We start from the raw sequence: 121,896 nt of genomic DNA, 5'->3' as shown, positions 1-121,896 counted from the left end.
AGGATATAAAAAAGAAATCTACTTTTTGGAGACGAGGTATCGTGTGGTCCTTTCGTTTACCTTTCGGTCAAGTTTTTCAGACAACTACGATTTCAGTGGTTGAACAAAGTCGCATGTATATACACCCTTGAAATCTGAAATAATAAGATGAGAAAGACTGCATGACCTTGTAAGGAAAATAACTTGGCCAATTGATTGAAGTACAAGTTGTACCCCTTTTAACACGATACGATGTATTTCAGTAGGTCTACACTTTTATCACTATATGACGTAATTAAGTTTTCTTAACTTTTACCCTGGTATGATGTAATTAAGTTGGTCTACTCTTTTACCCAGATATGATGTAATTTCAATCAGCTACACTTTTACCACGATATGAGGTAATTTTAATCAGCTAAACTTTTACCACGATATGAGGCAATTTCAATCAGCTACACTTTTACCACGATATGATGTAATTTCAATCAGCTACACTTTTACCACGATATGGTGTAATTCAGTCAACAGGATTTATTCTTCTTTGCTATCCCGAAGACTATTTTTTGTAGATATAGCCTTGCAAAATATCGCCTTTTTAACTTTTCCTCTTATATATGTCTTCATGTATGTAAAACTAGTAAGGCGATTAACGTAATATTGTCAATGCTGATTCACTCTATTAATTGAACCATTTTTAATTCTTAATTATATTTGTAACATTTAGAAAGAATAACAGGTCAGTGATATTATACAGGAAGCAACTTTGGTCTGGAGTCAAGTTTTTCGAATGTTTTAAAAATGTTGTTAATAACAGTTTATATCGTGACTCCATAGCTTCTGCTTCGACATAAATGTGGTTTAAGGAAATTAAAAGGAGTAACTTGTTTTCACAAGCCACTTTAAATTTATTCAGTGTACTTGTGTTTTCAGTCATACATTGATAGACCAATATCTAGTTTAACCTTAGATGAAACACTGTTCCTGGCGATGTGTCAAGGTGGCCCATTTTATCAACTTTATAACCATTTACTCTTGCAAAGCTAATGACCACAAAGATAATATCACTGAGCTTTGCTATTCTTGAAAAACACAGCTAAATCTTATGACATTGAACCTGGGTCAAAAAAATAAATTAAGAAATGTTCTTTAGGTAGTGAATTTACCAGAAGCGAGGTGATGCAGACCCTTGTCTATCACCAAGATGGCCAGGTATGAACACTTAATCAAACACGAGAACCTACAGAGTTATCTGCCTTATCTAAAATAATAAATATGATTAATGATACATATAGTGTGTGCTTTCAATGTGTGTTACTAAGTATTACCATGGCAACGACTTACATTGACTAGAAAACTAATGTTGAATCTTTTGCAGCTAGAATTACAAATGACATCTACATGATAGCAAATACCTCCAATAGATTTGGAGGACTTTTCAATTCATCTCATTAAGGAAAAAAACAAGAGTGATTCTGAATACGTCCAGTGTATTTAGTTATGTTTCGGTCACCTGCCCAAACGGCAAGTGAGCTGATGCCGTGGTGCAGCATCATTGTCCGCCAGGCATCAATTTTCACTTTTAATAGTTGATTCTCAATAACCAAAAGGCAGTGTCAATATATTGGACCAGTAGCATTATAGGAGGTCAGGCTACCAAAGTTTGTTTAACAGAATTATCTTAAGCTACCTTTAAGGTTACTCGTTCCAAATGTGTTAAACTATCAAAACAGCTAACTAACCAAAGGGCCCAGGGTTATATTGTGCCAGTATTTGGTAGGATAAATGACCTTTACCTACTGCTCATTGGGCCACTTGTTTCTTGGACTGGTATACTTTGCCCGTTGTGTTGACAATCATGTCAAACACATGATCACAAAATGTAGAAGACGAAATGATTGAAACAATTATATTTTAATTAAAATAATGTTCCTCTTAAAATTAAAATAATTATCACAGATTTAGTTCACAACACTATCAACAAATACTGTCAATGTTTTTTGTTGATGACTCGCAAAAATGATCAATGGCTGGAGAACATGGATACCACTGTTTATCGTAAATTACAATTGATGAAGTCCCCATGAAGCTTGTTCCTACAAATGTCCTCTCAGTCGCCTTTAGTTGCTTCTCTGTACAACACTCGACATTTGTAAACTTATCATTCCGTACAGGAGTTATTTGCTTTGTATATCTTCATTAAGGTATACGGATTGATTCATCGCCTGGAAAAATGTTTGTCTTTAACACAATTTTATAAAAATCAGACTTGTAATTTCCCCTCCTCTACGATACTCTCCGACACACTACAAATGTATCATAGAGGAACGCACATTACAAGTATGATTTTCACAAGTTTAGTCTTTAGCACCAAAATGAAAACTTTCTTTGCAACCTCTCGAAAGTCTGATTTATTTTTCAAGCAAAGATTGTAAATGACTGAGCTTTGACGACCGCTGATGGTGATGGAAGAAACGTGTTAAGTCAAATGGCAAATTGTCAAGACGCATTTTCGTCCCATTGGTACCAATACTGCAGACAGTATGAGGGACAGATGATAGTGTATCCATTTCATCCCTCATTGGATGTTAGAATGGGCCATGCGCCATCTGGTATGTCCCTCTCATCTCTGTTCACCAATTCACCTTCTCCTTATCTCTTTATATTGTACGGGGTTCATGTATTGCTCACAATTAAATAATTCGGCAAACTTGGGCAGATTAAATATAAATATAGTATAAATATCAACCTAATAGATATACTAGTTGGGCCTTTCCTCCCTCGTATTCGTAAATCAACATTGTATTCGTGTATTGTAAGTGTGAAATTGTGATTTTAGGACCAGTTCCATCATGGCTTTCTATCCTTCATGTAGATCTAAAACTGTTTTCTATTCATTGTCTAACGTACTTGATCACAGCCCAAGCTACAAAGCCATCCAAAAGACTTATCCCTGACGTCATGACCAGTCTCTTTTAACATCATGAGTTACGGCATTGTTTCCTGGTTACTGTCCTTATTCCAAACGGGAATCCATTCGGGGCCGTTTGGTTCGCCGTCTTTGAAATCATACGACACCACACCACACATCTGCTTCACTTCCGTTGTTTTTGCATTTTCTGGGAGTTGTTTCAACCAGCCGATATTATTTGAATATTTTGAAGGAAATAAAGAAGACATGATCTGAACATCTTGTGAAGGCCAATGTGTTGTCATGGCTACGTCCCTGTAAGCCTCCTTCTTGGTCTCCAGGTCCTCTTCGGTCGCCCACGCTGCCGGAGTCATACAGACCATCACACAAAAGCGCCACCTATCTGGATGTGCCCTCCCTTCTTTTGGACGAGCATTTGCGTGTATAAGTCTCGAGTCCCACAGAACCATTCCCCCACGTGGTACCGCCACACGCTTTGTGACACAACCTTTAGAGATAAGCCATTCTTCGTCATCATCCCGAATGTAATGGTTTTTATTAATTGAACTCTCTAGTGCTGCTTTCTGGTTCCGGTCATAGAGACTATTGAGGTAGAGATGTGACCTTTCCATCACGTGGAATGTCCAGTCGTCCTCAGCCACCGCCTCCAGGTACACTGTCCCTTGGTAAGCATGCAGACCAACCTTCTCTGCATCCTGATCAGCGTGTAACCAATGGAGACCTTCCTCCGCGAATAGCTCTTTTCCGTCCTCTGGCGGCCGGCCTATTGCAATGGCGTCGACACTAGTAAGAAGCTTGTCCGTCTTCCACAATTTGGAAAAGACGGCTTTAGCTTTGAGGCGGGTACTCCACGCAGCCTCATGATGGCCAATGTTATATTCCTGAATGAGAGAATGAGCGGAGGACGGCCATTCGCCCTCCGGGAATTCGGTGAGCCAATCCCTGAATGCCCGGATGTATTCCCCACATTCGGTTTCGGTGAGAACGTTTTCCACCACGGTGTAGCCTTTCTCCTCCAGCTCCGTGCGATTTCGTTCCGTAAACCCCATACTCGTTGAGTTCTGCAGAGAAAAAGCATCTGGTTTTCAAAGGAGATTGTATGGGATTGTATAAAGCGAACATCTATCTCTTTCTCATTATCATGATTTATGAGAAATGAGCTTTATCAAAGTGAATTAATTGCAAAGTCAATGTATAATAGTGTCCGTGTTTCCTTTCTGACCTCCACGTAGTATTTTGCACACAAATTCAATTTTCCAAACAGGTCTAACTATTTCGTAATTGTTAAAACAACTACATAATATACTGTTATATATATTTGTATCTAGGGTCTCAAGGGTGACAAGGTCAACCCGGTCAAATTGCCCTGCTCCCTGTGATTTGTATACGTGTTTACTAGAAAACAGTCGAAATTGTATGGTATGTATTATACAACATCAAGGCGAAAAAGACATCTATGTATCACAGGGACTATCACAAAAATGAAAACGCGCGGTACGAACTGGAGAAAAGAACTACACTATGGACTCTAGCAGGACAAACGCCCTCAAAACATTCAAAGCATCTTTCACAGTTGTCATAAATACATGTAGCCTTGAATATATAAAGGATAGTAAGGCAATTGAGCGGCTAGGTGTGATTCTGTAGTTTTAATTAATCATCGGATTGATGATGGCATATTATATCCTGAGCAGTACTGTGTATCCCGGTCAAACGAGCTTCATACACCCAGTGAAACCTATTCCTGGCAATTACAGAGAACAAAGTCATCAAGATTTTACGCGCTGATGGCATGGTCTGGGACACGCTGTATGACGAAGCTATTACCATTGCTACCGAGTTCGATATTGCGCCAGCAGCACCTAGAAGGGCTGGAACACAACGTCATGACGCGAATCAGGCCGTGGACGACCCCACGTACTACTGGAAAATAACGTTTTTCCTAGGTTTCTTCGACCACCTAGTACCCAAACAGGACACAAGGCTACTTAATAACGAGGGAAGGATCAAGGGGTGAAGCTTTCATTCAGAGCATGACGTTTCATTCACTGTAAAATTAGTTGGTGTCATTTTGAAGACACGAAAACTCATTCCTGACCACTTTAGACCCAAACAGGAGCTGCCAACCCCTGGATAACGTACTTAAAGCATACACTTCAAAAAAGATTTACTGTCCCACTGTATAGTATAAATATTATATATTGGTACATATATCTAACATAGAAACAGGAATGACCACCACACTGTATACGTATCGTTGGAGACTCGGACAGGGCACGAGTCAAACATTGTCTTCCTGCGTCATTTCTGTTACATTGTTATATATAGCTAATCATCAAGCACAATGTATCTTACATAGTGTTGTTTGCTGATATGTAAATGTAAGTCACGTTGTTGTTATTGTACTACCGTAGATAAACTATTATCAAATAGTATATAGTGTCTAAGACACCTCTTATTTTAAACACCAATTATAAGTATCAGATCACTAGCATACACCAGCACAATGAAACTGTCTTTATACACACCTGTCGTCCGTAAAAGTTTCCTTCCATCTAAAGTACACGGGATCCACCCTTATACAGATAGTGCATTAGTAATAACTATAAATAGCTCCGCGCCAGATCCGCCACCATCCTATTTATTATCTGGAGTGTAAATAGAAATATATTTAAACCATATAACTTATTTAACACATCCTGCTGACTAAGTCTTTAATCAAACGTACAAGTTTTAACAATACAAGATGTACTACTGAAGAATGAATATCACAGATATTTCGGTTTTGACCAGTGATCCAGAGGGGATTGCAATGGGACCGTTAGTATCCACATCTAGGTGTTTGAACCACTGCCACTATAGTCTTATCTAATATATGACGTGTATTTTCACATCTAATGGCCCTGTCACACTGTTGCGTATGAGAGAAATATATGAGTAGCGAATGAAAATTCATAATATAATTTTCATACGCACAAAGCCCTTGAAAATACAGAATTGTGCGTATACTTACCGTATTGAACCTATGAGTAGCGTATGAGTAGCGTACTCTGCGTATGGCTAGCGTATGAGTAGCGTATGAACTGCGTATGCCCAGCGTACGAAGAACTGAAGATGAGCTAGAAATGGGAGCCTATATATACACTTTATCAAAACGCTGGCAATACGCTGAGAATACGCTGGCCATACGCCAATAATACGCTAGTTGTACGTTAAATACGTTACTCAATCGTCAGGCATACGCCAAGATGTCTATATACGTTGCACGATACACTTTCCGCCAACGTATGGCAACTTACGTCCAGCGTACTCGACCTATGAGTAACGTACCTATATCGTACCTCTAGCGTATTCAGCGTATGCCTAGCGTATGCTTAGCGTATTAACCATACGTCTGCATACGCACAAAATTTTTGAACATGCTCAAAAATTTATTTCTGCCTCAGCGTATGCCAGCGTATGTCAGCGTGTTTGAAACGTATACATCTATGCCTAACGTACCCCTAGCGTATGTCAGCGTATACCAGCGTATGAGTGATAATTTTTCATACGCTGGCATACGCTAGTACGATACGCAACAGTGTGACAGGGCCTTAACATGAAATAGGTGTTTGAACCACTGCCACTATAGTAGTGTCTAATATATGACGCATTTTTTCTCGTAAATTTCACTCCATTTTAAGTTTGCTATTTGACTTCAAAGAGAATATTTCAGGATTGGATTTGAAAGCTTTGTACCCGCACAGAGACTTGACACACTGATTTTCCAACCCATCACGTGATGGAATGTTACTCAAGGCAATGCACGAATATGGCAGGAATATAACGCTTCCGATCGGTTTATTGTTCATACATATGTCTATTTTTAAGTAGAACTTGCAACCCCCGTGGTCTGATGGAGTCGAAAGTATAAACACCTTACTATCTGTTTTTTTTTTTTTTTTTTTTTACAGATTTTCAGCACCCTTTGAATGAAGGAAGACATATTCGTCTTCTTCCGACGACAGGCGGCCATCTTTGAATTTTAACAGTTGAAGTTTTTGATCGCTATTTCTTGAAAGTACTGAATGGAACTTCTAAATCGTTAACGACATTTTAATGAAAGTTGTTGTAACCTTTATCACCCACTGAAAAATTGAATTGCTCTGCCATTGAATCTTTGCGACCTTGACCTCACGGTCAAATGTATGTCCGAGCCATATCTTCAATACGGTTGAAGATATCTTGATATAACTTGCAACTTAGACTTGCACTACCTGAAGGCGATGTGTAACGAACTACGTAAGGGTATTTTGACCTTTATTTCAAAGTCAAAAACATTTTTGCTAATAATTGCTTATCCGGCGATAACTTTTAAATTGATAAAGATATTTCAATGAAAGTTGCGGCATAACTTTATCGCCCCAATAACGACGTGTTTTGCTCTGTATTTGATCGTTGCAACCTTTACCTCAAGGCCAAGGGTAGAGCGAGTGAAACAAATAAAAATAAATGTTTTTTTGTTGACCAAAACAATGTATAGTTTAATCAATAATCGTAACAATAATCAGGATATAAAAAAGAAATCTACTTTTACTATTTAACGTAGTATCAAGATTAACGAGGTATTGTGTGGTCCTTTCGTTTACCTTTCGGTCGAGTTTTTCAGACCAACTACGATTTCAGTGGTTGAACAAAGTCGCATGTATATACACCCTTGAAATCTGAAATAATAAGATGAGAAAGACTGCATGACCTTGTAAGGAAAATAACTTGGCCGATTGATTGAAGTACAAGTTGTACCCCTTTTAACACGATATGATGTATTTCAGTAGGTCTACACTTTTATCACTATATGACGTAATTAAGTTTTCTTAACTTTTACCCCGGTATGATGTAATTAAGTTGGTCTACTCTTTTACCACGATATGAGGTAATTTTAATCAGCTAAACTTTTACCACGATATGAGGCAATTTCAATCAGCTACACTTTTATCACGATATGGTGTAATTCAGTCAACAGGATTTATTCTTCTTTGCTATCCCGAAGACTATTTTTTGTAGATGTAGCCTTGCAAAATATCGCCTTTTTAACTTTTCCTCTTATATATGTCTTCATGTATGTAAAACTAGTAAGGCGATTAACGTAATATTGTCAATGCTGATTCACTCTATTGATTGAACCATTTTTAATTCTTAATTATATTTGTAACATTTAGAAAGAATAACAGGTCAGTGATATAAATATACAGGAAGCAACTTTGGTCTGGAGTTAAGTTTTTCGAATGTTTTAAAAATGTTGTTAATAACAGTTTATATCGTGACTCCATAGCTTCTGCTTCGACATAAATGCGGTTTCAGGAAATTAAAAGGAGTAACTTGTTTTCACAAGCCACTTTAAATTTATTCAGTGTACTTGGGTTTTCAGTCATACATTGATAGACCAATATCTAGTTTAACCTTAGATGAAACACTGTTCCTGGCGATGTGTCAAGGTGGCCCATTTTATCAACTTTATAACCATTTACTCTTGCAAAGCTAATGACCACAAAGATAATATCACTGAGCTTTGCTATTCTTGAAAAACACAGCTAAATCTTATGACATTGAACCTGGGTCAAAAAAATAAATTAAGAAATGTTCTTTAGGTTGTGAATTTACCAGAAGCGAGGTGATGCAGACCCTTGTCTATCACCAAGATGGCCAGGTATGAACACTTAATCAAACACGAGAACCCACAGAGTTATCTGCCTTATCTAAAATAATAAATATAATTAATGATACATATAGTGTGTGCTTTCAATGTGTGTTACTAAGTATTACCATGGCAACGACTTACATTGACTAGAAAACTAATGTTGAATCTTTTGCAGCTAGAATTACAAATGACATCTACATGATAGCAAATATTTATACAACACCTCCAATAGATTTGGAGGACTTTTCAATTCATCTCATTAAGGAAAAAAACAAGAATGATTCTGAATACGTCCAGGGTATTTAGTTATGTTTCGGTCACCTGCCCTAACGGCAAGTGAGCTGATGCCGTGGTGCAGCATCATTGTCCGCCAGGCATCAATTTTCACTTTTAATAGTTGATTCTCAATAACCAAAAGGCAGTGTCAATATATTGGACCTTTAGCATTATAGGAGGTCAGGCTACCAAAGTTTGTTTAAAAGAATTATCTTAAGCTACCTTTAAGGTTACTCGTTCCAAATGTGTTAAACTATCAAAACAGCTAACTAACCAAAGGGCCCAGGGTTATATTGTGCCAGTATTTGGTAGGATAAATGACCTTTACCTACTGCTCATTGGGCCACTTGTTTCTTGGACTGGTATACTTTGCCCGTTGTGTTGACAATCATGTCAAACACATGATCACAAAATGTAGAAGACGAAATGATTGAAACAATTATATTTTAATTAAAATAATGTTCCTCTTAAAATAAAAATAATTATCACAGATTTAGTTCACAACACTATCAACAAATACTGTCAATGTTTTTTGTTGATGACTCGCAAAAATGATCAATGGCTGGAGAACATGGATACCACTGTTTATCGGAAATTACAATTGATGAAGTCCCCATGAAGCTTGTTCCTACAAATGTCCTCTCAGTCGCCTTTAGTTGCTTCTCTCTACAACACTCGACATTTGTAAACTTATCATTCCGTACAGGAGTTATTTGCTTTGTATATCTTCATTAAGGTATACGGATTTATTCATCGCTTGGAAAAATGTTTGTCTTTAACACAATCTTATTACAATCAGACTTGTAATTTCCCCTCCTCTACGATACTCTACGACACACTACAAATGTATCATAGAGGAACGCACATTACAAGTATGATTTTCACAAGTTTAGTCTTTAACACCAAAATGAAAACTGTCTTTGCAACCTCTTGAAAGTCTGATTTATTTTTCAAGCAAAGATTGTAAATGACTGAGCTTTGACGACCGCTGATGGTGATGGAACAAACGTGTTAAGTCAAATGGCAAATTGTCAAGACGCATTTTCGTCCCATTGGTACCAATACTGCAGACAGTATGAGGGACAGATGATGGTGTATCCATTTCATCCCTCATTGGATGTTAGAATGGGCCATGCGCTATCTGGTATGTCCCTCTCATCTCTGTTCACCAATTCACCTTCTCCTTATCTCTTTATATTGTACGGGGTTCATGTATTGCTCACAATTAAATAATTCGGCAAACTTGGGCAGATTAAATATAAATATAGTATAAATATCAACCTAATAGATATACTAGGTGGGCCTTTCCTCCCTCGTATTCGTAAATCAACATTGTATTCGTGTATTGTAAGTGTGAAATTGTGATTTTAGGACCAGTTCCATCATGGCTTTCTATCCTTCATGTAGATCTAAAACTGTTTCTTATTCATTGTCTAACGTACTTGATGACAGCCCAAGCTACAAAGCCATCCAAAAGACTTATCCCTGACGTCATGGCCAGTCTCTTTTAACATCATGACTTACGGCATTGTTTCCTGGTTACTGTCCTTATTCCAAACGGGAATCCATTCGGGGCCGTTTGGTTCGCCGTCTTTGAAATCATACGACACCACACCACACATCTGCTTCACTTCCGTTGTTTTTGCATTTTCTGGGAGTTGTTTCAACCAGCCGATATTATTTGAATATTTTGAAGGAAATAAAGAAGACATGATCTGAACATCTTGTGAAGGCCAATGTGTTGTCATGGCTACGTCCCTGTAAGCCTCATTCTTGGTCTCCAGGTCCTCTTCGGTCGCCCACGCTGCCGGAGTCATACAGACCATCACACAAAAGCGCCACCTATCTGGATGTGCCCTCCCTTCTTTTGGACGAGCATTTGCGTGTATAAGTCTCGAGTCCCACAGAACCATTCCCCCACGTGGTACCGCCACACGCTTTGTGACACAACCTTTAGAGATAAGCCATTCTTCGTCATCATCCCGAATGTAATGGTTTTTATTAATTGAACTCTCTAGTGCTGCTTTCTGGTTCCGGTCATAGAGACTATTGAGGTAGAGATGTGACCTTTCCATCACGTGGAATGTCCAGTCGTCCTCAGCCACCGCCTCCAGGTACACTGTCCCTTGGTAAGCATGCAGACCAACCTTCTCTGCATCCTGATCAGCGTGTAACCAATGGAGACCTTCCTCCGCGAATAGCTCTTTTCCGTCCTCTGGCGGCCGGCCTATTGCAATGGCGTCGACACTAGTAAGAAGCTTGTCCGTCTTCCACAATTTGGAAAAGACGGCTTTAGCTTTGAGGCGGGTACTCCACGCAGCCTCATGATGGCCAATGTTATATTCCTGAATGAGAGAATGAGCGGAGGACGGCCATTCGCCCTCCGGGAATTCGGTGAGCCAATCCCTGAATGCCCGGATGTATTCCCCACATTCGGTTTCGGTGAGAACGTTTTCCACCACGGTGTAGCCTTTCTCCTCCAGCTCCGTGCGATTTCGTTCCGTAAACCCCATAATCGTTGAGTTCTGCAGAGAAAAAGCATCTGGTTTTCAAAGGAGATTGTATGGGATTGTATAAAGCGAACATCTATCTCTTTCTCATTATCATGATTTATGAGAAATGAGCTTTATCAAAGTGAATTAATTGCAAAGTCAATGTATAATAGTGTCCGTCTTTCCTTTCTGACCTCCACGTAGTATTTTGCACACAAATTCAATTTTCCAAACAGGTCTAACTATTTCGTAATTGTTAAAACAACTACATAATATACTGTTATATATATTTGTATCTAGGGTCTCAAGGGTGACAAGGCCAACCCGGTCAAATTGCCCTGCTCCCTGTGATTTGTATACATGTGTTTACTAGAAAACAGTCGAAATTGTATGGTATGTATTATACAACATCAAGGCGAAAAAGACATCTATGTATCACAGGGACTATCACAAAAATGAAAACGCGCGGTACGAACTGGAGAAAAGAACTACACTATGGACTCTAGCAGGACAAACGCCCTCAAAACATTCAAAGCATCTTTCACAGTTGTCATAAATACATGTAGCCTTGAATATATAAAGGATAGTAAGGCAGTTGAGCGGCTAGGTGTGATTCTGTAGTTTTAATTAATCATCGGATTGATGATGGCATATTATATCCTGAGCAGTACTGTGTATCCCGGTCAAACGAGCTTCATACACCCAGTGAAACGTATTCCTGGCAATTACAGAGAACAAAGTCATCAAGATTTTACGCGCTGATGGCATGGTCTGGGACACGCTGTATGACGAAGCTATTACCATTGCTACCGAGTTCGATATTGCGCCAGCAGCACCTAGAAGGGCTGGAACACAACGTCATGACGCGAATCAGGCCGTGGACGACCCCAAGTACTACTGGAAAATAACGTTTTTCCTAGGTTTCTTCGACCACCTAGTACCCAAACAGGACACAAGGCTACTTAATAACGAGGGAAGGATCAAGGGGTGAAGCTTTCATTCAGAGCATGTCGTTTCATTCACTGTAAAATTAGTTGGGTGTCATTTTGAAGACACGAAAACTCATTCCTGACCACTTTAGACCCAAACAGGAGCTGCCAACCCCTGGATAACGTACTTAAAGCATACACTTCAAAAAAGATTTACTGTCCCACTGTATAGTATAAATATTATATATTGGTACATATATCTAACATAGAAACAGGAATGACCACCACACTGTATACGTATCGTTGGAGACTCGGACAGGGCACGAGTCAAACATTGTCTTCCTGCGTCATTTCTGTTACATTGTTATATATAGCTAATCATCAAGCACAATGTATCTTACATAGTGTTGTTTGCTGATATGTAAATGTAAGTCACGTTGTTGTTATTGTACTACCGTAGATAAACTATTATCAAATAGTATATAGTGTCTAAGACACCTCTTATTTTAAACACCAATTATAAGTATCAGATCACTAGCATACACCAGCACAATGAAACTGTCTTTATACACACCTGTCGTCCGTAAAAGTTTCCTTCCATCTAAAGTACACGGGATCCACCCTTATACAGATAGTGCATTAGTAATAACTATAAATAGCTCCGCGCCAGATCCGCCACCATCCTATTTATTATCTGGAGTGTAAATAGAAATATATTTAAACCATATAACTTATTTAACTCTAACACATCCTGCTGACTAAGTCTTTAATCAAACGTACATTACGTTTTAACAATACAAGATGTACTACTGAAGAATGAATATCACAGATATTTCGGTTTTGACCAGTGATCCAGAGGGGATTGCAATGGGACCGTTAGTATCCACATCTAGGTGTTTGAACCACTGCCACTATAGTCTTATCTAATATATGACGTGTATTTTCACATCTAATGGCCCTGTCACACTGTTGCGTATGAGAGAAATATATGAGTAGCGAATGAAAATTCATAATATAATTTTCATACGCACAAAAAGCCCTTGAAAATACAGAATTGTGCGTATACTTACCGTATTGAACCTATGAGTAGCGTATGACCAGCGTATGGCCAGCGTACTCTGCGTATGGCTAGCGTATGAGTAGCGTATGAACTGCGTATGCCCAGCGTACGAAGAACTGAAGATGAGCTAGAAATGGGAGCCTATATATACACTTTATCAAAACGCTGGCAATACGCTGAGAATACGCTGGCCATACGCCAATAATACGCTAGTTGTACGTTAAATACGTTACTCAATCGTCAGGCATACGCCAAGATGTCTATATTCGTTGCACGATACACTTTCCGCCAACGTATGGCAACTTACGTCCAGCGTACTCGACCTATGAGTAACGTACCTATATCGTACCTCTAGCGTATTCAGCGTATGCCTAGCGTATGCTTAGCGTATTAACCATACGTCTGCATACGCACAAAATTTTTGAACATGCTCAAAAATCTATTTCTGCCTCAGCGTATGCCAGCGTATCCCAGCGTATGCCAGCGTGTTTGAAACGTATACACCTATGCCTAACGTACCCCTAGCGTATGTCAGCGTATACCAGCGTAATGAGTGATAATTTTTCATACGCTGGCATACGCTAGTACGATACGCAACAGTGTGACAGGGCCTTAACATGAAATAGGTGTTTGAACCACTGCCACTATAGTAGTGTCTAATATATGACGCATATTTTCTCGTAAATTTCACTCCATTTTAAGTTTGCTATTTGACTTCAAAGAGAATATTTCAGGATTGGATTTGAAAGCTTTGTACCCGCACAGAGACTTGACACACTGATTTTCCAACCCATCACGTGATGGAATGTTACTCAAGGCAATGCACGAATATGGCAGGAATATAACGCTTCCGATCGGTTTATTGTTCATACATATGTCTATTTTTAAGTAGAACTTGCAACCCCCGTGGTCTGATGGAGTCGAAAGTATAAACACCTTACTATCTGTTTTTTTTTTTTTTTTTTACAGATTTTCAGCACCCTTTGAATGAAGGAAGACATATTCGTCTTCTTCCGACGACAGGCGGTCATCTTTGAATTTTAACAGTTGGAGTTTTTGATCGCTATTTCTTGAAAGTACTGAATGGAACTTCTAAATCGTTAACGACATTTTAATGAAAGTTGTTGTAACCTTTATCACCCACTGAAAAATTGAATTGCTCTGCCATTGAATCTTTGCGACCTTGACCTCACGGTCAAATGTATGTCCGAGCCATATCTTCAATACGGTTGAAGATATCTTGATATAACTTGCAACTTAGACTTGCACTACCTGAAGGCGATGTGTAACGAACTACGTAAGGGTATTTTGACCTTTATTTCAAAGTCAAAAACATTTTTGCTAATAATTGCTTATCCGGCGATAACTTTTAAATTGATAAAGATATTTCAATGAAAGTTGCGGCATAACTTTATCGCCCCAATAACGACGTGTTTTGCTCTGTATTTGATCGTTGCAACCTTGACCACAAGGTCAAAGGTGAAGAGAGTGAAAAAATTTACAAGAGATCGCAGAGGGATCTTGGCGCCCACCATTGAACGATCTTTATAGGTTCCATGTCAGATTGATCTTTTCTCTATTTTTCCCTTCCTCTTACTAATCTGTGTAAATTGAGAAACATCCCTCTAGTACTTTTGAAACAAGGGGAAGCTATATATGAAATTTGAGAAAGATCCCTTCAGTACTTCCTCAGAAATAGCGATAACAATCTTCAATTGTCAAAATCCAAGATGGCTGCCTGTCGGCCATTTTGTTTTCCGATTGGTCTCAAAATGCAATATGCATAACTAAGCCCCAAGGGGAACCTACATATGAAATTTGAGAAAGGTCCCTTCAGTACTTTCTCAGAAATAGCGATAACAAATTTCAATTGTCAAAATCCAAGATGGCTGCCAATCGGCCATGCTGTTCTCCGATTGGTCTCAAAATGCAATATGCATAACTAGGCACCAAGGGGAACCTACATATGAAATTTGAGAAAGATCCCTTCAGTACTTTCTCAGAAATAGCGATAACAAACTTCAATTGTCAAACTCCAAGATGGCTGCCTGTCGGCCATGTTGTTTTCCGATTGGTCTCGAAAGGCAATATGCATAACAAGGCATCAAGGGAAACCTACATATGAAATTTGAGAAAGATCACTTCAGTACTTTCTGAGAAATAGCGATAACAAACGTCAATTGTCAAAATCCAAGATGGCTGCCTGTCGGCCATGTTGTTTTCCGATTGGTCTCAAAATGCAATATGCATAACTAGGCACCAAGGGGAACCTACATATGAAATTTGAGAAAGGTCCCTTCAGTATCTATTGAGAAATAGCGATAACAAACTTCAATTGTCAAAATCCAAGATGGCTGCCTGTCGGCCATGTTGTTTTCCGATTGGTCTCAAAATGCAATATGAATAACTAGGCACCAAGGGGAACCTACATATGAAATTTGAGAAAGATCACTTCAGTACTTTCTCAGAAATAGCGATAACAAACTTCAATTGTCAAAATCCAAGATGGCTGCCTATCGGCCATGTTGTTTTCCGATTGGTCTCAAAATGCAATATGCATAACAAGGCACCAAGGGGAACCTACATATGAAATTTGAGAAAGTTCCCTTCAGTATCTATTGAGAAATAGCGATAACAAACTTCAATTGTCAAAATCCAAGATGGCTACCTGTCGGCCATGTTGTTTTCCGATTGGTCTCAAAATGCAATATGAATAACTAGGCACCAAGGGGAACCTACATATGAAATTTGAGAAAGATCACTTCAGTACTTTCTCAGAAATAGCGATAACAATCTTCAATTGTCAAAATCCAAGATGGCTGCCTATCGGCCATGTTGTTTTCCGATTGGTCTCAAAATGCAATATGCATAACTAGGCACCAAGGGGAACCTACATATGAAATTTGAGAAAGATCCCTTTAGTACTTTCTCAGAAATAGCGATAACAAACTTCAATTGTCAAAATCCAAGATGGCTGCCTGTCGGCCATGTTTTTTCCGATTGGTCTCAACATGCAATATGCATAACTACAGACCAAGGGAAACCTTCATATGAAATTTGAGAAAGATCCCTTTAGTACTTTCTCAGAAATAGCGATAACAAGAATTGTTTATGGACGGACCGAGGGACGGAGGGACGGACGAAGGGACAGACGGACCACGGACGCAAGACGATTTGAGCAAGGCGAATTTAGCCCACCATCTGATGATGGTGGGCTAAAAAAGAAATCTGCTTTTTGGAGACTGCTATTTAACGCAGTATCAAGTTTGAAGAGGTATCGTATGGTCCTTTCGTTTACCTTTCGGTCGAGTTTTTCAGACAACTACGATTTCAGTGGTTGAACAAAGTCGCATGTATATACACCCTTGAAATCTGAAATAATAAGATGAGACAGACTGTAGGACCATGTAAGAAAGATAACTTGGCTGATTGATTTAAATACAAGTTGTACTCTAGGAAAAAAAACATCTTTTTAGAACAATGAACCTGGCAGTTTGTATGGTGCAGTTGTTTTTTTAATAAAATGAACTTAAACAAAATTATTCAAAGTTTTATCATTTTTACGTCAATTTTGCCGGCTTTCTTCAATACGTTTGTGTATTTGTGTCACGGTCATTAAGTGTTCGATGTATTTCCCCCCCTATAATATGTTATTGATGGTTCCATGGAGACCAGTAGGGTAATTCTATCATAAAAATACTAAAATAGTTCATTGCTACTCGGGTAACAAACAACCGTTTGGTATTTCTATACGATCATTGCTATTTCAAATGAATTGCACGATCTCCACTTTTTTATCACGATATCATGTTATTCAGTCTTTGTAGTGTGAACCGTAACTTTACCTCTTTTTTATCCCGTGGAGTTTTTTTTTATTCGCTCTGTTGATTGAACCATTTTTAATTCTTTATTATATTTGTAACATTTAAAAAGAATAACAGGTCAGTGATATAAACATACAGGAAGCAACTTTGGTCTGGAGTTAAGTTTTTCGAATGTTTTAAAAATGTTCTTCATAATAGTTGATATGAGTCCATACCTTCTGTTAAGAAGTGCATTTCGTGGAAAGTGGACACGACATTGATGGTATCAAAATGAGCGACTTCTTTACACAAATTCAGAGTACTTAGGTTTTCAGTCCATACGTCGATAGACCAATATATAGTTTAACCTTAATAATGCAACACTGTTCCTGGTGATGCGTCAAGGTGGCCCATTTTATTAACTTTATACCCATTTACTCTTGCAGGCTACATGTCACAAAGATAATAAGTTGATTCAAAGATCTTAAAACGGCTGAATCATATGCCATTGAATCTAGGTCAAGGTCATATTTTGAATGAAGTTTCTAGGGCGGCCTTTTTACACAGCTTGAAGTCTGAATTTATTTACTCTATGATTTCTTAATTCTATTTCTGTTTGTATAGATTTTAATTTGTTTTAACATTTTAAGATTTTGTCTGTTTGAGCAGTGATCTTGGATTTTGTCTGTTTGAGCAGTGATCTTGGATGTGTTTAGCAAACACATCTATTCGCATTACAGATTATCGTTTGGTTTAGTTTTTAGAGTTACCTCCCTTCGTATGTGGCTGTTAGGTATGGCAACATTTAATATTGCCATTGTTAGTGATTTTATTTCTGAAATTCATACAGTCACTATGGTTAACAGCAAGTTATCCAATGGTCGAGTATTTACTTTCTAATGAGTAACGTATACAGTTTACTATAGGTAACACATGATGATTCGAGATCCTAAAGTTTTGTAAAATGGAGGATTTATGAGAACTTTGTGCAATAAAACAAGTTGTACACCAGATGATGCTTCCAATTTTATTGACAAGACTCTTATATAACATTAAAATATGTACCATTAAACATGTGCAGTCATGTGTGACAGTGATAGATATCAACCACAGGGTCAAGTACCGAGGGTCCACTTTATAGACAGCACAGACACAACACAATATCAGAGGCTTATCACATCACTGTACAGCGGTACATCAGCAGTATTACATTGTGGAAGTAGATTATGAAGAAATACAAATTAAATGGCAATGATATCTTGGCCTGTAGGCTAAAAAAATCGCTTGAATATGTCAAAAATATCTATAATTTCAGTATCTTTAGTATAGACCTGGAGTTTCAAAAACTTCTAAACATGGCAAATAAACCGTGAATATTTCAAAAATAACTCTCAGTATCTTTCATATAGACCTAGGCCAAGTAGTTCAAATGTGATTAGGCTAATCACAGTTTAACAACAATTTAAAAATCTCTGGAAATATTAACTTTTATGGAACTATAAAACACTCTTTGATCTCTTGCTACCTGTCTGTTTTAAGGATCACACATACACAGATTTTCAAGTGAAGGAGGAATGAAATTGTCACTAATCAAGTAATTAAGGTAATCACTTTTTGAACAACTGGGCCCTGTGGTCTAAAGAATGCCAAATGACAAATAAACCCTGAATATGTCAAAAAGATCAGTCTCCTACTGAAGCTTCAGCAAAGTATCGCTGAAAGGTAGGTCACGGATCTGTGATACAAACATAAGGTCGTACATTTCACGAAGTTCTCACGATGTTCCAGACCTTATAATTACTCACAATCTATGTCAAGACCTTTCAATTAAGCTCCAACAAAGATTAGGATTAAACACAAAATACAACAATACTAAATATTACAACACTTAGGAAACAGTATCATTAGTACTACCGGGATAATGGTAAAATTGATAATATCAAGTGATATTTAATTTTGAAACTTACTTTCAGATAAGCTAGTAAATGGATAAGAAAATAAACAAATTCATAGTTGAGCAAATATATTTTTCAAAAAGCCCCAAAAAACAACATATCATAAATGTTAATTATCAAAATATGTAATCATTTCATTGTAAATAAGAATAAGGGAAAACGAATGTGTGAAATGAAAGTTATATGTAAAGTGATGTCATTATCTTAAAGGTTTACCTGTTACATAAATGTACATGTATTATAGTAGACTAACAGCTACTCGGGCCTTCATCAACCATAACTTAGGGGGAAATCTTCAGTAGGAAATTATTCTTAACATCTGTAATACGTTTCTATGGGAAACTTTAATTTAAAGAATATACTTTTCTATGGAAAATTTTAATTTAAATAATGTAATAAAGTAAAAGAATGTCTTTAAAACAGGGAATTACCTTAAGTTCATAAATGTCAAGCTCAGGACTGCCCTTATACCTAATAAGATAGGGAATTTCCTGAAGTTAAGGAAATTCCTTAACATAGGGAATTTCCCCAGGGCAAGGGGAGGACTTACAGAGTAACATGCCTTATCTAACTCTTGTAAAATAATATAGATTATGATACATATAGTGTGTGATTTCCATGTGTGTTACAAAGTATTACCATGGCAATGGTATGCATTGACTAGAAAACTAATGCTGAATCTTTTGTAGCTAGGATTACAAATGACATCTACATGATGCCAAATATTTACAAAATACCTCCAATAAATTTGGAGGACTTTTTTTTCTCATCTCATCAAGAAAAAAAAAGTGGCTCTAACAAAACTCCAACACAAAACATGATATGTTATGAGGTGGAAACAATATTGTGTGTACTCTTACTGAACATGTTTTCACCACTATAAAACAGTTATTCTTAATATCACATTATTAATCATTATAATCACGATACTATCTTAAAGATGCATGAAATACAATACCAGTAGGTGAAGTGAACAACAAAATAATTCTGAAACATACCTTGTAACCATTTTATACTGGAAAGATAGGTTTTTAACTATGTAACTGGCCACAGGCAAGCCACTATACAATACTTTCAAATACCTCCTCACCCAATAATCATGTCATAGTCGATCTTTTAAAGTACAGCAATTTTTTTTAACTTGGGTGAAATGACAAGGAATAATTAAAGATTTGTTTGGGTATTGGGAGGAGCAGTATCCAGTATCTGATAATCTGTATTCTAAAGATCAATCTAATTAAAATCTAGATGGTCACTCTCACTACGTTACATGAACATCTAACAACATCCCATAAGGGGTCACGTCGGGGTGACCTTTTTGATTAGCCATGCAATCAAATGACTACTTCCAGAATCATGGAAGTGAATTTTACATGTCCGAATTAGCATGATTAGAGTGCATAGCTTGCATAATCTGTCAATTTGTTTCAAGTCATTTCGTCCAACATAGCATATAGCTATATACAACTGTGCCGAAATGGTTTGCTTCAGATGCATGCTGTGACGAAATGGTTTGCTTCGAGGACATCGACAAATTGACAATTCGTCCTGAAAGTGAAATACACACATCCCAAAGGTCATCAGAACGTGACCCCTTATGGGATGTTGTTAGATGTTCATGTAACGTAGTGAGAGTGACCATCTAGATTTTAATTAGATTGTCTAAAGACGATCCTTGGGTAAGGAGACCTAAATTAATTTATTTATCTGTTTGGAGATTTTATAGAATAATGTTGAAGTATTGAATGTAGAACTGTCAAATACCAGGCTGGAACCATTCATATCAATTACAGAACTCTCTTTAATCAGCATCATCCATGTGCTTTGCAGTAAAATAACATTAAAACACTTAACTGATGCAGATGTACAAATACAGTGTAGAGACAATAATACCAGATCTACAGAGTTTCTGTAGAAAACTTCAGGTAAACAAATAAAGTGGGTTATGAAATAACAAAGTAAAACATTAACAAATTAACAACAAGCAACAGATTTAAACCGAAATAAGCATCCTCTTATCACAGAACTATATTTAGCTCACTCGCCATTAAACGGAGATTCACTCTCGATAAGATTAGTAATGTATTTGCTTCATTTTGTTTAGAGGTATAGTATTATCAAGTTATAGGACATGTCAAATGATTGGGGAGGTAATATAACTATGACAATATCTTCAGCTATATAAGACAAGTTCACTGATCAGGGGAGGTAACCAACTATGACAATATCTCCAGCTATAAAGGACAGGTCAGCTGATCAGGGGAGGTAACTAAGGCCGTTTTCGTTTTTGCGGTCCAAACGGACAGACCAGTTGGACCGGTGTTGTTCGTTTATGAAATAAAGACAGACCTGGCGATTTTATATTGTTTTCAGAAGAGCCTTGACAAAGACTCCCAAGGCCTGTATTAACATTTGCAGGTCCGTCAAGATATACAAAATTGTATGTTTGAAATATTACATTCAAAAACTGACGAACCGGTTAGGTCAGCTGATCAGGGGAGATAATGTGTGACAATATCTCCAGCTAATAAAGGACAGATCAGCTAATCAGGGGAGGTAATATATCCAGCTATAAAGGACAGGTCCACCTGATCAGGGGAGGTAATATATCCAGCTAATAAATGACATATCCACCTGATCAGGGGAGGTAATATATCCAGCTATAAAGGACAGATCAGCTGATCAGGGGAGGTAATGTGTGACAATATCTCTAGCTAATAAAGGACAGATCAGCTAATCAGGGGAGGTAATGTGTGACAATATCTCTAGCTAATAAAGGACAGATCAGCTAATCAGGGGAGGTAATATATTCAGCTATTAAGGACAGATCCACCCGATCAGGGGAGGTAATATATCCAGCTATAAAGGACAGATCCACCTGATCAGGGGAGGTAATATATTCAGCTATTAAGGACAGATCCACCTAATCAGGGGAGGTAATATATTCAGCTTTTAAGGACAGATCCACCCGATCAGGGGAGGTAATATATCCAGCTATAAAGGTCATGGCAAGCCTACCATTTAACATCTCATTGTTTTACTTCAACAAAATATCTAGTTATATATGACACAATATGTAATAAAGAATCCTACAAAGATAAACATGCATAACAATATCAACATACATGGAGGGGTTTAAATTAATGGAATGTGACCACACATAATGAGCATCGGTGGGAAGTTACAATACAATGATGTTGTACATTTTAATAAAATAAATATTGTAACAATTATATCATAATGCATTCAGAAACGTCACAAGTATAATTTTCTAAGTATAGATTTAATACCATACTATAGTTTCTGGTGGAAAAGTTCATCCCAGAAAAGTTTCCTCATTCCATGAAAATGCTATTTCAGATATGTACTGAGATATGGAGTTGTGTAAACTATTGATGTATACACATCACAACCAAGAAGTCTGGCAGTATCCTGGTAAGATATGTGATATTACTGTTTGTACAGACAGTAAACTAGACTGATATTATCTTATTTCATTTAACTGATATATTGATTTTCACATACAAAAAGATTGAAATTAGCAAACTACAGAGTCTGTAAGACACGAATGCACCAAGCAATGATCCTTCCTGTGCAGAATGCCAATGGTAATTACTTTCTATGTACTCTAGCACTTTTTATATGAAACAAGGAACAATTGGTTAATTTTGTTTCATTATCCTTTGAAAATATTTACAATACAACAATATACCAAAAATTAGCTTATAAATATGATTATAATCAACCAATTTTAGCCTAAAGCATCACATACAAAATGATCTAAAAATCAAAGATTTAAGTTTATGAAATTAAAAATGACTAAATTTTGATTTGCTGCAAATGAAAATAAATATGTATGAATGGTTTTCTCCCTCAGCAAGTGATAGCTTCGGTAGTATGGGAGTCATTTTCGATGAATTCCACAGATTGTTTCAGGTCCTCAATGATGGCGTCAATATCGGCTAGAGTTGTCTCCCTTCCTACTGATAGTCTAAGTGCATTTCTGGCCACAGACTCGGGAATACCAATAGCCAGCAGTATGTGCGACGGTCTGAAACAACATCAGCTTTTTACAAAGATGACCAATGTTTAATGATACCGACATTTGCTCCCAGTTGAAATACTATCGGATTAAATCAGTTTCTTAAGGTAATCAACTTGTGTACTGACTAATAACTGAATAACTTCTTCCAAAAACGAATTCTTATAAATTGAACTCAGAAAAAAGGCATAACTCTTAGAAATATCTAAAATATAGAACAAATTGCCATGGGAAGTGATCATGTTTGAAAAAATGTAGATCAGGATATCATTTTGCTTAATGATTGTAATATAAAAAGATTTTTGTAAAATGAAATAAATGTGAAACAAAGTGTAATGAAAACCACTGAAGTAAACTAGATATATGTTGGTGCGACATGAATGCCTCATTCCCCACTTTACTTTGTCTCCAACATGAATGCCTCGTTCCCCACTTTACTTTGTCTCCAACATGAATGCCTCGTTCCCCACTTTACTTTGTCTCCAACATGAATGCCTCGTTTCCCACTTTACTTCGTCCCCAATATGAATTCCTTGTTCCCCACTTTACTTTGTCCCCAGCATGAATGCCTCGTTTCCCACTTTACTTTGTCCCCAACATGAATTCCTTGTTTCCCACTTTACTTTGTCCTCAACATGAATTCCTCGTTCCCCACTTTACTTCGTCCCCAACATGAATTCCTTGTTTCCCACTTTACTTTGTCCTCAACATGAATGCCTCGCTCCCCACTTTACTTTGTCTCCAACATGAATGCCTCGTTTCCCACTTTACTTCGTCCCCAATATGAATTCCTTGTTCCCCACTTTACTTTGTCCTCAACATGAATGCCTCGTTTCCCACTTTACTTTGTCCCCAACATGAATGCCTCGCTCCCCACTTTACTTTGTCCTCAACATGAATGCCTCGTTCCCCACTTTACTTTGTCTCCAACATGAATGCCTCGTTTCCCACTTTACTTCGTCCCCAATATGAATTCCTTGTTCCCCACTTTACTTTGTCCCCAACATGAATTCCTTGTTTCCCACTTTACTTTGTCCTCAACATGAATGCCTCGTTTCCCACTTTACTTTGTCCCCAACATGAATGCCTCGCTCCCCACTTTACTTTGTCCCCAACATGAATGCCTTGCTCCCAACATTACTTTGTCCCCAACATGAATTCCTCGTTCCCCACTTTACTTCGTCCCCAACATGAATTCCTTGTTTCCCACTTTACTTTGTCCTCAACATGAATTCCTCGTTCCCCACTTTACTTCGTCCCCAACATGAATTCCTTGTTTCCCACTTTACTTTGTCCTCAACATGAATGCCTCGTTCCCCACTTTACTTCGTCCCCAACATGAATTCCTTGTTCCCCACTTTACTTCGTCCCCAACATGAATGCCTCGTTCCCCACTTTACTTCGTCCCCAACATGAATTCCTTGTTCCCCACTTTACTTTGTCTCCAACATGAATGCCTCGTTTCCCACTTTACTTCGTCCCCAACATGAATTCCTTGTTCCCCACTTTACTTCGTCCCCAACATGAATGCCTCGTTCCCCACTTTACTTCGTCCCCAACAACTTTAACCTATTTGTGGCAGTGAACAGACAGATGGAGAGAAGGAAGTTTCGACGAATGGTCCTTCTCAATCACGGCTTGCTGTTACTTCCCCGGTGTAAACAAGCAAATTTGCGGAATTCATATCCACCGCTTTTGTAGGAAAATATTTTTGAGGTTAGGAGTAAACATGTCATTTAAGTTTGACAGAATGAGAAATTCTGTTGAGCTTGAAACTCAAAGAAAAATGTAAAGCCTTATACAGAAGTTACACATTTTATTGAACTTGTATTATTGGATAATGTAGACTTTTCTTCTCATCTGCATTTACCAAACCCTATCACAAACTTAATACATTGAATCCTATTCCCTAGCTTGATGAATTTCAGAAAATATTTTGGGAGAGTTATTTAATGGCAAGTAACAATGTTTTTCATAAATCAAGGGATGATAATTCTCTTACTAAATTTGATGATAATTGAATAATATTTGTAGGAGTTATTTTATGGAAACAGCAGTAAACAGATCTGTTCATTTATCAAGGGGCCATAACTCTGCCAGATAATGTCTGGCAAAACTGGCAATCAAACTTGGACTAGCTCTTAATCTTAACCTTGCAATAAAGGTTGAAGAAAATCTGTTTTCAAAAAACTGTTAAAGTCATTTCACGGAAACAGTAGAAAACAAAGTTTTCAGTTAATGATTCGGCCATAACTCTGTCAAATAAAGTCCGGCAAAAGTGGCAATCAAATTTGGTAGAACCCTTAACTTAAGGCTTTAAACATTGTTACAAATTTTGAAGAAAAAACCATAAACATTTGTTGCAGTCATTGCACAGACGGATGGAAGAACCCAAATTAATATCCCTTGTTTCGGTAAAGGCGGGGGATAAAAGGCAAGTGATAATTAACATACAAACAGCAGTTTTTGAAATGTAGATTGAAGTCAGCATTGAGCTATATTTTTTATCCCCAAATGTTTGTATTCTGATGTTTTATATATAAAAATTACTGAACAAATATCATTTAGTGTAATAGACTTGCTGGAGTTCTCACCCATAGCTGAGGTCGTAAATACTGTTCAGGTCAATTTGGGTGCGCTTTGTGTAAAATCTTATCATAGATGTGCATGAACCCACCTCCGTGTACATATCTAAATAGACCTGTCTTTTTTATTACAATCTCATACCCTTCACACCTTAGTGTATATACATTGTACCCTTCACTGGTAATTTGCCTGATGAAGACGACAATTTAATCACTAAAACGTTGCTCTACAATCCTATACATGTGATACACAAATGACTTTTCACATACATATTTATCAAGGCTGAATAAAACATTTAAAAAATGGACACTGACCTGTTCTGGGCATGGCACGCTGCCCCAACGCTAGCCTGCAGTCTGTCGCAGTGAGACAACACCATGTGACCTGTAACATACGTTTTAATATAAACTCTGCCAGTCAAAACAGGGTGTAAATTCAATATACCAAATAAACTCTTCAAGGTGGGTCAGGGTAAATTAAACTCTTCAAGGTGAGTCAGGGTAAATTAAACTCTTCAAGGTGGGTCAGGGTAAATTAAACTCTTCAAGGTGGGTCAGGGTAAATTAAACTCTTCAAGGTGAGTCAGGGTAAATTAAACTCTTCAAGGTGAGTCAGGGTAAATTAAACTCTTCAAGGTGGGTTAGGGTAAATTAAACTCTTCAAGGTTGGTCAGGGTAAATTAAACACTTCAAGGTGGGTCAGGGTAAATTAAACACTTCAAGGTGGGTTAGGGTAAATTAAACACTTCAAGGTGGGTCAGGGTAAATTAAACTCTTCAAGGTGGGTTAGGGTAAATTAAACACTTCAAGGTGGGTCAGGGTAAATTAAACTCTTCAAGGTGGGTCAGGGTAAATTGCAAGTTAGCAAAGGGTTTAAATACAATTCATCAGTGAGACTTTTTTCAGGTGTAAATGAAAACTAAGCCACAGCTAAACAATTATAGTACTCAAGATAGGTGCTCTCTTGAAATTATCTTGGAGCAATATACAGAAAATGAAAATTCTAATATACAAACGGAGCTCCTAGACCTCAAAAATGATGCACATGTCTTGTTCTATGAAAGTTCTTTTGCAACTTTTAAAAAATAACTTACTTGAGTGAAATAAATTCCATATCTAACAACCACTTGTTGTGTAACCTCTATATATGCCATATTTTGGACTTAATACTTTTGATTTTGCTCAATTATCAGACAAGGGAACCTTGTGTAGCCTTACCGAGACAATACGGTACATAAAAGGTCTCTCGGAGAGGATACATTATCACAATCTGATTAAAATCATCTGTTCATGAGAAATACGGCAACAAAGCCATGAACTGATGATTTTAATCACATTAACATCATCACAGCTATATCACAGCCTGTATACGTACCAAATAATCCGTGTCCTAAGATGGACACATTACACGTATTAGGGAGACGTTCACTGGTAACAAACTTCCCATTGATATGAATTCGGTCCCCAAACACATCCTAAAATGAAATCATATGAAAGAAATGCAAAAAAGGAATATTCATTTTAACACATACCAAAAAATTTGATAATACCAGTATGTATGTCACAATCGTGAGTCATCTCCCTTTGGCTTTGTCTATCCTCATCCTACGACAGAAGTTAATCCTGATATTGTCATTTTTTCTTATATAGAGTTTCTTTTCTGTCTTCCTTTTTAACAAATATTACAATAAACAAACACAGGAACTAAAACATTACATCAAACTTTAGTTGCACTCACAGCCAAATATATACAAAAAGATATGGTATTCTTAGATACGAAAGAAAACAAAAATAAAACATCTAGAAAAAACAAATGATCAGAGAATAAGCAAAGATATCATGAATTGTCAAAGTTATGGAATAAGAAAAGGTCACTTTAATGAAGTGTATGCTTTAAAGTTGTAAATTTCACAGACATGGCAACTAAATATTTCAGGATTATCCAGGTCGGAATAAGTTTGCAAGTATTAAATTTCGTACAACACAGTATAGGTCGTAATTAGTTTGCAGGTATTAAATTTCATACAACATGGTATAGGTTGGAATTGGTTTGCAGGTACCATGTATTAAATTTCGAACAATATGGTATAGGTCGGAATTAGTTTGCAGGTATTAAATTTCATACAACACGGTATAGGGAAGGAATTAGTTTACAGGTATTAAATTTCGGACAACACCGTCTAGTTAACACTCTGTAGTAAACATACGCAAAAGAGTTCCACTGCCCGACTTCCAATGCAGGCGCGTTCGATGACGAAGGGTTATTCATCGGGCGGAGGGGTTATACACCGGGGTATAATACTCTGCTGCCATGGCTACATGGTTATTCGATGGGTTATACCCCGGCGACGGCATTTGTCGGGGGATATTCGATTTATAAAATGTCAGGTGATATGTTTTCGTCCAATGAAAAGAATTCTAACAAAAGTGAGGTATAATAATACTATTTATACCGTACCTGGAGGCGTGTCTCTAGATAGTCTCTCACTGTAGCCATGTGTTTCCTGTAGTTGTCTAGATACTGTGCCACTAACTCCGCAGCCTGAACACAAAACAGTTAATTAATTTGCATTGTGTAATGTTAGAAAAATAACAGAATTTGTGTGCAGGTTCTTCTTCTGAAAATGATTTATCATTTCAGATTCAGAACAATTTATATAAGATATTTTTTATTGCACTATCGAATTGTTCTGAATGAACCAATTTTTCATACTTTCATGAACTGAATGTTACAAATAAGCATTTCAATGTATTTTGTCTGTGTTAGAATTTATAATAAAATTCTTTTATACCAGTAATCTTTCTAGATTAAACCAAAAATTTCCAAAACAGACTAAAATTTTCCATAGGACAGCATTACCGAATTAAAGGAAAGTTCACTCAGATTTTTTCCCTTTAATCCAACAATGCTTTCCTACAGAAAATGTTTGAAGTTTAAGAATTTCCTTAAGTGAAGGAACATTGATGAAACTGGGAACAGTTTGGTTTCAAGAAACTCTGAATGTATGATGAAAGAGACAGTATCCTATCAGAAAATATCTACATTAAAAGTGTTTTTATAACAACAGATCTATCCATTAATTTTGTTAGACCTTATCTGTGGACGATGAAAGGACTTCAAAACTTTGACGAGTATTGATGTTATTGAATGTACTGACACAAACAGTAATTTGCATCCCACTTGTGCTATGATCGCGATGATTGGCTGTAGACAGAGTTCGGATTAAATACTGATGACATCAGAAAACGCAAATTAAATTTGGCACATGATTTTGTATTCACACTGATCAGAATAATGACAGAAACAGGAATTTGCAATATTTAGTGTTAGAATAATATTAACAGTGTATCCTGTTTGTCATTGAGCCAATCTAGTTGAGTTTGCAGACAGAACTGTCACTATCCCAACATGTTTGTGTATCTCCATAATCAGACACAGGCTATCGATATTATTAGTACTGGTGCTACTTAATCTACGATTTTTATCGGTATTGATGTTGTATAACTGAAGTTTAATTTAGGATTGCAGTTTACCCGCAGCCAGCGCTGATCTAATGTGTATATATATAATATGATCTAATGTGTATATATATAATATGATCAAATGTGTATATATATAATATGATCAAATGTGTATATATATAATATGATCAAATGTGTAAATATGTTATATGACAAAGTCAGACACATGCATAAGTCATGATCAAATGTGTATATATATAATATGATCAAATGTGTATATATATAATATGATCAAATGAGTTAATATGTTATATGACAAAGTCAGACACATGCATAAGTCATGATCAAATGTGTGTATATATAATATGATCAAATGAGTTAATATGTTATATGACAAAGTCAGACACATGCATAAGTCATGATCAAATGTGTATATATATAATATGATCAAATGAGTTAATATGTTATATGACAAAGTCAGACACATGCATAAGTCATGATCAAATGTGTATATATATAATATGATCAAATGAGTTAATATGTTATATGACAAAGTCAGACACATGCATAAGTCATGATCAAATGTGTATATATATAATATGATCAAATGAGTTAATATGTTATTTGACAAAGTCAGACACATGCATAAGTCATGATCAAATGTGTATATATATAATATGATCAAATGAGTTATGTTATATGACAAAGTCAGACACATGCATAAGTCAGTGTCGTTGAAAGTCCTGAAACTCTGCCTATTTCATAAGGGAATTGTCCAATGAACATTTTATTCTCTGAATCCAGGATTTATTGGTATTGGATCATGTACAACTGATACTGATGACAATTGTATAATATTTTCATCATCCACAGATAAGGTTATTGTATTGTATTAGTCAATCAGTACGTCTGATACAACATACCTTTCCCAGGCCTGCTATCATACCAGTGTTTTCGGTCCTGAAACAGTAAATTAAATCAAAATATTTACTTATTGAATAATAATTGTGTAAAAAGGTTTTTGACTCAGGACCACAAATGTACAATTGATTTATATTAACCTCTAAATAATGTAAATATCACTTTATCCCTTTTGTGGTTGTAATAAACAGGTTTGACAGTATCAACAACTGAATGTTCAATATTAGTGAAAAGTTGGCGTAACACACAACTTATGCCTTATCATGTAATAGTAAAAGGGTGTCAGACTAGTTACCATTACATACATAGAGGGTGTCAGTCTAGTTACCATTACATACATAGAGGGTGTCAGTCTAGTTACCATTATATATATAGAGGGTGTCAGTCTAGTTACCATTATATATATAGAGGGTGTCAGTCTAGTTACCATTACATACATAGAGGGTGTCAGTCTAGTTACCATTACATACATAGAGGGTGTCAGTCTAGTTACCATTACATACATAGAGGGTGTCAGTCTAGTTACCATTACATACATAGAGGATGTCAGTCTAGTTACCATTATATATATAGAGGGTGTCAGTCTAGTTACCATTATATATATAGAGGGTGTCAGTCTAGTTACCATTACATACATAGAGGGTGTCAGTCTAGTTACCATTATATATATAGAGGGTGTCAGTCTAGTTACTATTACATACATAGAGGGTGTCAGTCTAGTTACCATTACATACATAGAGGGTGTCAGTCTAGTTACCATTACATACATAGAGGATGTCAGTCTAGTTACCATTACATACATAGAGGATGTCAGTCTAGTTACCATTATATATATAGAGGATGTCAGTCTAGTTACCATTATATATATAGAGGATGTCAGTCTAGTTACCATTACATATACAGAGGTTGTCAGTCTAGTTACCATTACATACACAGAGGGTGTCAGTCTAGTTACCATTACATATATAGAGGGTATCAGTCTAGTTACCATTACATACATAGAGGGTGTCAGTCTAGTTACCATTACATACAGAGGGTGTCAGTCTAGTTACCATTACATACATAGAGGGTGTCAGTCTAGTTACCATTACATACATAGAGGGTGTCAGTCTAGTTACCATTACATACACAGAGGGTGTCAGTCTAGTTACCATTACATACATAGAGGTTGTCAGTCTAGTTACCATTACATACACAGAGGGTGTCAGTCTAGTTACCATTACATATATAGAGGGTATCAGTCTAGTTACCATTACATACACAGAGGGTGTCAGTCTAGTTACCATTACATACAGAGGGTGTCAGTCTAGTTACCATTACATACATAGAGGGTGTCAGTCTAGTTACCATTACATACATAGAGGGTGTCAGTCTAGTTACCATTTCATACACAGAGGGTGTCAGTCTAGTTACCATTACATACATAGAGGGTGTCAGTCTAGTTACCATTACATACATAGAGGGTGTCAGTCTAGTTACCATTACATACAAAGAGGGTGTCAGTCTAGTTACCATTACATACACAGAGGGTGTCAGTCTAGTTACCATTACATACAGAGGGTGTCAGTCTAGTTACCATTACATATATAGAGGGTGTCAGTCTTGTTACTATTACATACATAGATGGTGTCAGTCTAGTTACCATTACATACATAGAGGGTGTCAGTCTAGTTACCATTACATACAGAGAGTGTCAGTCTAGTTACCATTACATACATAGAGGGTGTCAGTCTAGTTACCATTACATATATAGAGGGTGTCAGTCTTGTTACCATTACATACATAGAGGGTGTCAGTCTAGTTACCATTACATACATAGAGGGTGTCAGTCTAGTTACCATTACATACAGAGAGTGTCAGTCTAGTTACCATTACATACATAGAGGGTGTCAGTCTAGTTACCATTACATACATAGAGGGTGTCAGTCTAGTTACCATTACATACAGAGAGTGTCAGTCTAGTTACCATTACATACAGAGGGTGTCAGTCTAGTTACCATTACATATATAGAGGGTGTCAGTCTAGTTACCATTACATACATAGATGGTGTCAGTCTAGTTACCATTACATACATAGAGGGTGTCAGTCTAGTTACCATTACATACAGAGGGTGTCAGTCTAGTTACCATTACATACATAGAGAGTGTCAGTCTAGTTACCATTACATATATAGAGGATGTCAGTCTAGTTACAATTACATACATAGAGGGTGTCAGTCTAGTTACCATTACATACATAGAGGGTGTCAGTCTAGTTACCATTACATACAGAGAGTGTCAGTCTAGTTACCATTACATACATAGAGGGTGTCAGTCTAGTTACCATTACATACACAGAGGGTGTCAGTCTAGCTACCATTACATACACAGAGGTTGTCAGTCTAGCTACCATTACATACATAGAGGGTGTCAGTCTAGCTACCATTCAATACAGAGGGTGTCAGTTACAAAATTATAAGGAAGATGTTAATCAATTTACTATTTACCCTACTTTACATACCCTGGCCTAAAGTTCCGCTCCTGTCCCCCTCCATACAACATAGGATACAGAGGTACCTCTTTACTGCCAAGATTTCTCACATACACAGCTCCAATCCGTGGGCCATAGAACTGAAACAAGGGGAATCTTTGTATTCTAACGAATAATGTCATTAACGATTGTCAAAAATAACACTGGTATACATATATAAGTATATATAGCATGGAGGACGTGAGTTAGATAATAGAGTACCTTGTGGCCCACAATGGTGAGATAATCCACATCCAGCTCCACAACGTCAACCTCTATCTTACCAATAGCTTGGGCTGCATCTGTGTGCAGCAGGATGCGAGGCATGTTCTTACGACTCAAATTGATGTGGCGGATACTCTCAAATATCTCCTTTATTGGCTGAAAATATACAAAATATTCAGTTCATGTATTAAATATAATGTCAGGTTTTCTATCAAATCCTAGTAATTTTCTTATTAGAGTTTGCCAGTAAAGTTTAGAAAGATCCCGAGGGAGCCATCCTCGAAACTCAAGAGGTTTAGTATTACATTCGATGTGAAGAGAGCATATGTGATCATAATTCTTGGAGTATCGAGGTGAGAGGGACCTTGTCAATCATGTTGGTGCTCAACAAATTACATAATTTGTTGTTTCATTGACATGCTGTATTGGACAAATGTGATTCTACTTTTGTTCTGATCATATCAAAAACTAAAGAAACACAAGGAGGAACAACACACAACATTCAAATGGAATTTAGAAACAAGTTGATGAACATACCTGTATTAATCGCCAAGGTATCTGTATTAGACCTGTATTGTTAGCCAACATACCTGTATCACACCTATATTGTTAGCCAACATACCTGTATTACACCTGTATTGTTTTAGCTTTCATACCTGTATAACTCCTGTCTTATTGTTAGCTAACATACCTGTATAACCTTTGTCTTATTGTTAGCCAACATACCCACCTGTCTCATTGTTACCCAACATACCTGTATCACACCTGTCTCATTGTTAGCTAACATAATGGTGATCATACAAGTAGATGGACGGACTGCAGCTATCACATCCTCTTTCATAACACAACCAGTTTTCTGGGAGGCAGGTACAAATGTCACACCTGTCCAACAATAATTTCATTTTAAAGGTCAAATGCATGTTAAGTACAAAAAAGTATGTAGATTTGATTAGCATTGATGGTAAACCTTCAATTACCGTATATCGGTTTTTTTTAGCGAGTGTCTAATTTTCGCTATTTTCGCGACCAGACTCGGTCGCGAAAAATAAGTTATCGCTAAAATTGGTCACATTTTACAGTAAGCGTTAGCTCCCTTGAAGGAGTGTTGTCATTGTCCGGTCACCTGTTTACACATACCGTATACAGGTGTGCTTAATTGGCCGTGACTCGACTGAACTGTTTTATTCAATAAAAATTTACTCACAGTTGATCTTATGTTTTGTCCTTTGTATACAATGTAGATCGTTTTGAAATCATAACGAGAGTGGCATTGCCAAGTGAAACATGGCCATGCTACGATTTGTAACCGTTACACGGAAGAACAAAGAAAATCCGGTCAGGGACAGACCTGAGTTTGCTGAAGCAAACAAACATGTAAATAAATTATTATTACTGTACTTCTTCGTTTTTGTTGTATATGAAAATATGTTTCATATGTACGCTAAAATTTGAATTATACGTTGTGAAAACGCTAAAAATGAAATACGCTAAAAATAAAACGTGTCGTTTTGTACAGAAAACGCGAAATTTGGCATACGCCAAAAAAACCCGATATACGGTATTATATCTCATCACATAATCAGCCTGTTATTAAGTGAATTTATCCAAGTAATATTTTGGCATATATCACTAGTGTAATTTTCCCTGGACATTTTTTTTTTTTGCTGTGCCAGTCAGAAATTGATTGTGATGTCATAATATTACATTGATGTTATGTCATGGAATTGAAAAATGGTGTCACAAAATGGCTGTCTCTGTTTAATTTTGTCCTCTATATGTTGACTTTAAAACCTGTCAAAATGTGTTAAGTTTTCTGAGTTATGTGATAAAAGTGTCCTTTATGTATATTTATTTCATATGAGAGATGATGAAACTTTAAGTTTTGTCTTGTTAAGGCTTGTTTTACATATTTCACAAAACCTTGTATCAAATGAAAACTCATCTTAGGTTCTGTATGTATATATTAATGATCAGGAGTTAGGACCAGAGCACTACAGGCTAACTTGTTCTCCTCCTTATATACATACTAGCAATTCCCTCCTCAGCCAGGTTCTCCAGTACAAGTTTTACAGAGTCATGTTCCATATTAGAGGTGATGAAGTGTGGCAGCTGGTCAGAGTTATCTCCCCTACTGGAATCAGTCCCGTTAGTGATTTCATGACAGAGGTGGAAATGTTTGAGAGCTGTCTGTAGGATCATGTTGTTTGCCTGTGATAACACAAAGATTCAGTATCATACATATATATATAAGAACATGAACATATATACACAAAGATTATTATAAATGTATATATACACGTACATAAGAAAATATATATCAGAGCTTTTTAGCTGAACTTCATGACATCATTTAAAATCTTCACATACATCTATGACCACTCACCTCTGTTCCTCCTGATGTGAAAAGAATGTCTGAAACAAAATATGAAATCTTAAAGGTTTACTTCAGTAAATAAAATACATTATCATGACATAAAGAGAGTCTATTGCATTTTTGGAGATATTCACTTCAATTTTTACCTCATTAGTTGACCTGGCTTGGTCTGAATGTTCCAACTTTAGTTGACAATGATCTGGACACAATGTGTTCAAAACAAGATTCACAATGTTAGTCCAACTAACTTACTAAGGAGTCTTTACTGTAGATCTTTGTTTCCTCAGATAGTGTTTTGGTATTTATTAACATATTTAACTCCTGTGACCTTGAACATAGGTTAAGTTATCAAAATGAAAATTACTTTTTACACAAACAATGTACATGTTCAGCATGTCGCAACGTTTCAAGTCTTTTTGTAAAAAGCAACATTCATTTTGATATCACATATTTCCAAACTGATGAATCTTTCTGAAGATATAGGTCAAGGTATTTTATGAGGTAATTTTTTACCACCAGAAAATCAAAATATCAGGACTATGGGCCGCGGTGGCCGAGTGGTTAAGGTGTCCCAACACTTTATCACTGGCCCTCCACCTCTGGGCTGCGAGTTCGAAACCTACGTGGGGCAGTTGCCAGGTACTGACCGGAGGCCGGTGGTTTTTCTCCGGGTACTCCGGCTTTCCTCCACCTCCAAACCTGGCACGTCCTTAAATGACTCTGGCTATTAATAGTATTTTAAACAAAATAAACCCAAACCAACCATGGGCTGTCAAAACTGGAGAAGCTTTTAAAACATTTTACCTGAGGACTTGGCTCCCACCATTGTGGCTATATTGGTCCTGGCACCATCAATTACTGCTTTGGCCTTTACACCTTAAATTAACAGATTTTCATATTAAACTAAGATCATATTTCAATAATACTGATAAACACTATATAAAGATGTCACCCTAGTAAGATATTAGCTGGTTTATACAGACTCAGGCCAGAAGAATTTCTCTTCAGTTCAACTTATAGAGTGTCACAGTAGTAAGTTGGAGACCCTGAGTCTGATCGATCTTTTCTCAAAAAGAGGTGCATGGGTCTACACTTTTCCCCTTCTTTCTGCTCTTCCTCTTAATCATTTGATAACCAGCGGGACCTTCATATGATGTTTGAGAAATATCCTTCTGGTATTTCTCAAGAAATTTAAACTGTCAAAATCCAAGATGTTTGCATGTTAGTGATTTTGTTTACCTGATCAAATGACTTGTTTAAGATTTATCCAGTGTTTTTTTTTTAGGAAAGATTGGGAAACATTTACGTACATGATAATACAAGGGATAGTTTTTCAATTGACAGAGTTTTGTTGCATTTCACAAAAGTAAACAGAACAATTTATTACATTACAATTTAAACTTTTATATTTTTGTTTTAAACATTTCCATTTGGGTATTTGGATAAAAATTTTGCATTGGGATCGAGACCGAAAATCAGGGTAAAACAAAACTCATTGTTCTCCAATTTTACTGATAAATATCGATATTGGCAATGTTAGGTTTGCACCAAAGTTTTTAATTTAACATATCACTGTATAAGAAACCCACAATCAAACTATCATGCATATATGCATGCTACCTCAAAGTATGTATTACCTGCATCATGGGAGCTACTTGGATTACCCCATGCCTCAGACAGTGCTGTAGAAATGGCCCCAAGGACATCTGGTTCCAAGGGAGTTGTTGCATTGTAGTCCAGATAAATCCTGATAAGTAAATTAAGAAGGACTTAAGATTTTATACAGATTACCATTAGCTAAAAGTTCTGATATTGTAAAATCTTTAATTAAATATGATGTGAGAATGTAGACTGATGACAGATGTTGGCGAAGCTGGTTTCCAGAGACATGTTATAAAATGAGTTATAGTTAATTATATAAAGTAGATATATTATAGTAGATATATTATAAATACTACATATATATATGATTAAGCTTTATTTTTTTATCAAGATTGCTCCATAACTGTAAAACAGATTTATAAATAATATCTTAAATAATGTTTCTTAGAAATGAAAATATTTTGATGCTGTGCTTATTTCAGGCATTTCCTGTTTCATATCAAATACATGAAGAAATTTGTTATTGATAGCTGCACTTGAGATGATCGAGTGTCAGTTTCCAGGTAGTCTGCTAAAACTTATCATAATTGCTGATATATCAGAATTTTGGAGCCTGCGTTTATATTCAGTTTTAGTGAACTTAACGTCACTGGTACAACATTGATTCTCCTTCACCAGAATTAGAAGTCATGCACAGTCGTGACAATTGGCTTGAGGGAAATTTTAATGAGGGTACCTAAAGGGGAATAACTGCAACAGAAAATATTTATGGTGGAGTTGATGGAACAATACGCGAGAGAAACGAGATTTCACCTGGTATGATTGTACTGGGCTATGATCATCTCCCAGCTGTTATTGACACTCTGCTGCATTTATCTGAATGCAAATATGTTACAGACACACATTTTCACTCAACCTTTGTATTATACCAAACCATGAGATGGATGACAAAAAAGCTGAAAGCAGCAATAACCATTCAATCTGATAAACTATATACAGAGCATTTTACAACGGAATAAATACATTTATAAACATATATGTTTAAGCATGATAACTTAATTTGTTAAAACCATTTTCAGCAAAGCGATGCGGGAGAAAGATAGCAAATTAATACTTGTTCTGGTCCATGTGGAAGGTTTCCTTCGCTTCAGCGGCTGACATACGAATGACAATAGAACTTTTTACGTAAATTTCTTTGAAGAGTCAAAAGATGTTCCGAAAACCATGTCACTTTATTAACTCACACTAAAGAGAGTTCTCTTCTGGGAAGGCGAGTTTGCTTCGTTCCGTCCACACCGGTACCACTTCAACATCAAAATGCACCGTAGTATTGACTATTCGATATTATACGTATCATAGAATATTCAGGAATAATTACGAAAGACTACTAAGGCACGGGTCATGTGAGTTGCAAATTTAGTGCATTTTTTGTCATAAATGTGAAGTTAGCGCGAAAGTTCAAAGTTCACCATGACGGAACAGGATGTAAACAAACGGTTAGATACATATAGATATTTCTTGCAACTTGCTTTTCTCGTCTTAAAAATTCCATTTTTGTGTTGTAAATCTCTGGTTATTAGTTTATATCCTGCAAAACTGAAGGATATTTCAAATGACGTCGTGTTGATAACTGGCGGAAGTCGAGGAATTGGGCGACAGTTGGCATTGGAACTAACCAAATACAAACCAGAACACGTGAGTGTGACAGTTAAACTGACCTATTATCTCGTGTGTGTCCTCATCACCTAATAGTTAAACACGCATATTATTAAAAAAAATTGTAGAGAAGTGAAGTGTCAAATACAATTATTTCTTATCCTTTACTTTATTATTACTTGTAACAAGGAGTATGATTATATTATTAATTAGATTTAAATTACTACCTCCACTAGGGATCACACCCTAGACCTCTGGCTTATTACTGGTCTTTCGCTCAACTGATCAAGCTTAAGAGAAGTTCTCTCTAATTCAGATAAGAGGTATATATATTGCATCTAGTATTTTACCAGGGTTACAATTAAATTAAAATATTAATCCCTCTGATCTCCCTCTAGGGAAAAACTTGTCCTTGAAGTTTCCAGGGTTTACAGTGATGCTTTCACAAGAAACTCTTAAGTATAATTCCCTAGTCCCTACATGGGCGTCAATGTAACAGAGCTTATGATTTCTGCTGAAGAGATTGAGGGACAGCTGGCTTACTAGTCTTATGCTCAGCCGCTCAAACTTAAGAGAAGTTCTCTCTTGCTAGAGGTATATTGCTGCTAGCATTTTATCAGGGATAAATATATATATACATGTATATACATGATCATGATACATGATGGGCATCGAATCTTGTTTCACATAGTTATATATAGCCTGAGTTTTCTCTGGCTCCGACACTCCACTTCAACAATGTCGGAGGATCGGAGTACACAACGAGAAACTTATGTTGGTGCGATGCCTTGTAACATAATTGGCACAATATCAGATAATAAATGCTGAATGACAGCCACCTCTTGTACTATAGGTAGCAGTGTACAGTAAAAATGCCCAATTTATTAGTCCCCTGCCGTTTGAAAAACGGGGGGACTATAGGTTTACCCTCCGTCCGTCTGTCCGTCCGTCTGTCTGTCTGTCCGTCTGTCTGTCTGTCTGTCACGCAATAGTTGTCCGGACAACTCCTCCTAAAGTACTACTCCGATTTTAATGAAACTTGGTATACATGATCAGTATAACATGTAGTTGTGCATCCCACATTTTTTTTTTCCAAAAACCAATTTTCAAAATGGCTGCCGACTTCTCATTGGTTGAGACTTGTCCGGACAACTCCTCCTAAAGTACTACTCCGATTTTAATGAAACTTGGTATACATGATCAGTATAACATGTAGTTGTGCATCCCACATTTTTTTTCTTCAAAAATTCATTTTTCAAAATGGCTGGCGGCTTCTCATTGGTTGAGGCTTGTCCGGACAACTCCTCCTAAAGTACTACTCTGATTTTAATGAAACTTGGTATACATGATCAGTATAACATGTAGTTGTGCATCCCAATTTTTCTTTTCGAAATAAAACATTTTTCAAAATGGCCGCCGGCTTCTCATTGCTTGAGGTGTGTCCGGACAATCCTAAAGTACTACTCTGATTTTAACGAAACTTGGTATACTTGATCAGTATAACATGTAGTTTAAAAAATGGGAAATAAATAGTTGCACTCCTGGGTAAGGCAGGGGACTTTGTATTGCTGCTGCAATACTATCCATCCTTGTTTAATTAGTTTTAACAAATGTGAAGCCTGTATGTACTACTTCATAATAAATGAATATACCAATTATAGTGTACATTTATTTTTTCATTTTTTATGCATATCATAATACAAAAGTTATTTGCTTAACACAAAAATCGCCCATGGCCAGGCTGTCCTACTGTAGTGTGCTACCTATAGCTATAGGAGTACTAGCCCTGTCGAAACTAGTATTGGACATTCTGGCAGATACATTTAAATGTCAGGTGTAGCCTACACCAGACATCTATTTGCCAGTCTGGTGCCAGGGCCAGTTATACTCCTATAACATAGGAGGCCACTGGTCAGCTGTTTACATGGATTTTTAAAGTGCTTTTTTAATTTGGGGCTGTTAACAGGACCCATTCTGAAGTAAAATGATTTTATATTTAAGCCATTAAATTCCCAAAGTTTGCATTTTACCCCTGACTTTCCTAATTCACCAATTTTCTTCCCAAAATGACACAAAAGGCCCCATCCCAAACCAGTGAAAAAAGACCTGGTTTCTTTTTCTGACATTATTGTGCCGACTTTGTTACATTGCCCTGTCAAAAGTTTCTTGCCTCTGGAATTGTTGGGAGTAGGTCAGAGGAAACTCTGGCTTACCTAGCCTATGCCAATCAATCCTAGCTGTGTCCTTGGAGCCAGCTCACCAGAGCCCCGTTCGATTTGCACTCTTCTAAGAAGAGAAGCCTTCTAAGAAGATCGTATTCCGTTATATGTAATACGAGTAAACCGGTAGAATATAACCCAAAACAAACAAGTTTTTAAGTTTTCTCAAACACTATGACACAAACATATGGATGTATGTGTCATAAATCCTTCTCTAGTGAAACTCATCACTCGCACACTTAAAACATGGTTGCCGCCATCTTGGAAGATAAATCTTCTAGCTTCGAGACGGAAGAGGTAGAAGATCTTCCAGAAGCAGAAGAGCTACAAATCGAGTGACCGGAAGATATATTCTAGAATGAGAAGAGTGCAAATCGAACGGGGCTCAGTGTAGCCCTGTAGCCTATAGCTACAGTGCTGGGAAAACACCAGTCAGGCATTTTCCATACACTGTCCCTGCTCATACCAATACCACTTAAAAAGTATAACAGTAAACATATAACTAGATCCTACCACATAGAGATTATTTATGTCTATTGTAAATGTCTACATGTACCATATATATATGCTTGTAATCTATACAGCTAAAGCACTAATTTGGTTATAAATCACTCTTACAGTATAATGTCATGGACATAAGCATGCATGGAGAAAATGTGAAAATTAATGTGTGTGTGTATATGGGTGTGTAGTTACATTGTAAATGTTCTACCTACATATATGTATATGACATACCAACTAAACTGATCATGATCTTGGTTTAACAAGAGACCAAGGGCCACGTAGTTCTCTGGGCCCGGCATGGTACCGGTATTATTATTATTGATGTCAATTTTCTTGCATTTGGTAATTGTAATTTTTTTGTCAGAACCAACTGCAAACGATCTTTTACAGAGCAGCTCTTACGACTTTCTCAGCTAAAATTTCAAACTTTCTGCTCAGTCGGCAACCGTAAATCAACAATCAACTGACTATCAATCAATCTGTAACCGAATAACTGCTTAAATTTTATCATCAATCAAAAATCGATAACTGAAGAAAATCAATAATTGATCATGATTACTGATGAATGATCTATTTTGAACAATTGCTAACAAGGTTATTATGATGTATCGCAGTACTTATCTTGTGAATTATGTGCCCGCTATATTTTTACGTTTAACTTTCCGATGACAAACAAGAGTCCTATAACCTCATTCCATTTATGATTATTTTTATTTCTATAGTTGTCGTCGTCCGAATGATGTTAATGTTGTCAATGTTTGTACGTTATAAACTATGGTTATAATGGACATTTTGAATATCTGCATATTTACATTTGAGGGAATTAAAATTATTCAAAATACGTTCATATTTACTAGTTTTATAGAAAAGAATCAGATAGAGAGGAACAACAGTAAAAACGATCCCTATTTGAGGTGGTGCACTGCCTACGCTTCTAATTGTGTTGAGACGGTGCCTAGTAGGAGGTATAGCTTATACATGTACATACACTGGTATACATGTGCTTCACTGTTGTTACTAAATATAGACATTAAAAATTAAATTTTCTTAAATTAAAGAATTCCAGTTGATATCGAATATTCTTATTGTTATCAACTCAACAACTTCACAATACCTATTATCTGGCATCACAACATACAGCCATGAATGCACAGTTAGACTAAAAATCTGTTTACAAGGTGCAAAGCAGCACATTTTTCGACTGATGGCTATAGTTCTCGGGGCTATAAATAGCCCCAGAGAACTAAAAATGAGATGCCATTCTGCCACAATTGTTTAACATAGTATACATTGCCAAACAAAAAAAATGTGGAAATCAGATGTTTACGTGTACATTTATAAGTTAAAATATGCATATGAGGGATGGGAACATAGAAACATTTGAGTTCTTATTTTATGCATGAGAAAACTGTGCATCATTTATAATTATTTTCTTTTATAGATATACATGTAAATAAACTGCATGATCACACCTACAATCTTGTTAGTAGTTCATAGTATTTACACCAAATCTTTAAGAAATATAAATAACATTTTAAAGAAAGGATTTTTTGTTAATCAGATTGTGTTGTGGGGTCGAAATCTGGCACATCTGGAGTCAACAGCTGCTGATGTGCGAAGCCTCGGAATCGAATGTTCTTGCATGTCCTGTGATGTAGGAGTCCGAGAACAGATATATGCAAAGGTAAAATGTGTTAAAATTAAAAGAAAAAGGATATTAAAAACATCCTAATGAAGAAGTATAAAGATATATGTAACTAAATCCCATGCATGCTGGACTGGAGTATGGAAATCAGATTCTAATTCTAAAATTACAGTAGTACAGATACATATAAGAATTACTGAGTATATTGTAACTAGATAATATATTAGCTGTACATCTATATTTTTTGTGTTAAGTATCATTACTTTGGCCACTCTCTGTTGTTAGCCAAATACTAAATGTCTAATTTTCTATATCAGTGTAAATAGTGTTTGATTTGTATGCTTAATATAATTTAACATGTAAGTCTCATCTATCCCTAGTTGTGTCTGTTTTATTATACTGGAATCAGGTTGTCCGTCCGTCCGTCCGTCCATCTGTCTGTAGACACATTTTGTCAGGACAACTCCTCCTAAACCAATTGGCCAATTCCAATGAAACTTCACACACATATTAATGATCATGTGTAGATGTGCATGCCACTTTCTTTTTCTCAAAATTATGTTTGCTATGGCAACTGGTCACTATAAACAGGTTTTCTGATAAGAACCATAACTTTCAGTTTGTCCGGACAACTCCTCCTTAACCGAAGGGCCGATTTCAATGAAACTACACACAAATATGGAGGACCATGTGTAGATGTGCATGCCACTTTCTTTTTCTCAAAATTATGGTTGCTATGGCAACTGGTCACTATAAACAGGTTTTCTGATAAGAACCATAACTTTCAGTTTGTCCGGACAACTCCTCCTTAACCGAAGGGCCGATTTCAATGAAACTTCACACAAATATGGAGGACCATGTGTAGATGTGCATGCCACTTTCTTTTTCTCAAAATTATGGTTGCTATGGCAACTGGTCACTATAAACAGGTTTTCTGATGAGAACCATAACTTTCAGTTTGTCCGGACAAAACCTCCTTAACCGAAGGGCCGATTTCAATGAAACTTCACACAAATATGGAGGACCATGTGTAGATGTGCATGTCACTTTTTTTTTCTCAAAATTATGGTTGCTATGACAACTGGTCACTATATTACTGGGTTATCTTAGTTAGCCTCGTATTAATAGCATTGACTCGTGCAGATTGCGGGGGTATAAGTCAGCCATTCTGGCGACAGTTCTAGTTTTTATCAGGAAAACAAAATGGTCTACAAGTTGACCCTCTTGGATTTTTATAAAGACTTTCCATCTGACTGACGAACTACACAGGTGTACTGGCTTATATAGACAACCACGGCATTCCGCATGTGCAATATTCGCGGCAAATTACCTGTACTCGGAATAGTTTCACTGTCAAATGACTAAGGAGTTCCGAATAGTATAAACAGCCGGTATATCGAACAAAACAGTGATAACTTGTAAATAGACAGTCACCATACAATCTACTCAATAAAGTTTATAAATTTCCTCAACTTTTACAAAACTCTTATTGTATTTCAGGCACAGGAGATCAAAGACACCATAGGCCCTGTGTCAATTCTGGTCAATAATGCAGGAATGGTGACAGGACGCAAAATTGTGGACAGCATTGATGAGGAGTTGGACGCTACATTTGCTGTCAACAGCCTGGCTCACATATGGGTTAGTAGATAGAAGTATATCAAACCTTCGGTTGTTTACTCACTTAATTAGGTCCTGCCCATCTGGCTCCCTTGAATAGACTCCTTCTTTTTCCTGCCCATCTGGCTCCCTTGAATAGACTCCTTCTTTTTCCTGCCCATCTGGCTCCCTGGAATAGACTCCTTCTTTTTCCTGCCCATCTGGCTCCCTTGAATAGACTCCATGTCTTTCCTGGCCATCTGGCTCCCGTGAATAAGCTCCATGTTTTTCCTGCCCATATGGCTCCCTGGAATAGATTCCATGTTTTTCCTGCCCATCTGGCTCTCTGGAATAGACTCCCTCTTTTTCCTGGTCATCTGGCCCCCTGGAATAGACTCCATGTTTTTCCTGTTTGCCTGGCTCCCTGAAATGTACTCCATGTTTTTCCTGTCTGTCTAGCTCCCTGGAATAGACTCCATGTTTTTCCTGTCTGTCTGGCTTCCTTGAATAGACTCCATGTTTTTCCTGCCCATCTGGCTCCCTGGAATAGACTCCTTCTTTTTCCTGGTCATCTGGCTCCCTGGAATAGACTCCTTCTTTTTCCTGTCTGTCTGGCTCCCTGGAATAGACTCCATGTTTTTCCTGTCTGTCTGGCTCCCTTGAATAGACTCCATGTTTTTCCTGCCCATCTGGCTCCCTTGAATAGACTCCATGTTTTTCCTGCCCATCTGGCTCCCTGGAATAGACTCCATGTTTTTCCTGCCCATCTGGCCCCCTGGAATAGACTCCTTCTTTTTCCTGTCTGTCTGGCTCCCTGGAATAGACTCCATGTTTTTCCTGTCTGTCTGGCTCCCTGGAATAGACTCCATGTTTTTCCTGTCTGTCTGGCTCCCTTGAATAGACTCCATCTTTTTCCTGTCTGTCTGGCTCCCTGGAATAGACTCCATGTTTTTCCTGTCTGTCTGGCCCCCTGGAATAGACCTCATGTTTTTCCTGTCTGTCTGGCTCCCTGGGATAGACTCCATGTCTTTCCTGGCCATCTGGCTCCCTTGAATAGACTCCGTCTTTTTCCTGCCCATCTGGCTCCCTTGAATAGACTCCATGTTTTTCCTGGCCATATGGCTCCCTTGAATAAACTCTGTCTTTTTCCTTCCCATCTGGCTCCCTGGAATAGACTCCGTCTTTTTCCTGTCTGTCTGGCTCCCTGGAATAGACTCCATGTTTTTCCTGTCTGTCTGGCTCCCTGGAATAGACTCCATGTTTTTCTGTCTGTCTGGCTCCCTGGAATAGACTCCATGTTTTTCCTGTCTGTCTGGCTCCCTTGAATAGACTCCATCTTTTTCCTGTCTGTCTGGCTCCCTGGAATAGACTCCATGTTTTTCCTGTCTGTCTGGCCCCCTGGAATAGACCTCATGTTTTTCCTGTCTGTCTGGCTCCCTGGAATAGACCCCATGTTTTTCCTGTCTGTCTGGCTCCCTTGAATAGACTCCATGTTTTTCCTGTCTGTCTGGCTCCCTTGAATAGACTCCGTCTTTTTCCTGCCCATCTGGCTCCCTGGAATGGTGTGTGTGTGTGTTTTCTGACTATTTTGGGGAATTGCCACCTGGAGATAATTGGGATTTTTTTTTGTGCAGCAAAACTAAAATAAGGATGGAAATGAATTCCTGAATTTCATGTTATCACATAAAAAAGAGATAAAAATTTTGAGATTTTGGTGATTCATTAGGAAAAATAAACTTCATTAACAATTTGTAATGTTCCCATGTTCTGCAGACAGTCCCTAGCAAATTTCTGATGTTGCTACTCTGATGATCATACCTTGACATGGTACTCAATATTGTATTGACCTGATATTTATCTCACAGTAAGCCCATGTTTGGTAATAGGCCCATCCCTATCCATGGGGGGGGGGGGCGACGAGTGGTCAAGGTATTTCAATACTTTATCACTAGCCCTCCACCTTCTGGGTTGCGAGTTCGAAACCTATGTGGGTAGTTGCCAGGTACTGGCAGAGGTCGGTGGTTTTTCTTCTGGTACTCCGGCTTACCTCCACTTCCAAAACCTGGCACGTCCTTAAATGACCCTGGCTGTTAATAGGACGTTAAACCAAAACAAACAAACAAGCCCTGTCCATGGCATTTCAATAAAAATGCTGATTCAAAGTTTGTGTTGGCACCCTGGGCATAGTACAGATTGAAATATGGTACTGTAATTCAGATATATTTATTGCAGTAGCACATTTAAACATAGAGTCAATTGAGATATAGATATATATATGTATATGATGTATTTTAGTTATGATTTTCAAACTACATATTTATTTGGGATGCATTTAAAACTTATATCAGATGTTGAACCAATATGTCAATTTTCATGTATTGAAATTAAGTTTTTACCAGATGATGTGTGAGAATATAAGTGATATCTGGTGTTATTTGTGTTTTTCAGACACTCAAAGCATTCCTACCAGATATGATAGACAGAGGTAAGGGCCACATTGTAACAATGAGTTCTGTATTAAGTATGATGAGTATGGCTGGCCTGTCGGACTACTGCAGCTCCAAGTTTTCCACAACTGGGCTTTCAGAGGCCCTCTACTGGGAGATTGAGGAGTACTCAAACATCTTTATCACATCTATACATCCATACCTGGTGACTAACGACATGTTCTCATCAATGAAGCTCAGGTATGTATAACATTAGGTTTTATTCCCCGATCGGACATGAGAAGGTATGGAGGTAATATGCCCATCACATTGCTTTTCTCTGGCTTCCTTCCACACTAAGACCCCTCGCACACTTCCTTCAGAGCAAACAAGAGTGATTCAAATTGTAAGTCCGCTACAGGTGAAACTGGGGGGGGGGGGGGGGGGCTGAATGTTTCCTCCCCGTCCTTCTGTCCGCCAGTCCACATTTTCCGCACTTTTCTAAGCCATGCTTTAAGGTATGTTGGTGAAAGATTGCATGTAGCTTCAGAATGAGTAGCTACAGATCAAGATCGAGTTTCAGGGTTTTTGGGTCAAGGTCACATATTACGTTTAATGGGGGCAGGTAGAGGTCATGTATTTCTTTAGCAATACCCAGCATGCTTGACATAATGTGTTTCCAAACTGTAGTGAAATAAAAATTTATATATGTATCATACCTAAGTATGTGGAATTTCAGCTCTAAATCTTATTTCAAATTTTTCTTATATAATTTCCCATGAAAGACATTCTAAAAGTTGTTAAATCAGAGAATTTTTTATGCTGAGCTTATAATTATCTAAACCCTGTGTACCTGTGTCATGTGACTTGTATGCACAGATCTGTGAAGTTATTGTTCAAATTTGTGAAAAAAATGTTCGGAACATTTGTCCAGATGAAATATTTCACTCAAATACTTCTGCATTACGTAACTGAATGTTCAGAGACATATGTGTCTGTCCTTTCCTTACAGATTTCCTAGACTGATTCCTTCCTTATCTGAGACATATGTAGCGGAGCGGACTGTACAAGCCATACTTACTAACACATCATACATCATTATGCCACGGATCATGTATATCATCATCCTAGCTCAGAGGTTAGTCCTGTGACCTTAGGTGTCAATAATGTACCACAGAGGTCAGCCTTGTATCTTGTGGGTCAATAATGTACCACAAAGGTCAGCCTTGTATCTTAGGGGTCAATAATGTACCACAGAGGCCAGCCTTGTATCTTGTAGGTCAATAATGTACCACAGAGGCAAGCCTTGTATCTTGTGGGTCAATAATGTACCACAGAGGCCAGCCTTGTATCTTGTAGGTCAATAATGTACCACAGAGGCAAGTCTTGTACCTTGTGGGTCAATAATGTACCACAGAGGCTAGCCTTGTATCTTGTGGGTCAATAATGTAACACAGAGGCCAGCCTTGTATCTTGTGGGTCAATAATGTACCACAGAGGCCAGCCTTGTATCTTGTGGGTCAATAATGTACCACAGAGGCCAGCCTTGTATCTTGTGGGTCAATTATGTACCACAGAGGTCAGCCTTGTATCTTGTGGGTCAATAATGTACCACAGAGGCAAGCCTTGTATCTTGTGGGTCAATAATGTACCACAGAGGCCAGCCTTGTATCTTGTGGGTCAATTATGTACCACAGAGGTCAGCCTTGTATCTTGTGGGTCAATTATGTACCACAGAGGTCAGCCTTGTATCTTAGGGGTCAATAATGTACCACAGAGGCAAGCCTTGTATCTTGTGGGTCAATAATGTACCACAGAGGCCAGCCTTGTATCTTGTGGGTCAATAATGTACCACAGAGGTCAGCCTTGTATCTTGTTGGTCAATTATGTACCACAGAGGTCAGCCTTGTATCTTAGGGGTCAATAATGTACCACAGAGGCAAGCCTTGTATCTTGTGGGTCAATAATGTACCACAGAGGTCAGCCTTGTATCTTAGGGGTCAATAATGTACCACAGAGGTCAGCCTTGTATCTTGTGGGTCAATAATGTACCACAGAGGTCAGCCTTGTATCTTAGGGGTCAATAATGTACCACAGAGGTCAGCCTTGTATCTTAGGGGTCAATAATGTACCACAGAGGCCAGCCTTGTATCTTGTGGGTCAATAATGTACCACAGAGGTCAGCCTTGTATCTTAGGGGTCAATAATGTACCACAGAGGTCAGCCTTGTATCTTGTGGGTCAATAATGTACCACAGAGGCCAGCCTTGTATCTTAGGGGTCAATAATGTACCACAGAGGTCAGCCTTGTATCTTGTGGGTCAATAATGTACCACAGAGGTCAGCCTTGTATCTTAGTGGGTCAATAATGTACCACAGAGGTCAGCCTTGTATCTTGTGGGTCAATAATGTACCACAGAGGTCAGCCTTGTATCTTGTGGGTCAATAATGTACCACAGAGGCCAGCCTTGTATCTTGTGGGTCAATAATGTACCACAGAGGTCAGCCTTGTATCTTGTGGGTCAATAATGTACCACAAAGGCAGCCTTGTATCTTGTGGTCAATAATGTACCACAGAGGTCAGCCTTGTATCTTGTGGGTCAATAATGTACCACAGAGGTCAGCCTTGTATCTAGGGGTCAATATGTAACACAGAGGTCAGCCTTGTATCTTGTGGGTTCAATAATGTACCACAGGTCAGCCTTGTATCTTAGGGGTCAATAATGTACCACAGAGGTCAGCCTTGCATCTTGTGGGTCAATAAAGTACCACAGGGGCCAGTTGAGATTTTCTGTACATTAGAAGTCACTAATGTTGCTGAGTTGTGGAGGGTTGGATTATCAGTCTTGTAATGTGTGGCTCAGTATTGTGACACATATGGTTAAACAGTCCTATCAATGGGAACAGGGTTGTGTTTTCTTTGGTTTTCATTTCAACAAATAAGTGAAAATTTTCAGGATTATCCATAATAGTTTGATTGTCATGACCTGATTAGACACTGATTAGACTGTCAGTAACAGTTTATTCTTATACAGATTTCCATACTTTGAATATTTTGAGGTGGAAATAAGTTTGGTATATAGATACAGGAAATTGAAAAGAGGTATATACATAGGAAATGTACTGTACATGGTGATAAAAATAATCTTTTGTAAATAAGATATATATGTCTTTCCTTTTCATTTCAGAATTTTCCCCCAGAGTGTTTTATTGCCTGTTTACAAGTTCCTGGGTACAGATACAGCAATGGACAACTTTATGTCTCCGAGGTCTTCGCCCTCAAAGGTCAAGTCAAGTTAGCGCCTGGTCAGTGAGGTGTGTGATTATGTTGAGACTGTGATATGAAGAACAGGAGAGAGAAAAATACATCCAAAAACATTTAACAGGAGAGAGAAAAATACATCAAAAACATTTAACAGGAGAGAGAAAAATACATCAAAAAAACATTTAACAGGAGAGAAGAAAAATGGCAAACATTGAGCATGCTAGTTCCTGAGGAAAGTCAATATTACCGTAATGAATGAAGAATGAAACATCTTATAGAGCATACTGTATAAAGGGAACAGTTTTCCCTTTATCCCCCTTCCCTTCCCTTTCATAGAAATATATTTTTACCTCCAGTTGAATTTACTCAGTATGATATTTGTCTCATGTGAGATGGAATCAGAGTAAGACATATTTTTTTGCTTTTCTGTCGATAGCAGCATCATTTATGTTACAAACTAAAGTTGTTCATTAATTACCAAAAAATTACAAAATTATCACTAAACATGTTTATACTAGTTGATATATATATATTTAAGCAAGGGTGTCGCAGCACATGATTTTCATTATGATTATATGGACTTTGCTAATGGGGTAATATCAAATGAATGTAAAAGTTTTGCTGTTTAGCTGGGAGTTGAGCTTATAGTTTCTCTCTAAGTTCATGTATTTTGAATATACTTATATCTATGGGTAGTCATCCCAACACACATTTCAGATTCTGAATTTCTTTCACTAATTACTGTTAATTAGTATAACTGGACTGTTGTTAAATTTTACAATGTTAAAGTTTTTCCTGTTTAGCTAGTGGTTGAGTTTAATTTGTATCTAAGTACATTTGTTTTTGTATCCAATCCTGGCAAATACTTATGAGGGCTGATTGATATATTGCAAGCCTTATATTGAAGGTTTTGAATTTTACATATTTTTACATATTGTATTGATTTTCAACATAATCCCTTTCAGTATCTATACACTTTTGCCAGGTGTTTAAGGGCGTCAGTGCCACAATTCTTGGCTGTTCAGAAAGTCATCCACTACATGTTAGGGTTAGGGTAAGGGTGCCTGAAATAGCTGTTTTCAGTTTTGGAAATAGATGAAAGTCTGATGGAGCGAGATCAGGTGAATAAGGTGGATGCTCAATCAATTTAAAGCTGCAATCGTGAATAGCAGCCATGGCAATGACAGACTCTCTCACCCTTACCCTTACCCTAACCCTAACCAATTTTGTCCATTTTGCAAAAGCCTCTTGTGTTTTGTTTACTTTAAAGTGCTACCTTGTCGATATTAACTAACCAAATGAGACCAGTCCTTAGGTACATGGCCATACTTGAGGATCTCCTTAAATACAAGGCTCACGACATATCAATCATCCCTTGTATTGCCATCCAAACACACATTTCAGATTCTGAAGCTTCTCTACAAATTACCATCAGCTGGACTGTGAGAAGAGGGACATGTGAGATATTACTACATGTTACATTTACCGTAAAAGTTAAATACCGTAGATGAAACCCTGTATACACATACAAGTTTTCATCAAAGTACCAGGTAACTTACCTGTAAGGCCAATGTTCTTTTTCCATCCAGAATTGACCTTTCCACCTTCAACTTTCTAGTTAAAAATGAAAATGAAATTTCTTTTAAGTGCAAACCTAAAATGTGGCTTATTCCTTTGTACAACTAGAACCTGCCACAGTTATGTTCAGCTTGATTGACTTCAGTTTGTATCAAATGTCATCCCATTTAGAGTGAATAGACATTTTCTCTCATACTCTGGTTGCTAGGGATAGAATAAATCAGTCTTACAGGAACGACAACTGGCACACGCTATGACGCCACTTACAATAGCATAACGCCCTCATTTTATGTAGCGTACCCACACCAATAAAATCATCAATTTTGATGCACCTTTTCAGAATAGCGCGATTCACAAAGATACAAAGATTTTTAAGCACAGTATGTGAGAAACATAATCAAAGGGAGCCTATATCGTGGACAGTGATATTTCATCTCTCATGTTGGCAAGCCTCATGCTGACCAGCCAAACTCTTACACTGATATCCCTATCAACAGAACAGGCCCATGTAAGATTATCATTCCATGTAAGACATTCCCTGATTCACCTTTCTCCCATCATTTACAGATTTATCTCCTCTTGGATTTCTCTGTGACCCTCTCAGGTATATCTAATGATTTCTCTGTCACCCCCTAGGGTATGATTTCTCTGTCACCCCCTAGGCTATGACTTCTGTCACCCCCTAGGGTATGATTTCTCTGTCACCCCCTAGGCTATGATTTCTCTGTCACTCCCTAGGCTATGACTTCTCTGTCACCCCCTAGGCTATGATTTCTCTGTCACTCCCTAGGCTATGACTTCTCTGTCACCCCCTAGGCTATGATTTCTCTGTCACTCCCTAGGCTATGACTTCTCTGTCACCCCCTAGGGTATGATTTCTCTGTCACCCCCTAGGCTATGATTTCTCTGTCACTCCCTAGGCTATGACTTCTCTGTTACCCCCTAGGCTATGATTTCTCTGTCACTCCCTAGGCTATGACTTCTCTGTCACCCCCTAGGCTATGATTTCTCTGTCACTCCCTAGGCTATGATTTCTCTGTCACTCCCTAGGCTATGATTTCTCTGTCACCCCCTAGGCTATGATTTCTCTGTCACTCCCTAGGCTATGACTTCTCTGTCACCCCCTAGGCTATGATTTCTCTGTCACTCCCTAGGCTATGACTTCTCTGTCACCTCCTAGGCTATGATTTCTCTGTCACCCCTAGGGTATGATTTCTGTCACCCCCTAGGGTATGATTTCTCTGTCACCCCCTAGGCTATGATTTCTCTGTCACTCCCTAGGGTATGACTTCTCTGTCACCTCCTAGGCTATGATTTCTCTGTCACTCCCTAGGCTATGACTTCTCTGTCACCCCCTAGGCTATGATTTCTCTGTCACTCCCTAGGCTATGACTTCTCTGTCACATCCTAGGCTATGATTTCTCTGTCACCCCTAGGGTATGATTTCTGTCACCCCCTAGGGTATGATTTCTCTGTCACCCCCTAGGCTATGATTTCTCTGTCACCCCCTAGGCTATGATTTCTCTGTCACTCCCTAGGGTATGACTTCTCTGTCACCCCCTAGGCTATGATTTCTCTGTCACCCCCTAGGCTATGATTTCTCTGTCACTCCCTAGGCTATGATTTCTCTGTCACCCCCTAGGCTATGATTTCTCTGTCACTCCCTAGGCTATGACTTCTCTGTCACCCCCTAGGCTATGATTTCTCTGTCACCCCTAGGGTATGATTTCTCTGTCACCCCTAGAGTATGATTTCTATGTCACCCCTAGGGTATGATTTCTCTGTCACCCCCTAGGGTATGCTTTCTCTGTCACCCCTAGGGTATGATTTCTCTGTTACCCCCTAGGCTATGATTTCTCTGTCACCCCCTAGGGTATGCTTTCTCTGTCACCCCTAGGGTATGATTTCTCTGTCACCCCTAGGGTATGATTTCTCTGTTACCCCCCTAGAGTATAAAATCTCTGCCATCTAGTGTAAATGAAATAGAATGATGGTTGGAAAATAATCACCCCCTACGTTGAGGACATGACAGAAATCTCCAACCCTCAGGGTGGTATTCTTGACCCTCTAAACCTTGGCAGAGCAACGGGTTAAAGGTCAGAGCCTTGGGTTTAGTCTACAAAGCATACCTCCTTGGGTTGGAGATTTGTTTGTCACTCATCGAGGTAGGGGAATAATTCTACTAATATTTTATTATGCTGAAAGAGACCGGCATAAATCGTACATGGTACCTATACAATGTTTACAAAAACTTTAGAAACAGCCATTGAGTATAACATTGACTGATCTGTTGGTTTAGTGTCCGTACAGTTGTCCATTAGATGTTTGACAGTTATCAATAAATCATATCAGTACCATGTACTTATTGTGTTAAAAAGAAAGGCCAGATCAATGTAATATGTTGTCGGTCATTCACAAGTATTGTACAGAACAGGTATGAACTTCAGGTTGTATTAAATGTTCTTATTATTGTAAAACAGTATCCGACATAAAAAGTCTCTTATTAATGTCTCATAGTTAACAACTTTAAAACGTAATATTGATGCAAAGTTATGTCGATAATATAAAACATTGTTTTGTTCCTTAATTTTTTCATTAGAACTCATAGTTACTGTAACGTGCACCTGGTCCGTCCCAAGTGTCCTCTGGGATACGCTGTGCCTTAAGCGCACTTGTCTAATCTACTCTCAATCGGAATATAATCGGCAATATTTACAAATGATTAATCTATATGTGACATATAAGAACAGATAAAACGGCCGTGCTGCTTGCCACGGAACCTCTAAAACTACCATACAAATATAACTATAGTAGGTATTGACGCCCACAAATGCCTAACGCATGTGCTCTCGCCATGCACTGGTACCAGCCGTGGCTGTCGTGCGCGCCGGCAATGACCAATCATGCACGCCGGCTACCTCGGGAACAGGCAATGCTAGATCAAGCACGCCTATTACAAGTGCTTGCACAGCGCACCGGCTACCTGCGCACCAGCTTATGAAGCGCAGTAGTAATGCAAGTGCTCCCAGTGTCTACCTTGCGCACTGGCTTATCCAGCCCTGCGCAACAGCAATGCAATTGCTCCCGGCAGTGGAACCTCGCACCAGCTTCCTTCAGCGCACCAACCATACAATTGCTCCCGACACTGGAACCTGGTAGTGGTTAAACTTGCGCACCAGCTTCCCACAGCAATACGAGTGCTCCCGGCACTGTAACCTTGTGCATCTGCCGCGTACAGCGCAACAACACACTACCTCACGACTAATGGGCACTTATTCAGCGACCACCAAACGCTACATGAGAGACTTCTCAGTCTCTCCACAAAGACTTACTCAGCCTTCGTAGCTACCGGGGTTTGAAACCTGTCAGTTTCAATTAGAATCACGCCCACTTTTCAGCGGCATATTCTCCCCCGATCACAGTTTGTAGCTGGCTATTTATGTGCCAGGCTATTCGGCGAGCTAGTGGTTCCATTCATTTGCATATTGCACATTTCGCTCTAAAACTTTGTATCATCTTTATATACAAACACATTTACATGGTATATTATCTTTCTTATCAATCAAGGTATATTTAGGAATCATTTTCAATCTATACAATCCCACCATTAATTAGTAATCATCCGATAACCAATGAGATAAAACAGTGCTTAACAATTGTATGTAAAAGGGAGATAACTCCAACAGAAAACCAATTTTCCTTACATTACCTTCTAATTGAGATATAAAGATATTTTTATTTTATTTTGAAAAAAAAAAACCCAAAACAACTTGCTCTTAGAATTTATGTACATGTGTCTTTTGATATACCTGTATTACACAAGATGCATTATCAGGAAGCCATAAGGGGTCACTGAGTGCAAGAGGGAAATTTTGTCTAATCCTGATGAAATTTTGTGATAATTCTGATATAGTATATAATTTATTTATTAATTACATCTCTTCTCCAGACTCATCCCTTACATTTTAACACTTCGGGTTTTGAAAGCTGAAACGTTACATTGCCATTTTCCCATCCATTTGTATTAACATAATTATCTACACCAGAACTGCTGAATGTTATTTGATAAAATGTCACCGAGTGAATCACATGTTATGTCTCTGATCCCAAGGTCATTATCAAAAGGCCCCAAAGGTTAAAGCATTATAAGATAATATTTTATCCAGAGCCTAACACCTGAATTGTTATATACAGTATGATATAACTGCATCGGTGGTGGTGTTTTTTCGTAACTGTCTCTTGTATATCTTATCAGAATCACAAGGAAGGATTATATTGTCTTTGTCAAAGGTCAAAGCATCATAAGATATCCATAGCAAAATTTCCGTACTGTTGTACTTACAATGATAAAACGTTGTTGGTGATGGTATTTTTTTCATTTTTTCATGATAGACTATGTCTAGTTTATCTTTTGACCTACTGAAGTCATATGACCTAACAAAGTCACATAACATAACTAGGTCATGTGACTTTCAGTGAAGCTATTAAGCTGAAAGTTTTACTGGTAATTTTGTTCTTTTTTAATTTAACTTTTAATAGCTGTTAAAAGTGATGTTTTTATTCTCTGCAGATGCTATACAATTTTTGCTAATCAGTGTAAATATTACAGTAGATATCACATTGTGATAATCAGCATGCTTGTGAAGTCATTGACTGAGGAAAGAACAATAATAAAGTTATTTATCATTTTTATGCTTTGCACTAGATTAAACAGAACCTTTGTTGTTTTCATTATTCCTGCGAGATATTTTTGTGTGTACTAGACAAACTTCACTGTTGGTAACCCACATCTGATTCTTCTAGTTCTTATTTAATTGCAGAATATAATGAGGTAACTGTGGCCTGTGTGGGTTACTGAGGTAACTCACGGTGACCTGGTGGGTTACAGATGTAATTTTTGGCCTGTGTTGGATAACCAAGGTAACTGTGGCCTGTGTGGGTTACCGAGGTAACTGGCCTGTGTGGGTTACCAAGGTAACTGTGGCCTGTGTGGGTTACCGAGGTAACTAACGGTGTTCTGGTGGGTTACAGATGTATTTTTGGCCTGTGTAGGTTACCAAGGTAACTGGCCTTTGTGGGTTACCAATGTAACTGGCCTGTGTGGGTTACCAAGGTAACTGACCTGTGTGGTCTACCAAGGTAACTGTGGCCTGTGTTGGTTACAGAGGTAACTATGGCCTGTGTGGGTTACCAAGGTAAATGTGGCTTCTGTGGGTTACGGATGTAACTGTGGTCTGTGTGGGTTACCAAGGTAACTGGTCTGTGTGGGCTACCAAGGTAACTGTGGCCTGTGTGGGTTATCAAGGTAACTGGCCTGTATGGGTTACCAAGATAACTGTGACCTGTGTGGGTTAGGGTGGAAACCATGGCCTGTGTTGGTTACAGAGGTAACTGTGGCCTGTGTTGGTTACAGAGGTAACTGTGGCCTGTGTGGGTTACAGAGGTAACTGTGGCCTGTGTGGGTTACAGAGGTAACTGTGGCCTGTGTTGGGTACAGAGGTAACTGTGGCCTGTGTTGGTTACAGAGGTAACTGTGGCCTGTGTGGGTTACAGAGGTAACTGTGGCCTGTGTGGGTTACAGAGGTAACTGTGGCCTGTGTGGGTTAAGGAGGTAACTGTGGCCTGTGTTGGTTACAGAGGTAACTGTGGCCTGTGTTGGTTACAGAGGTAACTGTGGCCTGTGTGGGTTACAGAGGTAACTGTGGCCTGTGTGGGTTAAGGAGGTAACTGTGGCCTGTGTGGGTTAATGAGGTAACTGTGGCCTGTGTTGGTTAACGAGGTAACTGTGGCCTGTGTTGGTTACAGAGGTATCTGTGGCCTGTGTTGGTTACAGAAGTAACTGGCCTGTGTGTGTGAAGGAGGTAACTGTGGCCTGTGTTGGTTACAGAGGTAACTGTAGCCTGTGTTGGTTACAGAGGTATCTGTGGCCTGTGTTGGTTACAGAGGTAACTGTGGCCTGTGTTGGTTACAGAGGTATCTGTGGCCTGTGTTGGTTACAGAGGTAACTGGCTTTGTGGGTTAAGGAGGTAACTGTGGCCTGTGTTCGTTACAGAGGTTTACTGATGGACAAACCTGTAATTTGTACTGGAAATCATTGTTTTAAAATGTTAGAGGAACAATATATCATTGAGTTTGTTTTGTTTTTTTCTTCAAATTTTTTCCTGAAATTGTAATTTGACATTTCCTCATGAACTCCTCATACAAAGATACAAGATTATGTTTTCTAGGCGTTTTATAGATACATTATGTAATAGTAAAGGAAATACTAATGTTAAAACCAACACTTCACATATTACACTGTATCTTGTTATTACCTGCTACCTATTATCCGTCAAGCCAGTTTTAGCTTGCCTAGTCGAAGTCCTCCAGGTGTCAGTATTGTCTGTTGACAGCTAGGTTAATTTTTGTATTGTGTCAATACTGATGAGGCCATAGCTAGGTAGTTCACATGTGTGCTCCTTATCACAAGAACTTTCCATTGGTACATTTTCAGACCTGCTGACCTTGACTTTGACTTTTGACCTAATTTAAAAAAAAAAACCTTCATGGTATGTTAACTTTATGCAGCAAGGTTTTCATATTTGATGTGTATTCCTTCTCACGAGTTCTTTCCATTGGTACTGCATTTACAGATCTGTTGACCTTTGACCTACTTTAGAAAACTAGTTCTGAATTTCAACCCACTTGGAGAGCTATGTTGTCTTAATTCTGACAACTTTTGTCATGTGAAGGTTTGTGCATGTTAATATATTGCAATTTTCATTTATGCAAGGATATTGCAACATTACCATAGCTGCACATATTGCTATTTACCTGTAAAAGAAACTTAACAGATGCCAATTTATAGATAAAAAAATGTTCTTCAAAGTTTGTATTTTTTTCATCATTTTCTTGACCTTTATGAGTGTGAAAATTCTATTTTTCTATTTGTTGAATTTATTTTTAATCAGATATCCATCATTTTGAAAAACTAAAATTCTGTTGCAGTTATTGTAAAGTTGTAATGCTAGACTCACCATACCTCTGGTAATAGCACATTCATTCTCAATCCTCCAGGGGTTATATGGAAGTTGTGTTGGGAATCACTCTAAAATTCATGATCGATCATCACAATTTCTTAATCATGATTATTAAATTCATGATCGATCATCACAATTTCTTAATCTTGATTATTTACATGATCATGAACAGAAAGGGAAGTACTGTACCTGCTGTGAATCTATCAGTGACTTTATTCATTTTTCAAGTCTGTGTGAAGATCTCAAAAACTCTTGAAAATTTCTCTGTTATACATGTAATCAAATCATGATAAACCATCGAACATCATGATTGATTAGTCCTAGTCAGAAGTAAAATGGCTTAATTGTGTGGATTGTTGTTATTCCTGGAGTTTCAAGGATGCAAGTTTTATATACACTGTATGTGGAAATAAGTACTGATATTATCTTTTGTTCAATTAATGATAATAATATACATACACTATATTGATGTATGCAAGTCTGTTTACAGACAGATCGACATAAGTACAATAAAAGAGGTTGCTGTTAAAATGGTTTTTGTTTTGTGTACATTTTGTGATGGGAATCTAAGTGATTATCACATGTAGTGTCTATCATTTTGTATGTGAAGTTTGTCAGAGGATGATAGAATCAAAGACATTTACTTCACGAGCCATAACTTCCTAGGTACTGATTGTAAGGACCGTGTTGCTGAAGTATTGTAAAAGGGACATAACTCTCTGAAAAAAGGATAATAGTGAAAACAAAATTCTGAACTCATTACTGACCTTTAAGAACTGATAGATTGATCAACAAAAATATTTTGAGAGCGTTTTTTTCTGGACAAATGTTATTAAAAGATAGATACATGTACCATAAAAATATGAAGATAAATAAAGAAATAAAAAATATTTGCAAGCCAGGGCTCTACTTTGATGTTAATAGATATTGACCACATCAGTGAGTTAAGTTTTACAAAATCTGGATAAAAACTATAGGAGTTGTTTAGAGAAGATTCTGTCTAGACAGACAGACGGGTAGACATATGGACAACCTGATCCCCAAACTATGATTCAGGGCAGGGCAAGAAAAAACCAGGTCCGACGGCCCGAGGCCAGTAGGTTTTGTCTGTGGGCAAGTAAATATTGGTGACTACTTGCTCAATTGGCAAGTGCAAAATTTTTTTTTAGAGTAATTGAAGATATTACTAATTCAGTTTAATTGAACCACTATGTTTCACCTTTGGGAAAGTACTTTTGAACCTAAACTTGCCCAAAGGACCAGTGATGCTGAAATGTTTCTTCCTGCCCTGCAGGGGTATAAATTACTCATTAAATCTAATAGAACAACTGTACACAAACATGCTTAATGACAAATAGTCATTTATTTCATATTTACAAATGCATGTATATTACAAAACTGGTAAAATATATATACAAAAGTTGACAAGTAAAAGGCTGTCAATACCAAGCAGAGATTTAAGGCAACAAAGATTTTAACAATGCTTAGAACATTTTTATAGACACTTGTTTTTTCTGTCGTACTGCAAGCTGAATTTATATAAAATTCCTATCACAGAACTTACATATGCCTAAAATCCATTCAACATAATTTGTACATCATTTATCTTGTAGTTCATATACATATTTTAACATTTCATTAAATGTTCACCAGTTTTGAAGACTGCATTAAAGCATTAATATTATTGCTAAAACAGTATGAACCTTTAATCTGACTTTTAAATTCAGATTTAATCTATTAGAAGATTATGAAATATGTGTCAGTAGTACAAGTTGTAATCTAAATCTGGTAAAGTACTCACACACCATGTGTTACACAGTATAATGCATTCATGTGACTATAAACCCAGTAGTATTTGTATCAAAGTACTTCACATATTCATTCATCTAATTGTAAGTCATGTATTGCTGTAACTGGTACAGTATACTTCTTAAACAGGTAATGCTCACATTTATATTAACGAATATCTGAAGCTGCTAAAAGTTCTTTTACACAAAACATATATAATTATATCAACATTATTTTTACATTTTAGTGTGGAATATTTCTATATTGACTGATTTCTATTTTCCCCTAGTTTGGTCTTTAGTTATCATTTCCAGTGTTCTCATATTCTGTCTGGAGACTGTACTGTTACTTCTGTTGCTTTGAATGATGACAATTAATTTTTGAGATAACCGCGGACACTATGCCTCTGTGAGGTCATCGTTGAAGTATAAATGGATGGCCTGTAGAAATGTGTCGTCATTCATGCTGAGTTTGTAGAATTCCTCATCCTCATCAGGTATCTGGTTTTCTTCCAACGTCATAGCCATGTCCAGATTCCGGCCATCGTATTTCCATGTGTAGCTGGCTGCATGTGCATTGTATTTGATATATCGGTCTAGAATTTCTGTCATTATTTCCTCTGAACACACCTGTGAAGGTATTAAGTAATTACACATTTACTGAATGCCATTTTACCATATAAAGTATTTTCTATAAGAAAATATATGTATAACATATTTGTTTGTAATTTCACTGTTTTATTGCTTAACATAGAGGAGTTCTGTTGTGTAGACAAGCAAGTACCCAAGTGTCTGAGTTTACCAGGGTTTTAAGGGGATTGCTGCTCAAATCCGGGGTTAATTCAACTTAAATTGAGGAGATTACCAAATCTTGGATTTATGGGCATTTCCGTTACAACCCTGAATGATCCGGGGTAATGGACCCCTTTGTCCTACTTGGTAAAACAAAATCAAGGTAAAAAGTCCTTTGTTTTTCCTAAATTTTAACAAATGATAATTTTATCAAAAATTATAATATCCACATGATAAGTTAAGGGACAAAATGAACTCTTCTGCTCACCTCTATGACTTGTTCCTGTGATGTTAATGTGTTGATAATTTTGATGGATCTTGTTTTCTTTGACAATATTCCCACGAGATACCCTTCATCTTTCCACCATGGACGACCAAAGTCATTTGCCCAGAAGCTGTCTGGATACGGAGGAGGGATATGGACGAATCGGCCATTTGGACAATATGGGATTACACAGCCTGTCAGTGGATCAACGTGGGTACGAATCTGGAAGTATAATTGTTCAGAAAGTTAAAACATGCTACTATACATATAAAAATTTAACAGAAATTATTCCTTGATGTCTGAATTGCAGGTTAATAAAACTAATCTTCTTATCACTGCATGGGGTGGTTTGTTATTCATACCATGTACAAATGTATTGATTTTTAAACTGCTGCTATATCGTGTGTAGCTTTTATAAATTTTGACTTCACAATGAAGTAAAAACTTAAATTGCAATTTCTAGCATAATCAAAATTTGTCATGTTTAACTTACATCCTTCAATTTAGGATTAAACCAATGTGAAATATCCTTTCCTGCTGACTGAATAATGGGCTTTAGGAGAACATCACCTGGGGAAAACAAGATATATGGCTTTATAATCAAAAGACAATCAGATTCTGTGTGATGATCAATAGTCTACCAAATGTAAATGTGCATGTCATTCATAAACAAAATGTCATATTGGAAAAGAAAACAATTTGTAAACATATCTGTGAAAAACTAAAGGGACATAAATGATAGACACACAGCAAAACAATCAGAATGGGAGCAAATTTATTTGAAAGTTGAATATACCATGTTTTTTAATTTCTTAATAATTTTTGTATTTCTGGTGTACATTAATTTCAGTAAATATATATGTACCAGATTATAATTATGTTGCATGGTTCTAGAGAAAATCAGGAAAGTTTAGTTATTACCATTTTAAGAAATAATAATTTACATTATGACGTCGACACTCAGAAATTCAAGATGTTTTACTACATGTACATTTTATTTGTGTTAGTTATATTAAACTTTTGGCTGTGTATATGTTTTATCAATAAAATGAGTACAGTGTACATGTATATGCAAATACAGAAAAACAATTCTGTAGCTCTGTTATAATAATTACCTACTAAATAACCATGATAACTTCAGTATTCTGACCATTCACCTGTTAACATCCTCATTAAACTAAATACAAACATTACAGACGTCAGTGGCTGAAACAGTTTTGTTTTATTGTAGACCATGAAAATAACAATTGTCAACAATACTATATTTTTCCAGTGTTGTTGATATGCATTATTTTATGTAACCATACAATGCACTATCAATACATCCCATATATATTGAGAACATGTGGATATATCACTATACGTGTGCATGTGTTAGTTGTCTTTTGTGTCATGAATGGGTGTTTACATTGTAGGCGTAGTCATCATCTTAATTTATATTCATTACATATTTTATCAGTACAAGGCCAGAGTAATTACATACTATCCAGATATTCATATTATCAAATGATTGGTATATCGATCTAAGTTACTGTATCTGTGACTAAATTCAAAGCGTTTGATTTTGATATGATATTCGTCTCTGAGGGTGCAACGTTTGTGTTACAATCCAGATGGTATGGTGGCTACGTTTGTAATTATAGGGTTTCCTTATAATCAGAGATAACTTACCTTTATATTTTTCGCATAGCGGGGTAAGATCGTACACTTTTCCGAGGAAAGATACCCAAAGGTCGTCTACTGTGTTGTGTACAGCGACTTCAGAAGGTGTGAAATACTTCGGTCGACCCATTTTGGTGTCTCGACCATTCGTACTCCGGGAAATCGACTGTTGCCAATGTCAACTGATCAACACCGGAAGTAATATAAAATTCATTAAAAAAACAAGCGAATGACGTAAATATAACATTGACCAAGTATGTAATCTAAGTCATAGAAGATTAATGTGGTAGATACATAAATACTTATTTTATTATATGACTTTGTTTTGTAAGTAGATCGAGCGCATCTATGATATAAATACATTGTTTCGTTTCGTCTTTATTTGGTCATTTCGTATTTTCGTGTCAAAAAATCAAGATGGCGGGCGAGGTGAGGAAGTGTTGCATGAACAGTTGCTAAAAACTTACACATTATTAATTAATGTTGTTTTTCTTCTTATACGAAATCATAGGGTTAATTCCTTTGCTGAACTTATGTTATGAAATCAATATGAGTATGGATAACATATATTTAAGTCTGTAAATCATCGTTTTAAGTTAAGGGTAAATGGAGGCACTGGAAAACTAGAGGGGCTCCCTCCAGTGCTATAGTTAGGTACAAAAATGTCCAGCTCCTGTACATAACATAAATTATATCCATTTACCTGGTATATGCTATTGCATGTTTAATATCAATGATATACATGTACTGTATTAAAGTGTACTCTTTATCAAGGACAAAATAGTTTATTGGTTTTGTACTTTGTTTATGATATATATGCATGCAGTATGTATAGTTATAGTTATAAAATGAATGCAGACCGTTTGCATCTATATAATGTATCTCAAATCTGAATTAAGTTGTGTCCATTCTACCAAGCTCCCGGTAAAGTGATGAGTGGCATAATACATAAACGCAAAAGTGTTCCAACTTCCCCCTCTTATATAAATGTATGCATCTGCTGATGCCACACTGGTCAGAACTTTAGATTAGGCCACGCCAATTGATGGTCTTAATTGGCATGGGTTAAGAAGGATTATACAGTGAAAAAAAATACAGGTGAGCGGATAACTATTGATATAGTCGTAGCAGTGAAAAATGAAAGGCATCACGGGAAAGAGAATGATTCATTCTTCATTTTTACACATGACATTTAAAATTTGGTCTAAAAAGGGGCAGAAATTGACTTTTAAAGCTGCCTATATAGCTATTGTACAGTGATACATGGACAAACCACCAAAGTCAGACCACCAGTTGAAGGGGCTAATTGGACAAAGTGACATCACTTATCACTGTATGAATGGGCCTATATATGGTTATATATTAACTATATGAACTCAATACACTCTGTAACAATATGTGTTAGTAGTAATATTCTAGCATTTATTTTTATATCTATAGGAACCAGATGCAGAAAAGTCAGAAGGGACAAAAAAGTTGGAGAAATGGTTGAATAAGGGCATGAAAATACAAATGACTGATGGCAGGACACTTATTGGTAGGTCTACATCAATATTAAACAGATAAACAACTTAAAAAAATTAACAACAGTTGTTAAAAAACCTCATTACCAGTATATGTTTGATTTTGTTGGAAAATTATTCTAAAGGGTCTTGTGATTGTAACCCTGATGAAAAGAATGATATTCTGATTTCAGAATATTTTTGAATTATCACATTTAATAAATATTTATGGTCTCGTGTGTCTTTTTAAAATTAGTCTATTGCATCAAGGGGATTTCTTGATTTTCCATCACAATTGTCGATGATTTCATTGAATTATATTTTATTTATAGAATGCATTTAGACTTGATGTTTATTTCTTTACTAAATAATTTCAGGTGTATTTCTGTGTACTGACCGAGATAGAAATGTAATCCTAGGTTCCTGTGAGGAGTATCTGCGATCACCAGGTAAAAGTATACTCTTGATATTAAAATCATGAAATTATCTTTTTATATAACATTTTTATTAAGTCACACACAAATAGTTATATAAAATTTGTATCAAAGTTTTTGTTTTTGAACCTTTTAGAATCCTAAAAAAGCATGTGTATAAATAAACATTATACAGCTGTATATACATACATATATACCGGGTAGTTATACTTTGATCATGAGATTATTTTGTTGTTATAATAAGTTTTCTTTAACTATAGAAATTAACATTTGTCTGTACTTGAATGCTAACATCAGTACAAATGCTGGATTCAACTACACAAGTACCTGATCATGTTATAGTGATCAATATAATGTTTGATTTAAGTTTCACCGATTCCACAATTTCAATGTACTTTGATGATAATGCAGTTTAAAGACAAATATCATTGTCCTCTGATAAAGACAAATATCATTGTCCTCTGATAAAGACAAATATCATTGTCCTCTGATAAAGACAAATATCATTGTCCTCTGATAAAGACAAATATCATTGTCCTCTGATAAAGACAAATATCATTGTCCTCTGATAAAGACAAATATCATTGTCCTCTGATAAAGACAAATATCATTGTCCTCTGAAGTGATCTTTTATTTTCATGAACAAATTTACTTAAAACCAACTTGAACCGTCTAATTTTAATTTGCAGACGGTGAAAAGAAGGAGGATCCAAGAATTCTTGGGCTAGCCATGATTCCAGGTTACCACATAGTCAGCATTCATGTGGACGAAGAACACACTCCTGGACAAAGTGTCATGTGATCCTGTCATGTGACTCAACATTGTTACATCACTCTAATACAGTGTCGTGTGATCCTGTCATGTGACTCGACATTGTTACATCACTCTAATACAGTGTCGTGTGATCCTGTCATGTGACTCGACATTGTTACATCACTCTAATACAGTGTAATGTGATTCTGTTTTTGTGAATAACTCTCCTACACCATCATGTGACTGTATTCAGGTTTATTTCTGGTCATATCCAGAAAGGCAACTACACTGTAAACAGATGCTGAATACAGATATTGGCAATTTCATAAAACCATATCTAGAACGACCTAGAGGAGCTGTTTGAAGCGATTGTCTCCTTGGTGTTTTAATTTTTATCATATTCTGCAAATGGTATGATGTTCTGTGAGAGAATTGTTTGGATTGAATTTATGGTGGAAATTGATTGTATTATAAGTCTTTATCAGAAAGAAAATATGATCTCAACTTATAAAGTATGACAGATTCAGGAAGGATATACATTATTGTGCAGACATGCTTGTATTTAGAAGTTTATGATAATGTGTACACCCAAGGATTTCAAGATCATGTTATTGATATTATTTATTAAAATTAAGTGAAGATGATGTTGCTTATCACAATAAATGAAATTTCTGTCATGCATTTAACATGCCTTTTAATAATAAATGTATGTGTTGGAAGAGAGAGGTCAAGGTACATACACAGTAAGTGTTAGGAGAACCGTCCTGTAAATAGTTACCCTTAAACAACAGGGTTAAACATGGAATGAAAGCTACCCTGTAAATAGTTACCCTAAACATGTCCCTTGTGATAGACAGGGAAAATAACCCTGTAAATAGTTACCCTAAACATGTCCCTTGTGATAGACAAGGAAAATAACCCTGTAAATTGTTACCCTAAACATGTCCCTTGTGATAGACAAGGAAAATAACCCTGTAAATAGTTACCCTAAACATGTCCCTTGTGATAGACAAGGAAAATAACCCTGTAAATAGTTACCCTAAACATGTCCCTTGTGATAGACAAGGAAAATAACCCTGTAAATAGTTACTCTAAACATGTCCCTTGTGATAGACAAGGAAAATAACCCTGTAAATTGTTACCCTTAAACAACAGGGTTAAACACGGAATGAAAGCTACCCTGTAAATAGTTACCCTAAACTTGACTATTGTGACAGACACAGTAGCCTGTAAAAAATGCAAAAGGAAAATAACCCTGTAAATAGTTACCCTAAACCTGTCTCTTGTGATAGACAAGGAAAATAACCCTGTAAATTGTTACCCTAAACCTGTCTCTTGTGATAGACAAGGAAAATAACCCTGTAAATAGTTACACTAAACATGTCCCCTAGCTGTGATAGACAAGAAAAATAACCCTGTAAATTGTTACCCTAAACATGTTTCTTGTGATAGACAAGGAAAATAACCCTGTAAATAGTTACCCTAAACATGTTTCTTGTGATAAACAAGGAAAATAACCCTGTAAACAGTTACCCTAAACATGTTTCTTGTGATAAACAAGGAAAATAACCCTGTAAATAGTTACCCTAAACCTGTCTCTTGTGATAGACAAGGAAAATAACCCTGTAAATAGTTACCCTAAACATGTCCCCTAGCTGTGATAGACAAGAAAAATAACCCTGTAAATTGTTACCCTAAACATGTTTCTTGTGATAGACAAGGAAAATAACCCTGTAAATAGTTACCCTAAACATGTTTCTTGTGATAAACAAGGAAAATAACCCTGTAAATAGTTACCCTAAATCTATCTCTTGTGACGGACAAGATAGCAGGGTGAAATAAGAAAGGAAAACTATTAAATTGTTACCCAGAATATGCTTTCTACAAGAATGTTATGTTGAAAGCATACTATGAATGTATCTAGCAGTGTATGTCTGCTATCACCACTGCACAATACTGATATGTGTACGCAAGATGTATGTGTACCGTAACCCTAAGATTTGTAGAGATAACACGATTGGGAACCATGTGGTCAGAAGTTTATATCACAAACTCAAAATGATGACCAACAGTGCAGAAAGCATAAAACGTGAGAGGTAGAACACTAAATATACTATTTTCTAATCAGAGTGATTCTCCATGAAAATTAGGAGATGTATTTCATGAACGGATGCGATTGCTTCATTTTTCTGTGCCTAAACAAAAATTTAAGTATAAAACCTATATTTACAGAAAGCGATGATGTGGAGTCGATCCTTCATCAAACATTTCCATTCCACGAGGAAATGTTGTCACTGTAAATGGGGAAGTTTTTGTAATTGATGAATAAACATAACTACATATGAGTGACGTACGTAGACACAAACTTTCAGAGCTATTTTTAGTATGTTTAAACATAAAGAACATTAATCTTATTTCTACTTTTCTTTTTCTTTCCTGTTAATAATGTGATGTAACCTAAGAAATAGAGAAAACGAACTTAAATGTTCAAAATCCAAGATGGCCACCTGTCTGCCATTTAATTTCCATGATCATTCTTTAATTGAATGGGCAAAACCATGGTTGAAGGGAAGCTACAAATGAAATCTGAGAAAGATCCATCGAGTTCTCTCTGAGAAATAGCAAAATCAATAACTGTTTAAGGATGGATGAACGGAGTGACAAAGGGAGATGGTGGCCTAAAAAGAGAAGAATGTCCTCAATAACAAAAGGAATTCTAACTTGATATGGTTTTAACTTTTGTAGAGACATATTTGATTGTAGCCCATGGCCAGAAAACCTGGAAACCAGAAGATTTTGCATTTTTGACTCTTGTTTCCATGGTTTAAAACATCAAGATTATACATCCTTATAGTAAAAGATACAATTAGCTGGGGTGCTGGCCTGACCTTTGTGACCCTTTGTTACACGTATCTTGAGTGGCTTTGGCGCTTAATAGAGAGAAGACAAGATATAAGCTACAAATGTAACTTACCTGGTAATACCTGGGCCGTTTTCATTGATCAATGTACAAACGGCCGGCTTATGTACCTGGTGATTTTATATTGTTTTAAGACAAGGCTTGATAAAGACTTTCGTGGGCTGTATTAGTATCCGCAAGTTCGTCAAGATGTCTGAACTATTTCATTTAAAAATGGACGAACCGGTTTGTCCGCTTAAAGGAACAAACCCCAGGTAATAATAGTAATAATCAACAACACAACACAATGATCTAGAATTATGATTTTATTATTTGTAAAAATAAATATTAGGAGATATGCAAATTAATCTTAATAAAATCTGCAAAACAAAGAAATAAATAACAAACAAGAGACTAAAAAATAATTAACATATTTGATATTGTTGTAATTTTTAAACTTTTAACTTTTCCTTGTGTTTATGTTACCCATTGCAATAAGTATATTTTACACTAGTAATGTATATATCAAGTGCTTGCTGATTATCAATTATATTGTTAAGGTTGTTTTCCGTGGTTCAAATTATTGGATTATATTTCCAGTTTTTGTGTATCATTTTAGAATTTCTTCTTTAATGTTTACTTTCAATATGTCTGTATTTTCGATTTTATGTGATCCCTGAAAATAATGAAAATATAACCTCTTGAGTGTAGCAAGTTTTAGAGTTACACAATCGGTAAATGACTCGTTTGTAACAATACCTACATTAATTTTCCTTCCCTATTTATATATATCGCCAACGATAATTGATATTTACAAAATCATCTCTTTTCTATTAATAGTTTGTAACGTACTTTCTACTGTTTTCTTTAACTTTTTAATTTAAAAAATCAGTATAAGATTGACTTCCTTTCAGTTTTGTCAAGCTTAAACCTATAACCATGTGGTCTTACAGTTTCTTCTTTCCAATTGACAGTCAGACTTTTGATTTCTAAATGACATGGTTTTCATGCTATATTCAACCCTCTTTATCCTAACATTCCCATGATATTACCTAAATCCATGCCACCGCCCCCTCCTCCTCCTCCCCCTCCCATCAAACCTCCCAACATATCCTGCAGCCCTCCTCCATCCTCTCCCATGAGTCCTCCCAACATGTCCTGTAGGCCTCCTCCATCCTCTCCCATGAGTCCTCCGAGCATATCCCCTATTCCATCTGCACCTCCTGCCCCAAGTGACCCTAACATTCCGCTGACTTGGTTCATGACTCCAGGGTCACTCATAAGATTTTTAACACTTCCTACATCAATTTTACCATCTGCACCCATCACACTTGAAATATCTGGCAATCCTCCTCCGCCACCACCAGAGGACCCTCCTCCGCCACCACCAGAGGACCCTCCTCCTCCCAGAAGGTCACTAAGTCCACCGACACCTCCTCCCAACAGTCCATTTAGATCTAATCCACCGCCATTAGATCCACCGCCATTGAGAAGGTTATCTAGTGCACCTCCTGAGGGGAAACCACTCCCACCTCCAGTTGGTGGTGGTGGAGGGCCCTGGTTGTTGTTTGTTGGTGGCATAGGTGCAATACCTGAAGGACCAGAGTTTCCACCTAGACCAAAGCCACCCCCATTTGAGTTTGAATTAGGCATGTTGTTACCATTTGGTTGCTGGAAACCGTTAGGGTTTGACTGATCTTGATTGTTAAATTGAACACCAAATCCGCTTGGTGGTCCGCCGTTATTATCCTGATTGCCTGAGGGTGGTCCTTGTGAACCCCACTGATTACCGCCAGAGCCTTGCTGCATGTCCTGGTTCCCCTGATTGCCCCATGGATTTCTGCTGGGTCCTTGATTTCCCTGGTTTCCCCATTGATTTGAGTTGGATCCTTGGCTACCCCATTGATTTCCGTTAGATCCTTGGCTATTCCATTGATTTCCATTGGACCCTTGGTTTCCTTGGTCACTCCATTGATTGTTAAATCCCTGGTTTCCCTGGTTGCCCCACTGATTTCCATTGGATCCTTGATTTCCATTAGACCACTGGCTTCCCTGGTTGCCCCATTGATTGCCGCCAAATCCTTGGTTTCCTTGACTATCCCACGAACCTCCACCTTGCTGGTTGTATTGGGGATAATAAGGATCCTGTTGGTATTGTTGTTGTGGATACTGGTTGTAATAAGGTTGTTGTGGATACTGTTGTTGCTGGGGATAATATCCTCCCTGGGGATATTGCTGGTTCTGACCCTGATTTTGCCATTGGGAGGAGCCGCTATTGGCCCGACTTCCAGATCCACCCGATCCTCCCGATCCTCCCAGCATACCCATGACCTGAGAGAGTGCATTGCCTAGGCCGGAGTTAGGCCCTGGTTGAGCTCTAGTGCCTTGGGCATTTTCCAGCAGTTCTGGTCTGGGTCGACCTGAATCCCCTCCACCTGATGGGTCTGATATTCCAAGCATGTTCATCAGGCTTCCACCGCCTCCTGCCCCTCCAGCGCCCCCTCCCGGCGGCGATCCTCCCATGTTTTGTAACATGGACGATATACCAGCCATAGCGCCAGGGTTGCCAAGTATACTTGCCAATGGGTTACCACTAGACGAGGATCCGCCTCCCATTCCTTGTCCACCGCCAAACATACCCTGGGAACCTCCTCCCATCATTCCTTGCTGCCCGCCAAACATACCTGCTGGCATTCCTCCACCAAATTGATCATCGTCATTTCTTCTACTGCCACCCCCAAGGATAGAGGAAAGTAATCCTCCGCCACCTCCTCCACCTTTCCCTCCGAACATACCGGACAGCATCTTTCCGGCTCCGAGCATTGGAATTAAAGAGGAAAGTCCGCCCAGGCCACCGCCGCCACCTCCACCAAGCATGCTCGATAGAAGTCCGCCGCCGCCGCCACCTCCGAGCATGCTCCCCGCGAGACTGGCCAGTCCGCCTAACCCTCCTCCACTGCCACTACTACTACCACCGCCCATTAGACCTTTAACAGTGTTTAGAATACTAGGGTTTTTGACAAGGCCAGTGACCTTTGATAGCAACCCTTCATCCCCGTCAGCAACGTCTTCTATCTTACTGTTAACATTGCTTGATGGAGGTGGTGGTGTGGTAGGGGCGGGAGTTGTAGTAGTGGCGCCACCTGTCGCGCCGGTCGCACTACCTGTCGCTCCGGTTGCTGCAGTACTATCCTTTGATGTAGAGGAGGTTATTCCCGCTAAGTCATCCTCCAAGACCTTGACCTCTAAGATAGCTAGTAGCTGGTCAGCCTTGTCGGTCCCGAACTCCTTTGCCAGCTGGGCAAGTAGATCACTTTTTGCCTTTGACTCTTTGATTTCTGAAACGAAAGATGTTTGATAATTCAGAAACTAGTGTGATTTTGATGTTCAATAGATTATTCGTGTATTATGTACCATGTACTTATAATAACAATAAGAAAAGCAACTTTTGATGGCCTATCATGATTAATGCCCGACTGATTAATCAACTACCGTTTTAAACCAGTTTCATATAATGTATAACCAGTATCAACGGGTAACACTCGTTTATCACGGGTATCACCGGCTGGTCACGAGTTTCACCCGTTTGTTACGGGTAGTTAACTTTCATTTATACTTCAACAATTGTGGAACAAATTTTACCAAATTATATTAATCACGTTTGTTGGCCTGGATTGCAACGTGTGAGGGTCCTTACTGTGAAAGGAAACCGGAGTACCCGGGGGAAACCCACGTGGTCGGGAAGGTAAAAGGCAATTGTGTTGTTACCACTGTGCCACCCGACCAACCATACGGGTATCTCCCGTAATATCTTTTGTTTGTTACGGATTTCGACCTTTTCTTATAATGATAAATTACTCAAAACGGCCAAATGGATACCTGTCGTTGGTAATCTGATTTGTGCCATTTCGTCCTTTCGGGTTTTCGCCCCGAAAAGACGAAAATCAAACATCTTAATTTTCGTCCAACTCCTGTCGTCTTTTCTCCCCGAAAAAACGAAAATTAACAAACCTTTAATTTCTTCTTGTGGCCCGAAAAGACGAAACATCGTAGGCGAAAAGACGAAAGAAATGCACGCAAATTAGCGACTATAATTGTCGTCTTTTGGGTTTTTCGCCCCGAAAAGACGAAAATTAACAAAACTTAAGTTTCGACTTTTCGCCCCGAAAAGACGATATTTAAGGTTTTTACGCCTATGCTGTTTCGTCTTTTCAGGGCGAAAATACGAAAGGACGAAATGGCACAAATCAACCACCGTATAGTGGAGATAACACAAACGGATATTCAAAGTGATGTTAGATTGTTTTTTATGTTTTGACAAACCTATTATTTTATTTATGTATATCCTTCTGCTAAGTTAAGATAATCTGGTTATTTAATCCCTCGCATTTTCTTTATAAACGAAATCAATGTAAGCAACCTGGACTTGTACTTACGATCGATCATCAAAGGTTTGGACTGGACACTTTCCCAGTATTCGTCATAAGTGCGTACGATGGATCCCCTATAACAGAATACACGGTTATTACGTTCACATGGCAGACATCATTAAAGGGTACTTACAGGCATATATTTATCAGAAATGCAAATTACAAATCAAAAGCAAAATGTGACAATTCCAAGAACATGGAAATACTTAGACAAAAAAACAAGTAGCCTCGCTGTGCTTGGGTGATCGTTTAGTGAAGAATTTATTTTCAAGAGATTTTATTTTCGCTCTTTTTTTGAGGGTATACTAAATTTGAAAAAAAAGGATATTGGATGATATAATCCGCTTTTCTAATTTGATATGAGGAAAACATTTTTTATTCATACTTTTAGTGAAATTACTGGAAAGACCGACCTTTACACGACCAGAACATTATACGTTTTACTTAACATATGGATGGTACCACGGGGCCCTGGCACGAAGTCCAAACTCCCGGTCCATATACATGTATTAGATACTATAATACATATTGAACATTAAATTGTGTTGAAATTCCAGGAACAAGTTATACATCACCATGACGACGATAAATACACACACACCTGATTACCAGATTATCCTCCAGGTCCTTGAAGTCTTTTGGCGCGTGCCATATCATGGTTATGTTACCCTTCCATCGGCTGTTGGCGTGACTGATGCTATCGCCATCGACCATCTGACACCGGAAGGGGCGGGCCATGCCGTCTGCTGTCCACGTCCCGCGCGGAAAGTCGAACAAGCTTTTCTCCGGAACCACCTGGAGGAAGAAACCTTTGAAGGCATCTTTTCTCGTCTTTGGAGATATTGTCACTGTCGAAAGAAGAAAAAATCATCGGATAAGTATTTCAGACTTATTGTCGGTATCGGCACTCGTAACTCAAGATTACAAATGACTTGGCAGCTTTCGAACAATCACCATCTAACATCTTAGGGTCAGCATGGACTACGTCTAATAAAACAATTGTGAGTTCTAACGCGGTTATTGAATAAAAACAATTGTGAGTTCTAACGCGGTTATTGAATAAAAACAATTGTGAGTTCTAACGCGGTTATTGAATAAATCACTCGTGAATTCTGATGAGGTTACATAATAAAACAATTGTGAGTTCTAACGCGGTTATTGAATAAAAACAATTGTGAGTTCTAACACGGTTATAGAATAAATCACTTGTGGATTCTGATGAGGTAACAGAATAAAACAATTGCGAGTTCTAACGCGGTTATAGAATAAATCACTCGTGAATTCTGATGAGGTTACAGAATAAAACAATTGCGAGTTCTAACGCGGTTACAGAATAAAACAGCAGTGGCTATCTCTAACCCGGTTATAGACTACAACATCGTTAGCTACCCCTAACGAGGTTATGGTTTACATCATTGAGTGTTTCTTATTGCACGGTATGATGTGTGTAATCGCAATGGATTATACTGTATGTGACCTTTTTGTTGCACACAATATTATGACTAGGTTTGTGAATAAATCTAGAATCTTGAAATTGAACTCTTACATCTCAATACCATCGACTACTTCTAACACTGTAATAGAATACAACATCACTAGTTATACCTAACGCGGTTATGGAATACAACATCACTGGCTATCCCTAACGCGGTTATGGAATTCAACATCACTGGCTATCCCTAACGCGGTTATGGAATTCAACATCACTGGCTATCCCTAACGCGGTTATGGAATACAACATCACTGGCTATCCCTAACGCGGTTATGGAATACAACATCACTGGCGATCCCTAACGCGGTTATAGAATACAACATCACTGGCTATCCCTAACTCGGTTATAGAATACAACATCACTGGCTATCCCTAACTCTGGTATAGAATACAACATCACTGGCTATCCCTAACGCGGTTAAGGAATACAACATCACTGGCTATCCCTAACGCGGTTATGGAATACAACATCACTGGCTATTCCTAACGCGGTTATAGAATACAACATTACTGGCTATCCCTAACTCGGTTATCGAATTTTGACACGACTATATATCCATAACTCGGTTATAGAATACAACATCACTGGCTATCCCTAACTCGGTTATAGAACACAACATTACTGGCTATCCCGTACGCGGTTATAGAATACAACATCACTGGCTATCCCTAACGCAGTTATAGAATACAACATTACTGGCTATCCCTAACTCGGTTATAGAATACAACATCACTGGCTATCCCTAACGCGGTTATAGAATACAACATCACTGGCTTTCCCTAACTCGGTTATAGGATACAACATCACTGGCTATCCCTAACTCGGTTATAGAATACAACATTACTGGCTATCCCGTACGCGGTTATAGAATACAACATCACTGGGTATCCCTAACGCGGTTATAGAATACAACATTACTGGCTATCCCTAACTCGGTTATAGAATACAACATCACTGGCTATCCCTAACGCGGTTATAGAATACAACATTACTGGCTATTCCTAACTCGGTTATAGAATACAACATTACTGGCTATCCCGTACGCGGTTAGTCACACTGCACATTGCAACATCAGCGACTTCTCCTATGTGATGTGAATCCCTTTGTTATTAAAATTGATGATTATAATTATTTAGTAAACTTCAAATAAAACGCGAATAAAGGAGTGAACTCTATTTTTGTGTGTGATATAGCTCCATAACATTATATAACATATATTCAAGCTAATCCTTATAATCTAATATACTATACACAATTCCTGTGAAAATCTGCTTTTTATTAATGAACTCTTTTTTCTTACAAATCATTACGCTGCTGTATCAACCATGCAATCCAAAGCGACGATACAAACGGTGACGTCATTCATGACGTTATGGACGGATACCTCCGTAACATATTTTCTTAGCAAATGAAAATGCTTGTTAAAAGATTTAATCTTTTCAATATACTTTGGAAGTATACTTCAAAATCTAAGAGTTCCGCTATCGATACACGTATCTTTTCTACGTTATTGGAATATGACCACATAGAAAATAGGAGGTCACTCGAGGTCAAACTGGACAGTCACACATGTACATATAACGATGGAAGATGCCGCAGGCTCCGTTATATACGGTTCAGGTAACGCATTTCGTGTTGCCGAGTCCTAAATACCCAAAGGCTACCTTGTAGTTAAGATGATATTGACCAAGAAATGTATACATACATACATATTCAGTTTTTAGATCACCTGAGACGAAGTCTCAAGTGACCTATTCTAACCGCCTTTTGTCCGTCGCCGTGCGTCCGTAATGTAATTTGGCAGGAAGCTTCCATGGCCAAAGGTCAATCAAAATTGTGAATTATATGGTCCCGACCCCCTAGGGGCCTGAGGGGTGGGACCAAAAAGTGCCAAATTGACTAAAATTTCAAAAATCTTCTTCTCAACTCCAAGATATGGTAGAATCAAATATAAAGGTTTTCATGTCCTTTACCAAAACTGTATTTCATGACCCTGGGGTCTCATGTTTGCCCTTGGGAAGGGGATAAACTTTACTGTAATTTATATAGGAAAATCACATTTTGACTATCATTTGTTTTATTTCTATTGGAGTTCGTTAAATTTTGTAATTTGGTTTACATTATCAGCATCAGGGGATGACAGCTCGATGGTATGCACGTGTTGGCACTGATTGACCCCCAGGGGCTTATGGGTTGGGCCAAAAAGGGTCAAATTAACTGAACTTTTCAAGAAACTTCTAAAAACCAAAGTAAGGTAGAATCAAATACACTTTACATATGGAAGGGTCTTAAGATGCTTTACCAAAATTGTGAATTTCATGACCCTGGGGTCTCACCTTTGCCCTTGAGAAGGGGATAAACTTTACTATAATTTATATAGGAAAATCACAATTTTGACTATCATTTGTTTTATTTCTATTGGAATTCATTCTAACTTTGTTAACATTATCAGCATTGTTGGCACTGATTGACCTCCAAGGGCTTATTGGTGGGGCCAAAAAGGGTCAATTAAATCACTTAAATATTTCAAATCTTCATGTGACCGTCAAGGCTCATTGGCCTCTTGTTGTTTTGTATATTTTTAACAGTAAAAACAAAGTAAATTTTCTTGTCTTGTGACGAATACCATTTTCTATAAATTGCAAAGGTGGGCTTAGACAATAAGCATTGTCAATTGTGATGTCACAATTGCCCTGAAGTATTTTTCTTAAAACGTCGAAAACAAATTTTTTTGAATTAAGTTTTTCGAAGTTTCAATTTTCACTGGTAAAAGTATAGCCAATCTTGAATCATAAGCAACAACTTCTGTAACAGAAGAGTAAGTATTGAAATTAGTATCTAAATCATTATTACATTTGACTCATGTCTGGTTTGTTTGCTTTGTTTCATTAACTGAGGGATCGACAATGCACACTTTTGAAAACCACACAAGAAATATAAATTAGAAAAAACAAGTTTAGTATTTATTGATTATAAGAGTGGGGAAAGTATTTGCGTTCATGCCGCAAAGGCGACGCTGTATCGGTGTTTTAATGACATGCGATTGGCGGAGACGTTCGATAAAAAGAAATGTTGGTTTGAGATGTTTGGATTGGAGGGGGCGGTCATGAGTCACAGCCGGTCATCGTATAAACACGGCAAGGAAGCTGGGACAATAACCGGTCAGTTGTGTAAATTTCTACCCACAAGCAGTGACGTATTCCGGACTCACAATTCCCTGCCCACAAGTTTTGACTTCACAGATATGAGCTCAATCGACGTCATCATTCTGTAACACACACTGTCCAAAGACGCACGTTCCAAAATAATAATTCCCTGACCAACGTTTTGGTATGTACATTAACTCAACTGACGTCAAAAATCTCAGGAACTCCCGATTTACAAACGACCTTTCATATTGTCGCCCTGTTTCCTGCGAAAAAGCACACAACCCAAGCTAAATATCGGAAACAGGGCGAAACTGCATCAGAGCTAAAAACAACAACAACAACAACAACAAACAAACGCCAAACGATAGTTAATCGCCAACATGCAGAATTAAAATAGCTTCTTCTACCCTAGACTAAGGTTTTGTCGTTATTTAAAATTTGGCGGGTTTTTGCTACACGACAATAACGTATAGTGTCTTGTGGGTGTTGTGTGTTATTACTCTACAAATCAGTTGGATACTAATATATGTAAGTACATAAAACTAATACAATTTGACACTGCGCGGTTAGTACAAGACAATAAGACACTGCGCGGTAAGTACATGTAAACATTATGACACTTCGCGGTTAGTAAAACAGAAGTGCAATGTTTTAATTGAAATTAAATCAATTTTATTACATAGATATTACACAAAAGAAACGGCCGCATGTAATCCCATTATACAATATGACGCTGTATGTCAGGATGACAGCAATACAATGTCACCACGTGTCGACAGCAATACAATGTCACCACGTGTCAGTATGTCACAGCAGTTACACAATTTGAGGTGCACGTCAGTTTCAGTATCAGTATAATAAATTTTGACGGTCTCTGTGTGTTTTGTAATATGATATGAGGTGATAACTTTGACGTTCCTCTCATATCACACTTTTGAATGGTGCTAATATCCTGTGAGTCTTTTGTTCAGTCCTTGGCATTTTGTTGTTTTCTATGTTGCATTTTCCTTTGTTTTGTTATTTATTCATTTATTGCCTGTGAATTTCACCAAGTTATACAGTGAACACATTATGATTTATCGCCGCAATACCATTAAGAATCATAATCATTCGACCAGTATGAAAGTTTACATACATATAGTAATATTACATTCAATGTTGAGTTCCCGTCTGAAATCTATGAGATATGATTTCAAAATACACGTATTTTATTGTCAACACAACAAATATAAAACAAAGGATTCTTACATAGAAAAACATTATAGTTAAGTATTGACAACAGGGATTGGACATCAGTCTAGGCCTATATTAGTCCTTTCATGAGATATGATCGTACTTAACTGTTAATATGTAGTAAGTTATCTACCTGACAATAACTAAGATTATTTTCTGATTGTGGAGCCAATAGAAAATGATGTACATACCTTCAACTGTGTCTCCGGGTTTTATAACTGTCGTGTTTGTTAATATACGAAACGGTGGTGTCGAAAACTGAGGAGCATATTCCCAATTCCAATCTGTAAAATTTCTCCTTATATGGTATGGTTTCTTTAAGTTACATCCTTTCCTGGGTACTCCGGTACTATAAGCCTCTACAGCAACCAGCACCGCGGCAACCAGAATCACACAAACACAAAATCTTTCCATTATCTTTCACGATGTTGTTCTTTTATGATAAAATCCTTAGTATTTTCCACATTTGCGCTTAGTCGAGGACCAGCCCCGACTTTTTCAATATCGTCTGTATCACTAACGCCGTGCTCCTAATCGGTTAAACAGTGCACACGATATATACATTTCTTATGGTTCCGGGTAGCTCGTGGGAGTGCTTGCGGTCACCAATTTTAGTAAAACCGTACTGCCATTGATTGAACGCCACTTTATCATTGATTTATAGACATGAGTGTTAAAAGAAATATTTCTGTTTTTACACATGAATTAACGGTATATTATTTTCATTTTCGACAGTAAATAAATAAATAATTTTGATACGATTATTTTTAAAAAATTCGAGTTCCCCATAAGCGCCCCAGAGTCCACCCGCCTCTGACTTGATGGATGATGGATGACAAGTAATGTAACGGCACCGGGTGACTTTACTTCCGCCTTTGGGTGACGTCGGTACATGTTTGGGACCGCCGTCATGGTCTCGAGACACATCATGGGCAGATCTGGAAACGTATACACCTATCACAAGTCAAAATGCCTCAATTTAGGTCCATGGTGAAATAATACTACCATTCGGCAAACCTCGAATGCAATCATTCGGGATCAGGCGCGGATCCAGGACTTTTTTTTTCTTTTCTTTTTTTGAGGGGGGGGGGGGGGGGGGGGGGGGGGGTCCTGACCCCCAATATAATGAATAAATGTCTCATCCCAAAATAAAAAACTAGGTGGACTTAATAATTATATTTGGACGATTTAATGAAGGTTGTTTGGATTCATGGAATGAATCAAAAAAGTTTTCAAAAACCTTCCATTTGAATAATAATGTGGATTCAAAAACTGTACTGCACCTTTCTTAGATGGACAGTTGAGACTGTTTTTATTGGTCTATTTAATGGGTTTTATGTCCGCTATTACGGCCATGTTTTCTAAATCTGTATAACATTTTAGGCCTATATCCTTCGTCTATAAGTCAGTGTTCCACCGCCCGTTCAGAATGTTTAATGCTTTAAATTACATGAATATACAACTTAATATAAAATTGTTACTTTTTGGTAACGAAGACTTTGCTTTGGATGTAAATAATTATGTGTTCGAACATGTGCAGGCTTTCATCAAATCCAGCTAGAGATTTTAAACATGCAAGTTGTGTCTATCGTTATATCACTATTTGCATAATTATGTAAAAGTGACTTATTTAAACTTTGACTTTGTAAATGTCTATGTCATCAATTGTGTAAAATGTTTTGTTGATAGGAGATGGCTTCATAAGTTTTCATAACTTGTGCCAAATCCGTTGAGCCTATTTTGGACAATAAATGTGTTTAAAGTCAAGTTCGATAATGGCGCAGGCGTAGTGCACCGGGGTACACAGGTCTAACAGGTAGCCTCGTGACTTCGGTGAAGCGGACACTCCAACAACGTAATTTCAGTCCACAGTTCAAGGCAGACCGATACAAACACAGTTCAACGAAATTCCGGGATAGGTACAAAGTTCCGGAATTAGTGCAAGGCTGGTGTAAGACTATTGCAGGATATCAGAATTCATTTGGTAGTGTGCTACCTTTTTGGTTTTGGTTAAAAAGATTTACTTCCCTTGGATACGATGAAGCCAGCATCACTTCTATGTTCGCGGAAACTGGAGAGGCTGCTGTTCGCAGGTAAGGCCGTATGTTTACATAATGTCACAGGTAGGCAGGTAAACATATTTTATTGCCTTTTCATAGCAAGGGGATTTGGCAAAAGTTATACAACTTATTCAAAGCCCTTTACCGGTATTTATATACATAAAACGCAAGATGGCATAAAATATATTATCTCACACTCTCACACAACCACACATATAAATCACGAGAGAGGGAGATTGAAGAAGCATATTTTTACATAATGTAGCTGATCTTTTCCTACACCGACGGTAGAAGTTATTACAGAATGTTTATATATACTGTCACAGTGACAATAATTTTATTGTCAAAACTAATAGTGTAGAGAATTACATACAGGACATACAATTACACGGTGTACTCACACATTATATTTATACTGTATATAATTCACATACATTTTATAAACAATGACACAGACTTTCACCTACCATTAACTCTAAGTTGTTTGTTAATTAAGTAGTTGATTCATGTTACTTTGTACACTTAATTATATCCATAATGAGTGGGTCAATAATCAATATTTGACGTTTTTGATCATCCCCCTAACTGCATGTCTAAAGTCTGAAGTCTAATACGTAGATGTGATGCAGTGATATAAGCTGCATTGTCAACATGCTCTTGAGTCTCTGTGTGTAGGTACAATGTATATATATAGTGAAAGAAGATAGAACTTTGTAAAGTTATCAAATGGCTAGGAATGCTGCAATATGCAGTAGTGTAGATCTATAGTGTTAAGGGAAGACATCGCTCAACCACAAACAGTCATTGAGTAAGCTGACAAGGTCATTGGAAAATTTATTTTTATCATTGGAGAAGACTCATCATATTTCAACAGCTCGTATCATTCATGCGTTTCTGTATGTTTTCCCAAGATAACGTCTATCATTATCATTATAAAAATGTAACAAGTATTTACATATACAGTTGTATAATCTAGGATAACAGTTATCATTATCATTATAAAAATGTGGGGGAGTTTCATGTCCCGCTATCCTGTAATTAAGGTGCATATTTCAGTATTATTTTGCACCAGATCTTTTGTAGCTATGGTTGTTTATATTTATATTATATAAACACACCAGGCTTTAACAGACACATAGAATTAAAATCGAAACAGACTAGTATAGACATTCTGTTGTCAAGCACAGCAAACATGCATTTGAAGTTGATGTAATGAGAAGGTCTTTACATTCCCCAGAATATAGCTAGTATCATTTAAGTAGGGAAATCAAAGCAGACAACAGATAACCTGTCCTTGAAAATTTTGAGTTTGTATAGCAAATCCACATAATACGAAGAAAACATACTAAGCCTGAAGGGCCAATGAGCTTATGCTATGGTACGGCATTCGGCGTCCAGCATCCATCAATATTTTCTTCAAATTGCTACTAGTCAAAAAGTACTGAATGGATTTGAACTAAATTTTGTCAGAAATATTCTTAGCTGAAGGGAAACTGATTTTGCAAAAATGGTGACTCTGACCCCGCTGGGTACAGAGGGGCAGGGTCCAACAGAGGTATGTCCTTTTAATCGCTACTTGTATTTTTGAAACTGTTGCGATCCCTACCCCATAACCATATACAGTATAGCATCGCTGGGCACCAAGAAAGAAACACAATCCTTTGTAAATATAGGCTCTGGGGTCTTTCCCTACCCCAAGGGACTTAGTTTCTTTAAACATGATAATGTTGTAAAAACAATCCCTGGGGTCTTTTCATACCCCTAGGGAGTCTGGACTTCATTTCTCAGTTATGTCTTTAAAACAGTTGAGATCCCCATGCCATAACCATATATAGCATTGCTCGACATCAACAAATAAGCTATTAACAAATGGAACATGAACATTATTTTAATGTTTGGTCAAATCCAAACAGGTGAGAGATACAGGTCCCCTGGGCCTCTCGTTTTTTATCTCAACTCAATTATTTTCAATCGCTGGATAGTTACAGTATCAGCCTCTAATTATAGCTCTCCCAGTGGAAGTTTGTAGTGAGGATGACTCATCTCCTAGTTAGACACATACGTTATGTAAGGAGAAATATTTACGTAAATTTGTCCTGATGAAGCCTGAATAGGGGGTGAAAGCATCATAAAATAAATTGAAGAAACAATACTCTGAAACTGTTGCGTTTGTTTACCCTGTTCTGATTATTGCTACAATTTTAACTCAGCCGCCCTGCATTATTGTAACCTCCAGGTATGCAGTCGCAGAGTATAGGAAACCTGTACATATCTCCACCCAGGGAAAAACCATGGCATTGGCTCGATCTATCCCCTGTACCACAACTCCTTATATGGTATACCATCCCCTGCTGCCCTGAAGTCTGCTACTATAATAAACAATAGCACATATAAACTGTTAGATTTCTAATTAATTAAAAATGATATAAGAGTGAATTTTTATTCCGCACTACATAATTGTCAAATAGTTACATTATATAATATGTATATGATACGTTGTATGTACTTTTTGAGTCTGTTATATAGGACTTTATAGATAAAGTCTTAAAACAGAAATGTAAGCTTAAGTTATCTGACCTTATCTTATATTTCTTAACCATATCTAGCTCTTTTTCTTTGGGCATAGCTTTATTTCTTTCTGTAATTAACAGTTTCATATTTGTTTTATCACTCCATTGTAATCAATTGTATACTTAATATCTAATTTACGATTTTGAAACATAATATTCCTGCACCCTAACAGAGGAACAACAAAAATATGTATAATTTGCACTCCAAAATAACATAATCAAGTAATATATATGTAGCTAGAGTGTCTTTCGACACCACGGAAAGTACAATTAGCCTTACTTTTAGTGTTTGCACCAAACATAACAAGCTGACTTGTGACGACCTTGTAGTAGTTGATCATAAGGATTGTATAAACATTGTATGCAGTTAATATGAAAGACCTGAGAAAAATGTATTCCTGTCGATTGACCCAACAGGAGTCGAACAAGGGTCTCAGGTTCAAGAAGCATGCTCTGCAGTCAGTGACAGAGACTCAATTTATAACAGTTATTTACCAGTTGCACCAAACCTCTTCTATTACAGCTACGCAGCCCTAATTTTACAGAATTTCATCTAAAAAGGTTACTGTGTACGTGTATATCATATGTTAGCCACAACTGATTAAAAAAACACACGAATACCTAAAGGGCAAAATTCACAAGGCCGAAAGTCAAGGCTACAGTTGTTGGTATTTTTGTGTATGACATTCTGTAGAAAAGTTACCACATTCAAACAAGGAAGCAGGAATACTAATTTCATGACACGGAAAATAATTTATTCACAAATGATAAAAGTAATATCTGAATCTAAAGAGTAATATATGCCATGTTTTGTAGGGCGTCTGTGATATAGTAATCTATTTTGATTTGAGTGTGTTATTGGTGAATCCTGTCTGATCTATTCACTTTTCTTAGAATCTTGTTGAGTTTCCTTGTCTTTCCAATTTTCACTGATTCTGATTCAAAATCATGTTCCAATGTGTAAGTCTGATAAACAAACATACACTTTAATCAGATCTTTTATAACATTTAGGTCACCTAAGACAAAGTCTCAGTTGACCTATTGCGATCGCCTTTTGTCCGTCGTCATGCGTCGTAAGCAATTTACATTTTCAACTTCTTCTCAATTACCAACAGGCCCAGAGACCTGATATTGAGTCTGTAGCATGCTGGAATGAAGGGCTACCAAGTTTGTTCAAATGAATGACCTTGACTGTCTTTCATGGTCACATGGGTCAAAAATGCTAAAATCTTTAAACAACTTCTTCTTGATAACCAAAAGTCCCAGAGACCAAATATTAGGTCTGTAGCATGCTGGGATGAAGGGCTACCAGGTTTGTCCAAATGGATGACCTTGACCTTCATTCAAGGTCACAGGTGTTAAATATGCTTAAATCTTAAACAACTTCTTTTTGATAACCAAAAGGCCAAGAGACCCAATATTAGGTCTGTAGCATGCAGGGATGAAGGGCTACCAAGTTTGTTCAAGTGGATGACCTTGACCTTTATTCAAGATCACAGGGTTCAAATATGCTAAAATCTTTAAACAACTTCTTCTTGATAACCAAAAGGCCCACAGACCCAATATTAGGTCTGTAGGATGCTGGGATGAAGGGCTACCAATTGCAAGTTTATTCAAATGTGACATCACTCAGGTGACGTTAAGACCCATTGGCCTCTTGTTACAGTATTGTATTCAAATGTATGTTGACATTATATGTATCTCTTACAGTACTTGATTAATTAATGGTAAGTTTAACATCAATTGTTACCTTTAAATATACATTTTTTTTGTGTGTGTGTGAATTTTGTAACCTTATTGAGACCACTCCTATAGAGGGATATTCTGCACAAGTTGGACAATTATTGATTGTTCTATACCTTTTAAGAACTCTATCTCAGTATTTTGTATTGTCATGTGAGGGGATTTTTATTGTTGCGATGCCTTATTGGTTTCTTGCATTGTTTATAGTGTACGTAGCATAACAAAAGGTCCATAGATCTTAATGGTCATCTGATTGTATAAAGACCATGACACTATTGTGTAATATACCTTGTACATACTCACTAGCTGTATATATCTAGTGGTACTGAGAAAATTAGCATTGATAATTTATATCTAAATAATCTTCATAAGTTGCTGAAATTGTAGTGTAAACATTTTATGATGGCTGCTGCCGATGAGGTTCACAATCATTGATTGCACTTGTTTTTGGTTTGGTCTGATTTCCAATTAAGATAGCTACTAAAAAACAAAATATAATCCTATGGCCACCATTTTGTAAAACACATTTTTAAGTTCTTCATTTCGACCAGTAGGATCTTAGATGGTCCTGATTAAGTGTTGTGATATTTCAAACTGGTTCAAATTCCAACCTGAATTGGTTCTCAGTACCACTATATATAGTATGTACACGGTATATTACACAATAGTGCCATCGTCTTGATACATTCAGATGACCCTTAAGATCTATGGACCTTTTGTTTATAATAAGCATCATAAGAAATCTGAACTTTTGCAGAATATCTCTTTAACAAGCTTGTATTGGCATGTGGGGGTGATTTGTATCGCTTGTATTGCCATGTGGGGTGATTTGTATTGTTGCGATGCCTTGTTGATTTCTTGCATTGTTTATAGTGTAGTACTACATATGTTGTATATTTATTGTTTGTAAATACTGTTTTTTGCTGTTCTAATGGTTTTGTATTTGGTGTGTGGGGGTTTCAGTTTGGGAGGCCCATATAGACAATGGTCACTATACAGGTACATGTGTAGCGGAACTGAACTGGGTCGATCATTGGTGACCAGGTAGTATAGTTGGTAGAGTCTCCGTCTAGAGTTCGGAGGATCCCGGGTTCGAATCCCGGTCTGACTGCTACATTTTCTCTTTCTCCTGTTACATAATTGGCAAGCTTGCCTACCCTTGTTTAAAGCATTGGGAGTATGCTTAGCAAGGGGATATCCGAACTTGTGGTCTCCGGGGCGAAGGCTTGAAAAAAGGAGGGAGGAATGTAGTGGAACTGGACAGAGTCGATCATTGGTGACCTGCAGGTAGCTCAGTTGGTAGAGTGTCCGTCTAGAGTTCGGAGGGTCCCGGGTTCGAATCCCGGTCTGGCTGCTACATTTTATCTTTCTTCTGTTACACATGTATACCGATATCAGTGGCCCACATACCGGTCCGCTATTTCTTGAAAAGTACTGCAGGGATATTGTAGGTTTCCCTTGGTCCCTAGTTGTGTCGGTTCAATTTTGATTTTTAATCAGAAAAACAAAATGGCTGACAGGCGACCATCTCCGATTTTGAGAATTGAAGATTATTTTTCTCTATATTTCTTGAAAACTATTGGGGGATATTTCTCAAACTTCATGTGTAAGTTACCCTTGTTCTGTCATTGTGCCAATTCATCTTTAATTTTTTAACTAGGAAAGCAAAATGGCGGACACCTTGGTTTAGGTTTTTGAACACATTTAGGTGCCACTTGTTCTTGTTAACAGATTATAAAGAGAAAAAAAGAAAGAAGGGAAAAATAGAGAGATCAGTCTGACATATAGTATAAAAAAAACCCACGATCATTCAATGATGGGGGCCAAGATACCGCTGGGATCTCTTATTTAAAGTATGCGAGAGAAATAATCCAGCATGGGCCTGTATCGTAAACACGGATATCTCAACCCTTGTATAAGAGTTTGTCTAGCCAGATCTAGGATTGCTGAATGTTGGCCAGCTAAACTCTTACACTTGGGTTGAGAGCTGTTTACGGAGAAGGCCCATGTAAAATTCTATTATTCTTATGCATGTGTATAGCGGGACTGGACTGGGTCGATCATTGGTGACCAGGTAGCTCAATTGGTAGAGCATCCGGCTAGTGTTCGGAGGTCCCGGGTTCGAACTCCAGTCTCTGGCTGCTACATTTTCTCCTCTCCTGTCACACATATATATAGCTATATATCAATAGATTAGAATAGGGAAATCTCACGTACTATCCAGTGCTAGATTGTTCTGTCTTATCTGATCAGCCTGGACCAGACCTTTACGCAATATTTTGTACAAATCAAGTTATAATTTAAATAATGTTACATTCAGTTGGCATTAATAAAGCATAAACGGGCCGCAGTGGTTAAGGTGTCCTGACACTTTAGCACTAGCCCTCCACCTATTAGTTGCGAATTTAAAACCTACATGGGACAGTTGTCAGGCCATAGGTTGGTGCTTTTACAGTAGATATCCCAGCTTTCCTCCATCTCCAATACCTGGCACATTCTTAAATGACCCTGGCTGTTAACAGCATGTTAAACAAAATAAACCAAAATTATAAGGCATAACCTCCAAGGGAGGTAATTCAGTGCAGAATAGAAGAATTTGGAAATAATAAATTTTCATGCAGTTTTCCAATTATGTATGAGAAAAAAAAGTATTACCTGTATATTCATGTGTTAAAAAAACCCCAAAAATTCCCAGTTTTGGACTGATATCCTGTAACATCTCCTTCTTGTCTTGACTTCAAAAGTAAACAAGACCTTGTTTCAGAATGTCCACCTTCAACTGAAATAAATTAATTTTGAAGCCATACAGATAACAGATTCTAATGATAAAACTTAATCTAATTCTCGAAATCACGATTAACACCATAAATAGTGAATGTGCATCATCTATAATAATATAAGCCATATTCATAGATGAAAATTGTAATTACTTAGAAATTTCATTTGATAACAGGATAAGAATAGTGAATATATGTTAAATATATTTCTGTGTTCATATACTCTAATAATAATCTTTTTTCAGCCTCATATCCAAGTTTAGTTGACTAGCGTAACTTCCGGTGATTGTTTCCTGTTGATATTATATACATGTCTCGATTTTGAGTGGTAGACGTCCGCGTTTCGATGACCATGTAGGTCCTACTGTAAGTCCAACAAATTGTATGACTGTCCATGTAAGTGACCATGTGTAGTAGTGGAACTATGAATCATGCGAGTACTCGGGTAGAACCCAGAATTTTATAATCTAATCACAGATACAATTGAAAATCTTGGTAATTTGTCTGTCTGTCTCTGTTTTGTCTGTCTGTTTTGTCTCTCTTTCCCTCTCCCCTCTCTCTCTTTACATGTCTGTGTGTGTGGGAGTGTGGAAGGGGGGGGGGGGGGGGGGGGGGGAGGGGTGTGTGGATGAAAACACATGCAATAATTATACATGCATGTAGATGCTTCTCTGTACTGTCAAATGGTGATCAGAGTGTGATGATAAAGCGTGAGATTTAGTATGTGTGTGCACATGGAATGTCTGTGGGTAAGTGTACGTCCCTGTCTATGTTCTCGTCTTAGTTGAAAAAAAAAATTATGTCAAAAAAAGAAAAAAAGATCTATAAATGTACAGGTCAGCTAATCAAAATAATCATATCTTCTTGGTGAATTGCATATGCTGTGACAGAACAGACTGTCTTCTATGATCTCGGCTGGCGGGACACATGCTAGCTCACGTGTACAATAATACACATTAATAAGATAACAGGTAACATGCCAAATGTCAGACAGGTAAATGTCTCAGGTAAAATATGACGCCCTTAAGCTTGTGGCATTAATTATCATTGTCACTGTACATTTGGTATGCTATATGTAGCCATATCAACAAAATGGCGTTGTGAAGGTTACTGCTGCATTATCATTTTGGTATCCATAAACATCAGTAAAAAAGGTGTTTTTCGTATTTTCTGGAAACCAGCATTCTTCACAGGTAAACTTATAACATTTTTCAAAAAATATTTATAATGTATAAATTTATATTTTGATTCATATGATGAAAGATTCATATCTATCGGAGTACAGTACATGTATTTATGTAAAATCTTTTACTTAGATGTATAGGAATCTATATCCTGTACAGGCAAAGAAACAAAGTAGTTTGAAATGATAAATTATAGAGATGCTGTATATCACTTGGAAATTGTTAACTCACCTATTAATGAGTGAAATATTATTAACTCACCTATTAATGAATCAAATTGTGTTAACTCATGATCACTTATATTCGAAAAAAATTGGGGAGGGTTAATGTGGTTAACATTATCAGCATGGGATGAAAGCTTAATGGTTTCCACATGTTGGCCCTGACTGACCCCTTAAACTGATGGGTTTGGCCAAAAGGGTCAATTAAATCAACTGAAATATATTTCAAATCTCAGATGACCGTTAAGGCCCATGGGCCTCTTGTTATCAATGTAAAGTCTTTCACCTGCTTTTATCTATAAATATTTTTTTCCGATGCAACTTTTTTTTATTGGAATCATGTCCTTTTACCACAGTCCTTTATAAACAAACCAAGTCTCCTTCCTTCTCACTGGTTTACGCATGTATACCTTTACCTGGAATGATGTTTGTAAAACCTTATATTAAAAATTGTACCACATTTCAGATAACTGTTTACTGTTTTCTGTATCAAGGGCAGTGAAGTGTTGGCCTCCAGTTACAACTCAAATGGACAGACTATTTTGTTAAGTGAACCCTTCTTTGTCAGTACATCTTTGTACACCACTAAAACCATTTGGATTTTTTAATTGTTATCCTCTAGAACTGTTAGTATAGTTAACATTGTGTACAACATGTTTGGTTGAAATGGAGTTATGTCCCTTGATTAATTTTGAATCTATAACATCCTTTGAAAGATCACCTACTACAGATTTATCAAATGAATTTACTCTATCCCATTGGTGTATTGGTATTGTTGTGACTTTAATAATAGCTTTCATTAATGTGACTTTTATACTAGCTTACATTAATGTGACTTGGTTAGTATTGATGTGACTTCAGTACTTGGTTGGTATTGATGTGACTTTAATACTTGGTTAGTATTGATGTGACTTCAGTACTTGGTTGGTATTGATGTGACTCTAGTACTTGGTTGGTATTGATGTGACTTTAGTACTTAGTTGGTATTGATGTGACTTCAGTACTTGGTGGGTATTGATGTGACTTTAGTACTTGGTTGGTATTGATGTGACTTTAGTACTTGGTTGGTATTGATGTGACTTCAGTACTTGGTTGGTATTGATGTGACTTTAGTACTTGGTTGGTATTGATGTGACTTTAGTACTTGGTTGGTATTGATGTGACTTTAGTACTTGGTTGGTATTGATGTGACTTTAGCCCTTGGTTGGTATTGATGTGACTTAAGTACTTGGTTGGTATTGATGTGACTTTAGTACTTGGTTGGTATTGATGTGACTTTAGCCCTTGGTTGGTATTGATGTGACTTTAGTACTGACTTGGTATTGATGTGACTTTAGTACTTGGTTGATATTGATGTGACTTTAGTACTGACTTGGTGTTGATGTGACTTTAGTACTTGGTTGGTATTGATGTGACTTCAGGACTTGGTTGGTATTGATGTGACTTCAGTACTTGGTTGGTATTGATGTGACTTCAGTACTTGGTTGGTATTGATGTGACTTTAGTACTTGGTTGGTATTGATGTGACTTTAGTACTTGGTTGGTATTGATGTGACTTAAGTACTTGGTTGGTATTGATGTGACTTCAGTACTTGGTTGGTATTGATGTGACTTTAGTACTTGGTTGGTATTGATGTGACTTTAGTACTTGGTTGGTATTGATGTTTCTTTAGTACTTGGTTTGTATTGATGTGACTTTAGTACTTTGTTTGTATTGATGTGACTTTAGTACTTGGTTGGTATTGATGTGACTTTAGTACTGACTTGGTATTGATGTGACTTTAGTACTTGGTTGGTATTGATGTTTCTTTAGTACTTGGTTTGTATTGATGTGACTTTAGTACTTGGTTGGTATTGATGTGACTTTAGTACTTGGTTGGTATTGATGTGACTTTAGTACTTGGTTGGTATTGATGTGACTTTAGTACTTGGTTGGTATTGATGTTTCTTTAGTACTTGGTTTGTATTGATATGACTTTAGTACTTGGTTGGTATTGATGTGACTTCAGTACTTGGTTGGTATTGATGTGACTTTAGTACTTGGTTGGTATTGATGTGACTTTAGTACTTGGTTGGTTTTGATGTGACTTATTATTTCACACCTTATTCCATTCTTTATTTTCAAGCACGCCTCTCTGTAAGGCCATTAAGGACATCTACATCTACGGGAAACATGCACAGGCTGTATGAAGGTGTAAAAGATGAGGTACCAGCTACTAAAGGTATTGTAACAGGTGAGTAAATGGTCGTCAATACAAAATCATTTACACATGCCAATACGTCTATTAACATGTATGTAGGTAATTATATATTTAGGCAATTATGTATTGAGATATTTATTTAGGTAATTATGTGTGACGGTAATTATGTATTGAGATAATTATGTATTTAGGTAATTATGTATTTAGGTAATTATGTGTGAAGGTAATTATGTATTTAGGTAATTATGTATTTAGGTAATTATGTGTGAAGGTAATTATATATTTAGGTAATTATGTATTTAGATAATTATCTCTGAAGGTAATTATATATTTAGGTAATTATATATTTAGGTAATTATGTATTTAGATAATTATCTGTGAAGGTAATTATTTATTTATGTATTTATGTTATTTATGTCTTTAGATAATTATGAAGTACAGATTAGAAGATGTTGTTGACTTTTTGCAGTCATTATGACTGTTTGTCAGGCAGTTTTTGATGTCTGTATATAGTGGGGGTGACAATTTAGTTACAAAATCATTTCCATAACTATTTTACTGCTGTGGTTCATCCTGATAATTTAGTTTTGATTTATTTAACCTTTAATTGACTTACATAAAAAAAGTTGAGCTCTAGCCTCTATCACATATTCACACTGACCTATATTTTGACCTTTGACCAATATTCACACTGACCTATATTTTGACCTTTGATCAACAACAAAGAAAAAGTTTATCAGGGCTGTATCTCTTGGAACTTACTTATTATGAATTTATCATTGCTGCATGTAATTTCACAGCCCGTGGGCCAGTGTAGATATCCAGAGATTGATATGTATTTTCGTGTTATTTGTTTTGTATAACTAGGTACTATTCCTCCCTGGGTGGATGGAGCCCTCTACAGGAATGGCCCTGCAATTTTCCAGATTGGGGTTGACAAGTTTGAGCACCTGTTTGATGGCATGGGAGCCATACAGAAGTATGAGGTCAAAGATGGAATGGCTGTATTTCTCGCGGAAATTTATCAACAGCAACTCCTATCAGAAAAACATGGCCGCCAATAGGATAGTCGTCTCAGAATTTGGAACCATAGCTCAGTATCCTGATCCATGTAAAAATATATTTCAAAGGTACAGAATAATTATCCACTATTGATTTTACTCTAATTATCAACAGAAATCTGGTTGTACAGGTAGGATGTAAAAATTGTATCTGCTGACCCCATTTCATGATTGGAAGAGGCGACTAAATTTGGGATCTTCTGTACTTTATAAACAACTTTCTTTTTTGGGAGTTGGACAACTGGACGGCCCTGATTGTCAGTAAAATGTGACAGGATGTAATGTCCTGCTGGGTGTCAGTATAATGTGATGGATGTAATGTCCTGCTGGGTGTCAGTATAATGTGATGGATGTAATGTCCTGCTGGGTGTCAGTATAATGTGATGGATGTAATGTCCTGCTGGGTGTCAGTATAATGTGACGGGATGTAATGTCCTGCTGGGTGTCAGTATAATGTGATGGATGTAATGTCCTGCTGGGTGTCAGTATAATGTGATGGATGTAATGTCCTGCTGGGTGTCAGTATAATGTGATGGATGTAATGTCCTGCTGGGTGTCAGTATAATGTGATGGATGTAATGTCCTGCTGGGTGTCAGTATAATGTGATGGATGTAATGTCCTGCTGGGTGTCAGTGTAATGTGATGGATGTAATGTCCTGCTGGGTGTCAGTATAATGTGATGGATGTAATGTCCTACTGGGTGTCAGTATAATGTGATGGATGTAATGTCCTGCTGGGTGTCAGTATAATGTGATGGATGTAATGTCCTGCTGGGTGTCAGTATAATGTGATGGATGTAATGTCCTGCTGGGTGTCAGTGTAATGTGATGGATGTAATGTCCTGCTGGGTGTCAGTATAATGTGATGGATGTAATGTCCTACTGGGTGTCAGTATAATGTGATGGATGTAATGTCCTGCTGGGTGTCAGTATAATGTGATGGATGTAATGTCCTGTTGGGTGTCAGTATAATGTGATGGATGTAATGTCCTGCTGGGTGTCAGTATAATGTGATGGATGTAATGTCCTGCTGGGTGTCAGTATAATGTGATGGATGTAATGTCCTACTGGGTGTCAGTATAATGTGACGGGATGTAATGTCCTGTTGGGTGTCAGTATAATGTGACGGGATGTAATGTCCTACTGGGTGTCAGTATAATGTGATGGATGTAATGTCCTGCTGGGTGTCAGTATAATGTGATGGATGTAATGTCCTGCTGGGTGTCAGTATAATGTGATGGGATGTAATGTCCTGCTGGGTGTCAGTATAATGTGACGGGATGTAATGTCCTACTGGGTGTCAGTATAATGTGATGGATGTAATGTCCTGTTGGGTGTCAGTATGGCAGCCATCTTGAAAAATAGATATTAAACTTCTTTTCAGTTCTACTGTTGCCATTGAGAAGAAAATTGGTAGGGAGGTGAAAGAAGGGGAGGTAACAAAGTGTTGTTATTTTTCGACCTCGTAAAAATTTTGACACAGTTGCCATTATGTGACATGATTGCACAATCATTGTTTTCCTGAACAACACCTATTGAAAATTTCTTCTCAAGTTTCACCTGAAATGATCCTGAGATGGTCCTGACCATGTATTGTTATTTTATGTGTTGGTCAAAAATCCAATATGGCCATCATGCAAACAGTACCTCTTAACCCAATACGGAGTATGTATACTACAATAGTACAAGGGTCTTGGAGTCAGATGACTGTTAAGGCCCATGGGCCTGTTGTATTTCTGCAACTTTTTGTCATGTATCATGAATTAATTTCTCTTCTGTATAGTAGTGATGTTGTCTGAGTTCCTTTATATACTAATCTAATATAAAATGTGCACATCTTATGTTGTAGATTCTTCTCCTATTTCAAGTTAGGGACGCCGACTGATAACACAAGCATCACGGTCTGGCCACTGCGGGATAGGATTTTTACCAGTACAGAGACACATTTCCTACACGAGATAGACCCAGACAACCTAGACACCATAAGTAAGGTGAGACCTGGTTGCCCTACTTTCCCATTTGGTAATTAGTAAATGATATTTTTATATCATATGTATCCTGCAAGAAGCTGGAGGAAGTGTAAATATCTTACAGGTATGAATATCTTACAGGTATGAATATCTTACAGGTATCAATATTTTACAGGTGTAAATATTTTACAGGTATGAATATTTTACAGGTGTAAATATTTTAAAGGTGTAAATATTTTACAGGTGGACCTAAAGCAATATTTAACGATTAATTCAGCAGTAGCACATGTCCACTGGGATCGTGAAGGAACCATCCACAGTATAGGACATCTATATGAAGGTCACCCTTCTTACTGTATCTTTAGAATCCCTGGTGGCTCAGGTGAGTACCGTATGATTACCATTCAGGGTTTTAGTTAACTCGTCCTCACCTTGCTGAATGTCTACCTACCATTCAGGGTTTTAGTTAACTCGTCCTCACCTTGCTGAATGTCTACCTACCATTCAGGGTTTTAGTTAACTCGTCCTCACCTTGCTGAATGTCTACCTACCATTCAGGGGTTTAGTTAACTCGTCCTCACCTTGCTGAATGTCTACCTACCATTCAGGGTTTTAGTTAACTCGTCCCCACCTTGCTGAATGTCTACCTACCATTCAGGGTTTTAGTTAACTCGTCCTCACCTTGCTGAATGTCTACCTACCACTCAGGGTTTTAGTTAACTCGTCCTCACCTTGCTGAAGGTCTACCTACCATTCAGGGTTTTAGTTAGCTCATCCTCACCTTGCTGAATGCCTACCTACCATTCAGGGTTTTAGTTAACTCATCCTCACCTTGCTGAATGTCTACCATATTTGACCTAATAAGGGCGCAGGGCGCGGGTAATTGACAGTGGGGGCGCCCTTATTAAGATTAGTTATTCTGAAGTTTTATGAAACAGACTATACCTTATAGCAGAATACCCAAGGTTGTGGAAACGGTAAAATATTCAGTCATAAAAATATTACAGATGAAGATATCTATTCATTATCATATATTAAGCTTAAATATCACTTTAATACTCCTGTAAACTTGTAAACCATGCCAGCTGATCTTTAGACCAGAGAACGTGTGTTCCACCATTTATGTTCAAATGGAACTCTTTTGTGTTCTATTTATAGAAACAGGTGATTTCCCAGATCATATCGGACATCGTTTTCTTTGACCTAATAATTGATTTACAATGTCTTTTACTAGCTTTCTGTTCTGAACAAAAGTTATTTATCAACAAGAATGAAGTCTTTACTTTATCTTCAAATAAAGATGGTAAGTTATTATTTGTATGTGTGTTTAGCTTTGGGTTCTCTTTGCACTGACATGTCATCTGTAGGAATACACAAAATGTGGCAAAAACATGTGTTCCAGTTACTTAATTTGCTGAAGAAAATTGAACACATAAAGTAACAAAATATTTCACATGAATTATTACTTTTGAACACCATTTTGACACTCAGTCAAATATTTATTTCCTTGAAAAAAGGTAGGGGCGCCCTTATTAGGGCAGGCGCCCTTATTAGGTCAAATACGGTACCTACCATTCAGGGTTTTAGTTAACTCGTCCTCACCTTGCTGAATGCCTACCTACCATTCAGGGTTTTAGTTAGCTCATCCTCACCTTGCTGAATGTCTACCTACCATTCAGGGTTTTAGTTAACTCGTCCTCACCTTGCTGAATGTCTACCTACCATTCAGGGTTTTAGTTAACTTGTGCTCACCTTGCTGAATGTCTATCTACCATTCCGGGTTTTAGTTAACTCGTCAACACCTTGCTGAATGTCTATCTACCATTCCGGGTTTTAGTTAACTCGTCCTCACCTTGCTGAATGTTTACCTACCATTCAGGGTTTTAGTTAACTCGTGCTCACCTTGCTGAATGTCTATCTACCATTCAGGGTTTTAGTTATCTCGTCCTCACCTTGCTGAATGTCTACCTACCATTCAGGGTTTAAGTTAACTCGTCCTCACCTTGCTGAATGTCTACCTCCCATTCAGGGTTTTAGTTAACTCGTCCTCACCTTGCTGAATGTCTACCTACCATTCAGGGTTTTAGTTAGCTCGTCCTCACCTTGCTGAATGTCTACCTACCATTCAGGGTTTTAGTTAGCTCGTCCTCACCTTGCTGAATGTCTACCTACCATTCAGGGTTTTAGTTAACTCATCCTCACCTTGCTGAAGGTCTACCTACCATTCAGGGTTTTAGTTAGCTCGTCCTCACCTTGCTGAATGTCTACCTACCATTCAGGGTTTTAGTTAACTCGTCCTCACCTTGCTGAATGTCTACCTACCATTCAGGGTTTTAGTTATCTCGTCCTCACCTTGCTGAATGTCTACCTACCATTCAGGGTTTTAGTTAACTCGTCCTCACCTTGCTGAATGTCTACCTACCATTCAGGGTTTTAGTTAACTCGTCCCCACCTTGCTGAATGTCTACCTACCATTCAGGGTTTTAGTTAACTCGTGCGCACCTTGCTGAATGTCTACCTACCATTCAGGGTCTTATTTAACTCGTCCTCACCTTGCTGAATGTCTACCTTCCATTCAGGGTTTAAGTTAACTCGTCCTCACCTTGCTGAATGTATACCTCCCATTCAGGGTTTTAGTTAACTCGTCCTCACCTTGCTGAATGTCTACCTACCATTCAGGGTTTTAGTTAGCTCGTCCTCACCTTGCTGAATGTCTACCTACCATTCAGGGTTTTAGTTAACTCGTCCTCACCTTGCTGAATGTCTACCTACCATTCAGGGTTTTAGTTAGCTCGTCCTCACCTTGCTGAATGTCTACCTACCATTCAGGGTTTTAGTTAACTCGTCCTCACCTTGCTGAATGTCTACCTACCATTCAGGGTTGTAGTTAGCTCGTCCCCACCTTGCTGAATGTCTACCTACCATTCAGGGTTTTAGTTAACTCGTCCTCACCTTGCTGAATGTCTACCTACCATTCAGGGTTTTAGTTAGCTCGTCCTCACCTTGCTGAATGTCTACCTACCATTCAGGGTTTTAGTTAACTTGTGCTCACCTTGCTGAATGTCTATCTACCATTCCGGGTTTTAGTTAACGCGTCAACACCTTGCTGAATGTCTACCTACCATTCAGGGTTTTAGTTAGCTCGTCCTCACCTTGCTGAATGTCTACCTACCATTCAGGGTTTTAGTTAACTCGTCCTCACCTTGCTGAATGTCTACCTACCATTCAGGGTTTTAGTTATCTCGTCTTCACCTTGCTGAATGTCTACCTACCATTCAGGGTTTTAGTTAACTCGTCCTCACCTTGCTGAATGTCTACCTACCATTCAGGGTTTTAGTTAACTCGTCCCCACCTTTCTGAATGTCTACCTACCATTCAGGGTTTTAGTTAACTCGTGCTCACCTTGCTGAATGTCTACCTACCATTCAGGGTCTTATTTAACTCGTCCTCACCTTGCTGAATGTCTACCTTCCATTCAGGGTTTAAGTTAACTCGTCCTCACCTTGCTGAATGTATACCTCCCATTCAGGGTTTTAGTTAACTCGTCCTCACCTTGCTGAATGTCTACCTACCATTCAGGGTTTTAGTTAGCTCGTCCTCACCTTGCTGAATGTCTACCTACCATTCAGGGTTTTAGTTAACTCGTCCTCACCTTGCTGAATGTCTACCTACCATTCAGGGTTTTAGTTAGCTCGTCCTCACCTTGCTGAATGTCTACCTACCATTCAGGGTTTTAGTTAACTCGTCCTCACCTTGCTGAATGTCTACCTACCATTCAGGGTTGTAGTTAGCTCGTCCCCACCTTGCTGAATGTCTACCTACCATTCAGGGTTTTAGTTAACTCGTCCTCACCTTGCTGAATGTCTACCTACCATTCAGGGTTTTAGTTAGCTCGTCCTCACCTTGCTGAATGTCTACCTACCATTCAGGGTTTTAGTTAACTTGTGCTCACCTTGCTGAATGTCTATCTACCATTCCGGGTTTTAGTTAACGCGTCAACACCTTGCTGAATGTCTACCTACCATTCAGAGTTTTAGTTAACTCGTCCCCACCTTGCTGAATGTCTACCTACCACCCAGGGTTATAGTTAACTTGTCCCCACCTTGCTGAATGTCTACCTACCATTCAGGGTTTTAGTTAACTCGTCCTCACCTTGCTGAATGTCTACCTACCACTCACGGTTTTAGTTAACTCATCCTCACCTTGCTGAATGTCTACCTACCATTCAGGGTTTTAGTTAACTCATCCTCACCTTGCTGAAGGTCTACCTACCACTCAGGGTTTTAGTTAGCTCGTCCTCACCTTGCTGAATGTCTACCTACCATTCAGGGTTTTAGTTAACTCATCCTCACCTTGCTGAAGGTCTACCTACCATTCAGGGTTTTAGTTAACTCGTCCTCACCTTGCTGAATGTCTACCTACCATTCAGGGTTTTAGTTAACTCGTCCTCACCTTGCTGAATGTCTACCTACCACTCAGGGTTTTAGTTAGCTCGTCCCCACCTTGCTGAATGTCTACCTATCAGTTTTTCCCTTTAAGTTCTTTTCGAGTGACCTTGACCTTTGTCATGTATACCAAATTCCATTAACGTATATAATGTTTCACTGCTGAACATTTTTACATTTGTATATATACCGTATTTGACCTAATAAGGGCGCCTGCCCTAATAAGGGCACCCCTTCCTTTTTTCAAGCAAATAAATCTTTGTAATAATTAGGTAATTAAGTAATAATTCATGTGAAATATTTTGCTATTTTATGTGTTCAATTTTCTTCAGCAAATTAAGTAACAGGAACACAAGTTTTCGCCACATTTTGTGTATTCCTACAGATGACATGTCAGTGCAAAGAGCACCCAAAACTAAACATACATACAAATAATAACTTACCATCTTTATTTGAAGATAAAGTAAAAGACTTCATTCTTGTTGATAAATAACTTTTGTTCAGAACAGAAAACTAGTAAAAGACATTGTAAATCAATTATTAGGTCAAAGAAAACGATGTCTGATATGATCTGGGAAATCACATGTGTCTATAAATAGAACACAGAAGAGTTCCATTTGAACATAAATGGTGGAACACACGTTCTCTGGTCTAAAGATCAGCTGGCATGGTTTACAAGTTTACAGGAATATTCAAGTGATATTTAAGATTAATATAAGATAATGAATAGATATCTTCTTCTGGAATATTTTTATGACTGAATATTTTACCGTTTCCACAGCCTTGGGTATTCTGCTATAAGGTATAGTCTGTTTCATAAAACTTAGAATAACTAATCCTAATAAGGGCGCCCTTATTAGGTCAAATACGGTATGTATGTATACTGAAATAAAATTGCCCTAGCATAGTGCGCTATAGTTCTGAAAAGATTGTCTTTATTATAGATTCTAGGGCTGGGACGATACAGTGATTGCACGATCCGATACGTATCACGATACCTCACCTACGATCCGATACGTATCACGATACTTTATTGATGGTATTGTCAAAGCAATGAACAACTTCAATGTGTGATTTTTTTTCAAATTTTATTTATTTGTTAAACACAAAGTTCGACAAGTAACAAAACCATTTTAAACAGTACTTTCAACCTCTTGCCATAGGCTCAATCATTTCAGTATTGCATGAATTGACTAGTGAACTGAGGAAACATAAAAATGCATTGCATCTTGACTAGTAGAATAAAAGAAAATTTCAACATATCTGGACTTGAAGAATAAAACATTAACTAATATGTAATACATGATGTAATACATGGAGCTCTATATTGTCACAGATTCAGAACTACCTTGCATATGGTTTTTGTTTTGTCAGTCTTCCTGATGCCACTGCCATCTTTGTTTTTTATAAACAGGCTGACAGAACGTCTTCCACACGGATGATTTTGTGCCTTGCAGCGTAACTAACTCATCACAGTCGTCCATTTATAAACACATTTAGTCTAGCAATGGTTTTGTAATCTACTATTTGATTGGCTAACCATGAGACAGTCATAGTGAAACGACCAATCAAACGCTTCCTAACATAGTGCCCCATTCCCGGAAACGAGACTCGCAAGTACTTTCACTTTCAGAATTTTCGATCTTTCGGTGTTTGTTTACAATTATTTTACTTTAAAAGCTTTGTTTAATGGATTTCAAATGATAATATGAAGCAATGCTTTTTGTTTTTCACAAAAATATAGCGGATCGATACCGTATCGTAATTTGCTTCTTTGGATCGATACTTGTATCATGTTGAAGTGTACCGTGATTCACCGATGCATCGGTGTATCGTCCCAGTCCTAATAGATTCTGAATAGCATGAGCATAATGCTTCTCTATAGGACATGTTCTCTCTGAATGTATACTGAATTTCACAAGTATAACATTGCACTATAAATAACTTTATTGCACTATAAATAACTTTACTGCACTATAAATAACTTTACTGCACTATAAATAACTTTACTTTGATGAGATCTATGGATTTCCAGATTTTAAAGATTCCAAAGTTGTGGCCTCTGTAAAGTCGAGATGGAAGATGAACCCTGGCTACTATCACAGTTTTGCTGTCACTGAAAACTACTATGTGTTTTTGGAACAACCTTTAGTGGCTAATGTCTTCAAGATTCTCACTTCCCGGATCCGTGGGAAGAGATTACCAGACTGCCTTGATTATTGGCCAAATGAGAAGGTAGGTGTCATTTTGATATACAGATGTACGTACATTGTAGTCAGACATAATTGAACATGTTTGTTACCCTCTATGCTGCACTTAAATTAATAAACAACCAGCAACAACTGTTCTAAGTATAAATGTTGAGTATTAGTTATAAGTATTCTACAGACATTGGTAACACGTATGGCCTGAGTATCGAGCTTACACGTTACCCCTTCCAAGGCCACACCAGGACTGCCTCTGTCAGGGCCTGTTCACCAGTCTAAACATACATAGCAATTATAATGATTAAAATGACATGGATGGGATGCCAGCTAATGAGATACTGTGATAAGGGTCCGGCCACATCAGCATTGGACACTTGACATCCGTTGTAACTCAATTTAGCTGTCTGATACGGTACTGGCAGGGATCGCCAGACTCTGGTGGTCAAAGATAACACCTGACCATGTAATTGACCCTGAGGTCAATTTCTCCCTATTAACATCCCCCTGCCTAAGAAAACTTTTACGGTCTAAAAGTTAATGAGATGATACTGCTCATGATACTCAGGCTGAGATAATATATACAATGTACACAAACACTGCATAACGCTTAATTGACCATTAATAAATCACTGGTCATAAACGATGTCCAGTATATACACAGTTTCCATAGCTTCAGATCTAGCTATTACTTTAAATTCCTTAGCATGGAATTAATCCAGAAATTAAGTACTTCCACAGAAAAAATGGTTACTCCAAAGAATTAAACCAGTCATTTCACTAAATTCCAAACGGGATATGTTCTCTGATCCATTTTACTTCACACGTGTTCATATCAAGGATCTGGTACATTTAAGTGCAGTTTTAAAATATCAACGACACTTCACAGTTTGTTTACCAATACTATATAGACAGTATCTATTCAACTCGAGACAATCCATCTGCATTGGCATTGTCCTGGCCACGTCGGTACTCTATAGTGTAATGAAACTGCTGTAGAGCAAGGGCCCATCTCAAAAGTCTCTGGTTCTTTTGCTTGGTCCTGTCAAGCCATTTCAAAGGATTGTGGTCTGTTTGGATTGTAAACTTTACTCCACTGATATAATAGGCAAAAGACTCTACACTCCATACGATAGCCAAACATTCTTTCTCTATTGTAGAATAATTTTGTTCTCGTGGTAACAGTTTCCTGCTGATGTAGGCAATAGGATGTTCCTCATCATCAATTACCTGACTAAGCACAGCTCCAATAGCTACGTTGCTAGCATCTGTCTGTATAGTAAAGGGTTCATTGAAGTCCGGATTTGCTAGTACCGGTGCCCTTGTCATTTCGTCCTTCAGGTCATTGAATGCCTTCACACTGTCATCTGTCCATTGGATTTGTCTCGGACGATCTTTTCTAATCAGATTTGTCAATGGAGCAGCTAGCTTGGCATAATTTTTGACGAAACGTCGGTAGTACCCTGTCATACCGAGAAATGATCTAATCCCTTTTTTCGTTAGTGGAAGGGGGAAATCAACCATTGCTTGAACCTTCCGGTTATCTGGTTTGAGCTTTCCTTTCCCTACCACATGTCCCAGACAGTATAGTTCCTCTTCACCAAACTGACATTTTGAAGGCTTTACTGTTAGCCCACTGTCTCTGAGTCGATCAAAAACAGTCTTGATGTGTAACAAGTGGTCCTCCCACGTGTCACTATATACCACTATGTCATCAAAATAGGCGACAACATGTTCTACTCCTGCTAATAGTCTGTCCATCATCCGTGCAAATGTAGCAGGTGCTGTTTTCATTCCAAAAGGCATCACCTTGAATTGGTACTGCCCAAATTCTGTCACAAATGCAGACTTCTCTTGTGAATCCTGTGACAAAGGTATTTGCCAATATCCCTTTGCTAGATCCATTGTGCTGAGATATTGCGCTTTACCCAGCTTCTCAAATATCTCATCTACCCGAGGTATTGGATATCCATCACAAAGTGTTACGTCGTTCAGCCTTCTGTAATCCACACATAGGCGAGTAGTGGTGTCCTTCTTTTCCACCAAGACTATTGGAGATGAGTAAGGGCTGAATGAGGGTGTTATGTAACCGCGATCCAACATATCATCCAACATTCTCTTAACATCCTGTTTCTTTGCTTGAGGAATTTGATATGGCTGCTGTCTTATTGGTTTTTCAGACGTTGTTCTCAGGCTGTGTGTAACTAATGATGTCCTACCTGGATTTGGATTGATGACGTCACTATATTCCTCACGAAGTTGGCGTATCTCCTGACGTTGTGATTGGTTTAAATTCTTACCAAGCTTAACATCCAGCGTATCCTCAATTGTTGGGTTGGAACCATCAAAGTCAGAGTCAGCCAGGTCACATTTCTGGACAAACATGACATTCTGTACAGCCTTGTTGTACTTGCGTAACAAGTTGATGTGATAAACAACTCGCTTTCGACGTCCACCGACATTGACCTCGTAATTAACGTCATTTACTTTCCTTACGACCCTGTATGGTCCTTTCCACTGCGCTACCATTTTTGAACTGTCCGATGGTAATAATAATAATACCTCATCACCCGGTCTTAGTTCCCGTACGGTTGCGTTCCTATCGTACCACTGTTTTGTCTTCTGACGCTTGATTGTCAGATTTTCAAGCACTGTTTCTCTTATTGATGCGAGCCTTTCTCGCATTTGAACAATGTGATCAATGACAGATTTCTTTAGCTCACCTTCTCCTGTCATGGCTTGCTCTAAAATCTGTAATGGTCCTCTGACTGGCCATCCGTACATCATTTCAAATGGCGAAAAACCTGTTTTTTCATGGGGTACCTCCCTATAAGCAAACAATGCATATGGCAACAGCTCGTCCCATGCTTCATTGTTTGACGTGCAGAGCTTTTTTAACACAGCTTTGAGAGTTGCGTTAAATCTCTCTACCTTTCCGTTAGCTTGTGGATGATATGGTGTCGTTGTTATGCCTTTGATTCCCATCACACGGTAGAGTTCTTGAATCATTTTTGAGGTGAAGTTAGTGCCCTGGTCTGTAAGAATAACACGTGGCACGCCCACCCTACTGAATAATTCCACCAATGTGTCTGCTATGGTTTGTGCATCAACATTCTTTAACGCAAAGGCCTCTGGGTATCTTGTTGCGTCATCCATTATAGTTAGAATGAATCTATTACCTTTCTTTGTTCAAGACAATGGTCCTACCACGTCCATGGATATTTTGTAGAAAGGCTCTCTGATGATTGGCGGTTGTCCTAACGGAGCTTTTTCATCCCCACGTCTTCTTGCCGTCTTTTGACATATCTCACAAGTACTACAATACTCCTGTATGTCCTTGAAAACACCTGGCCAATAGAATGATCTCAACACTCTCTCCTTGGTCTTTTCTGTCCCCAAATGACCTGCCAATGGTCTGTCGTGTCCCAATTTAATCACATTGAGACGTAGTGCCTCAGGTAGCACTACCTGAATTCCACGGTGAATTCCATCTCTGGACTCCCATTTCCTTCTGAGAATACCATTCTCCCAGTACAGGGCATTACTGTCGTCCTGTACAACTTCTACAGACTTTGCTGCTTTTCTACGAATGTTAGCTAGAGTTGGATCTTCCTGTTGAAGCTTACTAAGCACTTCAGCATTCACTGCAGAAAGTTCAAGTGGTTCGGTATCCATAGTGACGCTATCTGTATCTTCCTCATTGACAGATACAGTCTCACTGATGTTGTCAGTGTCCACACCAACATCATCGCCATTGTCCAGGTCAGCCTCATGATCACTAACCTGTCCATCATCACTCTCATCACCGACATCCACATGGTCTCCCTCAATGTCCACATCAAGGTCCAGTCCAACTTTAACACCACACTCATTTTCCTTGACCACAGCTACCTTATCAGCAGCAATGTTACTACGGTGTTGAGCACGCGTAATAACATTAACAGACTTAGACTGTCTCTCTATGATGTCTACCCCCAACAGGGCTTCAGCGACAAGATCAGGCACTAATCCGACCTGTGCATGTCCCTTGTAATATGGCGTGTCCATATCAACTATAGCCAACTTGGCTGAAAACGGCTGTCCAGTCGCTGTACACAGAGTCTCCCGCTGACCCTTCAATACACAACTGGGGTCCACTAGGTCTTCCCGAATCAAGGTTATAGCTGACCCAGTGTCTTTTACAAAACAGATATCACGGCCGTTGACTTCTCCTGGAATATGGATAAGTCCTCCCGTATACTGCCTCACTAAAAATCCCGCAAGATTCTTTCCTTCCTTGTTTTTCGGACATTTTTTTGCAAAGTGTCCATATTTATTACAGTTGTAGCACTGTACGTTTCTCATTTGATCCACAGATCTTTCTTTTCTCTGATCTTTGTCAGTGTGTGAATATTTCCCATTGGAACTCTTACCGTGAGTTTGTTTGCTTACATTCCTCTCTGGCAGAATATAATCCTCAGCGGCCTCTACCACACTGCTTGATCCTTTATTCCGTCGTATCCACTGTGCTTGGGACGCTGGCAATGCACTAAGAAAATACTCCTCCTTAAATTTATCCATGGTATCCTCTACCGAATCCAAAAATCTAACAAGATATTGTTCGATCCTGGCCATCAGTCCTCTGTGTGTCTCCTGATGTTCCTTTTGTGCCGACTGCAACAACTTAAAATATTGGTAGGGTCTTTTCCCGTACCTTTCCGTTAGAGCTTTACTTAGTTCCTTAAAGGATCCATGTGCTTGAATAGCCACAGCTCTAGCCTCACCTGTTAACAAGGTTCTAAGTTGAAGCATTTTGACCTCCTCTGTCCATCCTGCCTGTGATGATAGTGCAGAAAACTCGGATAAGAATGTCACAATATCTTCATTGCCTTCATGATTGTATGGTTGTAGCTTAAGTCTAAATGGCACAGAGTTGTGTTTTGTGTCATTTTGCTCACTGTGAAGTTTTGCTTTCTCTATCTCTAACTCTAACTCCTTAAGTTTCCTTTGATGGTCTCGTTCTTTTTCCTCAGCTTCCATTTTCATCTTTTCCCTCTCTAGATTTATAAGTTCTTTTTGTCTTTCTTCCTCTCTTTGGCGTTCTTTTTCATCTGCATCCAGTTTAAACTTTTCCATTTGGAGTTTTTCTCTTTCCAATTCCGCTTGAATTTCAAGTCGTTTCATTTCTAGTTTTGTCTGTGCTGCCGTCATTTTAGCAGTTTCTGTTTCTTCAGTAGCCGACATTTTCAGTTCTTACACGAGCGTTATCCCTTTGATAACGGAGTCCTTCTCGTTAAGATAATCCTTAACCGCTGCCACCAGAATATGTTACCCTCTATGCTGCACTTAAATTAATAAACAACCAGCAACAACTGTTCTAAGTATAAATGTTGAGTATTAGTTATAAGTATTCTACAGACATTGGTAACACGTATGGCCTGAGTATCGAGCTTACACGTTACCCCTTCCAAGGCCACACCAGGACTGCCTCTGTCAGGGCCTGTTCACCAGTCTAAACATACATAGCAGTTATAATGATTAAAATGACATGGATGGGATGCCAGCTAATGAGATACTGTGATAAGGGTCCGGCCACATCAGCATTGGACACTTGACATCCGTTGTAACTCAATTTAGCTGTCTGATACGGTACTGGCAGGGATCGCCAGACTCTGGTGGTCAAAGATAACACCTGACCATGTAATTGACCCTGAGGTCAATTTCTCCCTATTAACAATGTTATAATAACATAATAAACAATGTCATCAAATCAATTTCTTCTTCTTCTTCTTCTTCTTCTTTTTGGGTGATTATTGTGTGATGACTGCAAAGGCTACGTAGGGGGTATATATGCCTTGAAGTCCTCAAGTGTATTGCAGTGTACTGCTGCTACAGGAAGGAGATATGTATGAATGAGTGTGTGTATGCCTGTCTAGTTCAGTAATGTACAAGGAATCCCCTACTTTAGCAACATCTGGTTTACAGATATGAGGAACAGCATAGCAATGAGATGATGCCATCTTTGATTTCAGAGTTTCTTTTTGCTGTTTCTCTAAAAGTAATGAGTTGTTCTTTATAATATTTTGAACAGGTTTGTCTTAATTAGGTCCTAGTTCTGCAATTATATTACTTTTTTTGAAGATATGAAAAATAGCATTTACCTGCCATTGAATTAATTTTCGGCATGGGTTTATTGCATTGATGTTAAAGCAAAGTATTACATTACTTGTATATCAAAGGCATACACCTGGTAATTTCCTATTTAGTTGGGGACTTATCTCCTGAATTTTCTTGTTCCAGGTAATCTTCCACATAATTGACAAGGCCACAGGAGAGCAGGTTAACAAATCGTTTGTTTACCAGTCGGATGCCTTTTTCACATTTCACCATGTAAACGCCTATGAAGATGGAGGTATGACACATCTCTTTTACCATTCTGTTATAATCAATTTTTCTTTGTTTTCATGGTAAATACTCAAATGTGATTGGTCGAAAAAAATTCTTTGAAAGAAATTCCGAGAATGGCGCGAAAAATGTGACGTCACAATACGACAATTGACGTTGCGTATTGATTTGAGAAAAAGAATCCCATTTAAAACCAATAAAATTGTACATAAAACATGTTTTAAATTAGAAAATCATTTTCAAAAATTAATTATAAGCGTTGATGTCAATTATTTTTTAGTTTCATTGGGGTATGACACAAATTTTGTTTGCAAACTTCTGTAAGAATCCGCTATGCAGATTCATACAGTTTGCAAACAAAATTTGTTTCATACCCCGATGAAACTAAAAAAAAATGACATCAATGCTTAACTAAACTACAGATACAAATATGTAATCATATTTTACCTAAAAAATACCCCCCCCCCCCCCCCCTCACTCTTTTAGTGAAAAATATTGACCAAAAATGTAATAGCATGCTCTCTGACAGCTAAAATCTATTAGGATTTTGTTCTGCAATTCCTTAACTTTCTTTACTATTCTTTACTAACTTTTCGACATTCAGTTATGTTATGCTCACAGCTTATCAATCAACCCTCGCAGAACTTTTAAAAAGCCTGGTATATCAGTGATCCTGCCTATATAACTAGGGCCACAAACTGATCCCATTCCCAGTGCATTTTAGCATTATTTTTCTCCAGAAGAAATTAAAAATTCTCAATTTTGTCCATAGATTAAAACTTATTGAAAAATACAGAAAATATACTGGCAAATATTTCACAAAATAGATTAGGAAAGGGAAAGTCAATGTTCCAAGTCAGTGTGTGCAATAATGTAAAATTAGAATTTATGCTGTATTATAAAACTAGTAAGCATGAAAACAATTATTTACCCCAATTTGATCAGTTGGATTTCCCCATAATATCAAGAGAAAACACTGACTGTATATGTGTAGTTAGTTGTATACAGTGTATATACATATCTTTTGTGTGTAGGGTCATTGGTTCTGGACATGTGTACATACACTGATGCCCAAGTAATCAACAAGGTGTATATGAAGGATTTCAACGAGGAAAACATTGATGATACACTGAGGGATTTACCCATGGCTATGCTGAGTCGCTTTGTCCTACCACTTAATGTTACAGAACAAGTAGGTACATAGTTACTGTGGTCATATCATCACTACTGTTACCATCAGAGGATAATGTTTGTGTAAAAGCATGCGCGTCAAGGTAGTGTTTCCGTGTAAAATCATATGTCAAGTTAGTGTTTCTGTGTAAAATCATGCGTCAAGGTAGTGTTTCTGTGTAAAATCATGCGTCAAGGTAGTGTTTCTGTGTAAAATCATGTCAAGGTAGTGTTTCTGTGTAAAATCACGCGACAAGGTAGTGTTTCTGTGTAAAATCATGCGTCAAGGTAGTGTTTCTGTGTAAAATCATGCGTCAAGGTAGTGTTTCTGTGTAAAATCATGCGTCAAGATACTGTTTCTGTGTAAATTCACGTGACAAGGTAATATTTCTGTGTAAAATCACGTCAAGGTAGTGTTTCTGTGTAAAATCATGCGTCAAGGTAATGTTTCTGTGTAAAATCACGTGTCAAAATAATGTTTCTGTGTAAAATCACGTGTCAAAGTAATGTTTCTGTGTAAAATCACACGTCACTAAAATGTTTCTGTGTAAAATCACACGTCAATAAAAGGATTCTGTGTAAAAGCACTTGTCAAGGTAGCGTTTCTGTGTAAAATCATGTGTCAAGGTAGTGTTTCTGTGTAAAATCATGTGTCAAGGTAGTGTTTCTGTGTAAAATCATGTGTCAAGGTAATATTTCTGTGTAAAATCATGTGTCAAGGTAGTGTTTCTGTGTAAAATCATGTGTCAAGGTAATATTTCTGTGTAAAATCACGTCAAGGTAGTGTTTCTGTGTAAAATCATGCGTCAAGGTAATGTTTCTGTGTAAAATCACGTGTCAAAATAATGTTTCTGTGTAAAATCACGTGTCAAGGTAATGTTTCTGTGTAAAATCACACGTCACTAAAATGTTTCTGTGTAAAATCACACGTCAATAAAAGGATTCTGTGTAAAAGCACTTGTCAAGGTAGCGTTTCTGTGTAAAATCATGTGTCAAGGTAGTGTTTCTGTGTAAAATCACTTGTCAAGGTAGTGTTTCCGTGTAAAATCATGCGTCAAGGTAGTGTTTCTGTGTAAAATCATGCGTCAAGGTAGTGTTTCTGTGTAAAATCATGTGTCAAGGTAGTGTTTCTGTGTAAAATCATGTGTCAAGGTAGTGTTTCTGTAAAATCATGCATCAAGGTAGTGTTTCTGTGTAAAATCATGTGTCAAGGTAGTGTTTCTTTGTAAAATCATGTGTCAAGGTAGTGTTTCTGTGTAAAATCATGCGTCAAGGTAGTGTTTCTTTGTAAAATCATGTGTCAAGGTAGTGTTTCTGTGTAAAATCACGTGCAAGGTAATATTTCTGTGTAAAATCACGTCAAGGTAATGTTTCTGTGTAAAAATCACGTGTCAAAGTAATGTTTCTGTGTAAAATCATGTGTCAAAATAATGTTTCTGTGTAAAATCACATGTCAATAAAAGGATTCTGTGTAAAATCACTTGTCAAGGTAGTGTTTCTGTGTAAAATCACTTGTCAAGGTAGTGTTTCTGTGTAAAATCACTTGTCAAGGTAGTGTTTCTGTTAAATCACGCAACAAGGTAGTGTTTCTGTGTAAAATCATGCGTCAAGGTAGTGTTTCTGTGTAAAATTATGTGTCAAGGTAGTGTTTCTGTGTAAAATCACTTGTCAGGGTAGTGTTTCTGTGTAAAATCATGCGTCAAGGTAATGTTTCTGTGTAAAATCACGTGTCAAGGTAGTGTTTCTGTGTAAAATCACTAGTTTTTACATTTGAAATATTTAGGTCTTTTTTGTTAAGTAGGTAAAAAGCCAGTCAAATTGTTAATGACAATTTTTAGTTTTTGTTAATGACTATATTTTATTTTCAGACCCCATGTAACAAGAACTTGATCGAGATGTCTGGGTGTGATGCGACAGCTGTCAAGACAACAGACACCACAGTAGACTGTACACCAGACACTATATATGATAAAGGTAAATGTCTTCTAATGGTGACCAGGAAGTAAATCAGAAAAGTTTTGGTATGGAAGTTCCAAATGAGTTAAGTCCCCTAGAACTCAGATAACATAAAGCCTGGTATATAATGAGTAACCTCCCCTGTCTGATTTTTAACTTCAAAGTTACTTCCCCTGTGTGGTATTGAAGGTTTAAGTTACTTCCCCTGTTAGGTATAGAAGGTTTAAGTTACTTCCCCTGTCTGGTAAAGACGTTTAAAGTTACTTTCCCTGTCTGGTATATAAGTTACTTTCCCTGTCTGGTATATAAGTTACTTCCCCTGTCTGGTAAAGAAGATAAAGTTACTTCCCCTGTCTGGTAAAGAAGATAAAGTTACTTCCATAAAAGATTAAAGTTACTTCCCCTGTTAGGTATAGAAGGTTAAAGTTACTTCCCCTGTGTGGTATAGAAGGTAAAGTTACTTCCCCTGTCTGGTATAGAAGGTTTAAGTTACTTCCCCTGTCTGGTAAAGACGTTTAAAGTTACTTTCCCTGTCTGGTATATAAGTTACTTCCCCTGTATGGTAAAGAAGATAAAGTTACTTCCCCTGTCTGGTATAGAAGGTTAAAGTTACTTCCCCTGTCTGGTATATAAGTTACTTCCCCTGTCTGGTATAGAAGGTTAAAGTTACTTCCCCTGTCTGGTATAGAAGGTTAAATTACTTCCCCTGTCTGGTATAGAAGTTACTTCCCCTGTCTGGTATAGAAGTTACTTCCCCTGTCTGGTATAGAAGGTTAAAATTACTTCCCCTGTCTGGTATAGAAGGTTAAAATTACTTCCCCTGTCTGGTATAGAAGGTTAAAGTTACTTCCCCTGTCTGGTATAGAAGGTTAAATTACTTCCCCTGTCTGGTATAGAAGTTACTTCCCCTGTCTGGTATAGAAGTTACTTCCCCTGTCTGGTATAGAAGGTTAAAATTACTTCCCCTGTCTGGTATAGAAGGTTAAAATTACTTCCCCTGTCTGGTATAGAAGGTTAAAGTTACTTCCCCTGTCTGGTATATAAGTTACTTCCCCTGTCTGGTATATAAGTTACTTTCCCTGTCTGGTATATAAGTTACTTCCCCTGTCTGGTATAGAAGGTTAAAATTACTTCCCCTGTCTGGTATAGAAGGTTAAAGTTACTTCCCCTGTCTGGTATATAAGTTACTTCCCCTGTCTGGTATATAAGATACTTTCCCTGTCTGGTATATAAGTTACTTTCCCTGTCTGGTATATAAGTTACTTCCCCTGTCTGGTTAAGAAGATAAAGTTACTTCCCCTGTCTGGTATAGAAGGTTTAAGTTACTTCCCCTGTCTGGTATAGAAGGTTTAAGTTACTTCCCCTGTCTGGTATAGAAGGTTTAAGTTACCTCCCCTGTCTGGTATAGAAGGTTTAAGTTACTTCCCCTGTCTGGTAGAGAAGATTAAAGTTACCTCCCCTGTCTGGTATAGAAAGTTTAAGTTACTTCCCCTGTCTGGTATAGAAGGTTTAAGTTACCTCCCCTGTCTGGTATAGAAGGTTTAAGTTACTTCCCCTGTCTGGTATAGAAGGTTTAAGTTACCTCCCCTGTCTGGTATAGAAGGTTTAAGTTACTTCCCCTGTCTGGTAGAGAAGATTAAAGTTACCTCCCCTGTCTGGTATAGAAGGTTTAAGTTACTTCCCCTGTCTGGTATAGAAGGTTTAAGTTACTTCCTCTGTCTGGTATAGAAGATTAAAGTTACTTCCCCTGTCTGGTATAGAAGGTTTAAGTTACCTCCCCTGTCTGGTATAGCAGGTTAAAGTGAATTTGTTAACAAACATACCTTGACCACCGATTTGATATGCAATTATTTTATGTGATAGGAGAAAACATAATCATTCCCTACCTAGGGAGTCTGACAAAGAAATCTCAACCTTGGAGAGTTTCATGAATGTCCAACCCATGGCAAGCCTCGGGTTGGACATCCATAAATTCCTCCTTGAAAGGTTGAGATTTCTTTGGCACACCCCAAGCCAGGGAAAGATTCTATTATACTTCCTCTGTTTGGTATTTCAGATTGAAGTTTCTTTCCATATCTGACAGTGAAGATTACAGTAAAATCTTTGAAGTGTTATGGTTCATGCATTTGAACTGTAATTTTCTATGTTAATTATTGAAGTACCAGATGGACATAATATCCCCATTTCCAAAGCATACATATGGTCATAATCTGTATCACTTAGGTATGGCGATAAAGGACTTAAAGGATTTAAATAATAGATAATCCTCTAGTATTCCTGATATAGACACAAACATTTTACACAATAAAATCTAAAACTAAATCAATTTGATGTACATAGTTAATGAAGTAAGTTGAAGGTCAATAGAGATTTCATTCTATGTCCTTGATAAGGACTATCGGTTTGTTATTAATTATGTATGTTATCTGTTCATATAGAGAGGCACCAGTAACTTGATAAGGATTTAATTGACTGTTACAGACGCTTGTCAAAAAATTACTTGTAGTTTATTCTATCATGTTTATTATTATATATTGAACTTTTTTTTCCAGGATTTGAACTCCCGACTGTGAACTACGATCTCTACAACGGAAGAAAATATCGTTACAGCTACGGATTCAGCATACAAAGTGGAAAAGTCATTGCAGTATGTACAGTAGTTTTGTATCATCAGTTAGTACCAAAATCTGAATCACTTAGTTTCCTTATACAAATGACCTTGACCTACTCTAATGATAACAAAGGCCAATCAAATGAATTATTAAAAGTGGTTAAGTGGTACTAGGACAGAGCACTTGCATTTCACCAAGACAAACAACAATATATTTCTACAGTTACTTGTGTACCTACACATGCCAGGAGCATGAGGCCACAGGTCAACTTTAACTTCTGTCCTTGCCTTCATCATGGACTAGAAACATTTTATTCCATGTTTTAATAGATAAGGCTAGGGCTTTGACATTTAGGCACTAGGCTGCTACTATGCTACTTGCCTTGGCCAGGCTCCAGGTCACGGAGGCCATTGGAGTATAACATATACTAGGCTCTACATATGTTTTATATTAAAAGATTTCTTTTTTTAAATGTTTCAAGATTTTGCAATTCTGTCTGATCTTTAAATTTTGCAGTAATTATGAAAAGGACTATAAAAAATAGTTTCCTCTCTTTGAGTATGCTTTCAAGGATTTGAATTTGACCTGTTAGTCCTGCGACGATAATAGGATGAGCTTATTATGTTGTAATTGATATAATGTATATTATATAAATCACGAACAGACTATCGGTTCATGAGAACGTTTGATCTGGTTGCCAAATGCCAGTAAAGGTTGTGATAATTTGTCCTTTTACTTGGCAGTTGGTGAAGGTTGACATTGTCAATAAAACCTCTCTCCAGTGGGACAGTCCAGGATGCATGCCAACAGAGCCTATCTTTGTAGCAGATCCGAATGGAACTGAGGAAGATGACGGTAAGCTTTGTGTATTGTTAAAAAGGGACAGTTGTGAAGGGAAATGAGACAGATTGCTTGAAAATCACAGACAATTTATCATTTTACAAAATGTAGAAATAATCTGCTCAAGATTTCTCTTGAGTAAGTATATGATCACTCTTCCATTCTGCATGTGTAGTACACACTCTGTTCTTCAAGTTTAAGCCATGCTATGAATCAAATAAAAATACATGTTTGTATCATCAAATGTTAAAATTGGTCCTTGCACCAAAGTCTCAAGTTGTGAATTGAGACTGAAGGGGAAATCAAGATGGCCAACAGGAACCAGATTTTGAAAGTTGAAGTTTGTTTGCACTTTTTTTCAGAAATGTTGAATAGAAGTTTCTGAAATTAGAAGTGTAAATCCTCTATGTAGCCTAGTTTAAAAAAAATACATTTAAGAACTGATTGGAGACCAAGATGGATGGCTGATCGGAAGCCATCTTGTGTTTGAGAGTTATAAGTTTTTAGAAATTACTAAAGGGATCTTTAAAAAGTTGAACATGTTTGCTCCCATTTGTCCCTTTGGAGGATATTAAAGACATTTTAAATCAAGATGCCTGGATAACAGTGATTCTGGGAAAGTTACTGAAGTGATTTTTCTCAACTTTCCCATGATTTTTCCAAATTGTTCAAATTTGTGTATTATGTGTTTTTAGACTGATCAGAATCCATGATAACTCACTTATTAAGTACAGGTATAATTTTTCTCAAATTTCACAGGTAGTATGTTCCCAAGAATCAATAGTTATATTGCATGAGGTTAATGATCAATTGATGTAATAATTTTTTTTTTAAATGAGGAGCTAGGGAAGGAAAGGTGTGTAGGAGGCTGATATTAATGTTAAGACAAATTTTAAATGAGAATTTTGATATTACAGGTGTTGTATTGTCAGCAGTGTGTACTACGTCAGAGGACCAGGATCCTTTCCTGTTGGTTCTGGATGGGAAAACCTTTACAGAGGTGGCCAGAGCACGATTCCCTGGTGTCCAAATTAACAGAGATCTTCATGGATTTTTCAGAAAGGCTGTAGATTGTCGGATGTAGGGGTTTGTGTGAAAATATCATAAATGGGTGTAAAATCAATCGCAAAAGAGTGACCACTTTAATGATTGCTGTAACTATTAGGAATCAATACTAATCATATTTACAACTTTGATTGACCAAGTATTACTTACTTGGTTTGATAAGTACCATTTACAAGGCTAACACTATATCACTAACAAGGTGTGGCCCTGAGTCAACATTAAAAGGCTTTGTACTGAGTCAACATTAAAAGGCTTTGTACTGAGTCAACATTAAAAGGCTTTGTACAGAGTCAACATTAAAGGTCTATGTACTGAGTCAACATTAAAAGGCTTTGTACTGAGTCAACATTAAAAGGCTTTGTACTGAGTCAACATTAAAAGGCTTTGTACTGAGTCAACATTAATGGTCTTTGTAATGCGTCATCATTACAAAGGCTTGGAACTGAGCCGTCATTAAAAAGGCTTTGCACGAGTCAAATCCAATTTTGGCTAAAAACATACTTTCAAGGGCCTACTGAAAGCCCTGCTGACCATAAGTCAATAATCTACTTATGTCAGATATTTTCACTGTAACGTTTAATTTTCTGATACAGAAAACCAGAGTTTCTAGTCCGATGCCATGATGCCATTGGTTGTGCCATTATGAAAAGTTCCTTTTAAGTATTTACAACACTTTATATATGTATAGAAAACATTTTTTATGTATAGTTTATATATATTACATGTATTTTTAGGTCATCTGACCCAAAGGGTCAGGATGACCTATAGTCATCGTGCTTCGTCCGTCGTCGTCCGCCGTCCGCCGTGCGCCGTGCGCCGTCCGTAAACTTTTTCTTTCAAAACGCTACTCCTCCTTAACGCTTGGGTGGATTACTTCCAAATTTGGTTTGAAGCATTATTGGGGGAGGGCAATCATATTTTATATAAATGAGGCTGGTCTGACCCCTGGGGCCAGAAGGGCGGGGCCCCAAAAAGGGAACTTAGGTGAATATTGCTATAAAATCCTACTCCTCCTTTACCCTTGGGTGGATTACAACTAAATTTGGTGTGAAACATCATTGGGGGAGGGCGGTCATATTTTATATAAATGAAGTTGGTGTGACCCCTGGGGCCTGAGGGGCGGGGCCCCAAAAGGGGAACTTTGATGAAATTTTGCTATAAAATCCTACTCCTCCTTAACCCTTTAGTGGATTTCAACCAGATATGTTGTGAAACATCATTTGGGGAGGGCGGTCATATTTTATATAAATGAGGCTGGTGTGACCACTAGGGCCTGAGGGGCGGGGCCCCAAATGGGGAACTTTGATGAAATTTTGCTATAAAATCCTACTCCTCCTTAACCCTTTAGTGGATTTCAACCAGATATGTTGTGAAACATCATTTGGGGAGGGCGGTCATATTTTATATAAATGAGGCTAGTGTGACCCCTGGGGCCTGAGGGGTGGGGCCCCAAATGGGGAACTTTGATGAAATTTTGCTATAAAATCCTACTCCTCCTTAACCCTTTAGTAGATTTCAACCAGATATGTTGTGAAACATCATTGGGGGAGGGTGGTCATATTTTATATAAATGAGGCTGGTGTGAGCCCTGGGGCCAGAGTGACGGGCCCAAAAAAGGGAACTTTGATGAAATTTTGCTATAAAATCCTACTCGTCCTTAACCCTTTGGTGGATTTCAACCAGATATTGTGTGAAACATCATTGGTGGAGGGTGGTCATATTTTATTAGGTCATCTGACCCAAAGGGTCAGGATGACCTATAGTCATCGTGCTTCGTCCGTCGTCGTCCGCCGTCCGCCGTGCGCCGTGCGCCGTCCGTAAACTTTTTCTTTCAAAACGCTACTCCTCCTTAACGCTTGGGTGGATTACTTCCAAATTTGGTTTGAAGCATCATTGGGGGAGGGCAATCATATTTTATATAAATGAGGCTGGTCTGACCCCTGGGGCCAGAAGGGCGGGGCCCCAAAAAGGGAACTTAGGTGAATATTGCTATAAAATCCTACTCCTCCTTTACCCTTGGGTGGATTACAACTAAATTTGGTGTGAAACATCATTGGGGGAGGGCGGTCATATTTTATATAAATGAAGTTGGTGTGACCCCTGGGGCCTGAGGGGCGGGGCCCCAAAAGGGGAACTTTGATGAAATTTTGCTATAAAATCCTACTCCTCCTTAACCCTTTAGTGGATTTCAACCAGATATGTTGTGAAACATCATTTGGGGAGGGCGGTCATATTTTATATAAATGAGGCTGGTGTGACCACTAGGGCCTGAGGGGCGGGGCCCCAAATGGGGAACTTTGATGAAATTTTGCTATAAAATCCTACTCCTCCTTAACCCTTTAGTGGATTTCAACCAGATATGTTGTGAAACATCATTTGGGGAGGGCGGTCATATTTTATATAAATGAGGCTAGTGTGACCCCTGGGGCCTGAGGGGTGGGGCCCCAAAAGGGAACTTTGATGAAATTTTGCTATAAAATCCTACTCCTCCTTAACCCTTTAGTAGATTTCAACCAGATATGTTGTGAAACATCATTGGGGGAGGGTGGTCATATTTTTTATAAATGAGGCTGGTGTGAGCCCTGGGGCCAGAGTGACTGGCCCAAAAAAGGGAACTTTGATGAAATTTTGCTATAAAATCCTACTCGTCCTTAACCCTTTGGTGGATTTCAACCAGATATTGTGTGAAACATCATTGGTGGAGGGTGGTCATATTTTATATAAATGAGGCTGGTGTGGCCCCTGGGGCCAGAGGGGCAGGGCCCCAAAAGGGGAACTTTGATGAAATTTTGCTATAAAATCCTACTCCTCCTAACACCCATAGTGAATTATTACCAAATTTGGTGTGAAACATCATTGGAGGAGGGTGGTCATATTTTATATAAATGAGGCTGGTTTGACCCCTAGGGCCAGAGGGGCGGGGCCCCAAAAGGGGAACTTTGGTGAATTTTTGCTATAAATCCTACTTCTCTCTAACCCTTGGGTGGATTAATACGAAATATGGTGTGAAACATCCTTTGGGAAGGGTGGTCATATTTTATATAAACGAGGCTAGTGTGACTGATGGGGCCTGAGGGGCAGGGCCCCAAAAGGGGAACTTTGGTGAATATTTGCTGTTAAATCCTAATCCTCCCTAACCTTTTGGTGGATTACAACCAAATTTGATGTGAAACATAGGTGACGGCAATCATATTTTTTAATGAGACAGGTTTGACCCCTGGGGAAAAAAAGATGGGGCAAAAGGAGCGCTTAGGTTAAACATTTCTTAAAAATGCAATTCCTCCTTAATGCCTGAATTGATTACAACCATATTTAGTATGAAACATCATTGGGGAAAGGCAATCCTATTGATATAAATGAGTCTTGTCTGACCCATTGGGACAGAGGGGCATGCCCCAAAAATGGGAACTTGGCTAAAATTTTGCTTTATGATGCTGCTCTTCCTGGACAAGCTAAATGGATAAAAACCAAATTTGATCTAAAACATAACTGGCTGCGATAAATAATTTATGGTAATAATGCTGGATTGGGGTGTGTGTCCCTGCTGTAAGTGTAAGTGTTTGTCAGATGACCGTTAAGGCCCATGGGCCTCTTGTTATCTTATGTATTGTGTCTCATAAATGGCAGTTATTTTTTTTGAACACTATGTCATTTAAGTTTCATCATTTTGTTATTTAATGTGCCTAACTTGCATCAGAAATAATTAGCAATATTTTATTTTTGTTTCTATTTTTCCAGATATTATACTGAAATCATTGCTCAACGATTTAGTATACGGGCCTTATTTATCTTTAACACCTCAGTTTCAAATCAAAATTTTACAACAGCAGTCACCTGACCATCAAACTCAAATATCTTGCCTGTTTTGGAAACATGACAAGCAATCACTTTGATTGTTCTTTATCGTAAAAATTAGTGTATTTAATGCTGCATTTTAATGTACATGTTTACATTTGCTTTTGTAGTGTTTAAAAGATACAATGAAATTGTTTTTTTTAAAACCAGTGTTATCATTACATGTACAAGTTTTACTTGTATTCATTGTGTGATTTTTAAACGTCAAAACACTGATTTTATAATAAAACTATTATAGCCTTTTGATTTCGGTGAACACACCATTTTACTGACCTGATAAATATCAACCTCTGATTAATCCTCAATCAATTTTTGTTCAGGTTAATAAAACCATGTATTGACAGAAATCAAAAGTCTATCATTGTATATTCATAATATATTCCATTTATTTCTATTTTGATTTCAAATTTTGTAATTCATTTAACCGTTGATAAGTCAATATTCTGCTTCAATTTCCATTCCTAAGTGATACACAGCTTTAGTTAACAGAGAAAGGCTTTACATCTATTTAAATTATTTACCAAAATATTTATTTAACATGTGTTTTTTGTTTTTATTGAAGTTGAAAAATGTACCAAAACAGTGATCATTTAAGGATATGTTACAAATGGTACATGTATAGAACACACGTTTACTGTACTAATATCATACAGAGTTAAGGTTCTTGATGATCAAAGGTTATTGTGGACAACCTCAGTTATAAGACCACCCCACTATTAAGACCACTATCACTCAGTTTCCCAGGTGGTCTTGATAGAGAGGTTTTAGTATATTCTGAAACTGGTCTAGAGTTTGGTCATATTTGGAATTATGACACTACCATGGTTATGATCCTATTTGTATATTGTTTTGTATTTTGTTGTTTTACATTTAATCTTGAGTCATTTAATTAGTATCTAGACCAGAGACATCAGCTACGCTGAATTTAAGAGAAATACTCGATGTTGGTAGAATATCTACATTTATTACATTTTTACCAGTGAAATATCAAAAATTATTCATTCTATAAAAGTGATATTTTTCACTAGTGAAAAATATCACTTTTGCTGATTTGACCAATCAAATTAATGATTAGAAAATACCAAAATAATTGACCAATCAGAAAGCCCGACATATATGTCAGCACCTGGACAGGGGAAACTACTTTTTTTGTTTACAAATTATCGCTGTAGGCCTAGTTAGCATACGGGGTAGGTTTTTCGTTGATAAAAAATGTAATAAACAGAATATCTAACAGTGTCTTCAGTAATACCAAATATATTTCACTCGTGTGGCTAATATTTTGATATTTTTCACTCGTGCTGCGCACTGGTGAAAAATATCAAAATATTAGCCCCACTCGTGAAATATATTTGGTATTACTGAAGACACTGTTAGATATCCTCTATTTATTTATAGGCATGACCACCTGTTGTCTACCAGTACTGGACATAACAACTGTTATAACTGTACTGCTTATTGTTCTACAGTGTACCTATAAAAACTAGTCATGGGAGATATGTATGTAGCTCTATAGGCATTTCTTTCATGTTATGTATACTTAGGTGGTAGATAGTGTACCAATATCGATATTTTTTTTTATTTCTGATGAACTGTTTTTCCACACGTGTGTCTTTTGTTCTAGATTGTACTGTCTAGTCTTCTGTTTATTTTGTTGTTTCGATTGCTGTCATTGTTGGGGACTATAAAGGAGATCCCAGACTTATGGATGTTATATACCAGGTAAGTCCTAATAAGGGGGATCCCAGACTTATAGATGTTATATACCAGGTAAGTCCTAATAAGGGAGATCCCAGACTTATAGATGTTATATACCAGGTAAGTCCTAATGAGGGGGATCCCGGACTTATAGATGTTATATACCAGGTAAGTCCTAATGAGGGGGATCCCAGACTTATAGATGTTATATACCAGGTAAGTCCTAATGAGGGGGATCCCGGACTTATAGATGTTATATACCAGGTAAGTCCTAATGAGGGGGATCCCAGACTTATAGATGTTATATACCAGGTAAGTCCTAATAAGGGGGATCCCGGACTTATAGATGTTATATACCAGGTAAGTCCTAATAAGGGAGATCCCAGACTTATAGATGTTATATACCAGGTAAGTCCTAATGAGGGGGATCCCAGACTTATAGATGTTATATACCAGGTAAGTCCTAATAAGGGGGATCCCAGACTTATAGATGTTATATACCAGGTAAGTCCTAATAAGGGGATCCCAGACTTATTAATGTTATATACCAGGTAAGTCCTAATAAGGGGGATCCCAGACTTATAGATGTTATATACCAGGTAAGTCCTAATAAGGGGGATCCCAGACTTATTAATGTTATATACCAGGTAAGTCCTAATAAGGGGGATCCCGGACTTATAGACCTAATATAAGTCCTAATAAGGGAGATCCTGGACTTATAGGCCCAATATAAGTCCTAATAAGGGGGA

General features: G+C 37.6%; 8 protein-coding genes and 1 long non-coding RNA gene across 12 annotated transcripts; 4 read left to right on the top strand and 5 right to left on the bottom strand.

Moving 5' to 3' along the window:
- Positions 1–2,368: 2,368 nt before the first annotated feature.
- LOC117314843 lies at positions 2,369–12,976 on the bottom strand. 2 transcript variants are annotated; one of them, XM_033868961.1, is made up of 3 exons: positions 12,857–12,976; positions 5,437–5,556; positions 2,369–3,969 (listed from the first exon to the last, which is right to left on the bottom strand). In XM_033868961.1, the coding sequence occupies exons 2-3, from the start codon at positions 5,461–5,463 to the stop codon at positions 2,965–2,967; spliced, it is 1,032 nt and encodes a 343-aa protein (XP_033724852.1). In that variant the 5' UTR covers positions 5,464–5,556; positions 12,857–12,976; the 3' UTR covers positions 2,369–2,964. The 2 variants fall into 2 exon arrangements, with proteins under 2 accessions (XP_033724852.1, XP_033724853.1); XM_033868962.1 differs by lacking the exon at positions 12,857–12,976 and adding an exon at positions 5,922–5,980.
- On the bottom strand, positions 10,382–11,374 carry LOC117344655. Its single transcript, XM_033907482.1, has one exon. It carries the CDS (start codon positions 11,372–11,374, stop codon positions 10,382–10,384), a length of 993 nt encoding a protein of 330 aa, XP_033763373.1.
- A 9,062-nt stretch (positions 12,977–22,038) lies between the features above and the next one.
- On the bottom strand, positions 22,039–37,973 carry LOC117314840 (selenocysteine lyase-like). The gene is made up of 13 exons (XM_033868948.1): positions 37,935–37,973; positions 36,856–36,965; positions 36,023–36,094; positions 35,228–35,256; positions 34,872–35,052; positions 33,599–33,726; positions 32,842–33,000; positions 32,611–32,720; positions 30,113–30,149; positions 28,186–28,269; positions 27,103–27,202; positions 26,043–26,112; positions 22,039–23,151 (listed from the first exon to the last, which is right to left on the bottom strand). Exons 1-13 carry the CDS (start codon positions 37,946–37,948, stop codon positions 22,974–22,976), a joined length of 1,272 nt encoding a protein of 423 aa, XP_033724839.1. The 5' UTR covers positions 37,949–37,973; the 3' UTR covers positions 22,039–22,973.
- Positions 37,974–38,097: 124 nt separating this feature from the next.
- LOC117314839 (short-chain dehydrogenase/reductase 3-like) lies at positions 38,098–50,935 on the top strand. The gene is made up of 6 exons (XM_033868947.1): positions 38,098–38,515; positions 42,761–42,883; positions 44,345–44,485; positions 46,892–47,130; positions 47,882–48,007; positions 50,057–50,935. The coding sequence occupies exons 1-6, from the start codon at positions 38,291–38,293 to the stop codon at positions 50,166–50,168; spliced, it is 966 nt and encodes a 321-aa protein (XP_033724838.1). The 5' UTR covers positions 38,098–38,290; the 3' UTR covers positions 50,169–50,935.
- Positions 50,936–55,421: 4,486 nt separating this feature from the next.
- LOC117314838 lies at positions 55,422–59,265 on the top strand. Its single transcript, XR_004529615.1, has 2 exons — positions 55,422–56,570; positions 56,632–59,265. It is a non-coding gene; the product is annotated as an uncharacterized LOC117314838 (long non-coding RNA).
- A 1,098-nt stretch (positions 59,266–60,363) lies between these two features.
- LOC117314835 (cytochrome b5 domain-containing protein 1-like) lies at positions 60,364–63,446 on the bottom strand. The gene is made up of 4 exons (XM_033868941.1): positions 63,246–63,446; positions 62,068–62,144; positions 61,578–61,796; positions 60,364–61,147 (listed from the first exon to the last, which is right to left on the bottom strand). The coding sequence occupies exons 1-4, from the start codon at positions 63,364–63,366 to the stop codon at positions 60,917–60,919; spliced, it is 648 nt and encodes a 215-aa protein (XP_033724832.1). The 5' UTR covers positions 63,367–63,446; the 3' UTR covers positions 60,364–60,916.
- Positions 63,447–63,635: 189 nt separating this feature from the next.
- Positions 63,636–66,612, top strand: LOC117314836 (N-alpha-acetyltransferase 38, NatC auxiliary subunit-like). 3 transcript variants are annotated; one of them, XM_033868946.1, is made up of 5 exons: positions 63,637–63,665; positions 64,677–64,773; positions 65,116–65,187; positions 65,862–65,993; positions 66,098–66,612. In XM_033868946.1, exons 1-4 carry the CDS (start codon positions 63,654–63,656, stop codon positions 65,972–65,974), a joined length of 294 nt encoding a protein of 97 aa, XP_033724837.1. In that variant the 5' UTR covers positions 63,637–63,653; the 3' UTR covers positions 65,975–65,993; positions 66,098–66,612. The 3 variants fall into 3 exon arrangements, with proteins under 3 accessions (XP_033724833.1, XP_033724837.1, XP_033724834.1); XM_033868943.1 differs by having other exon boundaries at positions 63,638–63,665; positions 66,046–66,612; XM_033868942.1 differs by having other exon boundaries at positions 63,636–63,665; positions 65,862–66,612.
- Positions 66,613–69,399: 2,787 nt separating this feature from the next.
- Positions 69,400–79,679, bottom strand: LOC117314834 (WAG22 antigen-like). Its single transcript, XM_033868940.1, has 4 exons — positions 79,322–79,679; positions 73,857–74,103; positions 73,262–73,329; positions 69,400–72,163 (listed from the first exon to the last, which is right to left on the bottom strand). Exons 1-4 carry the CDS (start codon positions 79,542–79,544, stop codon positions 69,852–69,854), a joined length of 2,850 nt encoding a protein of 949 aa, XP_033724831.1. The 5' UTR covers positions 79,545–79,679; the 3' UTR covers positions 69,400–69,851.
- A 1,366-nt stretch (positions 79,680–81,045) lies between these two features.
- Positions 81,046–116,321, top strand: LOC117345001 (beta,beta-carotene 15,15'-dioxygenase-like). The gene is given in 13 exon segments (XM_033907917.1): positions 81,046–81,223; positions 91,813–91,920; positions 92,755–92,894; positions 92,896–93,017; positions 94,798–94,939; positions 95,162–95,300; positions 101,399–101,598; positions 107,847–107,958; positions 108,986–109,143; positions 110,990–111,095; positions 113,630–113,724; positions 114,433–114,544; positions 115,447–116,321. Coding segments are annotated over 13 exon segments (1,656 nt in total). The 5' UTR covers positions 81,046–81,168; the 3' UTR covers positions 115,614–116,321.
- Positions 116,322–121,896: the final 5,575 nt, after the last annotated feature.

Source organism: Pecten maximus, chromosome 16 (genome assembly GCF_902652985.1).
Source record: "Pecten maximus chromosome 16, xPecMax1.1, whole genome shotgun sequence".
Taxonomy (NCBI): Eukaryota; Metazoa; Mollusca; class Bivalvia; order Pectinida; family Pectinidae; genus Pecten; species Pecten maximus.
Note: the sequence above shows the minus strand (reverse complement) of the source record. Positions and strands in the feature narration are given on the sequence as shown.

Bases quoted from the DNA above. Each gene is read 5' to 3' on its own strand.
- LOC117314843 (XM_033868961.1), bottom strand. From the start codon at position 5,463: ATGGAAGGAAACTTTTACGGACGACAG. The intron at 3,970-5,436 runs GTGTGTATAAAG...TTTTCTCTGCAG, and splicing joins GAAACTTTTACGGACGACAG to AACTCAACGAGTATGGGGTT.
- LOC117344655 (XM_033907482.1), bottom strand. From the start codon at position 11,374: ATGGGGTTTACGGAACGAAATCGCACGGAGCTGGAGGAGAAAGGCTAC.
- LOC117314840 (XM_033868948.1), bottom strand. The intron at 26,113-27,102 runs GTACGTATACAG...CGTATGTTACAG, and splicing joins CTTAGGACACGGATTATTTG to GTCACATGGTGTTGTCTCAC. The intron at 23,152-26,042 runs GTCAGTGTCCAT...ATGTTGTTTCAG, and splicing joins GCGTGCCATGCCCAGAACAG to ACCGTCGCACATACTGCTGG.
- LOC117314839 (XM_033868947.1), top strand. From the start codon at position 38,291: ATGACGGAACAGGATGTAAACAAACGGTTAGATACATATAGATATTTC. The intron at 47,131-47,881 runs GTATGTATAACA...CTTTCCTTACAG, and splicing joins TTCTCATCAATGAAGCTCAG to ATTTCCTAGACTGATTCCTT. The intron at 48,008-50,056 runs GTTAGTCCTGTG...TTTTCATTTCAG, and splicing joins ATCATCATCCTAGCTCAGAG to AATTTTCCCCCAGAGTGTTT.
- LOC117314835 (XM_033868941.1), bottom strand. From the start codon at position 63,366: ATGGGTCGACCGAAGTATTTCACACCTTCTGAAGTCGCTGTACACAAC. The intron at 62,145-63,245 runs GTAAGTTATCTC...TGTTTTCCCCAG, and splicing joins GCTATGCGAAAAATATAAAG to GTGATGTTCTCCTAAAGCCC. The intron at 61,797-62,067 runs GTAAGTTAAACA...TTATACTTCCAG, and splicing joins TTAATCCTAAATTGAAGGAT to ATTCGTACCCACGTTGATCC.
- LOC117314836 (XM_033868942.1), top strand. The intron at 64,774-65,115 runs GTAGGTCTACAT...AAATAATTTCAG, and splicing joins TGATGGCAGGACACTTATTG to GTGTATTTCTGTGTACTGAC. The intron at 65,188-65,861 runs GTAAAAGTATAC...TTTAATTTGCAG, and splicing joins GGAGTATCTGCGATCACCAG to ACGGTGAAAAGAAGGAGGAT.
- LOC117314834 (XM_033868940.1), bottom strand. From the start codon at position 79,544: ATGGAAAGATTTTGTGTTTGTGTGATTCTGGTTGCCGCGGTGCTGGTT. The intron at 74,104-79,321 runs GTATGTACATCA...TTCTTTCGACAG, and splicing joins ACCCGGAGACACAGTTGAAG to TGACAATATCTCCAAAGACG. The intron at 72,164-73,261 runs GTAAGTACAAGT...CTTTCGTTTCAG, and splicing joins CAAACCTTTGATGATCGATC to AAATCAAAGAGTCAAAGGCA.